This window comes from Prionailurus viverrinus, chromosome B1 (assembly GCF_022837055.1).
Source record: "Prionailurus viverrinus isolate Anna chromosome B1, UM_Priviv_1.0, whole genome shotgun sequence".
In the NCBI taxonomy this organism is placed as follows: domain Eukaryota; kingdom Metazoa; phylum Chordata; class Mammalia; order Carnivora; family Felidae; genus Prionailurus; species Prionailurus viverrinus.
This window is the reverse complement of record NC_062564.1, coordinates 72,693,108-72,837,170: the sequence shown is the minus strand read 5'-3', so window position 1 is coordinate 72,837,170 and position 144,063 is coordinate 72,693,108. Positions and strand designations below refer to the sequence as shown.

General features: G+C 37.4%; 1 long non-coding RNA gene and 1 pseudogene across 1 annotated transcript; one reads left to right on the top strand and one right to left on the bottom strand.

Moving 5' to 3' along the window:
* Positions 1–34,859: 34,859 nt before the first annotated feature.
* On the bottom strand, positions 34,860–115,380 carry LOC125164533 (uncharacterized). Its single transcript, XR_007151800.1, has 5 exons — positions 115,247–115,380; positions 101,646–101,760; positions 70,123–70,199; positions 36,544–36,620; positions 34,860–35,014 (listed from the first exon to the last, which is right to left on the bottom strand). It is a non-coding gene; the product is annotated as an uncharacterized LOC125164533 (long non-coding RNA).
* Positions 115,381–116,821: 1,441 nt separating this feature from the next.
* On the top strand, positions 116,822–117,293 carry LOC125164782 (60S ribosomal protein L21-like; annotated as a pseudogene).
* The last annotated feature ends 26,770 nt before the right edge of the window (positions 117,294–144,063 follow it).

Genomic DNA, 144,063 nt, shown 5'->3' with positions numbered 1-144,063 from the left:
AGATATTTTGTTAGCAGAAATGTATGTTGAAGTCCTACTATGAAAATTAGTCAATATTGAAATAGAAACATTTGTTTATCTTACAGATCTTCTACTCTGAAGCACCCTCCTAAAGCCCCATTACTAGGAAGTTCTAGCTCTTCTCAGTAAGGTCCTGTCACCTTCCTAAGTGGGTGCTTTGAAAGTAGAATACTTACTGTCTCTTCAGAGTGGAGCTGGGATCCAATGGAGGTGAAAAAGAGGGACGCCTAAAAGATCAAATCTTCCTGGGTACTCATTAGAGAACACTCTATGCCTAAAGAGAGGACCACAGTTACAAAAGCTTAAAAAATGTTTTGTACTATCCTCTGGGTCTCTGTGTATTCACAACCATCTAGGGACAAGTTGGTGTTATTTATGTTAGTGTGGCATTCCACAGGTGTTGTACATAAATACAGTTTCAGGATCATGACCTATGTGTATATCTAACCACCTTCTTGTTTTATAGGCATTTCCATTTCATATATTCAAAACTGAACTCAGGATCTTTCCTACGTCCTCAAATACACTGTACTCCTACCTGCCTCCGGGCCTTTGCACATGACATTTTACCTCTTTATTTTGCCCCTAGCCAATTCTGAGAAATTGTTTAGATCTCAGATCAAAGGTCATTTCCTAAGGAAGTCTCTCTCTGACATTGCTGACTAAGCCAGATCATCTTGCTAAAGCTCTCATAGCTCCATGTACATTTCCTACATAGTCTTTATCACAGTTTTTTACATATATTCATAATGTGATTATTTGATTAATGTCTGCTTGTATCAAGAAAAAAAAATATGGTAAATACTTTGGGGGGTAGGATCGTGTCTGCTCTAGTCCAACAAAAAATATTGGCTATACCATTCATTAATTGCTACAGTTCTTTCAGATCATGGCTTCTCTATAGGCTTGATCCTGTGCTATGCCTCCTTCTGCTAGTGCCTAGGTGGATGTTGCTGCATAGGATGATATAAGAAGCTGAATTAAATGAATTTCTATTCAAGTAAATGAATTTTTGTCATTCCTTGCAAATTTATAAAAACAAAAGGGTAAAACTTTGTTTAGATGGATTGAAAACTCTTAGTTTTCCTGTGATTTTCCCAATGACCTCTATAGGCTTATAGTCACTTTGTCTGATCTAGACACATGTATAATGTCTCATCTCATGATGAACCAAATTGTTCTTTATTATATTCTCCATCCTCTGCCTCACTGAGCCATCCTGCAAGCATGTAACACTGTTCAGAAGTGCAGTTGAGTGGAAATGCTTCTGAAGATCGATAAAAATTTACAACCATGACTATGACATGATTTGAAAAGAGTATATTACTGTTTGAAGGTCACTGTATTATTTTGGTCAATGTCATTTCTATGAAATTTAGGTTTTCACAGCATTACAAATTTCATAAAACAATAATCTGCTTAGTTTCTTTTGTAAGCTGGAGGCACAAGAAAGTAGTCATGAGCCCTCAGCTTACTCAAATTATTTATTATTACTTCTGAGTCTAGCAAAAAAGACTGTCAATTCTTATATATTTTGTTTTGATTAATTATATTAATTATATTGCTGGCGATCACTTACCTAAGGCTATGCCATTTTAAAAAAATTACACTTCGGCTACCTGTGTAATGAGGGAGAAGAACACTTAACATTTTTCAGGCTTGTCTGATTGTTGTTTGTTGAATATATAAATATGTGGTTGGTCTTTCTTTGAGTAGAAAGACTTCTGGTAGGATTATTCACCTATTTTATGATATCTACTCCCTGATGTTGATAGTAGCTTGATTATCAAGTCAGAGTATAATGCTTAGATTATTTGTGAAATAGTTTTAGAAGTCATTCAGTGGAACAATTCTTGATAAAGAAGGATCTTGACAGAGGCCTGAGTTGTCAGAGAAGGGCAGACATGAAACAGCTCTAATGATTATTCATGTGCATCTTCTGAGCAACATTTATTAAGTTTGGTTTTATGTAGTTCAAAGTAGTTTGACAGTTTGACCTCTCATTATTGTTTTGTTTTCTATTCCCAGAGTATGTCTGTGTGCAGGGAAATCATAATGCTGGGCTATCTGTCTAAGGGTAATCACATGCACCAGAAGAACAAGAACACTGAATCAATAGAAGTCTTGATAATGGTTTCTCACCATTCCATCCCCTTTGCAGAGCTATGTGATTCTTTTGAAATACTATTCAAGGTACATGATTTTCTCAGGTCCCTTGAAGATGACTTCATAGGGTGAAGCTATAATGCACTAAGAAGTAAGGGAACGGGGCGCCTGGGTGGTGCAGTCGGTTAAGCGTCCGACTTCAGCCAGGTCACGATCTCGCGGTCCGGGAGTTCGATCTCGCGGTCTGGGAGTTCGAGCCCCGCGTCAGGCTCTGGGCTGATGGCTCAGAGCCTGGAGCCTGTTTCTGATTCTGTGTCTCCCTCTCTCTCTGCCCCTCCTCCGTTCATGCTCTGTCTCTCTCTGTCCCAAAAATAAATAAACGTTGAAAAAAAAATTTAAAAAAAAAAAAAAAGAAGAAAGGGAACAATTGATTTCCATGACTTTAAGAGTTCAACATTGGGAGGAAATAAATGAAATAAAAGATAGTTTGCTTAAACTTTCCCTCCCCAGATTCAATTTTAGCCTCAATCTGAAAATAAATTCCAGATCAATAAACTTTAGGTCAGTAACATTTTTTTTTTTTTTCAACGTTTATTTATTTTTGGGACAGAGAGAGACAGAGCATGAACGGGGGAGGGGCAGAGAGAGAGGGAGACACAGAATCGGAAACAGGCTCCAGGCTCTGAGCCATCAGCCCAGAGCCCGACGCGGGGCTCGAACTCATGGACCGCGAGATCGTGACCTGGCTGAAGTCGGACGCTTAACCGACTGCGCCACCCAGGCGCCCCTAGGTCAGTAACATTCTTGATGGCGTCCTGGGACTATGCTCTGAGTCTTAAAAATCCTGATGAGAATCATTTATTCTCATTAGGGTTCATAATACAACTAAAATATCAGGGTTCTTAAAAATGTGCCAGGATTCTGAGCTTTGGGCTAATGTAGCATTGGTGATCTCTTATTCATTTCATGTTCTTTTATGTATTTTTATTTTATTCTTTGGTCAACAAAAATTGCAAAATAATTTTTTCTTGAAATGTATTTGATGGGCACATATTCCACATATGCAGGGTCCACATGAAGAAATAGGGTCCATATGCAGAAATTTATTTAAAGGGGTCCTTCATCCTTCATGAGTAGTTGTTGAATCTTTGAGATACATTTGCTATAGTGTTGAATGATATGAATTGTTTTTGATATCTGGCCAATCGAAAGGGCCACGGAGTTCTGGGCAGATTCAATCTATTGAGGGTGAGCTGCAGAGAGCTGATTGTATTTCAGGCTGGACTTTGAACTTGGCCTGCCAAGAGGAAGCAAACCAGGGTATAGCATCATCATGTCTGCATACCCTGAAAGGATTGAAGAGCAAAACTTAGTGGGAAATGTTGAGAAGCATTTCGGAGCCAGTGTGATGGCTCTAAGGCAGCTTGTCTTCTCTTATCTGGAGCTCCTACAACCACTGCAGGCCTCTCCCAGCTGAGCTCCCAGCTGCACACACACACACACACACACACACACACACACTTCCCCACTTCCATGGGCATTGTTCTGAGAAACCTGCCCAGTGCTTTGTGTGGCCAATTCCTAATCCTCAGAATGCAGCCACAGCCAGAGGTTATCAAAGGTGCCTCTGGCATACAGTCAAGCTTACATTTTATTTTAATTGATTGAAGTAAAGAATACTGTGTCTTAGGTTCCATAAAACTAATCAAAGTATTAGACACTTGGTTGTTAAACTGACAGCAATGCCAGTTGGAAGTTCTGTCCTGGTGAAATTACACTGAGAACCATTATATACCACCAGCAGCTAGCTTCTGAACTTTGGAGTAGTAAAGCCCACCATATGTAAATGATGACTCAGGATAGCTTTCTCACTTAGGCTCCTTTTATTTTAACTTAAATATACAGAGAAGTAACACAGAATTTTAAAAGAAAAATTTTGCAATGTTACTTTTGACTTTTTACATAAAAAAAATACCCAGAGATAAAGCTGAAGTCCTGTTTTCCTTCCCAGACCCATTATAATCATTTTATTCTCAAAGATAATCACTTTCAGGATTATCTTTATATATATGTTCTTCCAGTCCATTTTAAAGTCTTTTAACTATTTTTTATGTAGAAATGTTGCTGGAATTTTTACCTCAATCTCCGAGATTCGTTGTCTCACCACTTTAAAGAATAAAAGGTGGACACAAAATGAGCAGCAGGCAAAATTTTATTAGATTCACAGGTTTAGGGCTGTAGTGGGTGCTCTGGTGCGTGGCCCAGAGTCTATTTCAAGCATTGTCTTCTGAAAGCTTGCAACATAGTGCGTCCCTCAAATTAGACAAAGAGACCTGTTTTGTTCAAGATTCAGCTCCCTCTTCAGAGATAGCCCTGTGTTCAATTACAAGTTCCTGCGGAAGGACAAAAGCTGGGCTCCTGGATTCAGTTTGTGACTTCTGTAAAGGGCCAGTCCAACTTGCAGTCTCTCCATGGGATTGATTAAGGTCTCTGTTGCAATGTGTTACCATTTAGCTTCTCTCTCTGCCCAAGTTTGCTTCCTTTCCTCCTTTACCCAAATTACTTACCAATAAAGCAGCTTCATGCCCATCTCCCTCTCAGAGTCTGTTTTCTAGAGACAACCTGGGACAATTGGCCCAAGAAACAGTGCTACAAAACATTCAAAAATGGGTTTTGGAGCTGAATCATCTACCACCTGGCTGGCTATGGCGAATTAGGCCATAGATGAAATAATGATAGCTCAGTGACTTTTAAAACTTTCACTGAGGCTGGAAGAAAATACACTGGTGAGTACAACATCTCAAGTGATTGAGAGGTTCAGGAGAAGCAGTATGGATTTATAAGGATATCGAACTTGGATGGTGTTGAGTTTAGCTAAACTGCTCCATAATGTTGCTGCTCTGGCATCTGTTTTGTGTTAGCCAAGCAGCCTGCAGGGGCCTTGAACTTGAACTGACACCAGCACCTGCTGTGAGCTCATGCTCTAGATAATAGCCACAGAGTCACACATAATGTAAATTTGTGATTTGGCTAAGTCAGCTGTCCTTTGTGATAAGCATTCTTTCCTCCTGCCTAGGGCTTTTCCCTTTTGTGGCCCTTAGATAAGACCCCTATGAAGCTTACCAAACTCCTGCTCTTTTTGGTTTGAATTAGTGAATCTACCTTTAGCCCAGGAACCCCAAAGCACTCCACTAGCAGGCCCTAAGAAAGCCATGTGCCCAGATTCTGCCACCAGGGTCTTTCTGCCTGCCCCCTGTCTTGATCTCCCATATGCTGAGTACCTCCTCTAGGACCTGTGAATAATAAACTTCTCTATCTCACTTTTCTTTGTAGTCTTTTGTTGAAGGGTTGCTCAACATCACACATACCCTCCAGGCTCTACTTATCAAATGTTAATTAAAAAAAAATCTCGATAGATGGCTGTTGCTGAGGACTATTGATAAATTAGAAAAAGAAAAGAAAAGCTGAAGACTTTTAATCATCAGTTCAGGCTTTGTGATAACCAGAGGATGTCCTTGGCAGCATATAAGACATTCAGCTTTTGCAGCTGGAGGGCAGAAAATGCTGGTCTTATGCTGCTGGTTTCATGATAGTGAAACTCCAAAGAAACCTGAATTCTCAGTGCTGGGAAGTCTACTACACCAAGTTCAGGGTAGCATTTGAAGAGTAAGATTCCAAGATTTGAGTTAATGCACTCAAAAATCTTGAATTCCCATATTCTCCTAAATGTTCTAAGCCTGAATAAGTGACCCACTCCTTGCTGAGAGTCTAGTGCTCCTTGTTTATATTAAGATTATGCAGAGTCCTCTTCACTGTGTGAGAACAGTTGCCCTCCTTAAAATCTCTCTGGTTCCCCACCCTTTGAACATCCTATCAGTTACTAGGGTTAAGTTGTAGGAGAACCTAGCCAAGGGAAGTACTGAGCCTGCTAAGGAGAGAACAGGGCTACACCTCAGAAGAGCTACAGGATCTACCCAATTTATTCATTTTCTTTCTTTCTTTCTTTCTTTCTTTCTTTCTTTCTTTCTTTCTTTCTTTGGAAAGAGACAGAGAGTGTGAGCAGGGGAGGGGAAGAGAAAGAGGAGAGATAATCCTAAGCAGGCTCTGCACAGAGCTGACAGCACAGAGCCCAACATGGGGCTCGATCCCACAAACCGTGAGATCATGGCCTGAGCTGAAACCAAGAGTTGCACACTTAACTGACGGAGCCACCCAGGCAGCCTCAAACCAATATAATCTTACAGGAGATGGGGAGTGTGTTTTGGACTATAATATCCTGAGAGTTCTAGATTAAAGGAGTTGGAATACAAAGTTGGATAAGGGAGTCTTTTGTGATATGGGACCAGTTATCCACGATAAAACTTTAACACTCTGACAAGGGCCTCAGGAGTCAGTACTAACAGGCTGTGAAAAGAACAGCTTTTAATCCAAATGACCGCCCTGCCTTAGTTTAAAGCTAAAGTTCTCTTTTCTGCTTATTATAGATCTTTGATAAGAAATACAATTGCTGAGAAGTCTGTTTTGCTTGCTGTTTGCTACGAGCATTGTGAGGCCTTTCCTGAATGTAACCCGCTGTGTAGTAGAATGGGTTGTAAACCTTCCTAAATGTAGTCTGATATGTGATGGAATGAGTGATTGTACATAAACTAACCGGCATTTCTCGCTTCTGTAAACCTGCTTGCTTAGCACATTCCTCACCTACCCTATCCCCTTCCCCCTTCCCCCTTCCCCCTTTTTCCTCCCGCCACAAGTAACGGACAAAGCCTTCCCGCCAAAGGACAGACAAAGGACGCCCAATCAGAGAACAACAAATGTCCTTACTTTAAAATCAACCAATCAGGCACCTCATAATTTAAAACCTCCCCTGTGCTACTTGTCTCTGTCTATAAAAGCACTGTACCAACCCTGATCGTGGCCTCTTGTGTCACCGGTGACGAGTGCGCGGGGGACCAGGTTCGAACCTGCAATAAACGACCCTTGCCGCTTGGCTTTGACTTACGACTCTGGTGGACTTTTGTGGGAGGTTTCGGAACTTCGGGCATTACAGCTGTTTAGGTTAAAAGCAGAAAGAGTTAGGGATCCCCCCAAAAAGAAGACAGGCATAGCTTTCTTAACATAGGAAAAGTCATTTTGGGCTCCCAGTCATCTTATGAAAGAATATAAGAGCAAACAGCTACTATCAGTCCAGGAAATAACCTAATCATATTTAAAAGTGAAGACTGACTTGATGTATATTCATGAATTATCTTTGCAGAATCTAAATCATTTTGAGAACTCAGATACCCTACCAACTGGAGCCAGAGAATTGAGGATGGTGACCCTTGCCAGCCCTCATGACTCTGACCTGGACTCGGCCACCGTAACATGACTTATGTCCCAATTCCATACTATATTCCCCTATGCACAAACTTCTTCATGAATATGCATGAACCCTTAGCTTAAAACTTGCCCAATTTTGTTGTTTGGGGAGATGCTGCTTTGGGAAAGATACCTGCTGTTCCCCTTTATTTGTTGCAAGTAAAACCCTTCCTTTTCCTGTTCTTTGACTTGGTTGTGTACTTTGGCTCAGAACCCACCAAGAAGAGAACACAGTTTCAGATACTAGGATGACTTAAAAACTTGGAAAACATGAGGTACCACATCATGTGAAGCAGAAATGCCAGAGTCGTTGCAGAGAGTGGAAGACCAGATTAAAAGAAAGAGAAGTGAGTGTGCCAGAGAGAATGTACTATACAAGGTTGGAAAAATAATGCATATAGCTGGAAACCTATCAGCAACTATGTTCTATAGTAGGGTCCAGTGTATACTCCTTTATTAAAGCAATAAAGAATGAACTTATAGGAGGGGCCAAAGTAATATTGAGAAGCCCAATGGAAACTGTCCTTTCTAGACCACGGCTGATGGTAAGATTGGGCTCCTTGATAGCAAAGAAGATGATATGATCCTAAAATAATTACAGGTCAGGTGCTCAAGCCTTGGAAGAAAGATGGAAACAATTGTATAATGAATGAGAGTGTTATAATATTTGTATCGTATCATTATGACCACCAAAGAATATCCCTCATGTAATAGTCACTAGACAACCAAGTGGAAAGATGTAATCAGTTGACATTAACCTTTTTTTTGTTGTTGTTAGGCCATACCTGAGAGCTAGCACAATGGATACAAAACTGGAGTTATCATTATCATAGGGGTAGATAATAACCATAGGCCCAAAAATATGGACTCTCACCTACCCAGGTTGATTTAACTATGGCTGCTTTCAAGTGTCCAACTTGTCAATAGTGGAAATCAACAAAAGATGAGCTCTCAATGTGGTACCATCTTTCTAGGAAACCAAGCAGATTTTGTAATAGGTTGATTATATTAGACCTTTTCCGTCCTGAAGGCGTAGTGGTTCCTTTTAAAGGGAATTGAGTTGTTTTGCCTTTCTTGCTTATAGGACTTCAAGCACCATTATTGAAAGACTTACGGACTGTCTCAACCACTGCCAGGGATTACAATTGCTTCAAACTAAGGGACTAATTTTAGAGCAAAGGGGGTACAGCAGTAGGCATGTAACCATAAGATCCAGTGGTCCTATCACATACTATACTACCCAGAAGCTTACAGCCAGATGAAGGAATAATATAGCTTTTAGAAAGTATAACAGATAAGCCAGCGTAAAGATGTTATCATTTAAGAATGGGCATGATCCTCCAGGACATAGTATATTAACTAAATCAGTGAATAGAATATGGTGCTATATACTTAAAATCTTTTTGATGTTTATTTATTTTTGAGAGAGAGGGACAGTGTGAGTGGGGGAGGGGCAGAGAGAGAGAGGGAGACACAGAAGCTGAAGCAGGCTCCAGGCAGCAGTCAGCACAGAGCCTGACGCGGCGTGCAAACTCACGAATTGTGAGATCATGACCTGGCCTGAAGTCAGATGCTTAACTGATGGAGCCACCCAGGTGCCCTGGTACTATATATTTAATAGGGAAAAATACACAGTCTAGGAATTAAGGAGAGGAAGTACGAATGGTCCCAATGCCTTTCTTCCGCTAGGCCCACTTGGAAAATTTAGATTTTTGGTTCCTGAAGTTTTAGGCTCTTCATGCTAAAGATCTTATTTTCCAAAAGGATAAAACTTCCACCAGAGGATACAGCAAAAGAACATTAAACATTAAGCTATAGCTATGGCTATCACCTAATCATTTTGGGCTCCTTATGCCACAAGATTAGTAGACAAAGAAAAGAGTCATCATTCTGACAGAGTTTGATTGACCCTAACTATCAGAGTAAGCATGCAAAAGCCACAGTCTGAAGAGGGCATGATCGCCCTTGGCGCAGAACCCTGGGAAATGAAGGTCTAGATTACTCCACCAGGTGATGCTAGCTGAGAGTGAAGGGAATAAAGAATGAGTACTAGAATTAGAGTAGGCAATTAGCTAGGTTCAAAAAGGATACCTGGAAGCCAGCAAGGAGGAGGTCATGGCCAACTATTAGGGAAGTCAGAGACCTATCTGGGCAGCATTCCACAAAAAGCCAGATCAAAGCAGACAGACCCAAGATGGCAGGTGCCATGGCAGGAAACCCCTAACCAAATAAGGAAAGCACAAAACCCTGTTTCCCCACCCCAAGTAGTGAATATTCTATCCCCTACTTAAAAATTATGGACAAAAGATAAAAATCCAAACCCCAGGGTTGTAGCTCTTTTTCTCTCTTGAGCTCACCTGCTCTCACATCTCAAGAGTGTACTTTTTGCCTTAATAAACTTTCATGCTTATGTTGCTTGTCCCCTGTGTTGCCTGTCTTTCCTTAAATTCTTTCTCATGACAAGACCAAGATGGTTTGATGACTCCTTTGGTATAGGCTGGGTCAAGGCCCCAGGGTCCAGGGTCTTCTCAATTCACTCAGCAACAGAAGAGGGAGATAACTGTTTGGTAATTACACTAGTTACAGCTAGGAGGGCTGTCTTATCAATGTCCCCCAAAAAAGAGACCAACAAGAATCCTAAAGGAGTTCTTCCCAACTGGGTGAATGTGTACAAAGCAATTAGAACTGAGCAGTGCAAGGACTAGACTATAGTGAATGCTACACTTCACTTCTCAGATCTCGCCTTAAAAAACATGACACTTATTTCTCAAGCTACTGGGAGTTTTGCCTGATGAGGTTTCATAGCTGGATCCTCCATAGGCCAAAGGGTGCTGCGCCTCAGAAGCTTCCTCCTCTTCCTGGGGGCAGACTGCTTTTCAGTTCAGGATGTCTCTGAAGAGCCTTCCTGTGTCCAAAGCTCCCTATGTGGTCAGCTGAAACCTGTTGCAACGGAATTATAAAGTTTAACTTCTCCTTTTGTCTGATTCTGTTTTTCTCACTCCCATGAACACTCCCCAGTGACCCATTGGCGTATAAATTTTGGAATTGTTTCCTGGGGAAACTGACCTACAAGAAGATCTTCATTTAGCATTTATTTTTGTGTGACGTGTTATAAGGATCTAATATTTTATTCCATACAGAACACGTAGTGTTCCCAAGGTATTTATTGAAAAATTAGTCAAAAGATGGAAAGGCCCATTGATATGTAATACTAGCACTTTACATATCAATTCTATATACATTCCTTTCCCTTGTCTTTTTTTATTCTATTGATCTATTTGTTTATTCCTGCATTAATACCACATTGCTTTAATTCCTACATAATTATAATAAATATTATCTGTTAGCACAAATCTTCTGCCTTTGTTCACTTATTTTAGGTTTATTTTGGATATTCTTAAACCATTATTATGCCGTATGAAGTTTTAAATCCTAGTTTCAAGTTAATAAACACACTGTTTGGATTTAAGTTATGAATGAATGGAATTTGCAAACTAATATGGTAAAAATTGACAGCTTTTAATATTGAGCTCTCATCTATTAACATATTATAAATATATAGATAGAGAGCTTCCTTTCATGTTTTCCCTTTGGTTCTTCATAACGTTTTTGATATTCCTACTTACTTTAGTATTGCTATTAATTATTAGTGCTGTTCTTTTTTTTTTCTTTCTGGATTTTTCATCCTCCCTTGAGAATTCTGTACAAGAACTTCACCCTGGCTGTTTACCTTCTTAAAGTACGCATAGTGGACTTACTTGACATTTCTATATTTCCAGATATCCTCTTTCTCGTCCTAGTGAAGAGCAGTCAAATTCTGGAGGACAGTCAGGTTCATCACAGGCTGGCAGAGTGGTGGGATATAAAAGGCACTATGAGTTAGATTCACAGAGCATGAAATGCCACATCACTCAGCATTTTTCAGCAGCTGTACTGAATGTAAAAAGATTACATTACCTTGCATCCATCTTGGTTCTTGAATATTTTGCTGTATTGATTTGATAGTTGCCCATTTTTGATTCTGCAAAAAGAAATTACTGAGCAAAGAAAACTTACATAAAACCAGAGAGGTGTCACCTGCAGTGAAATATAAAAGACTTCTTCAGAGATCCTAGGTTCCATGAAATTTTAAAGAAGCTGACATTGTTTAGAATTGATATGCATGGAGAAAGCCACTCACTACCACTCTTTTTGATTTGGTATTAAAATCCCTCAAAGGAGTGAAGATTAGCATGTAAAACTGCCAGGCCAGGATTTAGTGGTGGATGTTGCAAGAAGTGAAAAGATTTTTTTTTTTCCTATGCCATTATGGAATTAACACATATGGTGTTTAAATTCAGACCTAAAGTATCATATGTTGAAGTAAATCTTGAGTCATTACTGATGTGCTGACTCAGAAAATATTGTTGTCTTCCTTGAGATGAGGAAAAAGCCTGAGGTTTTGAAATGCATACATGGCTGTGTGAATCCTGTCTTAAAAGTTATTTGGAATTTTACTTCTTGTTATTATGGAGTATAAGGGTCTGTACTTTATTATCAAAAATGACTAAAAAACTGGGCACTATAAGTAACAACTTACTTATTTACATCCAAATTAGCATACAGTGCAATAATGATTTTAAGAGTAGATTCCAGTGATTCATCCCCTATGTATAACACCCCGTGCTCATCCCAACCAGTTTCCTCCTTAATGCCCCTTACCCATTTAGCCCATCCCCCACCATGACCCCTCCAGCAGCCCTCAGTTTGTTCTCTGTATTTAAGAGTCTCTTATGTTTTGTTCCCCTCCTTGTTTTTATATTATTTTTGCTTCCCTTCCCTTATGCTCATCTATTTCATATCTTAAATTCCACATGAGTAAGGTCTTAAGATATTTGTCTTTCTCTGACTAATTTTGCTTAGCATAATAATCCTCTAGTCCTATCCACTTAGTTGCAAATGGCAAGATTTCATTCTTTTTGATTGCCAAGTAATACTCCATTGTATACATACACCACATCTTTATCCATTCATCTGTCGATGGACATTGGAGCTCTTTCTGTATTTTGGCTATTTTCCATAGCATTGCTATAAACATCATAGTGCATGTGCCCCTTCAAAACAACACACCTATATCCCTTGGATAAATACCTAGTAGTGCAATTGCCGGGGTTCCATGCAAATTAGGATTGTTTTCTAGCTCTGTGAAGAATACTAGTGTTATTTTGATAGGGATTGCTTTGAAGATGTAGATTGCTTTGGGTAGTATTGACTAAGTAACAACTCTTTTAAGACAGGAGACAAATGCCAGTTCAAGACTGTGCTCTCAGAAAAGGGGAAAAAAAAGGTCAACCTTATCATTTTATTTTCCCAGATTTCTTCTTGGAAGTAGCACAAAGAGGAAACCAATAGTCTTGCTGAGTTAAATAGACAAGTATAGGAATTAAAGGACTTTGAGGCAGCTAGAATTTTCAGGGATGAGTGCTGTAAAGGAACAAACTATGCAGAGAAATAGCTCCAGAAATGTACGAAGACATCTCATTGAATCTTTGGATTGATACCATTTTGCACATGCATAGGGCATGAAACCAGGTAAAGCAAAGCTTCTAAAAAAAGAATAATTACTGAGGAAATGTGAGTTAATCTATTTCCAGAGTTTATACATAATTGGAAATTAAATTTCTATTCTGCAGAATAGAGAAACCTGATTGAATATACAAGGAATTCAGTAAAGACTCCAGATGGTCTTACCTTAGTCATGGGCTAACCTGAATCTAGAGAAAAGACTAGTCTGGCCCCATTCTAAAATGTGATTAATTGCAAGCTTCAAAAGACCAAAATGATATTTAAATAACTTAACTGCCTTCTAGAACAAAGCCCAACACTTTTTAAGGAAATACGATTTTATCAAGCATTCAACAATGTAAAAAAAATACAGTGTCTACAATACTAACAAAAATTTCTAGATATGCAAAGAACTAAGAAAATATGATCAGTAAAAAATGAAAAAAAATCTTTCAATAGGTATGGTATTTAAGTGACAAAGATGATGGAATTAGCAAAGACTTCCAAACAGCAATTATAAATATGTTCTATGTACTTAAGAATTTAAAGGAAAATAACATGATGAAAGGAGATATGAAAGATATATAAAACATTTCAAATATAACTCCAGAGATAAAAAAATGCCCTATCTAAAATGAAAATTTTTAGATGGCTTAATCACAGATTTAGAGGTTGTAACAGAAAAGACTACATACTTGAAAACAATAAAAAGAAATATAATGTACAAAACATTATACATTTTGTATTGTAACAAAAGCAATATGATGTATCAACAATGAAGGATGGAGACAAAAAAGATGTAAAATTTAAAAAAAATACAGCTTCAGTGATCTGTGGGAAAATATCAAGAAGTCTGAAGAGCAGGAAAAATATATTAGAAAACATAATGGCCTCAGTTTTTCCAATTTTGATGAAAACTATAACACAAGAACAAAATTCAAAGAATCCCAATGAACCTCAAGTAGGTTAAGCAAAGAAGAATCACAAAAAAGTGCATTGCAATCACATTGTTTAAAATGAATAATAAAGAGAACATCTTAAAACCAGCCAGAGGAAGAAAGAGAAAATTGAAAAGTTACAGAATACAAATAACTGCAGAATTCTCATAGGAAATTACATATCAGAAGACAATGAAATTAATCCTTTGAAATGTTAAAAAGAAATAAAAAGACCTATCTAAAAATTTTATTAATCAAAACTATCATTCAAAAGTCAAGATGACAGGACAACAGGATTAAGTAAGATCATTATGTTGCTATGCTCTGCAAATTTGTTACCCCCCAAATGCAATGGAGAGCAACAGAACCCAGCAACAGTGATTTATATTTGAATTCTGAGCCCTTCTGCAAAATGTATCCCCTTTGGCTTGCATTTGTATACTAATGGCAATAGAAATGTCTGTCTTCCCCATTCTAGTTGACTGTTGTAAAGAGAACATTAGATTATGTATGGTAAAGCATCTCACAAAGATAAGATAATCTGATGTAGTAATAATAATATTAAAAATAACTATAGTAAACACAGAGCACTTGTTATTTGCCAGGCACTGTCCTAAACATTTATATTTATTTTTTCACTTAGTTTGCATGATAATCTTACAGGTAGAATCTGTTCTCTCGTTTTATAGATAGGAAAACAGAGCCACAGAGGCCTGGAGCAACTTGCTCAAGGCTAACCAATAAGGCTTGGTGCTAGGATTTGAACCTATGTAGTCTGGCTCCAGAAGTTCATGCTTTTAAACACCAGGGCTAAAAACAAAAAAAAAAAAAAAAAAGAAAAAGAAAAAGAAAGAAGAAGAGAAGAGAAGAGAAGAAGAACGAAAAGAAAAGAAAAAAGGCATAGACTCTTAACTAAATGAGAAGACCAGCATTTGAATCCTGGCTTCATAGGCTGTGTTACTGTGGTCAGGCCTCTTAAGCAGTCTCAACTTCAGTTTGCTCATCATAAAATAATACCTACTTTTAAAGTTTATTCATTTATTTATTTTGAGAAAGAAAGAGGGAGTGAGAGCAGGACAGGGACAGGTAAGAGGAGAGAGAGAATCCCAAGCAGGCTCTGGGCTGTCAGTGCAGAACCCGATGCAGGGCTTGAACCCACGAACTGAGATCATGACCTGATCTGAAGTCGGACACTCAACCAACTGAGTCACCCAAGCACCCCAGAAGCAAAGATGTATTTTTAAACATTAAAAAATTAATTTAAAAATTAATAGTTTAAAATATTTTTAAAGAAATAATTACTCAGTGCAAAAATAACATTTTATTGTGGAGTTCATAACAAGCATACATGTATACAAATGGCTATAATAGTGGATGAGGGAAATGAAAGTATATGACTGTAAAGGCATTATACATTATTAGTTTAAAATTATTATTATTATTTTTAAATTTCTTAATCTTTATTTATTTTTGAGAGAGAGAGCATGAGTGGGGGAGGATTAAGAGAGAAAGGGAGACACAGAATCTGAAGCAGGCTCCAGGCTCTGAGCTGTCAGCAAAGAGCTTGACGTGGGGCTCAAACTCACAGACTACGAGATCATGACCTAAGCTGAAGTCAGACACTTAACCGACTGAGCCATCCAGGCACTCCAACTTTAAGATTATTTAATGGTAGTCTATGATAAGTTAAGTCTTTGTATTGTAACCCTACACCAAGAATTTAAATAGAAAAAAAAAAAAAGAGGGAGAGCACATAAGTTGATAATTGTAATAAAATGGTAGGAAAGGGGTGCCTGGGTGGCTCGGTCAGTTAAGCAACTGACCCTTGGTTTTGGCTCAGGTCATGATCTCAGGGTTGATGAGTTCGATGGAGCCCCACGTTGGGATCCACACTGCCTGCTTGGGATTCTCTATCTCCTTCTCTCTGTCCCTTGCCCTGTCTCTCTCTCTCTCTCTCTCTCTCATTCAAAATAAATAAATAAATAAATATTCAAAAAAATGGTATAGGAAAAAATATGCAATTAATTTAAAAAATACAAAAAAAAGAGTAAAGAAGGCACAAAGAAGAGATGAAATAGAGTATGCACATATATGGAGAGAAAGAGGGAGAGAAAAAAGAGGGGGGTGGGAGAGAAAGAGAGAGGTTTGTTCTAAGAAAGTGGCTCACATGAATATAGGGCCTGGGATGTCCAAAGTCTGCACAGCTGGCTGGCAGTCTAGAGACTCAGAGGAGTTGCTATGGCAGCTTGGATCCAAAGGCAGTCTGGGGCACAGTTCCCTCTTCTTCAGGAGACCTCAGTTTTTGTTTTGTTTTGTTTTTTTCTCCTAAGGCCTTCAATTGATTGGATGAGGCCCACTCTCATTATAGAAAGTAATCTGCTTTACTCAAAATTTACTGATTTAAATGCTAATCTCATTACAAAAGTACCTCTACGGAGACACCTAGACTGAGGTCTAGTGCTTGTGTTGTCAGTACATATACTAGACTGATGTCTAGACTAGTTATCTGGATATCGTGGCCAAGCCAAGGCGACACATACATTAGTTATCCCAGACACATTTATACCCAAACAAAGTGATAATTACATAAAATGTAAATTGGCTAAATACCTCCAGTAAAAAGGAAAACTGTCAGATTGGATAAAAAAAAAAAGCACAACCCAACTAAATGGTATTTATAAGACACACTTTAAATATAAAGAAACAGTCTAGAAGTAAAAGGATGAAAAAAGGTATGCCATACAAATACTATTTCTAAGAGAGTGCAAGTGACAATAGTAATATCAGATAAAGTCAACATTAGAATAGTAAATGTAAATATTTCCAGGGATAAAGGACATTTTATAATGACACTTTATCAAGAAGACAGAATAATCTCAAGTGCATTTGTACCTAAAACAAAACATCAACATACGTGAGGCAAAAAATTGAAGGGAGAAATAGACAAATGCACAAATATCATTAGAAATATTAATACTTGTTTATCAGTAACTGACAGAGCAAGTGGACGGAAAATCAGATATAGAAGACTCGAATAACACTATAAATCAGCCTAAACTGAAGTATAGATGAACACTTCTGGTAACATACATAATCTTGACCTATTGAACCACAGTGCTTGTGTCTTAATCCTATATTTTGTGATTATCAGATGTATGGCATTAGCAGTACCATGATTACAGGGCAGAGTTGTCTACTAAGAAGTTAGAATTTAAACCAACGAAGTGGGAAGAAATGGGTAAGAAGATTTAAAAAATGCAAAGAAGTGCATCATAGTAAATGGCTCCCACCATTCAGCAGGGGGCGTCTTATTTCAGTGGTCTTGGGCAGAGGTAGTTTTCCCCTGGTATTAGAAATTTAGAGCTAGCCTTTTACTAGGTCTTAAATTCTGTGGCCTCTGCTTCTGGAGATTCTCTGAGAATTTCAGCTTATGGCTTTGAATAGTGCCATCTTCCTCGTTTTTAGAGTTGGGAAAAAGACAATGTTTTTCCCCAGAAGCATGATTCCAAGGGTCAATCCCTTGCTAGGTCTTGTCCAACAAATATGCAGTCTTTCTCCCATGCTGTTTTCAAGATACCCAATCTTTTGGTCAAAAATCATGTGGAAACTAATTAGATGGTTTCTTGGGATGGCAGTTTGCATGTATGGATAATACCAGATAAGCACTGGCTAATTTATTATAACAATCATAATTATGAGAGCAGAGGAGAGTGAGATCCTTTGCTGAGTTATAGCATATAATTAATTTGTTATCAATTAATGACTTTTGTGAGAATAAGAGGATGTTATGAAAACTAAGAGCATTAATAAAACTTTTGGTTTTTAACTTTTTTATATTAGGTATATTCTGGTTGTCCTTGATTGATTGATTGATTGATTGATAAGAGTATTTTACTGGAAAACTGTTTATAGACAGATCTGTTTATAGACAGATATTTCATCATTCTTGAGTATGAGTATGATTTTTTTTTAATCTGAAAAGTACACAATCATTGGAACATATTTTATTAACACATTTTATTTATGGCTAAGCTAGGAAGGCTGAACACTTTTAATTTTTCAGATTATTATTTTTTAATAAAGTTTATTTATTTATTTTTGAGAGAGAGCACGATCAAAGGAAAGGCAGAGAGACAGGGAGACAGAGAATCCCAAGGAGGCTCCACACAGTCAGTGTGGAGCCTAACACAGAGTCTAACCACGAGATCGTGACCTGAGCCAAAATCAAGAGTCAGACGCTCAACCAAGCTCCCCAGGAGCCCCCAGATTAATTTTAATCCTAAATTTCATAAATAAAAGCAGACTCACAATCGTGTTTGAAATAAGCAAAATTTGGACAGATCAAGCAAACCTAATTATTCCTTTTGTGTTCTTTTTATAAAATGAAGATACAAATGTTTTGGTTACTAAGAGCCATTTAGGAAAATGAAAGATATTTTGTGTATTAAAAAAATTAAAAATTCTGCTTCAGGTTCGGGGAAGGCTCAGATGATTCATTTTCTGTGGGAAGTGTGTGAGCTAAGAGGTGTGCAGTTGTGCCTTCAGAAGACTGCTGTCAAAATGTGAATATGGTATCTGGGAAAGGTAAGATAATAAACACCTGCTATTCCATAGATACTAGTTCAATTATGAACTTAACCATCTTTCCTGTGGGCTCTGACCCATTGAACCCAACGGTGAGAATTTTAGGGGCAAGAAAATAAAATATGGTTAGGGTAAGTGACTAATTATGGGGAGGTGGGTAGGAGGGTCCTAGGAGAGACACTCTGTAGGGAAAGGGATTCTGGGCAGATAGAGGTACCCAGAGCCCACTATTCCTAGTCTAACCTGGCTCCATCTGCCTCTCAATTTAAGAATTGGAGAAAAATGATATCTAACATGTATTAAGCACTTATTTTGTAACAGGAAATATTCTAATTGGTTTTTGTGTGCTCATTTGACCTCTTACAAAACCCATGAGATTGATACAATTTTTATTCCAATACTACAAAAGAGAAAACTGAGGCACAGAACGATTATCATGTCCCAAATCACATAGTTAATGCATGAAAGAGCCAGGATCCAGACTTTACAGTTTTGCTCTAGAGCCTTATACCCACCACATTATGTTACTATTTTAATGCTAGCTAGTAATCACCAGCCAAGCCAATGGTAGAAGGAGAGGCTGTTAGTTACTTTACCTGTGGCTTCTAGAGGCCTTGACAAGGCTGCAGGTACCTTAGAGAGGTTGGGTAACACAATGTGGCAGTGGAAACAAGCATTAAATTTGATTTGGATCATCTTGAGTTTGAGTTCTAACTCTGCTATTATTGTCTGGGAGATTGGGGGCATTTGACATCTGTAGGTCAGAATTGCTTCATATATGAAAGAGGGAAATAGTATCTTCTCTGCCTTCTTCACAGCCTTGTGGTGAGATTCAAACTCAGACAATGTATCTCAAAAAGCTCTGTGAACTTCAGTGTTGCATATTAAGGTAAGGTGGTGGAATGCCAACAATAACAGACTAAAGCCACAGCAGAGACCCAGCTTCTAGATTATTCCTGGAGTCTCTTGGTTTGATTAGCAATCTAGGAAAGAAATTCTGTCTTTTCAGACCAATTATTTTTTTTTAATGTTTTATTCTTGTTTTGTTTTGTTTTGTTTTGAGAGAGAGAGAGACAGCACACACAAGTTGGGGAGAGGCGGGGTGGGGGGGGGACAGAGAATCTGAAGCGGGGTCTGTGTTGACAGGCTGACAGGCTGACAGCAGCGAAACCAATGTGGGGCTCAAACTCATGAACCACCAGATCATGACCTGAGCCAAAGTTGGATGCTCAGTCGACTGAGCCACCCAGGTACCCCTTTTCAGACCCATTCTTAATGTTGAAAGATCTCCACTGCAGTTTGCAGATGGCTGGGTCTCCTACTGGTGCCTGAGGAGAAGTTAAGCTCAATTTCAAATAATTTCAAGTAATTGAGATTAAAAAATTCTATCTAAAATATTAGTATTAGATAATTTGTGAGAAAAGTTGGTTTGAGTCTACTCAGCCAGTGGAGCTCTCCCCTCCATCTCAGGTCAATGGTTCTGCTGAGAATCCTTCAGAAGCCTCCAGATTCTCTTGAACCCTTCAGAAGCCTGGCTCTGGCAGCAGCTGTTGCTTGGGTGAGCAGACTGAAAAACGCACCCAATTTGACAGCTCACTTCAAATTGTAATATCACTCTTTAGTCAGGTGGGGGTCCGTCTATTATGTCTGTTATACATAGTTCAAGAGGGAAGAGGAGAAACGGTTTGATTTTGATTTCAGCTTGCACTGATTAGGGGGTGGAGGAGGACTTTTTCTGAATGCACTATCTGAATGCTGGCAGATGTCTTCTTAACATTGGTACTGGAATTGAGAGTATTTGGGAAAGTATTTTCAATGACTTTCTGGTAGCTGTGGGATTTCATAAGTCCTGAATGTGCTAGTTTAACATTTGTTTAGTTTGACTAGTCTTGTGTTAAAATGGTAGCAAAGAAAGCTCCAAGGGTCATTTTGAAGGAGGGTTGTTTTGAAATGTCGTGACAGGCTCATAAACTAAAGGTCATAACTGTGACCAGTTGATCATTAATTTGTTTTTCTGCCTCTGAGCAGACCAGATCCTGCGTATTCGCAGCAGACCTTAATGCTGATGATTGGAACAATGAAAAATGCCTGTGCTTTTAATGCTGCATTCAGAGGTCATGATGTATAAAGGAAAAAATGCTGAGCTGGAAGCCTGGAACTTGGGGTCTTACCATCTTTCTACTCTAATGGGCCCTGTGACCCCTCTCTGTTTATCTTTTTAACTTTTACAATAGAAACCTCTAGATAGAATTCTGGGGCTAGTTGAGGAAATGTTTTTTCCAAAAGTTTTTTTTTCTTTTTTAATTTACATCCAAGTTAGTTAACATATAGTGTAATAATGATTTCACAAATATAATTTAGTGATTCATCACTTACAAAAAACACCCAGTGCCCATTCCAACAAAATGTCCCCCTTAATGCCCCTTGTCCATTTAGCCCACCCCCCCACCCAAATCCCCTCCAGCAATCCTCAATTTGTTTTCTGTACTTAAGTCTCTTATGGTTCATCTCCCTCCCTGTTTTTATATTATTTTTGCTTCCCTTCCTCTATGTTCATCTGTTTTATATCTTAAATTCCACATATGAGTGAAGTCATATGATATTTGTCTTTCTCTGACTGACTTACTTTGCTTAGCATAATATATGCTAGTTCCATCCATGTTGCTGCAAATGGCAAGATTTCATTCTTTTTTGATGGCTGAGTAATATTCCATTGTGTGTGTGTGTGTGTGTGTGTGTGTATACATATATACCACATCTTCTTTGTCCTTTCATCAGTCAATGGGCATTTGGACTCTTTTCATACTTTGACTATTGTCAATAGCACTGCTATAAACATTGGAGTGCATGGGCCCCAATATAGTACTCCTGTATCCTTTGGATAAATTCCTGGTAGTGCAATTGATGGATTGTAGAGTAGATCTATTTTTAATTTTTTGAGGAACCGCCATATTGTTTCCCAGAGTGGCTGCTCCAGTTTGCATTCCCACCAGCAGTGCAAAAAGGTTCCTCTTTCTCCAGGATTTTTTTTTAATTTAGGTTTTATATTTTCTGCCTTGGCTAGTTTCATTAATCGTTAGGTTGATGTAGTTGAAAATAATGTAAAGAAGTATTGAAAGGAGCTCCTTAACATTAACTCAGATAATGTAATTAAGAGTTTGGTTCAAATCAGTATATCCTTATTTTTGTGAATAATGAGGGTGTTAATCACATTACTGTTTTATGGTAATCCAGTATATTCAGGATTACCTCTTTAAATAAAGATGATGCTTGGCCCCTGTCCTTGGAATCTTGTATCCCACATGTGATTCCAGCCACACTATTCCTCCACCCACCCTCTTCTGATGTCTCCCAAGAGAGGGCTAATTATCTATTAAACTAGGCAGATCTGGGAACATGAATTGGATTCTGTTTTATTGGCTGGGATGGGTGTATTGCTGTGGCTCCGTGATTAGTACTTGTGTGTGACTCTCCTGCTCTTTGAGGGATACCCAACAAGGTTGCTCTCTGTCGTTCTCTTTCTTCTGGTTATATAGCTGAGCATCCAAGAGGATCCATGTTCCATTGGTTCCTAGCTCTTCATGCTGAATTAGCCTAGTCCTAGGCATACTGAAGATTTACTTTTAGAAGAGTGAAGAATGTAAGAGTCCTACTTAGGTTCCTGTCTGAGTCACATACTCCAACTCAGCTTTCACCAAAAGGCCCTACTTTGACAGTCTGTAATACTGGCTCACTTGTAAATAAATACTTGCTTCACCATATGACCAGTCTTACTTTCCCAAGTTCCCTGGGACACATAAGGATGAGTAATAATAGCTCAGCACTCAGATATTCCTGATTCTCTGATAGAACATTCTCAGAATAATATCATTTTTTAAACTCACAACAGCAAGTGTCCCACACCTTGTTTGTCTGACTGACTTTTGCTTTTGTCTATATTACAATGGAAAGCATACTGACTTGGCTGTCCTTCATTCTATTCTCTTCCAAGCTAAATCTCTTACTCCTTCTGTATCTTTGGCCCTTAATTTCCTTAACTGTAAAATGAAGAGGTTGAGCTGGATCCTTTCAAGGTCATCTTTAATCTTTGACATTCTCTGCTACTGAAAATGTCCCTTTTGGATGTTCAGAGCCCATTTAGAACATTTATTTTTATTTTTAATCTTTCCTCGGAGTTTCCTTTTGAGTCTCAGTCTCTCTTATTCCGTCTCACTCTCTCTGTATTTTTCTGACACACACACTCTTAAATATCAGTGAATTAAATACATTTTCTGTGAATGGAGAGCAAATTTTACATGACACGAAATGCTCATGGGGAAATGGAAGAAAACAGCCAGAGTAATGCAGGTCTCACCATATTGAGGAGAGCTTTTAAAGAGCAGCTTCAAGCCAGATCTCCTGGTGCCAGAGGAAGTAGATCAAGCAGCCTCTAATAGGCCTCCTTTATAGCTTTTTCACATAACCCAAGGTATCATATTCTTTAAAAGAGTGAGCCATGCTGCACTCTGAAAAGAGCTTAATGTTTCTGTGAATAACATAATTAAAATGAAGATTCACATCAATGACTTAATCTGGGCCATTGCTTTATGAAGAAGTTCAGCAAGAAGGATTTATTTAGAAGGCCTGTGGAGAGGGGAATAAAAATGAAAATATGACTCGGCTCTGGAGCTGGAGGTTACAGGGTCGTGGAAGATAGTTGCTGCATCCAAGCTGGATGAAACACCTCTGCTTGGAAACATAGGCCAAGTGGACAGGAGAAAAATTGGACAAGCAAAGAAGCGTAAAATCTGAGACAGGAAATTGAATATCTCAGCACCAGTCCATTGGGCTCCACCTCCATACCTGTAGAACCCAAGAGGAGAGCTGGCAGGAGCTCAGCACCTGTGACATAACAGAGAACAGAGCAAAATGAGTGGAAATTCAGCAACTATTCTATGTGGGTCTATGCTATAAAGTCTTCTTCTCCTTTTGTCTTTGCACCTTTCAGCCAAGTAGTATGAATGCCATCTTTCAGACAAGGAAACCAAGACTTGAGGACATCGTGTGGTACCCCAACGTCACAAAGTATTTAAGGAACAGAAACAAGGTTGAACATTTAGGGTCTGACCTCAAAGGCTCCTCACTTGACATCACTTTCTGTGCATTAGAGGGATGGCCCAGCTAGAGGCAGAAACTGTCCTTCCTACTTGGCCAAGAAGAGTATGAGAATTTGATTCTAGAAGGTCTGCTTTTGTAACACAACACCATTACAAGGGCTAAAAGTAGAGCTACCAGACAACAGGGATTCATGTGTGTTTAACCCAAGAGCTTTCAAGGGATTAGAATTGGTGGTAGTGTTTGTGTAGATCTTCAATATTATCTTCATACCCTGGGGGAAATATCATTTGCTCTGTCAAACCCTTATTTGATTTCACACCACGCTCTCTGTTGAGTACCTGGTGCTTTGTGTGTTTTGCTGCATCACCTCATGTGGAGGAGAAAGGTCAATCAGAAGTGGTACAAAACGAACCAAAGTTATCACCAACTTTTATCATCCCAGAAGAAGTTCTATTTCATGCACAAATTGCTTGGCATACATTATTTATGGAGTTACCCAATGAAAATGACAAACTCAAAAACAAAATAATGACTTCTATTCACACACGGAATTTATCTTCCAATTCTAATTATTATGTGGAGAATTTAAGGGAGTTTTGGCCCAAGTCAGTAGAATGTAGGTTTTTTACTAAATTCTTTTGCATGTTTGGGAGATCATTTTCCATGGATCACTCATATTTCTGTGTCTTATGACAGAGATACTAAATGCCTTCTCATTGTTAGCTATCTTTTACTGTTTGTATAGCAAACAGCCTTGAAAAAAATAGTGTCTTTCTCCAAAGGCATACTGAACTATAGAGGGAAAAATAAAGTCTCTGTAGAGCAAAGGACAAGTATACATACTGCCAATTATATAAGGTTAAGGCTCCTTTTCTTTAATACAAACCACTCTGGGCACAGCCGTGTATTTGGGCCCATTCGTGTCCCTTCTGGGGGACTTGGAACAAGGGGGGAAATGTAAATATGCTAATACTCATGCTGTCTGCTATGCCATGAGTAAATAGAGTCCTTTGCCTCTGACCCAGAAATCTTATTTCTTCTGCTAGCATCCATGAACTGCTAATAAGTTGTGGCAGCTTTTTTAAAAATGAGCACTAAAAAAATATAACTTCTCGAAGCAGAAGTTTTAAAGATTTACATTGCCTTCCATTGTGATTATTGAATTTGAAATGAGCTCTGTGCAGATGTGAAAGATCAGCTTATTAAAAGTGGAAACAGGTAGAACTACACAAATGCAGAAAACACTGAAGTCCCAGGGAATATCTGAGTGGCAGTGTAAATTATTTAAAGAAATTCTTCAGGGCCAAACCCTTACCTAAAGCTCAGTTTGATCTAATATGTAGTAGAAATATCACTGATGTTTGTTAAACTGAATGAAATAAAAGCCATTTTGCTTACCTCAGTACACACATGATACCCGTGGCCAGCATCTAGTTAAACATTTACAAAATTTGTCAACTTCATTGATGGAAAAAAACCTAGATTTTAGACATGGAGAGAGAGACGGGGAAAAAACAATATTGCAGAAGGACTTTGAAAGGCTGGGAAAATACAATTCTGAAGAAGGACTTCCAGCACAAATATGATTTAACAATAGAATAATCAATTGTCTCAAAGAACATGAAACTTCTCTGAATTATTCTTATCATTTAACAATAGGAGGAAGAGGGTGATGCTGTAAATAAACCATATATGTGCATGTATATCTACCCGCATATGCTTCACATTTGCAGAACTAGACTCAGACGTGTTATCTAGGCCTGGAGTTGAGGCTGATAAGCTAGTGTGCAGGCAGCTGGGCTTGCCAAACCTTTAGGTTAGGGCTTTTTTGCAGAGCCTGTTTTTATTTGTAAATGTGCACCTTTGCTAGGAGTCTGACTGCTTGTACCCAGAAAAGGTTCCTTCCAGCTCCATTCCCATCACTCAGTTGATGCACCCCAAATTGGTCTCATTCTTCATGCCCCAATAAGGCTATCCATATAGTTTAGGACTTTTATAGAAAGGGCTTCACCTTATTTCAGCTGCTGTTTATTGTTATTTTTATTGTCCTTTATGCTAATGGATTTATTATTTTCTTCATTAACTTTTATGCTTATTAACTGTCCATGTCCCAGGTCTCTACCTTATTTTTTAAACTTTATCTTTTATAAAAATATAATTTCTCACACACTCACATATATGCACATATATATGTAACATGTTGTATACAGATGCGTGCAATAAAAATGTCTGTGTAGTCATCAAACAGATCAAGAGAATTCTGGAAAATTCTGGAAGCCTCCTTTATACTTCCTTCCAATAAGTACCCCTCCCTCCTCTCAAAAGTAGTCAGTATGTCGAGTTCTTACATCAGATAGGAGTTGGTCTTTTTTGAACATGATGTAAATGGAATCAGACAGTATGTATTCTTCTATGTCTGGTCTCTGATTTTGAATTATATTTGTGAGATTTATCTGTATTATTGCATATAGCCATTGTTCTAGTACACACACACACACACACACACACACACACCATGCTTTTTACAGTCTACTGTTGATAGACTGTTGGGTTGTTTCCAACATTTGGCTAGTATGAATAATACTGCAAGAATAACTTTTACACATCTTTTGGGGTACATATGTATATCATTCTGTTGGAAATATAACTAGGAGTGGAACTGGTAGGTAGGGTACATACATGTGATGTTAATTTTATGTGTCAATTTGACTGGCCATGGGGTGCCTATATTAAATATTATTTATGGGTGTGTGTGTCAGAGTGTGGATGAGATTAGCATTTGAATCAGTGAACTCAGTAAAGCAGATTGCTCTTCCCATTGTGGGTGGGTGTCATCCAATCCACTGAAGGCCTGAATAGAACAAAAAGGGACCTAAGGAGGAATTTGCCTGGCCTTGCTTCCTGACTGCTTAAGTTGGTCATCTTATTTCATTTTCTCTGGTTCTCAAACTGGGGTTTAAACTGCCAGCCTCCCTGGTTCTCAGGCCTACCGATAAACCTGGACGGAATTAAACAACGGGCTTTCCTGGGTCTCCAGTTTGTAGAAGGTGGATTTGGGAACTTCTCAGGTTCCATCATCATATGAACCAATTCCTTATAAATTTCTCTCTCTCTCTCTCTCTCTCTCTCTCTGTCTCTCTCTCTCTCTCTCTCTCACACACACACACACACACACACACAGAGTTAACTTTGGTCAAGTTTCTAACCTCTGCTAATCTGGTAATATGTAATTAAATACTGGAAAATTATAGAGATAATTTGAGGTTCTAGAAGATTTTATATTTCTCCAGCAAGAATTTATTTTTCCTTCTAGGAGGCAAGTGTATATTACTTTAATGCATTTAGCATTTGAGATGGTCTGAAGCTCTTTGTGAGGTCTGGCTTGTTTTTGCTTCATTACTACTCCTAGAGTATAGATTTTCTGAATTCTTATCTAAAAACCTTGGCTGCTTAGCATAGTCCTTCCTTTTGGAGCTGCCAGAGTTCATAACAACAAACAAAACGATAAATAAACAAACAAAAAGACTGCCCAATTAATTTTGAACTTTGAATTTTTAAAAAAATTTTATTTTTGAGAGAGAGAGAGAGAGAGAAAGAGAGCACACATGTGAGCAGGAAAGGGGTAGAGAGAGGTGGTGGTGGGGGGCAGAGGATCTGAAGTGGGCTGTGTCCTGACATTAGAGAGCCTGATGTGGGGCTTGAACTCAGGAACTGTGAGATCATGACCTGAGCTGAAATCAAGACTCAGATGCTTAACTGACTGAACCACCCAGGTGCCCCTGAACTTTGAATTTTTAATATTATATGAGACATGCTTATACTATCTTATATTATCTTATGATTTTTTTTAATCTAAAATTCAAAGCTAGCTGGTATCTTGTTTTATACCCAGCAATCTTACCTCCCCTTTTTCAATTTCCCATTAGCCAATGAGACTTTTGAAGGTTCTGTTCAGCTTCTCTCCTACCAGTTTCTATTTAGTTTCTGAAATAGTGTTGGAAATAGCAACTACCTCAAGGGGAAATGTGGTGCTGAATATTGACTCATTCGTGAGCTTCCCTTCTTTCTTGATCTTAATCTCTAAAGTTCTCACACAAATGTACAAATGTAACTGCCTGATATTTTCTAGAAAATGTGTAAATATTTTATTTTAGATACCAGCAATTGGAATGCAACCCCCAGGTTGTCCATGATTCAAATTTTAAATATATTTACTAAGGTAACTATTTCTGGGGTGCCTAGGTAGCTCAGTCAGCTAAGCGTCTGACTCTTGATTTCAGCTCAGGTCATGATCTCACGTTGTGAGATCAACCCCGCACTAAGTGTGGAGCCTGCTTGGGATTCTTTCTCTCCCTCTCTCTGCCTCTCCCCCACTGTCTCTCAAAAATAAATAAGATTAAAAAATAAAGTTGCTATTTCTGATTTATGGCTATCATTAATAATAGCAATAATAATAATAATAATAACAATAATAACAGAAGATAGCATAGTAAGCACAAAATGTGTGTCTGTCAACATTTTAAGTATTTTACATTAATTGACTAATTTTCATAAAACTCTTTGAGGCAGGTACTGTCATTATGTCCATTTTTCAGTTAAAGTTTTTAGCAAATCTGCATCTGATGTCTGTTAGGGACCAATAAGCACAGCCACAGAGAATTTATAAAACATTTACTGCTCTCACTTGGAGCTTGGCACAGTGCCTAGTATTCATGATCACCCCATAAGTAAGAAATTATGGTCACTGGACAGTATGCTACTCAGGTGGTACAAATTATGTTAGCTAATTGAATTTAGTTGGCGTTAGGAATGTCCACCTCATTTAGGATGCTGGTCTTTCAACATTATACTTTTGTTGTGTGTTTTCTCAGACAATTTTGGAACTATGTTTTTCATACCCTGTTTCAGCAACAGTAACCCAATATCCCGAACACATCAATGTTATCTATTCTGGGTGAAGAAAGTTAGAGTGACAGAACCTACTCAGTTATCTTTCTTTCTCTCCTTTGTGAACTTAAAACTGTCTAGAAATCTCCAGAGCTCTGGGGCAGCATGAGTTTTTGAAAAATGTCCACTCTGACTCCAACCTGATTGTTCTAGAAGTTTCATAATAATAAAATATGATTCCAGCCCATGGGCATGGTTGATTGATCCAGTAGTGGAAACCTGGCACAAACTGAGTTGATTTGAACTCTTCTCTAACATTTTGGGAAAATCAGTTGAGGAAGAACCTGAGCTTTAAGATATAAAGGAGCCATTTCTTGGTCCCATTGCAGATGGCCTGGAGTTTTCTCCTAAATTTGGGAGTTTCCTGTTTGGAAACATTGAATCTTTATTTATCCTAAGAGAATTTAAGCAGAACTCTGTTATGAAGTATTTTGATGGGTTTTAAGGTTCGTGAGGGCCTTGACCATGACATTTTGCCACTCGCAACCTTTGCAGTGATGATCCTAATTGCACTCATGTTTGTTGAGGACAGAGCAGGAAGTTGGAAGAGGTGACTTTGTATGGCTTACTTAGGAACAACTGGTTTAAACACATAAATTCTTCTTTACCAGTGCACTGGTTCTTCAGTTAACTTCAGAGGATGTCATGTAATCTCTTTGGACCAAAAAAAAGAAAACAAAAACAAAAACAACCCCCCCCCCCATCCTCTTTTTTCTTTGCATTTATTTACAATGTAGAAGAGAGATGACACAAAATCAAACAGAAAACAATATAGGTTCACAGCTGCAACAAGTCAAAAAAAATCTCACCAAAACAGTGACATAAACAGGGACGACTGAGGGTTTTTACAAGAACCATAAAAAGAGTGTACATAGAAATCTGAATCTTCCATGAGACCCAGAGCCTCCATCCAATGCAATTTTTCTTATCCAAGAAAGTCTGGTCGCTGAAAAGGAAAGAAAGACAGAAGGACAAGAGAAAGTGACAGAGAGGGAATGGAGGCAGTGAGGAAAGATATACAAGTCTTATAAAAGTGTCATGCAGAGAACTTGAGAAATCGTCAAAGCAGAGGTGACTTGAAGTAACAGATGATTCAAGCAGGATGGTTTCAACAAACAGTAATATCATCAAAGTGAGGGACACAAGTAAAAGTCAGAAAGAAGACAGCAATTCTGCTCTCTGTCAGAAAGTCACCTTGGGTACATAGATCCAAAAATGCAGAGGGCAGAGCTGAGGAACACTGCTCGTGGATCAATATGACTGCATCATTTAATCAATGACCTTTATAGGTGACATTCTGATGGCCATCAACACGAATTTGGAGCCAGAGAGACCTGAATTTAAAACCCAACTTTCTGCATGTTTTCTTATCTGCAAAATGTAAATAATAAAGTTTATCTATTTCTCCGTCTCCATCTTCATTTTGTGGTCAGGAACCAGAGTAACCAAAGACATGAACCTGTCTTGAAAACAACATTCTGAGAAGCAAGGGGTGGATCTTTGATGCTGTATGTAGTAGGGTCCCATTCTCTCTGCTGGTATTGGGGATATTGAACACAGTGTCCCTTGGTCCTTAGAGACTTCACTTCTAATAGTAATATTATGAGATTCTGATCATACAAAACTTTTCATATATGAAGTATATATGTTCTGAAGCATTCAAAAACTGGATATAAATAAAGATGACGGGATCTATCAAAATGCAACAGTGCAGACACACCTGTGTCTAATGCTACCTTTTTTCATGCTTTTCTATTTCTAACTCAGTAGAGCATTTTAAAGTCAACTGCATCCAAACAGTACCATTTCATGTCACAGAGGCTAAGTCAACTCTCTAAAATAGAGAGTGCCACCTCAAAAAAAAAAAAAAAAGCTATTTGGGAGAAAGAATAATTCTACTTGAAGAACAATGGACTAAAAAAATCAGAAACAAGACCAAAAGAAGGTAAATGTATTTCCTCAGGCAGACTCTGTAGTGCATTATTTATTTTACTTCCTCTTTCAATAAATAAGGAACTTGCCAAAGAAGAGATCTGCTTTTTACACTTGACCTTAAGGACTGTGTATACATTTAAAATGAACACACTGCCATCTTCTTGAAGGAATTCTAGTATGATCATCATTTACAAATGTTTTGCTTAGAGAATAAGGCATGGAGTGGTGTTCTGTTCACTGAATAAACCTCTGTTTATTTTTGTTTGGTTGGCTGGTTGGTTTTCCCCCATTGCTTCTTCCACAACCACCTACCAATTGTAGTAGAAATGTTCATGTTGCATTTGCGCTTACAGAGACTTCCTGTCATTGGATAGCATGGAAAGTCAAGAATATTAACTCAAAATGTTACACTTCTACAGCCTATTCATTTCTCAAATTTGTTTTTGGCAGGAGACAGCAACATTTTCGCCATTGCTTCAGTACGAGACTGAGGAAATTACTGTTGAGTGCATCTCTGTTGTCCAAGGTCATTTCCTAGGTGATGGTATCCAATTTAGATTATGCTGTAAGCAGCACAAATGTTAACTAAGTAATTCATACAAAGGCATGTATTAAGATAGACAGATGGAAGAGAAGAAACTCATGCCAAAGAAATAGCTACGAAGCTGGTTATTGTGGTTCCTTTTTCTAACTCATCCTGGAAACACTGAAATGTGGTTTGAGGCTAATGTCCCAATTAATAGAGGGGCCTTTTTATTGGCATTATTAGCTATCTTGCAATACAGTATCATAGAGCACAAGGATAAACATAGCTGGGTGAAATTCTACAGTCTATAGCAGGAATAATGGTAAAGGTGTCAATTTGCTGGCAAAAGCAGGATAGTGTGTGCCTGCATCTTTTCTTTATGTGCTTTTTTTTTAAATTAAAAAAAACTTTTAGTTGTTTTTTTTTTTTTGAGAGAGAGAAAAAACGTGCATGCGTGTGCATGCATGAGCAAGGGAGAGGCAGAGTGAGGGGGAGAGAGAGAATCTTAAGCAGGCTCCACACCCAGGATGGAGCCCAACCCAGGGCTCTATCCAAACACAAGATCATGGCCTGAACTGAAATCAAGAGTCGGCTGCTTAACCAACTGAGCCACCCAGGTGCCCCTCTTCATGTCGTTTTATGTCCTTTACTTCTTTTCTCTTACTATCTGTGTATTGAGAAGTGCTCCCCAAAGAGGCCTACGATCAAATCAATTTAGGAAATTGCATATGCCAGGCTCCTCTTGGATATTTGGAATGAGCAGAATGTCAAAGGACTGAGGAGTTCTGTGTAAAGAACATATTTAATCCAGCTTTGTCCTCAGCTGTTTGACCATAAAACAGTTTTGATTGCTTTTTGTCACATGACATTTACATGAATAGTAGAGTGGGGAATCTTTGGGTTTTTTTTTTTTTGTTTTTTTGTTTTTTTTTTTGTAAACTAAAGTAGCAGTCAAAAGCTATGGATTTTTAACTGTTTTTTTTTCCTTCTATTTTGCTGGTTATGTTTTTTTTGTTTTTGTTTTCTGCTGGTGAGACGAGAGCTCCAGTAGTGGTATTAAACATTGAGTGAGCCAGTGTCTCTTTCCTGCCAGGTTTCTCCAGGTCTCAGGGTTTGTCCATGACCAAAGCTCTCCTTTTCTCTTCTCATGGTGCAGCCCCCCTGCTCCCGTGGGCACCCACTAAGGCAGAAGGTGAGATACTCTATTGTTTTGTGTCTCCTTAGTGCTCTAACCCAGGGATCAGAAGTTGGCTTTGGAGGCCTGAATGTAAATATTATATATTATTCATTTATTGATGAATACAAAGAAAAATTTTCCATTTTTTTTCCTGGTATTTATCTTTGCTCCATCTCCCATGTTTTTCAAGTCAAAATTAAAAAAAAAAAATTCTGGGGGCGCCTGGGTGGCTTAGTCGGTTGGGCATCCGACTTCAGCTCAGGTCACGATCTCACGGTCCGTGAGTTCGAGCCCCGTGTCGGGCTCTGGGCTGATGGCTCGGAGCCTGGAGCCTGCTTCCGATTCTGTGTCTCCCTCTCTCTCTGCCCCTCCCCTGTTCATGCTCTGTCTCTCTCTGTCTCAAAAATAAACGTTAAAAAAAATTTTTTTTTTTAATAAAATAAAAAAAATTCTGGATTGCAAGTAACTTGTTCTGTGAGTATTCTTCAAGACAAGCAAGTATTTCTACTAAATTTTAACTTGACAAATGAGCGATGTCTTGCAATACCAGTAGTATGTGATGCTGAATGTCACATGATCACAACCGAGTCAATGGTTCTTGAAACTCGCTTTGCTATACAAGTGCTTTGGATTGCAAGCATGTTTCTGGAACATATGCTCACAAACCAAATTTTTACTGTATTTATAAGTTAAGGTAATGCTCACTGAAGTAACAGGAAAACACCAAATCTCATCCACTAATCCAATACAAGTTTACTTCTCTATTCATGAAGTTCAAAGTAGGTTCTACTATGTTGTGGCTCCATGATCCCCTTTGTTTGGCTTCCAAAATCTTTACAAAGGGAAAAAAGAAAGGAGGGTCACATTTGGAGGTTTTACAGGCCAGTTCTGAAAGAGGCACCAATCACTTTAGCAGTCATTATATTGTCATGGGCTACAGTTCAGTCAGTCACACAGAACACACAACTGTAAGGAAGATCAGGAAAGATAGTCAAGCCATCTGCCTGTGGAAGAGGAGGAATGGGTCCATTTAACAGCAACCTAAACACTGTCATGACATTGAACATCTCTAACCCCTGGGGGAGATTGCATTTCAATTATTTTGGGAGGAATTTCTAGCTGGTAGCAGAATTAAAATGAAAGGCAAAATATTGTATTTCACCAATGCCAATGCCCTTACATGTTTCCATGAGCATAGATCTTCTAACCCAAAAAATTTGCCAAGAAGACAAATGTGATAAGCAGTGCAAAGATTATGTTGTGAGCTTGATCCCGGTTCGATAGGAAGATGAATAATGGAGAAAAGACAAATATTCATGAAGTTTACACAATCCTCTGAAAGAGTCATCTTTATGTAAGCAATGATTGCACTACATTTGTGTTTCATTAAAATTTTAATGGACAGTTTAGGCTTTTAAAGCTTTGTCTTATTATATTACAAAACCTGTACATCTTACTTATAAGCCAGTTTCCTGACAGCAATAAACTTTAAAACCTTGCAAACGTTACATTCCATTTGCTATACATGCCACATTGCATTCTTAGGAGACAATTTTGTAATGAACCTCATAGATTTAATATGCTTATTAAGAGGGAAAAGTTTTCAAAGTCACCACCTTTTCGAGTATCCAAAACTTTCTCTAGATTCAGAGAAATAAAGGAAAGCAATGTTATAAATATCTTCATAAAACAAAATATATACAGGATAATGTGTTCTCTCACTGTAATTGATAGTATTAAGAACAGCAATTAATGAGGAAAATTGGGGTTTTGGTTTTTAAGAAACTTTACTCAAGGTTTAGATTGATTTTTTCTTTTTTTTTTCTTTCCAAGTTTTTATTTAAATTCCAATTAGTTAATATATAGTGTAATATTAGTTTCAGATGTATATTTTTGTGATTCATCACATACATACAACACACGGTGCTCATCACAAGTGCCCTCTTTAATACCCATCACTATTTAACCCATCCCCCTGCCCACCTCCCCTCCCGTAACTATCAGTTTGTTTCATATAGTTAAGACGCTGTTTCTTGGTTTTCCTCTCTTTCCCTCACCCCTAGCTTGTGCAATTGTTTTGTTTCTTAAATTCCACATATGAGTGAAATCATATGATACTTGTCTTTCTCCTACTGACTTATTTTGCTTAGTAAATACTCTCTAGGTCCATCCACATCATTGCAAATGGCAAGATTTCATTCTTTTTATGGCTGAGTAATATTCCATTGTGTATATACACCACATCTTTATCCATTCATCAATCGATAGACATTTGGGCTCTTTCCATAATTTGACTGTTGTAGATAATACTGCTATAAACCTTGGGGTGCATGTATCCCTTTGAATTAGTATTTTAATATTCTTTGGGTAAATACCTAGTAGTGCAATTGCTGGATTATAGGGTGGTTCTATTTTTAACTTTCCAAGGAGCCTCCATACTGTTTTCCAGAGTGGCTGCACCAGTTTGCATTCCCACCAACATTGTAAGAGAGTTCCCCTTTCTCTGCCATCCTCGCCAATGCCTGTTGTTTCAGATTGATTTTAATAACTACTGGTTTAGTTGCTTTCAACAGTTTATGGTTCAATTATGGAAATTACTTTTAAAAAATAATGATGCTTACAGGATTTTTGCTTGACATTTTCCTTCCTTGGTTCTTCCTTCTAGATTCTTCTCTTCCTTCCAAATTTCTACCAATTCCTTTCAAAGTTCTTCCAAATTTCCTTTTCCTGACCTCTTAACTAAAAGGTGCTGAGTCTTTCTCTAGGAAACATCTTCATATTCTAGGCTCAAGCATAGAGTTAAAAAACAAAAAAAGCAGAGTATATGTGATTCCTTATGGTATGTTGACTAAATTAAAATTTGCTCATTCCATTTTTTTCTTAGTTTGTTCATACATTGGCCATACAAAGACCAAAACACTTTATTCCCAGGCATCTTGGTTTTTGCAATCATTATGACTATGTTTTGTCTATTTGGATGGATAGTCTTAGAAATGTTATAGCCATTTAAGGCCAAGTTGTAAAGTTGGCCCTTTTTATGCTCCCCCTAGCCACTCTGTGGTTTATGCAGAATACAGACTGGTATTACCAATATGCCATTAGTTGACCAGTGCTATTCACTAAGAAACTTACCTAGAGGCCTGACATTTTACTATTACTTATTATTATTATTAACCAGGATTAATCTCTCTGTATGGTCCATGTTGGGAAAAAAATCAAATTCCCTTGGGAAGTTAAACTCTTCCAAGAAATGGATAAGGAAGCAGCTTAGATTTATTTTAATCTTCACTTCAACCTCAAAAAGAATGTTTGTTCTATGTGCTTCATTTTAATGTCTCTGCTTCTTCTTGCTAGGTAGAGTGTTCAAGACAAGTCTAAAATTTGGTATTTTTTAATAATCAATTCTGAATGCAGGTATAATGCTAATGATCATTTATACAATGATAATTCTCTAAACAGAATTAATTAGGAATTCAATTTTCAGATGATACTTGACCTATCAGAATGTAAGCATGCTATTCTTAATTACCTTATCTCTTAAAATCCAAAAGGAAATGGAATTTACCTATGCAGGAACACCTCTTCACAGATAATTGGTTCAAAATTGAGAAGGGACTAGTGGTTATAGGTGGGAGATTTTAGGCAATGTGAATGTTCTAAAAAAATGTTCTAAAAAAATGTTCTAAAAAATGTTCTAAAGATACAGTGTCAAAACATAGCAGAAAAATGATTGAAGGCATTTTGACTGTAAATTATTTTAGAAAATGTGGAATTCTCTTTGTTATGAGTAAAATATTAAATATTCATAGCACAATGCTCATTTATCAACTGTAATCAGCACTCTATAAAAGTGTTGTGAAATGATCAGAACATGTTAATTACCTAATTAAATACAGATTTGACTAAAATGAAGTATAGCATGTTTAATTTAGACCAATTTACATGTAATTATGTTAAGTTTAAGGGCGCTTTCACCAAATACAGATTTCACAACTCATTTATTCGCTCATCCATTTATTACACAAGACATTTTGTTTTGCATGAGATCAGTATGTTAAGTTTTCTTTGATCAATCTGTGAGCACCCATCTATGGCACCAGGCACTGTGCCAGGGGCAGTTGTTATAGAGCAGTTCAGACAAAGGAAAGAAGGAACTAGCCCTTTTTGGACTTTCAGATTTCTGTCCAAATGTTCCTTCTGCGGGCTTCGCCTGACTACCCATATAAATTAGGTTTTGCAGTAATTGCTACATCAGTGCTTGTATGATTTTTATGTAGGACTTATCGCTACTTGTTAATTTGTCTACTTACATATTAGATCTCTGTTCTCTGCAATGTAAGCTTTATGAAGGCAGGCTCTTTACATGTCTTGTTCATATCTTCAGTGCCTAAAACATATTAGATGCCCAACAAACAAAATGAATGAAAGAGATGTATTAGTTAAGGTAGCATGAGGTGGTTTAAGGTAGGAGTTTTTTTTCTCAGTGGCATAGAGTACAGTTAAAGTAAAAAATCTGCCAGTCTATAAGAACTAAATAATGTAAACCCATCCAAAATGCAAGAGTACATATTCATAAATGTTATAGACATATACTTTAATGCATGTTATTCATGTCCCCCCCCCCATTCATATGTTGAAAGCTAATCTTTTGGGAAGTGCTTAGTTTGTGAGAGTGGAGCCCTCATTAATGGGATTAATGCCCTTATGAAAGAAAACTCATTGAGCTACCCTACTTTTTTTTGCCATGTGAAGACACAGCAAAAAGATAAGCATCTCTGACCCAGGAAGTGAGCCCTTGCCAGACACCAAATCTGCCAGCACCATCATCGTGGACTACCCAGTACCTTGACCGTGAGAAATAAATTCATGGTGTTTAGAAACCACCTAGCCTATGTTATTTTTGTTATAGTAGCACAATGGACTAAAACACTGAGGTACATATTAACACGTTATGGAGGTACACATTAACTCATGCTGTAGAGATACATACTAACCTACATCATGGACATACATATTCACAATGTCATAGAGGTGCATGTTAACACATGTTATGGAGGCACATGTGAAGAGCTAAGGAAGCATAGGCATGGATCAATTAACTTTACTTAGGAAAAAATAGATGACATTTTGTTTGGGTCTTAAATGACAAATTCGAGTTTTTCAGGTGAAAAGCATTAATATAGAGCACAAAGTTGAAAATAATCTAAAGGGCTAAAAGTGTGATAAGAACTAAAAACAAAGGGCTTGTAGACCTTGCATTTCAAGTTTGAAAGAGACACCATCAAAGCCCTGCTGGTGGGTAAGATCATTTCCAAATTGCTGTTATTGAATCAACCAGCAACTACTCTACATTTTGTTTTCCTTAAGAAAAAATTTTTTAAGCTTCTCTGTATAACCATTGCAATTTCTTCTTTTTGTCTATATGTGGCACAAACCTGCAAATCCTGGCTATGGTGAGATTTATCGGAGACTGGCAGAGGAAGTACTGGTCAGGTTTTGGTCCCTGAAGATTGAATGGGAAGCACACTGATGACCAGGGGGAAGAGCAGGGGAGAGAAAGAACATGATGGTCACACTATAAAGAAGGTAGTAGTAGTAATTATGAAGGCAAGAAACAAGGGTACCCTCCTGGAGCCCTGTTTCTTTAAGGGTAACTGCTGATATCACACAGTGGGTAGACAGCAGCTCCGTGGAGGGTATAACCAAGTCTCTGGGAGGACAACCTGCCCTTGTCCATTTGGGCCATTGGCTATGAGTGAATAAAATGAAGGGGGTAAATGAGTGTTTGGACTTTGAATGATAACTGGGATTTTCTAGAATTTAGATCTCATAGAATCTTCAGATTAAGTATATACAGTTTTTCATAGTGAGTACACTTCAGCCTTTACCAGTATCCTGAGGATGCATTCAAGTGAGGAATATTTGGCTTTCTATGGTAGTTTGTATTGCCTTGATTGAGTTGAGACACATTTAAACAGTGACCTCAGGCCTTGTATTAGAAAAGATTTAGGGGCCCCTGGGTGGCTCAGTCTGTTAAGCGTCTGACTCTTGATTCAGGCTCAAGTTATTATCTTGTTGTTTGTAAGACTGAGCCCTGCATTGGGCTCTGTGCTGACAGTGTGGAGCCTGCTTAAGATTCTCTCTCTCTCTCTCTCTCTCTCTCTCTCTGTTCCCCCCCCCAACAAAAAACCTTAAAAAAAAGAAAAGATTTATTATGAGGTTTACATATATGTTAAACACAATCCCAAAGACTGGAGTACTGTTAGAGTAAAAACAATCAGTCAGTCCATAAGTATTTTTTTGAAGGTATGCTCTTCATTCATTTGTTTATTCATTTAATTAATTTTTCAAATTCTAGACACGCCTCTCTATTTTTTATGTTCAACACTTTACGGGTTTTTTTCTTAAAGGATAGGAAGTGGCCATTAATAATAGAGGATTTAGTCTCATAATTTTGAGGCAGTTATTGACACATAAAGTTGGTAATTATATATATTTTTTAGCCAGAATGTATTTGTGAGCATGTGTGGAACCAGTGTAGAAGGCATTTCAGCATCTCTCTCAGAGCAAATAATGCACAGAGTTCCTCTAAGACAAGAAGCTTCAAAGAGGGAGAATGTACCAGGAGTGGTTTGGAAGTTAATGACCTATTTGATCTAATAAGTTTTAGATTTTGGTAGAGACATTTTTTTGAAAAAAAGAAACATGCTATTGTGTCTCTCTCTATATATAGTAATGCTTCATATTGATGTAATGTAAAACTAAGCTCAGAGCAAATTGTTTTGCCATTACAAAGTGTTTCTTAAATTTATTATTAATACACGATGAGTTTATTGAGGCAGATCCTGGTGATACTCCAAACATCACATAAAAAGAACTGTACTTGGCACTGCAAAATATACCAAAATACTGAAAAACTTGTTTTCTACTCTGAATTAGGTTCTTTATAGAATCCTGAAATGTTAATTGACTTCGGTATTTGATGTTCCTTTGACCACATCAGAACACAATTGCATAGCGTATAGTGACATTTCTTTCATAGCCAGAAAATTGTAATAAAAAGGATTTAAAAAAAGAACTCTTCCGTGACTTAATCTAAATGTTAGAGCAGCTCACTCTTCATTCTTGTCTGATTTTGCAGAGCAGTAACCAGACGCCCTCCTGCCTCATATGACACATCCAGTAACACGTAGACACATTCATCAATAGTTGTTGACCGCACATCATTTCAGTCAAGTATGGTATGCTTCAGGCATTCTTGCTCTCAGCTAATCTCTCTCCTTTTAGTTTTGCCTTTGTTATGGGTCCAAAAACCGTAAACAGTTTACTTGGCCCTGCTCTTTGGTTTCTCTTCAAGGTTGTGACTTTTTTTTTTTTTTTTTGAGAGAGAGCAAGAATGGGTGGTAGCAGGAGAGAGAATCTTAAGCAGGCTCCGTGCCCAGAGCAGAACCCAGTGCAGGGCTCAGTCCCAATACCCTGAGATCATGATCTGCACTGAAATCAAGAAATGGACACTTAAATGAGCCACCCAGGTGCCTCTTCAAGGTTGTGATTTTAGATTTGCCTGTGAATGTTCAACTTTTGGCTACCTCAGATAAATATTCCACCTGAACCTCTCTACACCTGACAGAACTCTTTACCTCTTTCTCAAATTTGTCACCTGGTGAGGCTACCTGGGCAAATGTTTCCTCTTTGCAGTTCAACACATTACCAGTGTGTTGAATATTGGGTGTTTTCAATTTTTTTGGGAATTTTAGGTTTTGTAATCATGGAAATAATAAAAGATGAGTTAACTAAGTGATATCTAAAATGTAATTATTTTTAAAAAGGAGCAATACTAGTGTACTTAAAACCTTGAGCTTCGTTAAAAAAATATTTGATGAAAATGGAAGATCACCATGATTTTTCAGGATACAGTGTCACTGAGGTTTATGCCTCTTGAAGTTCTCAGGTAACTCCAATAGAACTCAACGTATTGCTTCCACATTCTTTCCCAAATAAATTATCACTACAAATAAATGATATTCCACATATGAAGTAAAATAGTAAAACTGGGCCCCCTGCTTGCTCATTCTGGGAGACTTCATGTTGCCACTAAGAAAGTTACTCAAGGTATATATCAGATTTATTGGACTGAGATAAACTGGCATGAAATCTGATCTGAGGACCATGAAGGATTTACTAATGTCTTTGGTTGACCACAGTCTCTGGGAGAAGCTTTTGCAAGTTCCTGCATGTCAAGAGCTGGAGGCAGGAGAAATCATAGCTGCATGGTCACAGATAACCACAAAGCCTTCCTTCCCCTGCATGTCAGCAGTCTCCTTGGCAACACATTTTCTCTCATGCCTTTGAAAATTGTTTTCAAGTAGAAACAATTTGGGTTGTTTCAGCAATGAAGATGACTAAAACTAAGGGCAAGAAATAAGCGTTTTTCTCCCTAGTAGGAAAAGAGCTCTCCAATGAATGTAAGTTAGTCATTAATTAAACATTTCACCCATACTTAATACATTCCATAGCTTTGTAGGGGCTCTCTTGCTGAAGTCTTATAAGCTCAGTTTGAAAATATTGTGGGGGCACCTGGGTGGCTGAATCGGTTAAGCTTCTGACTCTTGAATGCAGCTCAGGTCATGATCTAATGGTTTGTGAGATAAAGCCCTGTGTCAGGCTCTACACTGAAAGGGAGGATCCTGCTTAGGATTCTCTCTCTCCTTCCTTCTCTGTCCCTCTCCTGCATTCTCTCTCTCTCTCTCTCTCTCTCTCTCTCAAAAGAAATAAATAAACATTTTTTAAAAAAGAAAGAAAATACTTTGGAAAACCACGCGACTTCTTCCAGGAAAAGGGCAATTCAAGGTTCATTATAAGAACTGATTCTAGCGGTGCCTGGGTAGCTCAGTCGGTTAAGCATCTGACTTTGGCTCAGGTCATGATCTGGTGGTTCATGAGTTTAAGGCCCACGTCGGGCTCTGAGCTGTTAGCTTGCTCAGGATTCTGTGACTCTTTCTCTTTCTACTCCCTGCCCACTCATGCTCTGTCTTTCCCTCTCTCTCAAAAATAAATAAACATTAAAAATTTTTTTCAAAAAAGAACTGATTCTAGGGAAAATAAATCAAGAAGTAAGTATGGTCCATTTTCTGCTTCGTTTTCTGTTTAGTGGAAGAAACCATAATCTTGTTAGTTACCCCCTAGAAAATGGAACAGTGTAGCATCACAATTGTTTCATATTTTTAAGAGAACACAAATTTGCTGAGTCTACATTAAATTTGAAATTACTGATATAAAAATACCGTGTCAATCAAACACTTCTCTTGGAGTATTGAAAGTAAAAGAAGTAAAGTATTCAAGTAGATGATGATTATTTACAAAATACTTGCCAGCCAAGAGTACAAATCAAGTGTCACCAATATTTCCCTGGCTCTTGGACTCACCTGGTAATGCATCAACTTTAACATTACCTAAAATCTCTCATAGAATTACTGCTGAGCATCTCTGGGCACATACATGAATGTACATTTACCCTGAATGTATTGTATACCATGTTCTGCTTTGACTCTTCTCAGATGCTTATTTGTCTTTATGGTCCATGAGAGTACCTCACAACTACTACAACTGGTAGCATCTTCCCTGGGTGTTGAGAATGTTGTCTGTATCAAGGTTTCTAGTTCTTCATGTTCCTGCTAAACCTCTTCATGTTCCTGATAAACCTGTGTATATTGGGCTCCTCCTTGCACAGAAGCATGATGCTTTGTCTTGGGACAGCAAGGCTCCCACATCAAACAGAATCCATATATAAACAACTATTTCAGATTCTATCTACAGGCTGTCTTGCATAGATTCAGGCACAGTTCCATGAGGACCAATACAACTTTAATTTAATGATGCCATGTTTCAACTCCTGAATCTCATCCTTCTAATCGTGCTTATGCAATAGACTTCCCTCCATTTCCTGTTTCAGCTGTTTAGTTCCATAAGAAATTTCTTTATTCTTTTTTATTAATTTTTTTAACGTTTATTTATTTTTGAGACAGAGACAGACAGAGCATGAGTGGGGGAGGGTCAGAGAGAGAGAGGGAGACACAGAATCTGAAACAGGGTCCAGGCTCTGCACTGTCAGCACAGAGCCCGACGCGGGGCTCGAACTCACGGACCGTGAGATCATGACCTGAGCCGAAGTCGGACGCTTAACCAACTGAGCCACCCAGGCGCCCCGAAATTTCTTTATTCTTAATATAAACCCTTTGGAAAATTAAATAATGTAAATCAGTGGTTCTGAACATGTAGTCTATGTACCTCTTGGGGTCCATGGGGCCCTTTTAAGGGGGTGCATCAAGTCAAATAAGTTTTACATACAAAACGCCTCCTTTCATTTACAGTGTTCTGGATCTTTAGGAATTTTAGATTCCCAGCATGAATTGAGCCCTATTTGTGTCCTCACCCACACTAATCCCTCTAAAAACTGAAAAATATGTCAGAGTTTACATGAGCTAAAAAAGATCCCGGGGACCAGATGAGAAACCCAATGTTAATGCTCAAAAGGTTTTCATTTTGTATAGGATGAGGTGACTGCCTGTTTTACAGGGCATGGAAACAGGCCTGTGATAAGAGATGGAGCAGTTAGGACTCATTTGTGAGCTACAGTACTCCCTCCTTGTGTGAGGTTTTCCTTTTTGTGGTTCCAGTTGCCCGAGGTGAGCTACAGTACTCCCTCCTTGTGTGAGGTTTTCCTTTTTGTGGTTCCAGTTACCCGAGGTCAACTGCAGTCTGGAAGCAGATGATCGTCCTTTTTGACATGCCTCAGAAGGTCAGTTGTAGCTTAACGTGACATCACAATGCCTACCCCATTCACTTCACTTTATCTCATCACAGGGGCATTTAATCATTGCGTAGCATCACAAGAAGAAGGTGAGTATGGGGACAGGAAGATATTTTGAGAGAGAGATCACATTCACTTAACTTTGATTACAGCGTATTGTTGTAATTTTTCTATGTTATTATTAATCTCTTACTGTGCCTAATTTATAAACATTATCATATGTAAGTATGTGTAGGAAAAAACATAGTAAATATAGGGTTTAGTACTATCTGTAGTTTCAGACATCCATTGGGGGTCTTGCAACGTATGCCACACGTATAAAGGAGGAACATTGTATTTGTCTGTGTTGCCCATGGAATGAGGCCTCATGGTCCTGGCTGAGTGAGTCCTCCCCACATTGCCCAGGCAGAGCTGGCTGACTTAAGCTGGGCAAGCCAGAGCCTTGGAACTGGGACAAAGAAGATATAACAAGTGTCCACTCGTGACTAAGTTGGCCATAATTGTGTACATACAAGAACAGTAGAGAATGCTTGTCTGCAAAGAGAAAGAGGGTTGAAAGGTCTTCAGTGGAACAGAGATAATTGACTATGTGACCTTAGAAAGAGAGAGTCCCTGGGCATCTTGATATTTGATTGCCTTTCAGGTCCTAGTTCCAGGCTTTCACGAAGATGGGCTTGATTTCAGTTCTTTCATTCTAAAAAAAAATCCCCTTGTCCTTAAAAAATTTTCCATTTTAACTTCAACTAGTTGAGTAAGTTTTGTTCCTTAAGAAGCAAATAATTCCTGATGAAGACAAAATTTGATGAGTAAAGCTGCTCATCAGCCCACATGACATTTTTGAGTGATTTTTAAAAAAGCACCTGTTCCTCAAATAAAATATATCTTAAGTCAGTATATTACTTACATAATAATTACATAAATTGTGTATGATTGTAGCAATTGTTTAATTATTATACAGCAGTTACAAATGGAAAAGAATTCTGGAAATACAAATACATTTTTTAATGTAAAATTTAATCACAGTAATCAGAAAGTCAAAGTTGTCTAGATATAATAATCATCACCATAAAAGAGTTATACATCTGCTTTTGTAGATAGAAAATTCTTTATGATAGTTTCAATGCTTAACTGCTCCATTATTGGATTTTTGATATAAATGAACCTTAATAGTCTTTCTTGTGATATTGCAGACCTTATGTACCTTTTCACTAATATTTTTGAGAGCTGTGTTCTCTACTGTGGACCAATTTTGCAAAGTTAGGTACAAATGAAACCTACATAAATATTTAATAGTTCTAGTGAACTATTGCAGTAAATATGTAAAATACTTCACTGGGGATCCTTACTAAAATTTAAAACAATATTTTTTAAGTTCATTATACATTGATGCACATCAATAAAATATTCTTTACCATGTTTACTAATTTTAACTATTAATTTTTATATTATTGCACTAGCTTACATTCATTATAATTCTATTATATACTTATATCATGTATAAAATGAAAAGACCATGATACCTTTTCAGATCATAAACATAACATTAAAAATGGTATAATTTTGGGGCGCCTGGGTGGCGCAGTCGGTTAAGCGTCCGACTTCAGCTCAGGTCATGATCTCGCAGTCCGTGAGTTCGAGCCCTGCGTCAGGCTCTGGGCTGATGGCTCAGAGCCTGGAGCCTGTTTCTGATTCTGTGTCTCCCTCTCTCTCTGCCCCTCCCCCGTTCATGCTCTGTCTCTCTCTGTCCCAAAAATAAATAAAAAATGTTGAAAAAAAAATTAAAAAAAAAATGGTATAATTTTAGAAGCATCTGGGTGGCTCAGTTGGTTGCGTGTCTGACTTCAGCTCAAGTCACAGTCTCATGGCTCATGGGTTTGAGCCCAGCATCGGGGTCTGTGCTGACAGCTCAGAGCTGGAGCCTGCTTCAGATTCTGTGTCTTCCTCTCTCTCTGCCCTTCCTCTGTTTGCACTCTGTATCTCTCTCTATCTCAAAAATGAAAATAAACATTAAAAAATTATATAATATTATACAACATAGAAAAAAATGATTTTAAAATTTAGTTTTAGATTAATGATAAACTGATCTTGGGATATGTAGTTGAAGTGAATTTCAACATTTTTTTCCCCAGCATTTTCTGTTTGAAAGCTAACTAAACATTTGGCATCAATTTGTTTTAGCCTCAATAATATACTTTCACAATATCACTTAAAATGGTTTCTTATTCCTCTCAATGTTTTGAAGGATAGTATATATATTGGATTTTTTTCATCATAAATTTGCTTAAAATATTAATTTTACTTAAAATATCATGTCAAATTGGTACTAAGTTAAGAAAGTCACAAGTGGACATTTTCTAAAGTATATCTTATTTGCAGTCTAGAATTGATATCTTACTATCAGCTTCTCTAAAAATAGGACCAAGCATTCAACTAAATTAACTTTTAAGAACTTGATGGTATCATCTTGGTTTTTCTATCGTACATTCTATGGTGGGTTCACATTGCCAAGTAAATGCCTTTCAACAAATACCAACGTTTCACTGGATAGCAATAAAGAATATCAATGATGGGGCGCCTGGCTGGCTCAGTCGGTTGAACGTCCGACTTCAGCTCAGGTTACCATCTCACGGTTCTTGACTTCGAGCCCCGCGTCGGGCTCTGTGCTGACAGCTCAGAGCCTGGAGCCTGCTTCTGAAGCATTTTATAGGAGTCCTCTTATATCTCAGGCTGGCATAGCCTCAATGTTAAAAGGGACCCCTGAATTGGGATTCTCCCACACCCGCTGATGGATAAGGAGAACAGGAGGATCCCAACAACCTTCATCACTGAGGGCCCCTGTAGGGATGACTATACTTAGATAAGACACAAAAGACTTTAAGACAAAAGCTGTCTCTAGAGACAATGAAGGTAACTATATAATGATAAAAGGTCAATTCAATAGAAGGGTACAACAAATATAAATATGTGTACACTCAACATCAAAGCACCTAAATATATAAAGCAGATATTGACATATCTGAAGGGAGAAACTGACAGCAATACAATAACAGTAGGAGAATTCAGTGACCCACTTTCAAAAATGTATAGAACATACAGACACAAAGTCAGTAAAGAAACAACTGACTTGACATCATAGACCAAATGGACCTAACAGACACGTACAGAACTTTCCCCTCACAGCAGAAGAATACACATTCTTCTCAATTGCACATGGAACATCCTCAAAGGTAGATCACATGTTAGGTCACAGAACAAGTATTAAGACATTTAGGATCAAAATTAATCCAATCAGAATGGAATACACCCAAAATCAATAACAATAAGAAATAGAAAAATTCAGGTAAGTGGAAATTAAATAACTATGTTATACTGGAAATTATAAAACACTAATAAGGAAGATTAAAAAAAACACAAGTCAAAATGGAAAGACATCCTGTATTCACAGAATGAAATAATTAATGTTGCTACAATGTCCGTACTACTCAAAGTGATCTGAAGATTCAATGCAATCCCTATCAAAACCCAATGGCATTCTTTATAGAAATAGAAAAAACAATCATGAAATTCATTTGGAGGTACAAAAGACCCTGAAGAGCCAAAACAGTCTTGAGTAAGAAGAAGAAAGCTGAAAGAATCATAGTTCTTGATTTGAAAATACATTACAAAGCTACAGCAATCAGAACAGTAATATGCCAGCATGAAAATAGGCATATATACCAATGGAAAAGAATATAGAACCCAGAAATAAATCCACACATGTACGGTCCACTGATCTTTACCAAGGTGACAAAAACACACAGCAGAGAAAGGATAGTCTCTTCAATAACTGAGTCTGGGGAAAACTGTTTTTCCATATATATAAGAAGGACATTAGACCCTTGTCCTATACCATATATAAAAGTCAATTCAGAATGGATTAAAAACTTAAACATAAAGTCTACAATTGGAAAACTACTCTAAGAAAACCTAGAAAACTTCTTACCATTGGTCTGGGTGATTTTTATAGATATGACACCAAAAAAAAATCAACAAAAGCAAAAATAGACAAATGGGACTATATAAAAATAAAAGGCTTTTGCACTGCAAAGGAAACAACCAACAGAGTGAAAAAGCAACATATAAAATGGGAGAAAACATTTACAAACCACATATCTGGGACAAGAGGTTAATATCCAAAATATGTAAGGAACTCCTACAACTCAATAGCAAAAAACCCCATACAAATAACCCCCTTAAAAATGGATTAGGATCTAAATAGATATTTCTTTGAAGAAGAGATATAAATGGCCAACAGGTACACAAAAATGTGCTCAACATCACTAATCATTAGGAAAATGAAATCAAAACCACAATGAGATATCACTTCACACCTGTTAGAATGGCTATTATCAAAAAGACAACAGATAACATGTACTGATAAAGTTATGGAGAAAAGGGAACCATTGTATACTGTGGATGGGAATGTAAATCAGTCATTATGGAAAACAGTATGGAGTTTTCTCAAAAAATTAAGAATAGAACTACCTAATGATCTGGCAATCTTCCTTCTGGCTATGCATCCAAAAAAATGCAATCAGTACCTTGAAGAGATATCTGCACTCCTATGTTCATTGCATTATTCACAATAGCCAAGATATGGAAACTGCCTACATATCTATTAACAGATGAAATGAATAAAGAAAATGTGCTATGTATATATATACATAATGGAATATTATTCAGCCTTTAAAAAATGAAATTCTACCTTTTGGAAAAACACGGATGGACTTGGAGAACATGATGCTAAGTGAAACAAGCCAGGAACAGAAAGGTAAATACTGTATGATCTTATATGAGGAATCTAAAATAGTCAGACTCATAAAAGTGGAGAGTGGAATGCTGGTTACCAGGATTGGGAGAGGACAAAGCATGAAGATATTGATGAAAGGGCACAAAGTTTTAGTTATGCAAGATGAATAAAGTCTGGAGATCTAATGTACAGCAATCTGACTATAGTTAAGAATACTGCAATGTATACTTGAAATTTACTAAGAGTGTAGATCTTAAGTTCTAAGTTTTTGTGTTCTCACCACAGAAAGAAAGAAGGAAAGAAAGAAAGAAAGAAAGAAAGAAAGAAAAAAGGAAAATGATAACCATGTGAGGTGATGGATATGCTACTTAGCTTGGTGGTGGTGATTATTTAACAGTGTATACTTACATAAAAATACCAAGTTGTGCACCCTACGTACATACAATTTTTGTCAATTTTACCTCAAAGGGGAAAAATAGCCAAAGTTGTTGTTGTTGTTATTTAAGGTGTCTTAAAACAACACAAATTTCTTATCTCACAAATTTCATATTTGGTCATCTAGACACAGGTTAGTTGTGTCCTCCACTCAGGGTCCCTCGAGGAAAAAAAATCAAGATATTAGCTGTGGCTGTGTTCTCATGCAGAGCTCAGGACACTTCCGACCTCACTGGTTGTTGGTTGTTGTCAGTTTCCTACAGTCAAGAGACTGAGGCCCTCAGCTTCTAAAGTCAGCCCCATTCCCTGCCACATGGCTCTTCCTTGTCATGATGGTTTGTTTCTTTAGAATCTATAAGAGTAAGGGCGCCTGGGTGGCTCAGTCAGTTAAGCATTGGACTCTTCATTTCAGCTCAGGTTATGATCTCTCGGTTCATGAGAGCCCTTACTCCCCCCCTCCCCCCCGCCCACTGATGTGCGTGCTCTCTCTCAAAAATAAACAACAGCAAAAATAATCTGTAGGAGTGTATCTGCTGTCTCTTCTCTTTCCCTGACTTCTACCATCTCTGATTTCTAAATCCTTTTTTTAAAGAGCTTACTTCATTAAGTCAGCCCTCCTAGGATAATCTTTTTGGATTTTACTTTTTTTAATCTTAAGACTTTATATATATAATATGTAATATATATTATATATATATTATTAGAGAAGTTTTAGGTTCACAGCAAAATTGATAGGAAGGTACAGAGATTTCCTATATACTCTCTGTCCTCCCACATGCACAGCTTTCACCATTAACATCCCCCACCAGAGTAGCACATTTGTTATAGTTGATGAGCCTGGTTGACAAATACGTATATCAAAACATCAAGTTGTACAATATACAATTTTGTCAACTAGATCTCAATAAAGCTAGAAACAAAAAAGATATTCTTTCTCCTGGATTTATAAAAAACATTTAAAGGGCGCACTCACCAAGAAATACAAAATGCCATAACGGTTTTTATGATAACTTTTCATTCTATCAATTTTTTACAGTATGTTAACAGCATTGGCATATTCCTGGTTCCTCAATTTTTTCTTATATTTTTATCTAGATAAGGTTTTTGTAACTGTTTACATAAATGTGTGCAATCCTGCTTCTGCTGTGTTATTAGGCAAAATTCTTCACATTATTCTCAGATGGAGCCACTTGTATTTTGGAAGTTATAAGTCTAACTCTAATTATGATCTCTTTCACATTACTTTGCTCAGGGATTGTATCTACAAAATTGAGAAATATTTAGAATCTTTCACATTTTCAAAATAAATTTAATATATCATATCTTCTATTTAAATTATTCATTTTTATAATTTATTGCCTGCAAATATGTATATTGTTTGTTTTTGATTTTTGTATTCTGCACAAGTGTTTTTCTATACCATCATCAAATTTTGATATAGTTTTTTCCTGGTATTGGCTAAGCATTTCTTGAAATAAGCAACCACATAATCTCAGTGTTACACAAAGATAAGCATTTATTTTTCTCTAGTGACTCTGGATTCACAGGGGTGACCCGAGCCGAAGTTGGACATTAAACCAACAGAGCCACCAAGGTGCCCCAAGATGTTATTACTTCTAACTTGTGATGGAGAACTTTCAACAAGACTGTCTTTTAATTGAAAATCCCAGTTATATGGTTATGTATCTGGGACAGGAGAAAGTACTTTGGTGTAAATAGGTCATCCATTTTTTTTTTCCTTTCAGTTTTTCTCAAAACTCATTAGATATAGTTGGTATGGAAGTAGAGGGTAAATTTACATTTTACTCTATCAGTGACATAACTGTGCTATAGTTTGCTGAAGGTAATAGCTCTGAATTCTATTTTATTTTCCCCTGGCATTTCATCAAATTTCTCCAGAATGTCTTTTAATGACACAGAATAATATTCTTATAATTCTATTCTAACACCTCTGCTTTTCTTTAATCTTGACATCTGCAGTGAAGTGATATTTAACAATGTAGTGGTTTATCTTAAATTTTATAGCGTTTTGAAATAATATGTATCTAAAGTTATTTAATTTGAAAGTAGTTTTACTTTAAATAGTGAAGTAATCATAATAACAAGCAAATAATGCTATGCTATACTAATCAAACCGTTACAGAGTAATTCCTAATGTATTTACATATAACACTTTAAAAATGAAAAAAATATACCTTAGCAATTAAATAATGCTTTGTATTATTAAAGTACTTATATAGTTAATTTTAAAATTCAGCAATGTAATTATAACACAACTAAAGTAGAAGAGTGTATGAGCTACAATATTAAATATCAAATTTCGACACTGTGCTAAGAACAATGGAGGCTTCTAAAATTTTTTTAAGATATGGTAATTAGTATATTAATTTAAAATGCAATTTTTTTGTTTAGATGCACAGATTGAGATGTTAAATCAACAATGTCTTTTGTTTATCAATGTGTATATTATAATATTGGAATGTGTACATAAATAATATTAGAACAAAGCAGTTTACTTCCTTCTATCTAAAAATTGTCATAATATACTAATTTATTAGAAAAAAATTTTGTTGATATAATTTTTAGAGTTAAAAAACTTAGTAATAAATCTCTTAACTTGAAAACATTAACAATGTGCACACCGAGAACTGCAACCTCTAACATGGCACTTTGATTTGGGGAATAACTAAAGCTTTCTCAGTAGTTTGATGTTTCACTCACTTCATAAAATATTTCCTGTGTGATTAAAATGAATCAATGATTTAAAATGATTAAATTGAATGAGAATTTTTTGTTAGGTGTATATATCTAACAAGGCCAACAATGACAAGTAGTTCAAGTTTACTGATTATAGGTCTGCTATTTTTTGCCTCAGTTTTAGAGTGGAATGGACTGAAATCTCCAGGTACCATTGTTTTATCTATTCTTTTCCTTCAGTTCTGCAGTTGTTGTTTTATATATTTAGGAAGTATATCATTAGGTGCACATATGTTTATGATTGCTATAGCTTCCTTTTCTGTTATTCCTTTACCACAATATAAAAGTTTCTGTATTAAGGTAACATAAGCTGAAGTTATAGATAATCCACAAACAGCACTATTTTAACACACACAAAAAATATTTTCTTCTTCACACAAAGCACATTCAACTCCAGGGGGTATGGTCATTCAGGGACCCAGGGTGACAGTCAACATTGCCTCCAATACGTAGAAGCAAATAACAAAATTATAGATCTAAAACTCCAACATTTTCCTTATTTTCAATTAGTGCTTTTATCTACTTTAGGAATTCAGGTTATAGAAGACTTATAAAATGAGCTGAGAAGTTTTTCTCTTCTACTGTTTACTGGAAACACTTGTATTAGAGAGAAATTAACTGTTTCTTGAAAGTTGGTAAACTTTTCTCTAAAACTGCCTTAACCTAGAGTTTAGGGAGAAGATAGCATTTGGTGAGTATTTTTAATTTCTTTCAATTATATTGACTATTCCAATTTTATACTTATTCCTGAGTTTTAACATTAAAAGTATTTTTCTGGAAAGCTATTTATTTAAACTAGATTTTTAAATGAATTAGCATATAATTGTCCACAATATGTGTGCATTTATGGTTGTATGTTTGCTTTTGTTTTGGAACATAATTGTGTGGGATTGAGTTAATCATACTTCCTCAGTTCCAGGTGCCGTGTCAGTTTATGGCCACACCAGACCACTCTTTTTTACTTCTTTATGTAATCTATTTTACCTTTTTTCCTTAACTATCTACCCTGCTCACTTTGACAACAATTCAAATGTGTTTATTAAGTATATATTTCTTTGTATGTTTTTTGCAAAATATATATTGTGTGCATACATATTTTAGTTAAACAGTATCATGTCATATAGTTAAAACTTCTCCCTGAGCTCAGTGTTTTCAAGATACGTCCATATTGCTATGTGCACACCTACTCTGATCTGTTTAACTAGTGCACAATAATCCATGATGTATTTCCACTGCATTTTACCTATCTACTGTCTTTTTATGGACACTCTAGATTCTCCTACTCCCTGTCATCTCAAATGGCACTGTGATAACTATACTTACATGTGTCCTCTGAAGGGTCTATGTAACATTTCTCAGAGTAAATGCCCAGGAGAGGGTGGGATATGGAGAATGTGTGTGCTTAATTTGACTAAGCATTTCCGCATTGCTCCTACTGTATATGCACGATAGTTGTATCCGCACATCCCACCAACACTTAACATTATCAAGCTTTCTAATTTTTGACAATTCTATAGGTTTAAAGTAATCTCTTATTATAATTTCAGATATCTAATTATTAATGATTTTGGATATGCCAGTCATGTAAGTTTGGCCCTGTTTGGGTCTTCATGTGTCATGTGTCAAGATTCAGGATAGATTGTGAAACATCAAATAGAACAGATTGAAGAACCATCTTTCTTTAAGGAAAAAAGGAAACTCACAAAACCAAGCCCAGCAGAAGATAAGGGACAGTGTGGATTCCCCACCTGTTCTGCTTGCACAGAAAAAGAATATGCCAAGCCTGGGTGTTGCTAGACCCTCTGTAGTTCTGCCTTTCAGGGGAAGACACTTCCCCTTGTTATAATGCCAGTCTGAAAGCAACCTTATCAGTAAGGGACAGTGATCTAGACAGTGGTCTGGATTGAGATGGTACCTTTTTACAGTTGTTTGGGAACAACAGCTGTGTAATACTTAGAGGCCTCGTACAAATCCATTGTATCACTTGTACAGTGATACAACTTGGTCAGAGACTTAAGTTAGAAAATTCATGAACACCATTCTGCTGATTCATTTCCTAAGCAGTGAATTGTGTTCTCTCCATTCTGCCCAATGAGTGATCTTTTCTTGACCAGCGTTATTAACATCAACTCTTGAGAAGCTATGTAGCAATCTACTGGTATCCTTTGTACTTGGCTCTGGAATGCTGAAGGGGCCCCTGTTTGCCAGGTATATTCATCAGGGTCCAGTCAGGAAAAGAGAAACCAATTAGGTATTTTTTAAGGTATTTTAACTGAAGGGAATGTGATACAGAAATGTGGCACTTTAAATTCACATTCTAATGTGCCAATACATAGCTCCCAAATTGCTTTGGCCATCAATATTACCAACATATAGGGGATAGAAGGATCACATATTTTATGAGTTAGGCCTGGAAGTGGCATACTTCTTCCCATTTTCCCTTGGCCAAAATATAACCACATACTTACACCCTACCTCAAAGAAAGCTGGGGAAGGTAGTCTTGCTATGTGTTTGCCTCACATTTAAAAGCCAATCTGGTTGATTTAAAAATTATAGGTTCAGGGGCGCGTGGGTGGCTCAGTCGGTTAAGCGTCTGACTTCAGCTCAGGTCATGATCTCATGCTTGTGAGTTTGAGCCCCACGTCGGGCTTGTGCTGACAGCTCAGAGCCTGGAGCCTGCTTCTGATTCTGTCTCCCTATCTCTCTGGTCCTCCTCTGTTCAGTCTCTCTCTCTCTCTCTCTCTCTCTCTCTCATAATAAACATTAAGAAAAATTATAAAAATTATAGGTTCAAAGTTGATTTATTTAAGCACTTAAAAAATATTACTCCATTATCTTCTTGTCATCAAAGTTAGTGTTAAGAAGTCTCACATAAGTCTGATTCTTATTTCTTTGTGGAAAGCCTTTAGAACTTTCTGATGTCCTTATATATCATTAAAATTCCTATTTTTATTTTATATTTTTATAATATTTCTATTTTCTGTATGTTGGTAGTTTTGTTTCTCTCCTCCATATCTCTTCATTTTTCTTTTACATTTTATTTCCCTTTTGCCTTTCATGCTATCCTCAGGAAGTTTTCTTCAGCAGAATCTACAGACATGCTAATTGATTTCTCAGCTATTTCTACGCTACTATTTATTTATCTTAAACCATTGAAACTGTTTTATTTTCCAGAACTAACATTTCTGCTTTCTGTTTATGACTTCATCCCACTAAATATTACTAAACATTCATTTTAATATTTTTGAGAGCATTTATCATGATTGCTTAAAATTATTTTTCTATTCATTGTTGGCTTTGCTTTATTTGTTGAAAGGATTGCTTTAAGAGTCTAGCCATGTTGGCTTGTATGTTCATGTTCTCTTAAAATGGATTCCTGCTCTGACTTGTAATGTGTAATGGGGAAATACCAAAGCCCTGGAAGAACCTGTTTTCTCTGAGTTTTAGGAAAGGGCAGGAGGGGAAACCAGCACACCCAGGCACTACAGAGCCACTAGGTGGGCCATTATATCTAAAAGATTCACCTTTAAAACCCCCTTAGATGGAGGCAGCTTTAGAAGGGGTCATTTCTTTGGAGTGAGGTGAACCTTACTGTTTGGAGGGAAAGGAGGCAACTAATGAATGCCTGAGGGTAGCCAGTGTGCCTACACCTGTTTCTGCCAGCTCCTGGCCCCAGCGGGATTTTTGTGAATTCTCTTCCACATTCATCCCTTTCCTCAAAACCAGGTTGCCTAGACTTGAGGGAATTCCTGTGACTATGGGGCAGGCAATAATTGTCCAAAGCAATGTAAAGAGAAGAAAAAAACTTAGTGTATTTCCTCCAGTGTATTCCCTCAAAGCTGCATGTTCATAGCCAGATGCTAAAGCTTCCTTCTTTCCTTCCAAGATGCTATCAGTCTTCCCGGAGCTCTCAAAAGGTTTTGAATAATTTTTTCAGCTTGATTCTTGTTTTCTGTGGTTTCTCTAGGGCTGATTCAAGGGAGGGAGTAAGAAATAATCTAAATCTGATTGTTATTTGATTTAAATTATAATTTTGATATTTTTGCTGAATAAATTTTTTGAATGTTAATGTAATCAAATATTTTGTTCTTTTAATTTAAATTCTCTCATATTTTTTCTTCATTTCACCCCATTCAAGAGATACGCTAAGAGCACATTAGTAACCCTTTCAGGTATTGGTTCTCTGTATGTGAATAGGACAAAAGATCTGCTTAGGGGCACACACACATCACTGTGTGTGTGTGTGTGTGTGTGTGTGCGCGTAAAAGGTCTTGCCTAATGTTAGTAAAAGGCGAAAGATTTATATGATCTGAAGAGAAACCAGAGTATTGCCTAATTTTAAAATATTCTGTTCTGATTCAGGATGCTATATACTATCTACCCTACTAGGGAATTTGATAATTACTAGTGTTCAAAGTCCTTTCCCATACCAAGGCTTGAGTTAAATTTAATATGGCCAAGTGAGTTATCCAGAATGTATACACAGTTCCTGAGAAATCACACAGGTGATGAAAAACAAAAAAGCTCATTAAGAGGTAAACATAAAAGAATTAAGTATTCAATAAGAAGACTGAAAAATGATAATAGTCAAGTGATTTTGAGAGATTACTCCTCAAACCAGCCTATTTTAGTCATTCTGAGTGTGTGAAAGGTGGAGAGTGAGGAGAGATGAAGAAAATAGAGGTCCTTTTTTTCAAAAGACATGCCATCTAGTTTGAAGGAGATGTGCATATATAAAATAATGAGAACGAGTCAACAGTATATAATTATCTGCCCCTCACATAGTATCGACCTCAAGGGCAAGAGAAATCAGAGATGAGAGAAAATAAAGTTATTATGAGTAGTTAGGGAAGTCATAAAAGACGTTCTCAGAATAGATTTTGATATGGGTGTGATAGATGTGGAGTGAGGTGGAGAAATGTTTCAGTTAGGGTTTGTGTGTGTGCATGTGTGTGTTTATTTGTGTGTCTACTGTTGGGGTTGTGAAGAGTAAAAGATTTAAATAATGAGTAACTGAATAATGAGTAACTGAGCAGAAGTATTGGCATTTATTTTCTGGACAGCAGAGGGCTATTGATATTTTTTGAGTAAGAGACTGATGTGAGAATTGTAGTATTTTCGTCAGGTGTCAGAGTGCCGGATAAATTGGACAAAAAGATGATAGCGGATAGGAAGGCCATGTAAGAGACTATTTTGACAATCCAGATGTGAGTTAATACAGGTGTAGACAAGGGCAATAGCAATTCAGTAGAAAAGAAAGAACCGAATGAAATTCAAATACCCCTGACATTAGCACTAGGATGATTTGTGATTATATGTGAAGAAAAAATAAGAAGCAGTCATCATTTTACCAAAATAATATAAATATTAGGATGAGAGAACAGTTCTTGATGAGAAATGGTGAACTTGGTATAAAATAGAAGAACAAGTTTTAAACGGTGCTATATGGGTTATCATAGTTCCTTAGAAGCATGTCAGGATTTCTGAAAGCCACAGAACATAATTTAAAAATTAGCTATTGACACATTTTAATATAAAACAACACACTCACTTCAATGTGCAATCGATAAATTTTATCTCATTGGTGGACACCGATGGCATAAATAGGAGCCTCTGTGCTGACTCATTGCACAGAACTTGTTTGTCTGTGTACTCAAATTCAAAATTCTTACAAAAGAATTGCTGAGAATTTGCTGCTTTTCAATGTCTTTTTCTGAATTTAGACCATGGAACAGAAATGCAACCCAACTGTTACCCATAGCTTTTTGTGTATATATGTATGTATGTAACAAAATGACCCAATTGTCACATTTAAGGACAAGTGTTTGCTATTCTGTTAAGTTTAAAGTGATAAAATATTGGGTTTCCATTTAAGACATGTTGTAAAAAGGAGTCTGTTTTTAAAAAGTTTGAAAGCTACTGGTTCAGAACATATTAAGTTTGAAATTTTAGTGGAACACAGATGAAAATAACGTTTAGAAAACCGGGAATGTGGAATTAAAAAATTCTGTTGAGGGGCGCCTGGGTGGCTCAGTCGGTTGAGCGTCCGACTTCAGCTCAGGTCACGATCTCGCGGTCCGTGAGTTCAAGCCCCGCGTCGGGCTCTGGGCTGATGGCTTGGAGCCTGGAGCCTGCTTCCGATTCTGTGTCTCCCTCTCTCTCTGCCCCTTCCCTGTTCATGCTCTGTCTCCCTCTGTCTCAACAATAAATAAACGTAAAAAAAAAAATTAAAAAAAAATTCTGTTGACAACCTTGAGTCTGGTGGGCAGATCTGAAAATAACTCACATGGTTGAAACAGAGTGATTGAATTCTCTCAGTACCAAGAGTGTTTTCAGGAGTTTCCCAGGACGTGGAGAGTGAGAAGGAGCAGTATCCAAGGCTAGAAAAGAAGGGAAATCAGGGGGTTGGAGGTGTACTGGTTCTTAAGCATATTAGATTATTGGATCTTATTCTGAGAAACCAACCAAAAGAGTCTCAATCTCAAGTGAAGATTCTAAAAACTATATATGTAGACAATAAAAATTAAATTCCATAAGGAGCTGGTGAAGAAGAAATCTAAAATGTCTGGTAGAAGTCGAGGCCTGCCCAAAGGAAAGTAAATGCATTGCATTGCTTCTATGAAGAAACCATGGTCCAAAACAGTATGGCCAGCTAATATAACATCTTTTCTAATTGATGAGAGGGAAGGAGAAAGACACGCGCGCGCACACACACACACACACACACACACAGCAAGAGAGAGGGAGAGAGAGAGAGAGAGAGAGGGAGAGAGTAAAGGAGAAGAGGGAGACACAGAAAGAGAGAGGTAGAGAAGGAGAGACAAGGAGTGGGAAAGAGAGAGGGTGAGAAAGAGAGGGGGAGAGAGGGAAAGGGCGAGTGGGAGAGAGAGAGGAGATAGAGAGGAAAAAATAATGAGTGGTATTCTACTTTACAACAACAAGTTAAAAGCAATAGAAATGAGGGAAAGAAAACTGGCAGATCTGACTGGATACAACTAAAAAAAGAATAAATGGAAGATAAGTCAAAGGGTAATTGAGCACATAAGAAATTTATAATAACTATAGTTCTTTTTGTAAAGCATGATGGAAATGGAAAGATGAACCAGGGGAGAAACAAAAGTGGATGTTCGGGTCTCCCACAAGGCATGTAGAAAAGGAAGGGGAATTTCAATGAAATGAGCCTGCTTCCATTTTTCATGCTGTAGAAATGACTTTTATTTCTGCCCCAGATGTTGGGAACACTTACGCTCCATTAAGGATCCCAGGCAGCTCTTGTGAGAGTTTATATTTTTTCGCTCTCAATTTTTCTTCCTGATTGGAGGAAGTGTTTTATCTTCTACTTTAATAAACTGTGTAGAAGACCTGCTATTGAATTCTGGCCTCTTTCCTGTAAAAGGCTAAGAAGGGATTGCTTTGAGCTTTGGACAAAAGTAAACGCTTCTCTTTCTGTTTATTTAATTTTAGGAACTTGTTGCATTTGTCCATATTGCGTGAGAGTTGGCTTTCACGATGTACGTACGCATACAGACTCAATTCAAACAAACATATATTTTTCCTTACAGAGAAAGGAGAGTGCGCTTGCGTAGAGCATGTCTCTGTGTGTTCGTGTGTGTATATAGATAAGGTCTGAGGGGCTCCGGTGAAGACGAGAATAGGTTCTTAAGTTCAGTAAAGTTTAATGTGACACTAAGGATGCCATATTTCACAAGAGCGCATACTCACACACATTGTTTCCAGTTAAGCCTTGTTTAAACCAAGCTTTGACTTTGAGGCTTTCCAATCTAGAAAACAAGTGCAAAACACTCTAGTACCATAATCACATTAAATTCCTTCAACATCCCCCTAAGAAATGTGCACAAAAATAATCTCATCTTGAACTGGAAAAATCAAGTCAGAGGTGATGCATAGTTTTTTTTTTTTTTTTTCAAGGACCTAATATAAATCTGAAAGTACACACTAAAAATCTCCACTAAGTTCCTGCTTTCTTGAATCCACTTACAGTTTTAGCGTACCCCCAACTGCTAGAATCATTTCTGATTTCAGGCCAGAAGGATTTACTTAATGCTATGATCTGGCACTAAACACACTGGGAGCCAATCAGGTGCTCACTCTGTGTGCTAGTTCTGATAACATTTCCGAACTGAACTCAGAACCTTCAGACCCCTGCTGTGCCATTCTCTGTTTCCCTCAAAGACTGAGTGGTGGTCTTGCCTTGAATCCCAGCCCCGTGTGTGGGTACCCAGCTTCCTGCCGCCAGACCTGTACCAGCAGTCTCCAAGTTAGCCCCGGTGTTTTGTTCACTCTCCGGGGGAGGCATGCTGCTGCGTCCATGCATGCTATGTGCCCCCAGTGATTGCCTGTGTGATCCAAAGCCCTCTGTCCATCACCCTAGTCCACCAGAGCAGTGGTTTCAGAGCTTTGGCCGCACTATCCAGGCCCACACTTCCACTCAGTTGTGCTGTGGGTTTCTGCATTCTCCTGGGTGCTTCCCCATCCTGCATGGCCTTTCAGTTCACCCAGTATCTCCTGATGTTGATGGAAATTATAACTGAACCAAAACAGTATTCATTTTCTGACTTTCCATTCAATTCTACAGATTTAGAATTCAGGATAATTGGAAGAGAGGTGAGCCTAAACTTTTATATCATGTTAATTAAGGACAAAAATCTGCTAAAAAAAATACTAAAGCATCAGGTAGAATACTTAAATTTCATGACAGAATGAATTTTCCAAACACATTTAAACTCTTTTCACCTATTTATATAAAATACTAACACATTATTTGGGAATCTCATGTATTCAACAAGGCATTCCCCCTAATGAAGTCTTTGCAAATAAATTTCACTTACTTTATTGATTAATAAGATTGTATGTCACTTAAAATTGTGAGCAAATAACATTTTTACTGATGCTTTTCAAACAACCTATTTCTCTTCACTTAGATAAAATTAGCAAGACTTGTGGAAATTGTTCAAAAATGTTAATCATGCTAACATTTATACATTTGTGAGTTTATGGAAGCACATGTAATAGAAAATCCAGAGGAATTAAAGCCTAAAAATGACGCAACTGCCAAAACAATATTTTTCCAAGGTCCATTGAAAACTTGTAGTATCTATGCAGTGTTAAAAACATATGTAACCGAACTGTGTGAGGGTTAGAATATGGCCAACTTAGGGGTGCTTGGGTGGCTCAGCTGGTTAAACATCTGACTCTTGATTTCAGTTCAGGTCATGATCTCATGGTTCATGAGTTCAAGCCCCACATCAGGCTCTGCACTGTTAGTTAGCTTGGGATTCCTGCTCTCCTTTATCTGCCCCTCTTCTCTCTCTCCCTCTCTCTCTCAAAAAAAAAAAAAATTAATTAATTAAAAAAAAAGAATGTGGCCAACTTAAAATTCAGCCCTCTTTTCTGCATATTCTTCCTGGGCTCTATTTCCTTGCTTTTGAAACTGTGCATTAAGACGGGACATAAGGAAGTAAAGAGCCCAAGGAACTGCATGTGCGTGAATGAAGCAACACATGAATGCCTGGTCTCATGGAGCTCTCCCAGGGACCCCCTGCATTTTATAAATGAGAACCTTTCAATGAAGGGCCCAGAACTAGACAGAGGAAACCAGACATGGAAGGACCTAGCCTACCTTGAACTCAGGCCATGTGCCAGGTACTTTACAGACAGGGCTATTTACTCAGCTCGCTAGACTCCGTGTTGGACAATGAGGAAGAAGCTTTAGTATCGTTTTCACCACTGTCCTGAAAACTAGCTCTGTTGGTTTTTTTCATCTCTGAAAGTTAATCTTGCATAAATACCAGAGATTTGGGTTACTCAGATCTCCTTTTCCATTATTACAAGTCTGATGGATATTGAAGTTTCAATCTGTCTTCAAATTAAAATCTTCTCCTCTCCCTGCTCTTAGAATTTCTAAGTGAGGTGTAGGGTGGGTGGGTGGGGGGAAAGTTCTGATTTTAACCTATTCTCCCAGGTCTTCACCCCCAGTTCTCACCATCCGGAGTCATGGCAAATTCACCACGTGCAGACCGCCCTCTTGGAAAGGATATTTTGTGCCTGAATCTGTCTGTGAAGTGTTCTGGATTACAACGCCTTCTTATCAGTTTTATCAATTAGAAAAACATGCCTCACCTTTAATTGTTTTGGATCATATTCAATTTTTCTTTTTAAATAAGGAAGAGAGCATTTCATTAACCGGCCCAAAGCCATAGCAAATGGCTTTCCTGGGATTTGAAACCACATATTTGGAATCTAGAGTCCCAGCTCTTCTCATTGCCTTATAAAGCTTCTCTGTGAGTATAAACACAAATGAACAAATACGTTTCATACCTTTAATTTAGCTTTTTCTCTCATCAGAGGTTGAATTATTAGATCAACACCTTTTGGACAACTAATACCATTAAGGAACCAACAACAAAAAAGTGATTTATAAATACATAAATAAATACAATGTCTATTTCTGTTTACTAAAAAGCACCCCCACATATTAAATATTATAAATGAAGTAGATTTATATGATATTCTCTATTTAAGGGTAATAAAAATAAAAACTGGTTTTCTACGGATCAGAAAATAGATTGAGAGCTTTTAAAACTTTGGATGTTTGGACACGTTGAGGGCAATCCAATAATTTTCAAACAAAAATAAAAACTTATGATAATTCCAGGAAGAAATATCAATTACTGAGGTGTTCTTGCAGCTGTTCGGGGCCGTTAGAACATTGCACACATGCAGCTTGGATCTGAAAACTGAAGTGTGGCTGGAGGTGGAGAAAAGCAAAATCAGAGGTGGCTGAGAGAGAAGACTATTGCTGATTTACCCCCTTTCCATACAACGCCCTGGGATTTTATTTGAGTGCTCTGCCTGACCTAAAGTAAGATACTACACTGCCAGTGAAGGAGTGGTTACAAGTAAATCAGGGCTTTTCAAAACCATTTCCTTTGGATTCTTTGAAATCAGAGAAAACATTTTTGAAAACCTAGGAAAACAAACAAACAAATTTTGAGGGAAATTAATCGCATGTTCAGAAGACAGCTGAGTGTTAGGTTAAGTCAGATGCTTCCTAGCCTTCCCTTACTTCTCTGCTGAAATCCCCAGCCTCACCCCTTTTAGTCCAATATTGAAAGCTGTTTTAGGGGCAAATAATAAGAGGGTGAGGAGGAAGGTGGTAGTGACCTATCAAATTATCATGACCTGTTTTAGAATTTTGGCTGTGAGTAATGGTCCCAAACTATAAGTGTTCCCTTACCGGTAGTATTTGCATGGGGGTAATCTTCAGATTAGAAATCTTTGCTGGAGCATCAGTTTTCCCTTGGCTAGCTAGGAGGAATTCAACAGCTATGCGATCATTTGTGACCACACTGGGTAATAAATTTAACCTAGTTTGTAGGGCTTCCAGAGCATCAGCTATCCTATAAGAAGTACCCTAAAAAGAAACAGATACTATTAGGAATATACATAGTGTTTATATCAACAGTAGTGGGCCAATCATTGTTCCTTTAATGTGAGCAGATTTTGTTTGTTTGTTTGTTTGCTTTGGCTGGAGGGTCCTGAAGAGAATATTGAAGATTTTAGCTATGATAGTGCCAACATTAGTTCCCATACCCGGTGTACTAGATTTTGTTGATGTGGAGTCAAGGTTCCTGTTTTATAAGGCTGAAGTATGGCATGCACGATGTGATAGAAATTTAACGACCAGAGAAGCCTGTAAGATGAAATCTACCTTCTGAAATGTTGAAAGCAAGAACTATTAATTTTTTTGTAGACAGGATCAGGTGGAGGTACAGATCCAGCAATGAATTAAATTCAGGAGAGTAGTTGTATTAGTCATGTTTCTCCAAAGAAATAGAACCAATAGGATATAAAAGGGGATTTATTATGAGAAATTCAGCATGCAGTTCTGGGGGCTGACAAGTCCCATGATTTGCAAACTAGAGACCTAGGGAAACCAGTGGTGTAATTCAATCTAAGTCTGAAGGTCTGAGAACCAGGGGAGTCAATGATGTACTTCCCAGTCTGAGGGCAAGAAAAGATGAGATGTCCCAATTCAAACAATGAGACAGAAAAGAGGCACAAATGCCTCCTTCCTCCACCTTTTTGTTCTATTCGGGCCCTTAACAGATTGGATAATGCCCACCCACACTACAGAGGGCAATCTACTTTAGTGAGGCCACCAATTGAAATGCTAGTCTCATCCAGAAACACCATTATAGATACTCAAAAATAATGTTTTACCAGAAACCTGGGCATCCCCTGATCCAATCAAGTTGACACAGAAAAATACCTATCACAGTAGCTAAGAGAAAAATAAGCAAGAGTTTGTTTTTCCTTAAGTGGCAGAAGACAGAAGATCTTACGGGGAAAAAAACAACAGAATGAAAATAATGGAGAGTATCTTGAAAAACCTTCATTCAGCTAATAGAAAGTGTCAAAGTATAATAATAAGCAATATTAGAAGTGAGCAAAGAAAAGTTATGCCAAGGACTCAGAAAATCTTACACTGTTGCCTTGGACAGAAGTAGTCTATCTCTGCAGTAATCAGAGAGTTTGGGAAGATACTGTTTACCCTCTGTAGCTGTCTGTTTCTGGGCATTTTTTTATATCAAATATAATTTATTGTCAAATTGGTTTCCATACAACACCCAGTGCTCATCCCAACAGGTGCCCTCCTCAATGCCCATCACCCACTTTTCCCTCTCCCCCACCACCCATCAACCCTCAGTTTGTTCTCAGTATTTAAGAGTCTCTTATGGTTTGCCTCCCTCTCTCTGTGTAACTTTTTTCCCCCCTCCCCTCCCCCCTGGTCTTCTTTTAAGTTTCTCAGGATCCACATATGAGTGAAAACATATGGTATCAGGGCAATTTGTAAGAATCCTCAGTTTAAGGCCTACTGATGGCATGGGCATCCAGTGATCTAGAGATAATGGTGTATGTATTTTTTTTTAATTAAAAAGAATGTTTATTTATTTTGAGAGGGAGAGACAGTGCGAGGAGGGGAGGGGCAGAGAGAGAAGGAGACACAGAATTTGAAGCAGGCTCCAGGCTCTGATCTGTCTGCACAGAACCCAATGCAGGGCTCCAACTCATGAGTTGAGATATCATCACCTGAGCCAGAGTCAGACAGTTAACTGACTAAGCCACCCGGGTGCCCCTGCTGTACCATATTCTTAATAAAGAAACATGAATCGGGGCACCTGGGTGGCTCAGCCATTAACTGTCTGACTTCGGCTCCAGTCATGATCTCCCAGTTTGTGAGTTTGAGCCCCGAGTTGGGCTCTGTGCTGACAGCTGAGCCTGGAGCCTGCTTCGGATTCTCTCTCTCTCTCTCTCTCTCTCTGCCCCTCCCCCACCTTTTCTCACTCTCCCTCTCTCTAAGATAAACATATGTTAAAAAATTAAATAAAAAAAAAAAAAGAAACCTGCATCTAAGGATCCTCTTAGAGTTCTGCTGCCATGTGAATTGTTAACGGTATATGATAATGTTCTTTCCATCATGGTTAAGGGCAGAGTTCTCCAATGTCTGTCCCTGGAGACCAACTTTTCAGGATTCAGATCATGCAGGGGCTGCTGAAGCAGCTGTTCTGATAATGGAGCTTGAACCTGTCGGTGATAAAGCTGGAGGTACTGTATGAGTCCTTTGCAGTATTTAGTCATATTGGTTCGCAACTGGCAGAATGGGAGGCTGGAAGTGAAATTTCCCCACACACGGGATGGCTTGTTACTGACCCTTAGAAATATTTTAGGTCCCTAGAGGGAGTTGGTTTTGCTGCTGTCAAATCTAAATGGCCTAAATTTTAAGGATTTCTGAGAGTTTTTTTTTTTTTTCATAAGAGTTTTAGAATTTCATTGGTTCTCTCTACTTTCCTTGTTGGTTTTAGAAGAAAGGGACAGTGGAGTTTCAGAATAAAAGGCAAAAATTTACAGTTATGTAATGGCAATACCAGTGAAATGTGTGCCCGTCCCTGGAGAGCTAAATGAATCCCTTGACTCCACCACACCCCAGATCAGGAAAATAAAATCAACCAGCAATTATTATTATTATTATTATTACCGTTAGGATCATAGCTTTCTGGCAAGGAAAACCCTCAATTCACTCAGAGTAAGGAAACAATAACTGGGACATAGTCATAGCTCATTGCTTCTGCTATTTGTATAAAATCCATTTGGGGGTGTTTATAGGGGCTTCAAGGCTTTAGTTCTTTTTTGGTTCCCACTTTACTAGTTTTTCAAGGATCATGTCATTACCAGGTAGGGCATCTATTAAAGGTATTCTCAGCAGTACCCTTAACATCAGGCACCAATGTTATTTTCGAATGGTTTACTATTTGTCTCTGCCGCTGTGGGGCATTTTTGCTTAACTCAACTTGAAATCCTTTGGTTCAAGAGGTAGCCATATTTTGAGTGCTGAAGTTATCTCCAGGTACTATGCATCTTAACCTTCGAGCTTTTTTTCTCCGTATCATGGGTTTGTCTCTGACAGTCAAAAATAACCTCTCTGAGTCCCTTTCGTGTGTGTCTTCCTTAAGTGTTAATAGGCGTAATTAGTCAGATAAATGGTGCTTGTGAATCACAGTGGTCAGCTGCAGTGTTTAGTTGTATTTGTCCAGTCAGAAGGTTCCCAATAGATGACAACTGGATTTTGGCCAACCTGCAGAGACATGAGGTTGTACAAGCACCGCTGAAATTTTCATGTCAGCTGCTGAATTTGAAGCTCTGCCTCCTTCAAGCTGAGCACCTGCTCCGTTTGGGATTTCTCAATTCACAAGAAATCTATTAGCCCTTAGGTCACACATCAGGGGGAAAAATTAAATTTCAACTCACATACACATTTTGTTGTTATGGTGGTCAACAAAACACTTAGAATCATAATAATGTGTTATCTTGAGATAAAACTGTCTGGAGTTAAAGGAATGGAAACACAAGGTCAAGGATTAAAAGGAATGATATGAAATTTCTGACTGTTAAAACAACGTTAATGGATTATTTAAAAGTGTAAATATCACACTGCTGTGTTCTTTAGATTCCTCCAGATACATTTAGAATAATACAATAAAATTGTTTTAAAATATCAATATTTACAGGGTACCAGAGATTACATCTTTTATAAATATTTACATTTCCAATAAAAATTTGTAGGTCAACTTTCAAACGGGTCAGGCAACACTTGCAAAATTCTTCTAGAGTGTTTAAAACAAAAAACTTTGGAGGCTTCAAAATCTAGAGCACTGATTCTCAATGCTGGCTATGCACTAGAATCATTCAGGGGGTGGGGAGGACATTTAAGAAACACCGATGACTGGATGCATTAATGGCTTCAGGGTAGGGCCCGAAGCCCTGGATCCGAACGAAGGATCTAGAAGCAGCCCTAGTGCTGCTGATATCACTACTGCAGACTGCAGTTAAGATCATTCTCCTGGGGCACCTGCATAGCTCTCTGTAGGTTAAGTGTCCGTTTTCAGCTCGGGTCATGAGTTCGTGAGTTGGAGCCCCACATCGGGCTCTGTGCTGACAGCTTAGAGCCTGGAGACTGTTTTGGATTCTGTGTCTCCCTCTCTTTCTGCCCCTCACCCCGCTTGCACTCCATTTTTCTCAAAAATAAATCAACATTAAAAAGAAATTAAAAAACAAAACCAAGATCATTCTCCATCAGCCACTAAAGCCTCTGCTTGGCTGGTGCAGACGTATATTGCTGCCTGCTGTCCAAGAAATTCAGGAAATACTATTAATCGAAAAGTAAGCTAAAATGGTTAGATGATAAAATTTTGACTAGCTAAATGTGTGTTTTTGGAAATGCAAGTATTGAAAGGAAATATACTGAAATCTTCACAGCGATAAAATTGCCTCTTGGGATTGCAGATAATTTTTTTCTGTTTCTTAATACTTTCCTATTTTTTGTAATAAACATGATTTTTTTCCTAGCCAAAAAAATAAAAAGAATATACTCCAAATTATGAGTGTTCCCTTAAAAATACATTTCCTGCATTTAGTTCCACCCCAAAAGCCCAGTCACAAATAGAAAATCACATTATCAAAACTGCTGCTTGTCTTGCTTTGTGTCTCATACCATATGATCCTACATTTAGCAAGCATATAAAATGAATAACATTAAGAATTTTTAGACATTTTCCTTGGGTTTCTTTGGGATCATGACTTGATTTACTAATTAAGGATTAAATAATCACATAAGAAAAAATATAATAGGTACCACTTGTGAAATATGAGTCCTTATATTTATCAAGTTGTTACTATTCACGGTGATTATTTCAAAAGAAAATTTCTGCCCTTTTTTATCTCCATGTTTTTCTATCAATAAAATTATTTTCCTTTCATCTAATTCCAAAAGGTTGTTTCTTCAAAGGATGAGTTTTCTCTGCTTGCTGCTCATGAGGGCATTATCTCTATGGAGACCCACACTTGGAACCTGGAGGTTATGAAGATAAGGTTGTTTTCCTTGGAAGCGACCTAGTCTCCACATGGCCCTCTAAAGATATATTGGATTTTGTTTACTGAAACAGAATATAAATCAGGTTCTTTGAAGATCGAGCTCTCTGAAATAAGTCAAAATGCCTATTTGGTGTCCTGATCTTAAATTAATGTGGTTAAATTTCTGATTTTTCATGAAAGTAAGTAACAGTGTAGGATATATGTGCATAACATGGACACACACACACACACACACACACACACACACACGCACACATAGTAAGACACTGTGAATAAAGGCTACCAGCACTGTCACAGGGATTTTGTGGCTAGTCACTTCTTTTGGTCTCAGTTTCTGGGTTCTGAAACTTTCTTTGTGAGGGCTACTACCTTGAAATTATAGTCTATGTCCTTAACGCATTTTGTTTTCTTGTTCCCCCAATTCTAGCTTTTTCATGACCCTACGTACTTCTTGGTGTATACATTACTCTCTTGAGCTAGAGGAAAAGTGTGAATGGGGTGAACACGTGCTTTGGAGTCCTACAGATGGGGTTAAAACTATTTTTTCATAACTTCTTGATTAAACAGCCCTGGGAAAGTTATTTATGGTGCTTGAGGCTCCATTTCTTTATCCTTAATATGAGAACAGCAAAAATGATTATCTCCTAGAATTCTGAGACAATTCTTATGAAGGACTTAGTGAGTATGCAGAAAGCATTCAGTCCTTCTTTCTCTCACCCTGTCTTAATCTGTTTGGGCTGCTACAACAAAAATCCAATAGACTGAATGGCTTATGAAAGACAAAAATGTATTTCTTACAGTTCTAGAGACTGGGATGTTTAAGATCAAGGTGCTGGCAGATTGGCTTACTAGTCTGGGTGTCTAGTAAGAATCTGCTTCCTGCTCCATAGACAGCTATCTTCTCAGTAAGTCCTCACACAGCAGAAGGGATGAGGAAATCTATGAAGTTCCTTTTATAAAGGTGCTAATTCCATTTATGAGGGCTTTACCCTCATGACCTAATCACTTCCCATAGGCCCCAACAGATACCATCAGATTGTGTTAGGATTTAACATATGAATTTGGGGGGCATACAAACATCCAGTCTATAGAACCCTCTGCGAGTTTTAGAAACACACAGACTTTAGGTCTGTTATGTTTAAGGTAATTAAAGGTAAGAGCGTTGGCTCAGGTATTCAGAGAAGGGGTGGCATGGAAGAGCAGGAACAATTCTTACCCTGTGATGATGGAAAGGTCAGGAGACACCCCGACCCTCTGACACAGGTGCTTCCAAGTTTCACCTGCTTAATTTTAACTTCAAAGATGGGAACGGTCACAAATTGGATGGAATTTTTGTCTGGGCGCAGGGTCAGAAATAGAGACACTCCTAGATTGGCCAATTCTTCCACCATAATTCATTAGACATCTTCTCTCATTTTGCAAATCCTTTTCCTTTATGCTTCTCAGCCTTACCTATTAAATTTCTTTTGTCTTCTCTAATGCATGTTTACTGTCAGAGTAACATAATTCAGAAGCATAATTACAAAAAAAAACCAGAGACATTTTAGATAAATAAGAAGCAGGATCCATTTAATGTCCCTTGCATCCTGCTACACACTGACTTTAATATAAATATTAAAAACATCTCAACCGTAGCATGACAAAGGCTCAAACATATGAGGCATGAGATGAACATTATAATTGTCTCGCCTTATTACTTACCTAGAGCTTAAACTTTCTTTAATTTCACTCCAAATAATTTACCCATGGGTGATGCAACCATCAGTGGAAAAACATGAATCATTTAAAGACCTACCGAAGAACCTGAATAGAGATACTGTGAAAAACCCTTGAGGTCCTTTGGAAGAAAGAAGCAATATCAATCATAAAGGCCATCATCATTAAAATGATTATCCAGGGGGAAAAATTATCAATATTAATGTTTCTATGACAGACCCATAAGTATTTTTTTCTGTACTACAACATGCAGTATGTTCCCATGGCTACCTTTTGCTTGCCTGAAAAAAACCAGCTGATAAAGGGTGCTTTTCATCTTGCCCAGATTATTTAAATGCCAAATGCTAAATTATAGATATTTAAGTGATCTAAACTTTAGGAGTTGGAAGCAGCCTCTAAATTCAATTAAATCCTAATCATTTACTTTACTAATTACTGAAATAAAATGTTTTCTTTACAAATGAAGTCACTAATTGGGGAAAATGAATGCTAGCAATTTATTTTGATTTAGTCATATTTTTACATGGAAATAGATTGGTGGTTTTAAAAAGTTTACAGTAAAGGAGAAGCTCATTTCATTTTTTAAAACATTGCGATTTCATTTCTATTTCATCTACAAAACGTTACATAGTGAGCATGAACATGAACATGATACTTAGGTTGCATTTGGGTTCCAATCCCAATCTTAACTGTAGGTTGTTCAAGGGTAAAAATGGATCTCTTGTTTTCTTGCCTTTCTTGCTTATTGCTTCTTCATTCCATTGTTCATGATATTGGAAGGCGAGAAAGGAGAGAGACTCAAATGGTGATTTTTTTTTTTAGCACCTCTGGCTCAAATTGAATGTAAGGGGACATTGAAAACAGTAAAGATACGTATGAAAAGATGGTAAATGAGGGAGGCTGAGGACTGGGACCTGGATCATACTCACCGGTGGGTTTTCTATGGAAGAGAGGAGTTATGTCAGAAGTGAAGTTTTCAGAAGGCAGAAGAGTATAATCCAGGTACCTATGGGGGAGAGAAAAAATGAAATAGGACAGTTATAGACTAAACTTTGTCTCCCCCACTCCCTTCCCCAAAATTCCTCTGTCAAAATCCTAACTCTCACTACCTCAGATGGTGAGTGTCTTTGCAGACAGGGTATCTAAAGAGGTAATTAAGGTTAAATGAGGGCACTGGGGTGTGACTTAATTCAATGACTGGTGTCCTTTTTAGGGGGAGATTAGGGCACGGACAGACACATAAGAATGACCAGGTGAAGACAGGGAGAAGACACATGTCTACAAGCCATGGAGAAAAGTTTCAAAAGAAACCAGCCCTGCTAACACCCTGATCTTGGATGTTTAGTCTCCAAAATGGTGAGGAAATGAGTTTCTCTTGTTCAAGCCAACTGGTCTGCATTACTTTATTATGGCAAACCTAGTGAAGTGATACAGGCGTCATTTACGGTAGCAAATTGTTACATATTCTTTGATCGTCCCTCTATCCATAACTGTCACCCTAAACCTGACTCTACAAATTTTAGCAAAGTGACTAAAGTCATGAAGTGTTTGGATCCAGTGAAGCAGAGGAATGAAGATGAAAACACCATGAAAAATGAAGTTACACGCAATGCTACCCAGAGACAAGACAATTGCAGACAATTCTCAAGGTGGGCATTTCAACCTTTGGAGAAATCCAGAGGCCCTATTTTTCAATCAGAAAATAAAATGGGAAACTTCCGAACTCTTTGTGAAGTTACAGCTTGAGATTTATGTTTAACTTATGTTCCATTAAAGAACAACTTCTTAAGGAATTGGGATCCTACACATATAGACTTTCCTGAAGAATTTTGTTCTTGTGGTAAAGGTTATTGTCCTGAACTGAGGCATGACTTGTGGAGCAATGAGAAGGAAGGAGACAGGCACCTAACCTGCCAGATCAAGGAAGTGGACCTTTGACATCAAAGGAAGCTGAATTGTCATGGCCTGATATTCTCAACCTTATTCTGCAGTAGGGCTTTTGGGCTTGATATTTGAAAGTAAGGGATAAGATTTTTATTGATCTAGTTATTGGCTTGAAACAATATTCTCTTGACTGTCCCAACATTACAAGGTGGGGCATAAGAAGAATCAGCTCTCCACAACTCCCCTTTCAGTAAAGAATGAACAGAATGAATCTCAAACAATGAAATATCCATCCTTGGGTCTTAAGCCAGCTGTGTCTCCATGACACTGAAATGCAATTGTTGTAAACTAGGTTTGTGGTCTGAATGATTGTAGGAAGCATAGCCTCCACATGGAAATTGGTTTGACCTGAAAGAAATTTGGGTGAAGCATACTGTGTCCATTGGAATGTTTAGGGACGACAGATTTATGATACACCAGACAAATCTGTTCTGCCGTACTCTTCTCAATGTGATACTATATACATCATACACTATAAAGCCTTACACAGGGCTCCTTGATGAACCCAACAAATTGGTAGGCAGCAGCTCCATTTAGAGCATCAGGGTGACAGTGTTTGCATATGCGAATTTTTTTCAATTCTGCTATTAAACCAAACTCATGAAAGTCAAAGTCACCAGTTCTCCCGGAGTTGAGGACAACTGAGTAGAAACAGAACAGCCATAGCCATCAGATGTTCAGGGTCTAGCAAACATTGATTTAATTTTTACCTCGAGCTTCTGTTAGCTTTAACTTGGAAGCCTTTGTTTTTAGAGATGAATCTGAAAGTTTGCTATCCCTCCCTTATTCATTTTAGGGTACTCTCTGTGTAGCCAGGTGCCTATAAACATTCCATTTTCCTCTAAATAAATAAATTCTTGTAAACTTTGAAAGGAAGCAAAGAATAATGGGAAAAACAAAGTAGGTTTGGAGTTAGAAACACCACTGTTTCCCAACTTTGCCATTTGTGGGTTAAATTTGAAAATGTACTTAATCTTATTTTCCTCATCTGTAAAATGAGAATAATAGTCATCCAGTTCTTCAGGTTGTGATGAGGAACATTCAGTGATGTAATGTTTGAAAGCACTCAGTGTCATGTTGAGCACATATTAAATATAAAATAATTGATAATTGTTATCATGGACTATTGGCTTGGTCCATTTCGGTGTACCAGCAGGTCTGATTTGGGGGGTTTCTCTTATTCTTTTTGATTTGATACAAGCAAATGTTTTCAAATTTTCTCAAATTATAATGCCCTTATGTTGTGGGTGAAATAAACATTAAAGTTTTCTCTTAGTCTATATCACAGCAGAGGAACATTTGCATCATTATTCGGAACTGTTTATTCAGTGTCAGTGAAGACAGTTATGTCACATCTGGTCTCTGCAAGACGGGAGATGATGGAAAAGTTGTGTGTGATCCCTAAGGTTAGGTAGCATACATTTTGTTTCTGCTTGCCTGCTGTGTGTCCAGACAGGCAGCATTTTGGTAGTCTTTACTTTTGTCTTTAAAGAAGGAATCTGGCTTAAAAGGCAAAGCAGAGACACTTAAAATAGCTTGAAAACAAGAGGAAAGTTAACAACAGCAAAGCACTACGTTACAAGAGAAATGTAAGTATCAAAAGGAGACAACAAAGCTCCGAATCTAAGAGATTCCTGGAAAGGGTCGTTTGAGTTGAATTTGAAACAAGTGATAAACGTGGACTTGTCATGGGAGAACATAAATAACATTTATTGAACACCTTTGAATTGAGAGCATAACGGTAGGTCTGTTTCTTCACTCAGTCATTTCATTCATGGTTTATCTCATGTGCCAGTCACTGCTCGAATATGGCTTGTTTTGTCTTTCTTTCAGAAATTGAAACTCTGAGAAATAATTAACTTGGTCAAAGTTTCACACTATGTGGCAGATCTGGAATCGAAACCCAGCTGTTTGACCATAAACCAAGCTCTGCTTCGTAACATGTGAGCTCTTTGAAAAGAAAAAAAGTGATAGACCAGTGCCATAAAGAAAATTTTCTTCTCCTTAGTAAATCCTTCAATCTTCCAGTGATAAGGAGGTCTCTTTATGTTTTTACTTATTGGATATATTAGAGCTAGATCTGAAGGGTGAGAATCAGTGGCACAAGATTGGTGAGAAAAATAAATTTCCTATGATAAACACGGTTTAAAAAAATGGAACTATAACAGTTTTCTACAAAAAAGAAATGCTAACACATATGCTTTCTAAACAAAATTTATAAATTTCAGCACCACAAGTCATCATTTTATGGAAACCTTTTGATCATAGTATTCAATTTTATGGGAAATTCTTTGCATTTCTCCAGTAAACAGACTTAGAAACTCAGCTTTATGATAAAATAGCAAATAAGTATACAAATAAGTATAGCTTTAATTTAAGTGCCATGGTAATTGGTATGTAAACACTCTCCAATCTTAATTTCTTGACTCTCTACATAAGTATCATGTTTAATCTAACACTTTATCTTCTCTAAGCTCTAGTACAAATAACATTATTATCATAATATCTCAGTAAATTTTTCTCATTGACTGTTAACTGAAACTTATGACCTTTGGTTCACATAGAATTTTGATCATGAATGAATGAAACATGTTTGGGCTTTAAAAACAGGCTTATAATATATACTATATGTGTGTATAAATAAAACTATCATCCATCTATGTATGTATGTATATATGTATATATGTATGTATGTATGTATGTATCCATCCATCCATCCATCCATCTTTCTATTTATCATCATCTATCCTGTCTCCTCTCCTTTCCCACTTCTTCCTACCACCCCTGTTTTCCTACTCTTTAACATCCTCACAAATGTCCCTCTTTCTCCCATTTTCCTTTGGGTTTCCTCCATGGCTTCAACTCTCTTTTTTATTTTTCCTTTCTTATTTTTATTTTTGTTTGTTTTTTATTGATCCTTCTCCCTCCTTGATATAGATTTACTTGAGAGTCTTCTGCTCTTATTTATAATACTATGAGGTAACAATGCAAATATTACCTAACGTGAGTTAACTAGATCCTTTTATAGATTTTTGTTCCATAAAAACTTTTTGGCATTTTTAGTAAAGAAATGTAATTCTTATATCAAAATTTCCAAAGATAAGAAACTCCCCTCAACATAAAGCATTGTCACAAAGGATAAGGAATTACATAATTTGGTAAGCAGCAGGAGAGATAGGCAATTTGGAAAGAACTGTCTAATTCTTAAATGGTTTTATACAGCTTATGTCTGAGACCTGCTGGGTTTACAAATTGGTTCATGCATTCAGAGTCTAACCTTAGAAATCCTTCTAGAACAAAGATAATCAGATACCAGACCTCCTGGACTGTCCAGGGTCAGTGGGTGAGATCTAAATTCTCCATATATTGACTTCAATTAAAGGGCAATATGCATTTTATTCTTAATTTAACTCTTATATGAGATGCTGATATATGGAATTATTATTGTAAATAGTATGAGTACTTGAGAAATTTCCTAACATCCCCAAGCTTTATTGTTTCATCTCCAAAATTCGACACTATGGGGTTGTTGGATGACTAAAGTAGATAATGTATGTGGATGGCTCAATTAGTTCCCAACTTATCAGTAAATATCACCAGTACTGATAATGATGATGATAAAAACAAATTCAAAGCTCTGGTACCCATGTTAGGTCTTCATATAATAAACATTCCATGCTCTTAGTTTCAGATATTCAGCTTTCCAGATATCTCATTGTGGATGCTCCATTGGTATCAAAGATTCAAGTTTATTTCAAACAACTTGTAAACTTCTATCCCTCCTTCCAGAACTTTTCACCAGATGATACTCACCCATCATCTCCCCCTTCCCAAACCTGTGCACCTGATTGCATTCCTATCTTGGTGCTTGACATCCCCACAATGCCATGAATCTGCTCCTTCACTCAGAATCATGGTGTCCTCCTAGGTTTCCCATGGCCTTTCCTGCCACTACCCACCCCTCCCATATAAGATCTGCCTAATCTACCTGCACATGAAAAGAGTGACTACTTCCTGGGTTCTTTTTCCTTAGTAGGCACTATAATAGTTATGTTAGCTCCATATCACACTTAATCTTTTCAATAGCTCTTCGGTTTACAAGTGGAGAAGCAGTTCACAAAGCCTCCAAAGACTGCTCATTCCACAAAGCCACACTGCCCCTTGTAAAAATCTCTTGCTATCTCCTGCTGTTCTCCTTTGATGTCCGTTTTTATTTCCATTGGCCTATTTCCGAACTTTTCTTTTCCATGTGGCCTTCTACCATAGACTCTTGATGGGTGTCCTGCAATTTTGCCTTCCTCCAGTCCATGCTCCACAAAACAATTGTTCAGATGTGCACTTTATTTCTTGTCACTTTCCCATCCAAAATCTACTCTGTAGTAGACCTTAACTGCTTAGGGTTCCTAAATATCCACCCTCCTACCCCCCCCCTTTTTTTTTTTTGCTTTTTAGGCTTCTAGAGTTTTGCATGTGCTGTTCCCACTTACCGAAATGTCTAATGTTGCTCCTGCTCTGCTCAATATCAGGTGATCTCTTTAAGAGGTTCTCAGCTCTGGCTGTATGTACGGATCAACAAATATCCTTTTCAAGGTATTTTAAAAATGCCTATTCCAAAAAACAATGTGATTTAATTGTCTAGGGTGGGTCTGATCTTGGCATTTGTTCCAAACTCCCCAGATGATTCTAATGTGCTCAGATGCTCCTTCCTCTTATGTTCCATTTATGTACTGTGATTGCCTCTATTATAATATTGATCACTTCTTATTATAATTTATTTTCAAGTTTAATTTCCCAACTACAACATGAACTTTTAGAAGGCTTGAGACCACGTCATTCATCTTTATGTTCTCTGCACTTAGAAAACAAATATTTGTTGAATTAATGATTCTGTTGTCGGGCTCTGGGGGTATATTTATTGTGCCAGGTACAGACAACACCTACAAACCTTACATTTGTGCATTGAATGAATTTTTATTTTTCTCTCCTTTGGTACCTTTAAATTTAAAAGCAACTTAACTTATGTCAGATTCTAGAAATATTAATTATTTTTTTTTTAATTTTTTTTTTCAACGTTTATTTATTTTTGGGACAGAAAGAGACAGAGCATGAACGGGGGAGGGGCAGAGAGAGAGGGAGACACAGAATCGGAAACAGGCTCCAGGCTCTGAGCCATCAGCCCAGAGCCTGACGCGGGGCTCGAACTCACGGACCGCGAGATCGTGACCTGGCTGAAGTCGGACGCTTAACCCACTGCGCCACCCAGGCGCCCCAAGAAATATTAATTATTTTGAACAATTTTAGTTTTTAAAGCAATAGAAAAATAAATCTTAAGGAAACTAAAGTAAGTAATCAAATGTGTTTTCTGGGTGAAAAAGTTGATTAAAAATTATACATATTTCTGTGCAAAAACACACCAGCAGTTATTATTGTCCACTCATCTCTGCCATGTTACCTAGAATTTATCACTATCATATTGATCCTTTTTGAAGCCTCTACATCGTTATAAAAGCGACTCCAGAAGCACTTATTATTCATTCATTTATTTTTAAGCTTTAATTCACACTTGTGATTATATATTAAGAATTATATGTCAGGGGCACCTGGGTGGCTCAGTCATTTGAGCATCCGATCTTTGATTTTGGCTCAGGTCATGATCCCAGGGTTGGGGGATTGAGCCCTGCTTCGGGCTCCATAATGAATGTGGAGCCTGCTTAAGATTCTCTCTCTCTGTCCCTCTTTGTCCCTCCTCTGCTTGCACCCATGCATGCATGCTCTCCCTCTTTCTCTCTCAAGTAATAAAAAAAAAGAATCAAACTTCATATTGGAGATTCTGAATTTAAGACCTTACAGTGTACTTCTAATGCTTTCAGTTCTAAACTGAAAAACAAAACAAAACAAAACAAAAAACAGCTCATCATTAGCTATGTTTATTGCAACACCATTCTTAGACTTTAAACTCAGATTTACATTTTAATCCATTTGATAGCAAGCTAAGTAATATGCCATCTTCAATGAGGACTGTGAACTCTGGATGTTTTAATATGCAAAATGCAAATTCCAAAGAGCATAATTTTATATTTATTTTCTGTGCTTGCTTATTTTTTGGAAGTAGTTAATTTTAGTGCAGATACGTATTTTTCCTTAGCTCTGCTGTACCTCAAAAAATGTTCAAATGCATTTCTAGTAGTTAAATTTGAACAAACAGAATCTTCTCAATTAGAAGAAAATACCATGTATGTTATTATAAAAATGTCTTGCAGTTAGAAATAATGATAATTTATCAATAATTAAATTTTTCAGGGAGACAGCAGGACAGAGCCACACAAATTGTCATCCTGGGTTTCCTGATAATGTTAACTTTCGTTTCCCTGTGCACTATTGGTGGGAATGCTAACTGGTACAGCCACTGTGGAAAAGAGTGTAGAGTTTCCTCAAAAAGTTAAAAATAGAGTTACCCTATGATCCAGTAATTATACTCCTGGGAACTTACCCCAAAAATACAAAAACACTAATTTCAAGTTATACACACACTCCTATGTTTATTGCAGCATTATTTATAATAGCCAAATTATGGAAGCAGCCCGTGTCCATCGATAGATAACTGGATAAAGAAGATGTGATGTATACACACACACACACACACACACACACAGTGGAATATTATTCAGCCATAAAAAGAATGAAATCTTGCCATTTGCATTGACATGGATGGAGCTAGAGAGTATAATGTTAAGTGAAAAAGTCAGTCAGAAGCGGACAAATACAATGTGATTTTGTTCACGTGGAATTTAAGAAACAAAACAAGCAAAGGAAAACAAAAGAGAGAAAGAGACAAATAAATAAGCAGATCTTAACTATGGAAAACAAACTGATAGTTACCACAAGGGAGGTCGGGAGGGGAGATGAGTCAAATAATAGGGGATGGGGATAAAGGAGTACACTTAACACGATGAGCACTGAGTAATGTATAGAATTGCTGAATCACTATATTGTACACCCCAAATAATATGACACTGTATGTTAACAATGGAATTGAATAAAAAACTTAATAGAGGAGCACCTGGGTGGCTCAGTCTAAGCGTCCGACTTCGGCTCAGGTCATGATCTCACGGTCTGTGAGTTCGAGCCCCGCGTCGGGCTCTGTGCTGACAGCTCAGAGCCTGGAGCCTGCTTCGGATACTATGTCTCCCTCTCTCTCTGACCCTCCCCCCGTTCATGCTCTGTCTCGCTCTGTCTCTCTCTGTCTCAAAAATAAATAAACATTAAAAAAAAACTTAGAAAAGAGCAAAGTAATAAAGGTAATAAAAAAATTAGGCCAACTGAGCCTTAAGATTTATATTGACTCTAGCCATATTCTCTACAATCTCCTCTTTCACCTCGGGCTTTTAAGTTTATTTTGCCAATATCATTTATTTTTGCATGTAATTGTTTCCTTGCTGACCATAACTAAAGAAAACATTCTAATTTTAAGAACCATCTCAGATCTTATCGCATACATGAAACTTCCCCCAACTCCTCAATGTAGGCAGGGTGGATCATTTCCTCCTCAATGCTCTTACACCACTCAGTTCATTCTTTATTGTAGAAACTATATAGCTTCGATACGGTTATTGGTTTAGGTGTGTGTCTCCCCCTCTTGGAACATAAACTATTTGAAGATGGATTACTCACCTTTACACAGCCAGAATCCGAAACATTGTCAGAGACATGGTAGTTGACCCAAACTAAAAATAATTATTACATTCAAATATTCTGCAACACCCCTCCCCACAAATACGCATAAAAAAGATACCAAATGCTGTTTTTACCCTATTTTTTCTAATGTCCTGAACTCTTTAGTTTATGGAGTTTAGTAAATGGAGAAGCCACTTAATTCCTACCTGAGACATAATGTAGCACTGACAGTGAAATCACTACTAGGCTGAAGTCACTACAAAAGGGCAATTGCTAGAGTGGGTTTTATTTCTCTGGATGGAGCAGAGGGTAATCATGGCATAGTACTGGTTTCCTAATTTATTTTTTGCCATGTGAACTGAGAGCTATACAAGGTGGAGGGCTTCAGAATCTACGTTGGTTGACAACATACACCATGGGAGTGAAATGATCCCTAAATCATAAATGTAATAATTAAGAAGTCATTATTGTCCCCTATTATATGCCAAGGTCTATAAAAGATGCTGGATGATAGTGAATATCTCTCCTTTTTATTTTCTTTATTTTTTCACCCTTGTTTTAGTAGTTTATTCCACATTCCTTCTGGGTCTTGCCTTAATTTTTTCGCTTCAGCTTATATTAATAAAATAATCCCATTTTGATTTATTTTCATGCTTTATTAAATAAAATTAAGACATGATAACACTGGCATACTGAAAAGCTGCTGTTTCCCTTAGAATTTTGAAAACAAATACATTTCTTAGGCATGTTAGGCTCTTGCATTTAAGTATTTAACAATTATTGGGGCGCGTGGGTGGCTCAGTCAGTTGAGTATCCGACTTCGGCTCAGGTCATGATCTCACAGTTCGAGAGTTTGAGTCCCACATCGGGCTCTGTGCCAACAGCTCAGAGCTTGGAGCCTGCTTTGGATTCTGTGTCTCCCTCTCTCCCTGCCCCTCCCCCTCTTACACTCTTTCCCTCTCTCGAAAATAAACATTTAAAAAAATGTTTTTGAATTTTAGCAATTATTTAATTTACAAGTCAATTTCTCCTCTCAGCAAAACTGCTTTCTGGTGCTTTCCTATCCCATTCCTTCCAAATCTTATCACCAAACTTGTTACTGAGTACAATTCTCTACCTCACATACAGTGGGTGATGTGTGAAGACATACTTGTGTGAGCATCTTCAAAATCAATTCTTGTTGGCTGAATATAGGTAAAGGTAGTAGGGTGTAAGTTGATATTTATAAATGTCCCAGTTGAAATTTCCATGGAGGCATGGAGGGACTTTCCTTAAACCGGACTGAGGCACCTTTGACATCAAGGCTAAATCTTGAAAGATAATCAAAGACTCAATAGTACCAGGGTGCCAGTCTCTTCAGAAGAACCTCACTGAAGATAAAGGAGAAATCCTGCATCTACAGACTTCTAAGAGTGGAAGTAAACCAGGAAATCAGAAGTGTTTAGGAATTTAAGAATGGCTGACCAATAAAATACCTCAGAAAGGCACCCATGGGAATGAACACTGCTGTATCCAAGATGCATTAATGATAGGATTTGGAATGTGTGAGACTGAAGATAGGCTGGATAGGGAGCTGCTCTGAATGATGTGTCTCCATCTCACGTTGTGCATATGAGTTGTGGTTTGTGGCTAGTTAAAATGAATGTTTTTAAAACTATGCTGACTCCAGGTTATTGTACTAGCTCTCTATTTTGCTGAGAATTTGTGCTGTAAAACCTTATGTGGCTTGGATTTGGTCTTACTCTAGTAGCTAGTCAATTTCTCCTTTCTTTTCTATTTGCAGTCTTCTTATAGTTTATGGTAGATTTTTACAAAAATAGTTACCGTAAATTCTTATCCTATGTCTATACCTTTTGCTAGTGCCTTTCCACACTGACCCTGAACTTGCCCATGTGACTTAGTGACCCATAGAACATTAGGTAACTTGAAGGAAACATTATGTTGAAAGTGCTTGTACATCGGGGTTCACCCTCTTCCTACTCTTGAACTCTGCTATGTGTGTAAAACTATGCTAAGTGTCAGTGTGAAAGGCCATCCTTGGTAATACACCCACCAGCTGCCTTTCCAACTGAATGCAATGCTTGAGAGGACTCAGGAGAGATCAGTTTATTTTCAGTGTGTCATAGATTGCCACCCCAGATCAAAGAACCACTAGCGTCGTCTACAAAATAGTGAGCTAAAGAAATGGCTTTTGTTTTGAGTGACTATGTTTGGGGTAATTTTTTTTTGCAACAAAAGCTAACTGATAAAGAAGGTGATACCTAGACTCGGGGTGTTTCCATAACCACCACCACCACCAACAACAAACACATGACAGTGGCACTGGAAACCATTCAGGGGGCAGAAGCCATAAGATACTTTGCAAAGTCTGGAAGATTGGCAAGCCAACTGCTAGTGGAAGATGGAAAGATTGTGACATGTGTTACGTAATCTTATGAAATAACTCATAAAACTCTTGCCTAGGGTAATTTAGAAAATAAAACATGGGAACCTTGGCAGGATCATTTTCAGAGAGAGTTTAAAATTCCATTGGCTTCTTTTAGTTGTCTATGAAAGTGACAGGGAAAGAAAGATGAGCTCTAAAGAAAGAACGGATCAGCTTGCAAGAAGAACTTATGTAGAATGTAGAGGAGGTAGGGTGTGCTGGATTAATTGGTTTTCATTTGCAGTCTCTCCAGCCAGTAACAGTCCCAATGCAAATGAAAACCTAAGAGTGTTTTAAAAAGTCAGGACACTCACAGTAAAACATGGTCTCTTCATCAAGATCAAATCAAGAATACATCTGTAAGAACCTTGTTAGGACTCTAAGAAAAATCTAAGGTGATGTCTAGTGGAACTTGTCAGGTAGATAAAGGACTTCAAATAACTCTAAATAGGACTCTAAAGAGACTCTAAATAACATTGCCTCATAAGAAGCCTGGAAGGCCTGTCTTGAAAATAATTGTTGGAATGACTTTTGTTAAAAGATGCACAAAAAGCACACAAATGTTTGAAGGAAGTTGTATCAGCAAAAGGACTGCTAACTTAGACTAAAAGAAACTGAGTCATTTCAAATGAAGAAGAGGTCTCTGGACTCTCAAATTTCTATTGGAGGCAGACTTAGAAAGTTACTCAACTACCAACTTGGGCCATTTACTTTTTACAGAAAAGGAGGATATATCAGAAGGAGAAGCCAAAAGCCAAGAGGGCAGAGCTAAGAGTCATAGAGAAGAGATTGTTTGCAAAATGATGGCTAAAATTCCTATTCCACTCTTAGTTCTTCTTGGTAGTTCTTCCCACACTGCCTTGGGGCTTGTCATGTGACTTCTTTTAGTGGATGTGACATCAGAAAACTTGATCTAAGTAGAGGCTTAAGAGTGCTTATTCATTGGGGCCTGTCCTTTTCCTGATCTTGGATCTCTGCTTCGTCTACATAAGGAAGTGTGGCCAACCTATTTGATGAGTAACATTTGGCCTAGACCCTTGTCACTCTACGTGCCTCCACCAACCACTAGACCTCTGAGTGAGATTCTATTAAAATATCGAGTAATGGTCAGCTACCCTCTTAACTAACACATGGGACACTCCTGGGGAGGTAAGCTAGAACCAACCAGGCAATCTACAGAATCACGAGCTAATAAATGGTTATTATCTGAACCACTAAATTTTGGGGTAGCTTGTTATACAGAATAAGCTAGGTGAAGCACACTTTGTCTAAGGCATTTATATGTTATATTTCTCTTTTTTAATCAAAGTATAGTTGACACACAGTGTTACATTAGTTTTAAGTATATGACATAATGATTCAAAAGTTTATACATTATGGTATGCTCAGCACAAGTATAGCTACCATCTGTCACCATACATTATTAACACAGTACCATGACTATATCCCCTATGCTGTACTTTTTAAAAAATTTTTTTTAATGTTTATTTATTATTTTTTATTATATGTTTATTTTATATATTATTTATTTATATATTATTTATTATATATCATATGTTTATTTATTTATTTATTTTTGAGAGAGACAGAGACAGAATGCTAGTGGGTTAGGGGCAGAGAGAGGGGGAGACACAGAATCTGAAGCAGGCTCCAGGCTGTCAGTACAGAGCCCAGTCACGGGGCTTGAACCCACGAGCTGTGAGATCACGACCTGAGCCGAAGTCAGACGCTCAACCGACTGAGCCACCCAGGCGCCCCCACTATGCTGTGCTTTTTATTCTTGTGACTTATTCATTCCGTATCTTATTATATTTTAATTAATTGCTTAGAGGTCTGTAACTACTCCTGTGCTATCGTCACCATGCTTTAGTAGAGCACATCATGTCTTAGTCACCCCTTTATCCCTAGCAACTGGTATAGTGTCTGGGAGATAATTAAGGAAGGGAAGTGTGATTGCCTTTGAAAAATATAAAACTGATTATGTTGCTTCCCTAATTAAAATTCTAAGCTCTTTGCATATGCATCCAAGGTATTCAATGCACACTTTTAAACACACACGTTAAGCTTTTAACATGCTTTTTTTGTTGACAACTATTAATGATTCTTCTCCACCTCCATCTTCCCCCAGCTCTAAGATGCTTACTTTGAATTCATGAACAATTTATTAACAGCTAATATATACCTGGCATATGATGTGCTAACATTTTAACAAAGAAAACAGGATTTAAAACAAATGCAAATACAAATATAAAAATATGTATTACTAATGCAATAATGAGCATATATATTGAGTACATTGACCAGCAGCACAAAGGAGTGCTCTCGGAGGAAGTGAGAGGAAATACCTCAGCTGTGCTCAGTGTTGCATTATGACTCTGTACCAGTTGGAGAGAATAAGTGAGAGGAGAAGCAGCAGCATGGATAGACTCCAAGTGGCAGGAAACTGCAAGGAACACAGGGATATAAAATATTTTGTATGGTCGCACTGTAGGGGTGAGAAAGTCAAGTGCAATTCTTGCCTAGAGAGGTGAGGCAAGGACAGTTAGGACAAACTGCTTCTGACATCAAGGAGCTTGGGAACACTCCAACAGGCTTACTTGGAGGGGAAGGAACAGAGGTGAGTCATGATAAAAAGTTTGTGTTATAATAAGTAGTCCCAACATCGTAAAATATGGCAGTGGTCCTATTGTCTTCCATCCATCCAGATGTAAATGCTAGAATAAATGGGAGGAGTATTATGGATTCTGTTGCCTTTTCTGAATAAGACACAAGGACTAAAACTTTTTAAGTATGCACATCAGTTCAGCCTTGTTCATAGTGGAATGCATCTAAGTTCCCTGGGAGAAGGGAAGGTAGTTTTGCTGATGGATTATCCTCGTCGAATGCTTAACGCTATGGTATGTACCCAATGACTTCTCAGTTCAAATTTGTTGCTCATGACATACATGTTCAGTAAACTTATATTTCAAATGCAACATATGTTTTTGTACTTACTCTCTAGGCATGGAGAGTGCTTAGACTGAATAGATTTTTAGAAGTTCAGTTGTGATAGAAAATTCTTCCTCAATTTTAAACTGCATTTAAAGGGAACATAACCTGTAACTCTCTTAAAGGTTATTTCCAGAGCTCATACTTGAAGGAATTTATTGTGCTTTGTGTTTGTACTACCATCATTTTGTTTAAACATGGTCTTCACTCTGTTCCATTTTGTATTTCTCTTTCTCCTTAAAAATTCAATCTTAAATGTGTTGAGTGAAATCAGTATTTTTTTTTTATTTTTTTTTCAACGTTTATTTATTTTTGGGACAGAGGGAGACAGAGCATGAACGGGCGAGGGGCAGAGAGAGAGGGAGACACAGAATCGGAAACAGGCTCCAGGCTCTGAGCCATCAGCCCAGAGCCTGACGCGGGGCTCGAACTCACGGACCGCGAGATCGTGACCTGGCTGAAGTCGGACGCTTAACCGACTGCGCCACCCAGGCGCCCCTGAAATCAGTATTTTAATAAAACTGACAGCTCAGATCGGAGAGTGGAAGGTCTCAATTGCCACACCTATATAAAGAGAGCACTTGCCCTCTCAAGTGTGACTAATGACCACACACAACACAAAGAGAACTGATTTCAGAAAGAGCACTGCAAATCTTATCTTTATGAACAGGAATGCCTAGCCATTAACAATGTTTTGCAGTAGATACCCCTGCTAAACACACCCTCAGATGTCACCCTTTCATTATAGGGAAAGCTGCTTTCGTTTCCCTCTTCCATTTAATAAAGGTAAGCTCCCATGTGCTGAATCGCATTCCTGAAAGTGTTGATACATAGGACCAGGTACCACAGTATAAAACTGACGTCTCTTAGCTAAAATGTCACCATTGTGGGTCTGTCTTATGCTTACTAATTGCCCATGAATCTACTTCCAACATTCAGGAATCTAAGAAAGTAAAGGTAGAGAAATTTTCAGTGGACCAGGAAGAAAATATGTATGTGACCAAAGATGGGATCTGTTGATGGAAGGAAGAAGCCTGGTGAGATAAAAATGGAGATGACAGATTGAAAGCAGGAGTCCTGGGGTTGAATCGTAGACGTAGACTGAAGGAAATGTAATTTTCCCTGGTTTAATTGGGCATGGAGGCAAAATAAACAGGAAATGTTTTTATGTCCTGTACCAACTATTATACCTACTGTACCGAGAACAATGTCAGAACACAAAGGTGAAACATATTTTTTTTTAAATTTTTTTTTTCAACATTTATTTATTTTTGGGACAGAGAGAGACAGAGCATGAACAGGGGACGGGCAGAGAGAGAGGGAGACACAGAATCGGAAACAGGCTCCAGGCTCTGAGCCATCAGCCCAGAGCCTGAACGCGGGGCTCGAACTCACGGACCGCGAGATCATGACCTGGCTGAAGTCGGTCGCTTAACCGACTGTGCCACCCAGGCGCCCCAAAGGTGAAACATATTTAAGATAGGTAGCAACATCTGGAAAGTTCAAGTCTCAGACTTCTAAACCCTTTTACTGGATCACTTATATGTCTTTTTGGTTACTGGACCATCATTTAATTTAGTTAAGGTCCCTGTATCAAGTCAGAATTTTTTTAGACCATATTTTATTAATTTTGTCAATTAATCATCCATTAACCATGGATGATTTTTGAATAACTGGAAAGCAAGTTATTCAAAGTCGGGATTTTCCCCTGCAGTTTCCTACTTTGATGAAAACTGACTTCCAGGAACAAACAAGGAAAATGTGCACATTTATGATACAACAAGGCAAAATAGAAAGCAGTGAGAAGCAAAAAAGAGTTTAACATAAATTATGTCGTTCAGCTATGGTTTTTATTTAAAAAAAATTATAGAGCACCATGGGATGGACTGTTACAATCACATCATCATCCTTGGAATACTTTACCAGTAAGTTTCAAGATGGAAAAATTAACTTTGCTGTCCATTATGATTATGATCATCTGTCTTTGTTTACCTTAGCCTGGCTTTAAAATGAAAAAAATATTAATGAAAAGGAAGTATTTTGGAGTTATGTATCACCTTGTTTTTAGCTCCATTTACATATATCATAGAACACAAAAGTTACTGATTCTTCTTGTATGCCAAGGTATTTGCCAGTCAGTAGACAAAGTAGGAGTGAGGATGTGTCTGATCAGTCTATCCAGAAAATACAGTCAGATGGTGCAAAATAGTTTTTTATGAGAAAGGGGTTCAATTTTCAAATCCTTGAGTATAACGAAACTTCGAATTTGCCTCTAAAAAAGCCTGCTGGTGATCCATGCCGCAAGATTATCCTCTTCCTAAAGAAGGAAGCCTATCCTTAAAATGAAGCCCCAGTTACAATCAATGTGCTTGTGGGTTGGGGCAGAAGAAGAAAATGAAAGCTGTCAGATCATAACATACACCTAAAACCTGCTGATCTTGTTTTTTATATACAAACGAGTCGGTTAGGACAAGGAGGAAATGATACTCGTTAGATTTCAAAGCGGTAATTGAGTGAACTCCAGGTGCTCCTGTGTAGAGCAAGCTTCTTTCAGTTCCTGTTTTCAGCAAATATCTGTGGAATAAATAAAACTGCAAAGGTCACAGATATTAACGATAATTTTTATGTTATATAAATACTGGATTTAATTTCCTCATATTCGGTGAAGAATTTCTGTACCTATTTTCATGAGAGTCAATACACCAATAATTATTTTATCAAGTTCTGGAGTGAGATTATGTACGATTCATGATCTGAGCCGAAATCAAGAGCTGGATGCTCACCTGACTGAGCCACCCAGGTGCCCCAGTTCATGATATTTCCTTAAACCTTTTATTTTTATTTATTTATTTATTTATTTAAGTTTATTTCTTTGAGATAGAGAGACAGTGTGAGCAGGGGAGGGGCAAAAAGAGATGGAGAGAGAGAGAGAATCTCAAGCAGGCTCGATACTGTCAGTACAGGCCCTGACGTGAGGTCAAACTCACAAACTGTAAGATCATGCCCTGAGCCAAAAGCGAGTTGGACGCTTAACTGACTGAGCCACCCAGGCATCTTTTAAACCCCTTTTAATGTGTATAGAATTTGTAGTGATAACTCCACTTTCTTTTCTGATACTGGTAACTTGTGTTTCTTTTTTTCTTAATCCATCTAGTTAAAGTTGATTAAATTGATTTTTTTTGGAGAATCAGTTTTGGGCTTTGTTAATTTCCTTTATTGTTTATTTTCCATTTTGTTAGTTTTTACATTTTATTATTTTCTTCTATTTAAATCAGTCACTAATACACCATCGTGTTTTTTATAATAATTTAAAGCTGTAGCTTTCTCTCTGAGAACTACTTTAATAACACCAATTTTTTGATATGTTGTATTTTAATTTTCATTTAGCTTAAAAAATGTTAATATCTGAGTTCTTCTCTATGAATTATATAAAAGGTTAATTTATAAGTATTTGAAGTTTTCTAGAGATTTTATTGTTATTGATTTCTAATTTTATTCCACTGTGGCCAGTGAACATATTCTGGATGATTTTCATCCTTTTTTAGTCTATGGAGACTTCTTTAGCCCAACATTGTGGTCTCTCATAGTGAAAATACCATAAGCACTTGCAAACAATGAGGATTCTGCTGAGTTTAGAGTTCTATGAATATCAATAAGGTCAATCTTGTTGAGAGTGTTCAAATCTTGCATATCTTTACCGACTTTTTTGCATAGTTATTCCACCAGTTTTTGAGGACTACTAAAATCTATAATCATTAATACAGATTCATCTATTTTTCTCTTTAATTTCTATCACTTTTAGCTTCATGAACTTTCTTTTTATTTATTAGTTTCATGAACTTTTTTTCATGAGCTACATGAACTTTTAATTTCTGTTATTACTATAAACCCATTTACAATTGCCTTTCTTGTAAATTAACTCTTGTACTGTTATGAATTATTTCTCTTTATCTCTGATAATAATCTTTGCCTTGATATTTTTTCACTTTATTTTATTTTAATATACACATTCTGACCTCCTTAATCTCAGTTTGCTTGGCATAACATGTATCCCTTTTTCAATAACTCAGTTTTATTACATAGAGCCCTTATGTGCGGGAGCAAAAAAAAAAGTATTCTTTTATCTGAAAAATTTTCTTTCTTCATTTTTGAAGGCTATCTTCACAAGGGTGTATAATTCTAGGTTGAAAACTTCTTTCATCACTTTAAAGATGCTGATCCATTCTCTTTTGGTCTCTATTGTTTTCATGAGAATGCTACAGCCATTTGAATAACTGTCTCTACATTTAACATGTGCTTTTTCTCTGCTGTTTTTCAAGATGTTCTCTTTATCATCGCTTTTCAAAAGTTTATCACTTAATTAGACATGTTATTCTTTGGCATTTACTGAACTTTTCAAATATGTAAATTCATTTCTTTCACCAAATTGGGGGAATTTTTGGCTGTCGTTTCTTCCAAAGTATCTTTTGCCTTGTTCTTTCACCCCTTTCCTTTGGAGACTCCAATTGCACCTATGTTAGACATTTTGATATTGTCCCACCAATTATTGAGAGTCTGTTTATTTTTAAAATATTTTTCTCTATCAGGTTGCATAATTTGCATAATTGATAGATTTTCAGGTTTACAGAATCTTTCCTCTGTCATCTCCATTCTGCTATTAAATTCATTATTTGAACACTTTTACTTTTGGTATTGTATTTTGCAATTCTAGAAATTTGATTCATGTCTTTAGGTTTTCTATTTTTTAGTTTTTAGTTCTTTCAAACATAATTTCTTTTACATCCTTGGACATGGTTTTAATATCTTCCTTTAACTCCCTGTCTCCTCATTCTAACATTTGGATCATCTGGAATTTGTGTCAGTTGATTGTCGTTTTTCCTTGAGAATCAGTTGTGTTCTCCTACTTTTTGGTATGTTGATTAACTTGAACTTGTAAATGTTATGCTGTGAAGGTTTTGGATTCTATTAATATCCCTCCAAAAGAATGCAATTTTTTGTTTGTTTGTTTAAGCAATTAATTTGGTTTGTATCAGATGGAAGACCCGCTCCTGGGAAGGAGCACACCCTCAGTTCCCTTCTAGTCTCAGACACAGTGATTGGAGATGGACACACACATAGTGAAGATGTCAGCAGGGACTTAGGCATAGGTTATATACAGAATTTGAAACTCCTTTCTCTGCCTGTCTTCTTTTGATGATTTTGCCTCTCATTTTTCAGTGGTTCTGGTTGCCCCAAATCTGGTCTTCTGGTTCTTCAACCAAGAAATATAGTGGATTTCCTACTACATTTTTAACCATCCTACCTGGCACAGATTGTGAAGGCCCTGCAAAGTAGGGAAAATTTACTCAGTGCTCTTCCTTTCTCCCCAAGTGATGATTTCCCTCCAAAATTTGCTGCTGCTTTCTCCTTCATTCCCCTCTCCGTCTTTCTCCTCTTCTTCTTCTTTGCCTTCCAAAGAACTTCCATAGTTGTTTTTATAATTATTCCAGCATGTGTACTTGTTGTATGAGGAGGGTGAGTCTACCAAAAGCTTACATGACTATTGTTGGAAGTTGAATGCATAGAATTGATATCACAGAACAAATTCCATTCTCTTTAGAAAGAAAAGAGATGTCTGTTCATAGAACAAATATTTTGGGAAGCATTTCATCATTATCTAAACTTCTTTTTTTAAAAAAAGATTTTACTTTTAAGTAATCTCTACCCTTAACATAGGACTTGAACTCACAACCCTGAGATCAAGAGTCACATACTGTACTGACTGAGTCAATCAGGTGCTCGCTAACTTCTTGGCAAATATTTTCTGTCAGATACTGTGGTAAACGTGTCAATTCCAGGTTCCTATGGTCACCATTATGGATGCTGTTGAAAAATGATGGTACCTTGGCCAAGCTGTTACTTCAGATATAGCGATTGGGGGTGGAGAACCATAAGTATTTGTCTGTACTATATAAAGTGCTACTGTAAGTGGAATGAATGTAAAATAAAAACTACTCCAGACAGAAATCTGAAAACACCTGCATGCACCTGGGAAAATTACCATGTCAAAGATTAGATAACTAGTAGTCACCAAATATCTATGAAATCCCTACATTTCTCCTTTCAATTATGCTAGGTTTATTTAATGAATTCTGGATAATGAAAAGGAAGCACATTGACACAAATCTCTTCTAAGCCAATGCATTTAAGAATTGGTGAGCTACCTCTTCCTCTATTTCTCAATGCTGTGGGACCTTGGAGACCATATACTATATGTGACAGGATTTATATTGAAGAGGGTTGCCTGGCCTGTAATGGACTTTGCAGGAAGAAAAATTAAGCCTTGTTTTATTAAGCCGCTGAGATTTTGGTGTTTTCTGTTGTGTCAGCTATTTTTTATTTCTGAACATACCATTCTACAGTTTAAATTCCTATTCAAATTATAATTAGCAACCTTTTCATTAAAGTTTCCCTTGGAAAATTTACTGAAAATTTACTTTTTATTTTAATTACATGATTTTTTACTCATATGTGGTACTTTTTTTTTTTTTACCTTAAGAGTAGTCAATTTTTGCATTGAAAAAGGAGGACAAGAAGAAGTATTTGTACATTTTGGACTCTTAGACTAAAATGCATTTCCAATGTGAACTATTGGGACCTCATGAAGATAAAAAGCTTCTGCACAGAGAAGGGAACAATCAACAAAATTAAAAAGCAACCAACAGAATAGGAGAAGATATTTGCAAATTACATATTGGATAAAGTGTTAGTATCCAAAATCTATAAAAAACTTATCAAACTCAACACTCAAAAAAAGCAAATAATCCAGTTAAGAAATAGGCAAAAGACATGAATAGACACTTTTACAAAGAAAACATCCAAATGGCTAACAGACTCATGAAAAGATGCTCAACATCACTCATCATCAGGGAAATAGAAATCAAAACCATGATGAGATACCACCTTACATCTGTCAGAATGGCTAATATTAACAACTCAGGAAACAACAGATGTTGGCAAGGATGCGAAGAAAGGGGAACACTTTTGCATTGTTGGTGGGAGTGCAAACTGGTACAGCTACTCTGGAGAACAGTATGGAGTTTCCACAAAAAACTAAAAATAGAACTACCCTATGACCCAGAAATTGTACTACTATGTATTTATCCAAAGGATACAAAAATGCTGATTTGAAGGGGCACATGCATCCCAATGCTTATAGCAGCATTAATCAACAATAGCCAAATTATGGAAAGAGCCAAGTGTCCATCAACTGGTGAATGGGATAAAGAAGGGGTGCCTGGGTGGCTCAGTTAGGCGTCCGACTTCGGCTCAGGTCATGATCTCCCCTCGTGAGTTCGAGCCCTGCGTCAGGCTCTGTGCTGACAGCTCAGAGCCTGGAGCCTTCTTCAGGTTCTGTCTCCATCTCTGTCTGCCCCTCCCTCACTTACGCTCTAATTTTCTCTCTCTCTCAAATATAAATAAACATTAAAGAAAAAAATTTTAAAGATGTATATATGTATCATTAAATACATAATTATATCTATAATTATATACATATATATATAATGGAATATTATTCATCAAAAAGAATGAATTGCAACAATGTGAATGGAACCAGAGTATACTATGCTAAGAAATGTCAGTCAGAGAAAGACAAATACCATATGATTTCACTCATATGTGGAATTTAAGAAAAAATGAGGTGAACATATGAACATAGGGGAAAGGAAGGAAAAATAAAAAATAAGATAAGATAAAAACAGTGAGGGAGGTAGGCCATAAGAGACTTAATAATAGAGAACAAATTGAGGGTTGGTGTAGGGAGTTGGGGGGATGGGCTAAATGGGTGATGAGCATTAAGTAAGGCACTTGCTGGGATGAGCACTGGGTGTTATATGTAAGTGATGAATCATTAAATTCTACTCCTGAAACCAACACTACACTGTCAGTTAACGAACTTGAATTTAAATTTTAAAAAATGAAAAAAAAAATTCATTTCCAATTGAAGAAAAATCGCATTCTCCCATTATATCATTGATTTATTTAACTTGGTCATAGCAATGAGGTTTCTAAAAGTCTTTATGCATTAATTGAAGGTATTAGATAATTAAAGTGCTGATAGCTTCTAAGGCTATGTTACAAAAGTGGATGTGTACCTACTTTGATGCTTTCTTTTTTTTTTTCTTCAATATATGAAGTTTATTGTCAAATTGGTTTCCATACAACACCCAATGCTCAGCCCAAAAGGTGCCTTCCTCAAAACCCATCACCCACCCTCCCTTCCCTCCCACCCCCCATCAACCCTCAGTTTGTTCTCAGTTTTTAAGAGTCTCTTATGCTTTGGCTCTCTTCCACTCTAACCTCTTTTTTTTTCCTTCCCCTCCCCCATGGGTTTCTGTTAAGTTTCTCAGGATCCACATAAGAGTGAAACCATATGGTATCTGTCTTTCTCTGTATGGCTTATTTCACTTAGCATCACACTCTCCAGTTCCATCCATGTTGCTACAAAGGGCCATATTTCATTCTTTCTCATTGCCACGTAGTACTCCATTGTGTATATAAACCACAATTTTTTTTCTCCATTCATCAGTTGATGGACATTTAGGCTCTTTCCACAATTGAGCTATTGTTGAGAGTGCTGCTATAAGCATTGGGGTACAAGTGCCCCTATGCATCAGTACTCCTGTATCCCTTGGGTAAATTCCTAGCAGTGCTATTGCTGGGTCATAGGATAGGTCTATTTTTAATTTTTTGAGAAGCCTCCACACTGCTTTCCAGAGTGGCTGCACCAATTTGCATTGGGTTCCCACCAACAGTGCAAGAGGGTTCCCGTTTCTCCACATCCTCTCCAGCATCTATAGTCTCCTGATTTGTTCATTTTGGCCACTCTGACTGGCGTGAGGTGATATCTGAGTGTGGTTTTGATTTGTATTTCCCTGATGAGGAGCGACGTTGAGCATCTTTTCATGTGCCTGTTGGCCATCCAGATGTCTTCTTTAGAGAAGTGTCTATTCATGTTTTCTGCCCATTTCTTCACTGGGTTATTTGTTTTTCGGGTGTGGAGTTTGGTGAGCTCTTTATAGATTTTGGATACTAGCCCTTTGTCCGATATGTCATTTGCAAATATCTTTTGCCATTCCATTGGTTGCCTTTTAGTTTTGTTGGTTGTTTCCTTTGCTGTGCAGAAGCTTTTTATCTTCATAAGGTCCCAGTAGTTCATTTTTGCTTTTAATTCCCTTGCCTTTGGGGATGTGTCAAGCAAGAAATTGCTATGGCTGAGGTCAGAGAGGTCTTTTCCTGGTTTCTCCTGTAGGGTTTTGATGGTTTCCTGTCTCACATTCAAGTCCTTTATCCATTTTGAGTTTATTTTTGTGAATGGTGTGAGAAAGTGGTCTAGTTTCAATCTTCTGCATGTTGCTGTCCAGTTCTCCCAGCACCATTTGTTAAAGAGACTGTCTTTTTTCCATTGGATGTTCTTTCCTGCATTGTCAAAGATTAGTTGGCCATACGTTTGTGGGTCTAGTTCTGGGGTTTCTATTCTATTCCATTGGTCTATGTGTCTGTTTTTATGCCAATACCATGCTGTCTTGATGATTACAGCTTTGTAGTAGAGGCTAAAGTCTGGGATTGTGATGCCTCCTGCTTTGGTCTTCTTCAAAATTATTTTGGCTATTCGGGGCCTTTTGTGGTTCCATATGAATTTTAGGATTGCTTGAACTAGTTTCGAGAAGAATGTTGGTGCAATTTTGATTGGGATTGCATTGAATGTGTAGATACCTTTGGGTAGTATTGACATTTTGACAATATTTATTCTTCCAATCCATGAGCACGGAATGTTTTTCCATTTCTTTGTATCTTCTTCAATTTCCTTCATAAGCTTTCTATAGTTTTCAGCATACAGATCTTTTACATCTTTGGTTAGATTTATTCCTAGGTATTTTATGCTTCTTGGTGCAATTGTGAATAGGATCAGTTTCTTTTTGTCTTTCTGTTGCTTCATTATTAGTGTATAAGAATGCAACTGATTTCTGTACATTGATTTTGTATCCTGCAACTTTGCTGAATTCATGTATCAGTTCTAGCAGACTTCTGGTGGAGTCTATCGGATTTTCCATGTATAATATCATGTCATCTGCAAAAAGTGAAAGCTTGACTTCATCTTTGCCAATTTTGATGCCTTTGATTTCCTTTTGTTGTCTGATTGCTGATGCTAGAACTGCCAACACTATGTTAAACAACAGCGGTGAGAGTGGACATCCCTGTCGTGTCCCTGCTCTTAGGGAAAAAGCTCTCAGTTTTTCCCCATTGAGGATGATGTTAGCTGTGGGCTTTTCATAAATGGCTTTTATGATCTTTAAGTATGTTCCTTCTATCCCGACTTTCTCGAGGGTTTTTATTAAGAAAGGTTGCTGAATTTTGTCAAAGGCCTTTTCTGCATCGATTGACAGGATCATATGGTTCTTACCTTTTCTTTTATTAATGTGATGTATCACATTGATTGATTTGCGAATGTTGAACCAGCCCTGTGTCCCAGGAATGAATCCCACTTGATCATGGTGAATAATTCTTTTTATATGCTGTTGAATTCGATTTGCTAGTATCTTATTGAGAATGTTTGCATCCATATTCATCAGGGATATTGGCCTGTAGTTCTCTTTTTTTACTGGGTCTGTGTCTAGTTTAGGAATCAAAGTAATACTGGCTTCATAAAATGAGTCTGGAAGTTTTCCTTCCCTTTCTATTTTTTGGAATAGCTTGAGAAAGATAGGTATTATCTCTGCTTTAAACATCTGGTAGAACTCCCCTGGGAAGCCATCTGGTCCTGGACTCTTATTTGTTGGGAGATTTTTGATGACTGATTCAATTTCTTCGCTCGTTATGGGTCTGTTCAAGCTTTCCATTTCCTTCTGATTGAGTTTTGGAAGCGTGTGGATGTTTAGGAATTTGTCCATTTCTTCCAGGTTGTCCAGTTTGTTGGTATATAATTGTTCATAGTATTCCCTGATAATTGCTTGTATCTCTGAGGGATTGGTTGTAATAAGTCCATTTTCATTCATGATTTTATCTATTTGGGTCATCTCCCTTTTCTTTTTGAGAAGCCTGGCTAGAGGTTTATCAATTTTGTTTATTTTTTCAAAAAACCAACTCTTGGTTTCGTTGATCTGCTCTACAGTTTTTTTAGATTCTATATTGTTTGTTTCTGCTCTGATCTTTATTATTTCTCTTCTGCTGCTGGATTTAGGCTGTCTTTGCTGTTCTGCTTCTATTTCCTTCAGGTGTGCTGTTAGATTTTGTATTTGGGCTTTTTCTTGTTTCTTGAGGTAGGCCTGGATTGCAATGTATTTTCCTCTCAGGACTGCCTTTGCTGCATCCCAAAGCGTTTGGATTGTTGTATTTTCATTTTCATTTGTTTCCATATATTTTTTTAAATTCTTCTCTAATTGCCTGGTTGACCCATTTATTCTTTAGTAGGGTGTTCTTTAACCTCCATGCTTTTGAAGGTTACTTTGATGCTTTCATACACCGTGTCACTCAGGGTCATGGGATAACTAACAGAAACACTCTTACTTTCAAAATGTTGCTTGCAATAGTGCAAAATTTGTGGTACCACAGGCATAACTTTAAGGAAAGTTTGGATCAAAACGTACATTTGACCATGGTGTCTCATTTTGATCTAGGCTTTTATAATTTAGGCCAAATAATTCTCTTATTGTGATCCTTCTTCGGTTCTACCTGTCGTTTTTTCTCCCAAACTGCCAGGTATTATCAGTTGAGGAGTCCCACCATCACTGCTGTTGCCATGAATCTATAGATATTTGGCCTCAGAAGTCTTCCCTTCCCATGGGCTTTTGACATTTATGGCATATAGCCTTGCTCAAGAGCACTGAAGAATTACACATTGGATTTAGAACCTTCTGACATCTTCACCTCAAAGGAATTACTAGACTGTCTCTTAAAGAAAGATAAAAACCGGGGCACCTGGGTGGCGCAGTCGGTTAAGCGTCTGACTTCAGCCAGGTCACGATCTCATGGTCCGTGAGTTCTAGCCCCGCGTCGGGCTCTGGGCTGATGGCTCAGAGTCTGGAGCCTGTTTCCGATTCTGTGTCTCCCTCTCTCTCTGCCCCTCCCCCATTCATGCTCTGTCTCTCTCTGTTCCAAAAATAAATAAACGTTGAAAGATAAAAACCAAGTAAATCATACATATCAACAAGAAAAATGCCAAAAGAGCACTTCCAAGGTGACAAGCCCAATATCCAAATTCTCAACCTATTCTTTGCCCATCTATCCAGTTTCATATCCAGGCAGGCATGACATTCTCCCCTACCCCACACATCTAGTAACTTAACAAGTCCTATCAATTTTACCTCAAAATATCTCTCAGGTGTGTACCATTCTTTCCATTTCTGTTTGCAGCCTTCCCTTTCAAACTACTGGTGTAACTGCCCTGAGATACTGTGACAATCTGTTCCCAGCGGCCTCCATTATGTCACTCAAATTCCCACTTCAGAACTCTATACCCAGAGTGATGATTTTAAAGAGCAATCATGTCATCATCTCTCTGCTTAAAACCCTGTTAGAATTTTCCTTTGCTCTTATGAAGAGCAAACCTCACAAAATAGCATACAAGGCTGTTAGTCTGCCCTCCATGACCATTCTGGTTATTCCACACCTATCTGCCCTCCTGTTCTCTGTGGTCAGTCTTGATGATCTTCTGAGTCTTAATGACATTCCTTTGGCTTTGGGATTTCTTCATCAAGTTAAAATTCACTCATCCTTTAGGTTCTGGCTCAAATGACACTTCCTAGCAAGTCACAATGTCATATCTTTTCTTACCCTTTCACACTTTATTTTTCATAGTATTAAATAAAGATTGCATGTATGCATTCACTTCTGTGACTTTTAAAGCATGTCTCTGTTCTAGTAGATGGTAAGTCCCATAATGCAAAGGGCTATGCTTATTCAAGCTTCCCATTTCATCCCTAGAACTTAGGACCCTCCTTGTACTTAGTTGGAGCTGAAGCAATATATATTTCGTGAGCGTATAAATATATAAGCAAATAAATAAATAGCAATGGAAGATTATCTGGCTAGATCTACTTAGTGGAAAATGAAATGCAGGAATAATAGAGTGTTGTAGGGTTGCCTAACCCTAGGAATCAATTAGACCAACTTTAATTCCAGATTACCCCAGTGTAAGTGGCAATTCCAGAATGAACCTTTTTCTTATTGAAGTCCCGCTAAACATTAAACTCATTTTTTTCATATTATGACTGCCTCTGCTTTCCAAATACTGTTTTGTTTCTAGCTCACTTGTGCATAGCATTTCTAGTATAAATAAAAGTTAGAATGATTGATTATTATGTCTCATAATTAATTTTTCAATAAACAGGCTAGTCCTAGAAAGGTATGAACTTTACAGTGCATATCATTTATACAAAATAATCTACCATATTTTCCATATTTATCTTATCCCCAAATACCACCTTTGTTGCAATGTTATGAGAACCATTATTTCCAAAGTCAAATCTAGCTTGCTTCATGCCTCACACGTTTGCAACAGTTTTCTTTTCAAATTTTTATTTAAAAAATGTGTTGTATCTTGAAAAGAAACCAAAGACTCAGCAAACTTTCACAAAACAGAATTTCTACAATTGTTGCTGCAGAGGAATAAATAGTGTGTTTTTACTCGTGAGCCACTGCTGTTCTTAGGACCTTCATTCCCCTTTTGGTTACATTTGCCAGATTTAGAATCCTGTGTTTGGGTCTATAAGCAAAATGCTGCTTTTATGCAAAAGATTGTTGGGTGCTGGGTAGATGAGGTGCCTGAAAGTGGATAGGTCTGGGAAGTGATGTCTCAGAAGCCTTATGATGTCCCTCTGGCTGGGAGTGCCAAGGAGTACTGCCACTTTCCTGTTCTGGAAGCATGTTTCCATTAGGGATATGAAGTACTGAATTGAGAGTAGAGATGCATAGTTTCCAATCCCGCCTTGTGGCCCGCAGGACACTAGCACCACATTTTGGTGACTTAATGAAGGCGAAATCACATTAGGTGACATTTCAATGCTTTGCTCAAACTGAGTAATTTGGTAATACCTACCAAAATTTAACAAGCAAATAATCTTTGTTTCCATATCTAAGAATGTATTGATGATCAAGGATATTCACGATAGCATTGTCAACAGAAGGAAATAAAATGGACTCACCCAACCCCCCTAAAAGCAACTGGTTTAGTCCTTTTACCTCCACTCAGAGGGAGGGCACTTTGTGGGCTGTGTCTGCTCTTCCAAGGCAACATTCTCTCAGGTCAGCTGTTCCAAGGTCTCTGTTGGGGAAGAAGTTATTAGAAAGCCCTTTTGGGTCTCACATTAAGCTAAGTCCTTGTGTTTTTCATCAGCGTTAAACCTGGTTCTTGTGTTCTCCATCTGGTGACTCTTGTCACATCTCAATTGGTTCAGAAGTCTGGTGAGGAAGAGTCATGCTCTTTATTAGATCCTGTCAAAACCCCAAAACATTGATATGCAGTGATCCTTGAGATATAAAATTAAGTGAAAAAAAAAGAGGTGTAGAGCAGTGGGTATAATTTGTGCTAAATAGAAGGATTTACATATATTCTGTTATATTCATTTAATATTTCTGAAAGTTTATATTGTGGGTGCTCCTAAGGAGAATTTTCAGGCAAAGGCAAAGGAAAAGAGAATGGCTTATTTTTCACTGTATACCCTATAATCTTTTTGTCATTCTAAAACTGTGTGTGTATGTAACTTTTTCAGAAAAGGCACCTTAAAATATAAAAACTTAAATAAATGCATTCTAATTTATTTGAGCACAATCTGTTCTTTGGAAGCAACCGGATTAATAACACTACTAGAGATCACTGATTGAGAAATCTGCTATGTCAAGCTCTTTGCTAAGCCTTATGATTGTTGTCTCATTTCACAGTCCTATCAGCCCTATTGGGCAGATATAAATTGGAGATGAGGAACTTGGGCCCAGAAAGGTGATTTATACAAGGTCACACCATATGTATTAGAGCAAAAGTGTAGACTTAACCTGTGTCATTCCAAGGTCCATGCTTACTTCATTCTATCACACTGGAGTTCAGCCTTATAACTCATTTCATTTATTCACCCCGGAAAAAATGTATTTTGACCTGTTCTTTACTAGGATCTAAAAGAGATACAATTTTTGTCAATTATTGACATACAACTTGCATACAATAAAGTGCCAAATTTTTAATATGATGGTGAATGAACTTTCAATGATTACACTGGTGTATGAAATGTATACACCTGTGTAATCATCTCCCAGGTAAAATACAGAAAACATCAAGCATTGCTGAAGGCAGAAGCCTCCCTCCTGCCTCTTCTCAGACTATCTCCTCTTGGAAAGGTACATGTTATTCTGACTACTATACCCACAGATTAGATTTGTCTGTTTGAAAACTTCATGTTAAGTGAATCACGCAGTATATACTGTCTTGTACATAGTTTCTTTTGTTCAACATTACGTCTGTTAGATTCATTTAAGTTGTTGAATGATACCTATTTTTTTCATTGCTGGGTAGTATTCCATATATATATATATATATATATATATTTATATATATACACACACACACACACATGTATATGTACGTATATACACGTATATATGTGTATATATATGTATATATATGTGTGTATATACGTATATATACGTATATATATGTGTATATATGAGTATATAGATATATAATATTCTTCAGAATATTTATTTATATTTCTCCAATTTACTATAGATGGGTTTTTCCAGTTTTTAGTTATAAACAGAACTGTTATGAATATTTTTCTATATTTTTGATGCAAATACTTATTACTATTGCGTGTATATGTAGGAATATTATTACTGAGTCATAGTGTATATTTGTATTCAGCTTTGGTACACACCATAGACTGAATGTTTGTGTCCCCACCAAATTAGTATGTTGAAACCCTACCCCTCAAAGTGATGGTATCGGGAGGTGGGGCCTTTGGGAAGTCATCAGGATTAGATGGGCTGTGAGTCATGAATGGTGGGTGAATATACTAATTTATATCCCCACCAGCTATGTATACAAGTTCCATTTGTTCCATATTCTGAGCAGTATTCAGCAGTATTATTCTGGAGAATGTGTGGGAACATCTCTTTTTCTTATGTAGCTTTACATTATTTTGCATTGTTTTACAACTTTATTCAAGTTATATTTATATAGTATTCAACAACCCATTTGTAAGTGCATAGTTCAATGATTTTCAGTAAATTGTGTTGCAACAATCTCAATAACTCAATTTTAGAACTCTTCTATAACCCCCCAAGTTTCCTTCATACCTGTATGCGATCGATCCTTTCTCTTTCCTCAAATTCAGAAAACCACTGATCAGCTTCCTGTCTTTATAATTTGGTCTTTCTCAAAACTGCATGTAAATGGATTCATGCAATTTGTAGTATTTTGTGTCTGTCTTCTTTCACTTAGCATAATGCTTGGAAGCTTTGTACCATAATATGGAGGTTCATCTATATTATTTTGTGTATCAGTAGTTGTTTCTTTTTATTGCTGAGTAGTATTCTTTTGTATGTATTACACCACATTTTATCTATTCACCAGTTGATGGGAATTTGGATTATTTCCAAATTTTGGCAATTAAAAATAATGCTGCCGTGAACACTCACGTACAAGTCTGTGTAGAAATAGGTTTTTATCTACTCCTAGATCACTAGGAGTAGAATTACCCAGTTGTGTGGCATACTTTTTTTTTATATTGCTGCATAAAAAATCACCAGAAACAGCAGTCATTTATTTCCTCACAGTTCGGTAGGTCAAAAGTCTAGACTGGCTTACTTGGGTTCTCTGCTTAGGGTCCCGTAAGATTAGAGTCAAGCTGAAGGTCAGCTGGGCTCCTACTTGAAGATTGGAGAATTCCATCCAAACTCATTCAGATTGTTGGTAAAATTTAGTTCCTTTCTGTTGTAGCACCGAGGTCTCTGTTCCTTGTTGGCTGTGAGCCAGAAATTGCTGTCAAGTTCTAGAGATAATCAACATTCTTTATCAGGTGGCTCCTTCCATCTTCCACCCAGAAATGGCATATCACTCTTCTTTTGTTTCAGATCTCTGTGAAATTCCCTTATTCCGTCAGTTGGAAAAAATGCTCTGTTTTTAAAGTGCTAATGTGATTAGCTTGAGTGGACCTGTACAACTTCCCTTTAAACTTCAAAGTCAACTGGTTAGTTACCTTAACTATATCTGCAAAATCTCTTTTGACATATAGCCTGCTGTAGACTTAGTGGGTACTCCCAAAATTCATTTGTTGAAACCCTAAAGCCCAAAGTGAAGTTGAGAGTTAATTCTTTAAGAGTTAATTAGTTCAGAAGGGTAGAACCACTGGATGGGATTAGTGCTCTTATGAGAGACACAAGAGAGCTTACTTTCTGTGCTCTCTCTGCCGTGTGAGGATATAATGTTCATCTGCAAACCAGGAAGAATGATCTCAGCAGGCACTGACTCTGCTGATACCTTGCTTGAATTTGGATTCTCCAGCCTCTAGAACCAATACAAATAAATTTCTGTTATTCAAGATATTTCAGTCTATGGTATTTCTTTCTTATAGCAGCCCAAACTGACTAAGACATAACCTAACATAAACAAGTGTGATATTTCCTTATATTCACGGTCCTGGGGATTTGGGGAAGAAAATCTTGGGGGACTCATTTTGAAATCTGCATATCTCATATGGCCATGCATGTTTACATTAAAAAAACAATGGAGCACCTGGGTGGCTCAGTTGGTTAAGCATCAGACTTCAGCTCAGGTCATGATCTCATGGTTCATGGGTTTGAGCCCCGTGTTGGGCTCTGTGCCGACAGCTCAGAGCCTGGAGCCTCTCTTTCTGCCCCATGCTCTGTGTGTGTGTCTCTCTCTCAAAAATAAACAAATGTTAAAACAACAACAACAACAACACTAACAAGTGACATACTGTTTTCTAAAGTAGCTGTAGTATTTTACAGCAGTCATACCACTAATTTATAAGGATTCCAGATTTTCCATATCCTTATGACAATTTCATTTTGTCATTTTTATGCCCATTACGTTATGTACATATGAATGTATAATGTGGTGTATCATTGTATCTTGACTTTTACTATGGATAATGATGCCGAATTTCTTTTCATATGCTTCATATTTTTTGGTAAAGTGCCTATTTAAATATTTTGCCCATTTAAAAATGGTTATTTTTCTTCTTAGTCATAAGAGTACTTTATATTTCTGAATATAAGTCATTAACAGAAAAATTATGTAAATATACCCTATGATTCTAGCTTATATTTTCACTTTATTGATAATTATTTTAAGGAAGAAAATGTTTAAATTTTGATAGAACCCAATTTATGTCTTTTTCTTTTATGGATCATGCTTTTGATATCAAATGTAAGTAATCTTTGCCTAACCAAAGGACACAAAGATGTTCTAGTTTTATACTGTTAAAACTTGCATTTAGGACTTTGATCCATTTTGAATTAGTTTTTGTATATTATATGAAGTATGGGTCTCTACTAATTTTCTATTGCTGCCTAACAGATTAACACAAATTTAGGAGCTTAAAACAACACATACTTACTGTCTCATAGTTTTGTTGGAGCCAGTTTGGGCACAGGGTAGCTGCATTCTCTGCCCAGAATCTCACAAGGCCACAATCAAGATGCCAACCGGGCCACATTCTTATCTGGAGGCTTAATTAGGGAAAGATGCATTTCCAACCTCATTCAGGTTGTTGGCAGAATTCATTTCCTATGGCTATGTGACCAAAGGCACTGGTTTTCTTCTGGATGTCTGCTGGAACCTGACCCCAGGTCTTAGAGACCACTCACAGTTCCTTGCCATGTAAGCCTCCTCATTATGGCTGAATACTTCATCAAGTTAGCAAGGAGATTCTCACTCAAGCCTGCTAGGAGAGTCTTACACAATACAATGTAATTACAGGCATCATTTCCCATAACTTCTGCTACATATAACATTACCTAATTAAGGAGTGACATCCCATCACTTTTGACACTTCTTATTAGTCACAAATCATAGGTTCCAGCAGCACTCGAGGAGAGAGGATTACACAAAAGCATGGACACAATACAGTGGAAATATTGGCGGTCATCCTAAGGTTTATCCAACACAGAGTCTAAGTTGATATTTGTTTCTTGGTTGCACCCTTTGTTGCAAAGACTATCCTTTCCTTATTGGTTTATAGTGGCAAATTGTTGAAAATCAGTGGATCATAAATATTATAAGGGTTAATTCTTGGACTCTCAATACTGTTCCTTTGATCTATATGTCTATGTTTATTCCAGTACCAAAGTTTTAGCCCTCCAATTTTGTTTTTCTTTTTCAAGATTGTTTGAGTTATTCTGAGTTATTTTCATTACCTTGTATGTGTTAGGACAGATTGTAAATTTTTCCAAAAAAAATATTATGGGGATTTCAACAGGGATTTTATTGAAATACAGATGAAATTTAGGGTGAATTGCTATATTAATATTTCAAATTTTCTAATCCATGAACATGGGTGTCTCTCTTATATTTATATCTTCTTTAATTTTCTCCACATTTTTTTTGTAATTTTCAGAGTACAGGCTCTGAATTTATTTTATTAAATGTACTCCTATATTATTCTTTTTGATGCTATTGCAAAAGTCATCATTTTCTTAATATTGTTTTCATACTATTAATTGCTTAAATAAAGAAATACAAGGCATTTTTGTGCATTGGTTTTATATTCTGTGACCTTGCTAATCTTGCTTATTAATTCTATTATTATTTCTGTGTTTACATATAAGATCCCATTGTCAGTGAATGAAGACAATTTTACCTTTCCTTTTTAAATTCTAATGATTTTTTATTTCATTTTATTGGCCTGTTATACCATGTAAAATACCCAGCTAACTATAAGTGGTGAAACTGGGCATATTGATTTATTTCTGACTTTAGGGGAAAAGCATCAATTCTTTCACTATTATGTATGATCTTAGGTGCAAATTTTTCATAGATCCCTTATCAAGTTGTGGAAATTTTTTTCTATTCATAGTTTGCTCAGAATTTTTATCTTGAAATTATGTTGGATATTTTCAAATATTTTTTTTGGATTTATATATAAAAACAATAGTTTTGTTTTATTTTTCATTCTATAATATGGTATATTATATTAACTGATTTTGAATTTTAAGCTAATTTTGCTTTTCTGGAATAAATCCCTCTTGGACTTCTTTATATATGTTGCAGCAAACACTCTTTGCTAATATTTTGTTAAGGTGTTTTGCATTAAATTAATGATGCACATTTGTAATTTTTTTTTACTTGTGATATCTTTCTTTGGATTTGGTGTCAGGGTGGATGGCCTAATAATATTACTTGAAAAATAGTTCTTTTTTTATATTCTGAAAAAAAAATGTGTATGGCTAACATTTTTTTTCCTTAAATGTTTGATAAAATTCACCAGTGAATCCGTCTGGACCTGGGTTTTTCTTTGTGAAAATATTTTAAATTACTTAATTCAGTTTGCTTATTTCATATATGTTTATTCAAAACTTCTATTTCTACTTGAAAGATCTTTTTTGTGTCTTTGTAGTTATTTATCCATTTTACCTAAATGGTCTAGTATGTTGTCATAAATTTGTTTGTAATACTCTATTATAATCCTTTAGTTGCTTTAGACTCTGTAGTGGTGCTTCCTATTTCATTTCTGCTTTTGGTAATTTGTAGCTCCTTTAATTTCTCTTTTGGTCAATTTACATAAAAGTTTATCAGTTTTTTAGATGTAAATTTTTTTGATGTTTATTTATTTTGAGAAAGAGACAGTGTGTGCACATGGGAGTGGGGGAGGGGCAGAGAGAGAGGGAGAGAGAGAATCTTGAGGTGTTCCATGCTCAGCACAGAGCCCAATGCAGGGCTCAATCTCACAACCATGAGATCATGACCTGAGCCGAAATCAAGAGTCAGACACTTAACCTACTGAGCCAACCATATGCCCTAGATTTTTAAAACCTAGCTTTGTTTTTATTTTTTTCCTAGTTTTTAAATTTTCTGTTTCATTGATTTCTGGTCTGATATTTATTTCCTTTCTGCCACTTTGGGTTAGATTTACTCTTTTTTTCCTGGGTTCTTAGAATGAATCAGGATTATGGGTTTTAGATCTTTCTTCCCTTCCTATATAAACATTCACAGCCATAATTTTCTTTCTTTCTTTTTTTTTTCTTTAATTTTTTTTTCAACTTTTTAAAATTTATTTTTGGGACAGAGAAAGACAGAGCATGAACGGGGAAGGGGCAGAGAGAGAGGGAGACACAGAATCGGAAACAGGCTCCAGGCTGCGAGCCATCAGCCCAGAGCCTCACGCGGGGCTCGAACTCACGGACCGCGAGATCATGACCTGCCTGAAGTCGGATGCTTAACCAACTGCGCCACCCAGGCGCCCCCATAATTTTCTTTCTAATCACTGCTCTAGTTCCATCCAATAAATTTTTATGTCATATTTTATTTTCAGTCAGTTGATTATGTTTTCCTTTTCTTTTTGACTTCTTATTTAGCCTATAAAGTATTTAGAAGAGTACTGTTTAATTACCAATACTTGATGTATTTCCAATTTTCTTTCTGTTGCCAATTTCTAATTTGATTCAGTTGTAGTCAGAGAACTTACATTGCATGATTTCAGTCTTTTCAAATGTATTTAAGCTTGTTTTATGCCCTCACATATTGTCTATAATGGAGAATGTTCTATGTGCACAAAACAAATGTATTCTGTTTTCTGTGGGGTAGAATGTTCCATATATGTTCCATATATGTCAGTTTGATCAAGCTGGTTGATAATGCTGTTCAAGGATTGTGTATCCTTACTGATTTTCTGTCTAGTTGTTATGCCATTTCCTGAAAAGAGAGTATTAAATTTCCAGGTGTAAACTCGAATTATATATTCCTCTTTTTAATTTGTCATTTTTTTGCTTCATGCATTTTAGGACTCTGTATATATATATACATATATATTTATTATATAATTATATATATAATATATATAATTTATATATATAATATAAATATATATAATTTATTTATATATATTTATATATTTATATAATATATATATTTATATATATTTATATTATATATATATATTTATAATGGCTATACCTTCCTGACATACTGCCCTATTGCCATTTTTATTATTATGAAATAGGTCTCTTTCATCTTTTCATATTTCTTGTTTTACAGTTTTGCTTTATATTAATGTAGCCACTCCATTTCTCTTAAGGCTAATGTTTCCATGGTAAATATTTTTCCATCTTTTCTTTTCAACTTATTAGTCTTTGATTCTAAATTCTTAGAATGATGACTAAATTCTTAGCATTCTGTTCTCAGAAAATGGAATAACATCCATTTATGGTTATTCTTCACTCTTGAGATTTCAACAAATAAATGGCCATTTCTTTGGAATTTTTTAGATATGGAACTACTGAAAGGGATAGAAGGACACTAGGTAGAAAACATAAATAAGTTCCCCAAATTTGGGGCAGGCAAATTTCATAAAGCTTGGAGAAAACTAAGTATATCAAAAGTAAAAAATGCTAAAATACTTAGTATAAATGTAGTTAAATAGTAGTAGTTTGCATGACTAATTAAAGGAGACCAGACCTATAAAGCCATTATATTCATTCATAATGTAGGAATTTTTGTATTTGTTATTTACAGCTATATCCCCTTCACCCAGAACTGTGTTTGGTCCAGGAAAGATTCTCAATATATGTGTTTTGGATGAATGAAGGCTGCCCCTAAAGAAACATTTTATAAGAAGAAACTATAGGAGTATAACCAAGAATAAACATTAGTGAATTGTTAGAGGGATGCTCAAACACTAGTGATTCTAGAAACACTAGAAACACTAGTGATTCTTATAAAAAGTTGGAAAGCTACACAAAGATTTCTGATCTCCAGTGAAAGGAAAGAAAAATCACACTATTTGGGACCAGTGGGTATTGACAACAAAGATTAAACAGAATACTAGAATTATAGTTAACACACGTGTTCTAATCCTTGTTTTTTTCTTTTTTCTTTTCCTTTCTTTTCACTTGGACAATTCAACCTAATTGTTGAAATGTAGAGACTGAACAACCATGTTTATGGTTTCCTCTGCTTTTCACATTGAAATATTTCTTAAATGGAATATTACTTTTGCCTTTTCTGCAGAAGGGAATTATTTTCAATAGAAAAAAAAGATAGAATGACCATTTCCATGGAAATACAGTACGTATGAGAATCACTTAAGACGCAGCCTACAAATGCAAATATCTGGAATCCATTGCCCATTCCATATATTGATTCACTAGGTTTCAGATGGTACCCAGAAATCTACATTTTTACTGATCAGTCTAGATTATTCTGATGTAGGTGCCCTGAGGGTTAGACGTTTATAAAGTATAACCTTGGTTAAGAACTAAGTTCAGCCAAGGGTTGGGGAAGAGGCTACCCAAGAGCATCTAGATGCTCCAAACTAAGACTGCCTTCCAGCTGAGGAATATAGAAGGAGAAATTAGTGGAACATATATCATTATGGAAATATTTATTGTAAATTATAAATTTAAATATTTAAAATTACTATGAATACTTCATATTATTATTATTGGAGATCATAGAAAATATAAGAGGAGTATTAAAAGTTGGTGAACTTATATTAGGGCAAAATGATGCACACATAATAAAAGCTATTACATGAAAGAATATATTTTGGTAGCTCCCTGGGTAGAATTAAAATTTTTTTAATGTTTGTTTATTTTTGAGAGACATAGACAGAAAATGAGCAGGGGAGGGTCAGAGAGAGAGGGAGACACAGAATCCAAAGCAGGCTCCAGGCTGAGCGGTCAGCACAGAGCCTGACACGGGGCTCACCCACAAGCTGTGAGATCATGACCTGGGCAGAAGTCCGATACTTAACCAACTTAGCCACCCAGGCTCCCCTCCCTGGGTAGAATTAGAGCTATTTGATCAAATATACAAAGAGAGAGATTTTATCTTTGAAAAATAACTTCTTGAATATCAAAAATGTTTATATAGGTAAAAATTCAGGAATCGTTTTGACTTCACGGATGGTTTCCGGTTATACACCACAGATCTCTATTCTCAATTCTGTTCTCCGTAACATTATTTATTAGTCATAAATGATAGGCGTTACTATAATATTTGGAAATATTAGCCTGAGTATTTTCATCTGATACCTCCAGTTTTTCTCCTACCCAGTCAGCTGAGTGAGTAATCCTGTATTCGTTGCTGTAGGGAAGGAATGTAGAACAGGGAAAAAGTATTCTTTATTGGCTCCTGAGTTTAAAGTTTAGGTCTTACAGTATTCTAACAAGATAATGCATTTGTTTAAGTACACAGAAAACATGAATTCTGGCATCTAAGATAAAGGTTCTGGTTGGAGAAGGAGAATTGGGTGAGAAATAGCGATGTGAGTTTTGGTGATGGTAGATTCCTCATAAATGGTGCCTGGGCCCTGACTTCATGCCCCACCAGGATGAGTGGAGGGAGATATGGCAGTGGGGAACTGTGTGCCGTCTCCTGGATACAGTGGATATCAATAGAGTAGCTATAACTGCCTCTTGTGTCTAGACAGATAGAAATTCCATGGAATCTTACCCCAGACTCCACGAGCTCCGTATTTGCAACAGAGCCACAGTTTGAACTGTGTGCAGGGTCCAGTGTGTCACAGAAAAAGAAGTGGATCTGAAGGGAACTTTTAGAAGGGAACAAATTATAATATGGCAGGACCTGCATGTAACAAGACCTAAGTTGTCATGAGCATGAGAAGGGCTCAACAGATTCCAACATGGTCAGATGACAACCTGAGATACATTCTTTCCTGCCAATCCCCCACCATCTGCCTCATATCTCACTGGCATCATTCGAACCTTCCTGGAATTTAAAGGCAATTCTAGATAATGTCAACTGGGTAATGTCAACTAGATAATGTCAATGTCAATTACAAAGATGCAATTTTTCCATTTGGAGGGGAGGGTCAACATAAGTTGGGTGATAAAACCAACAAAGAGGCTCACATTGGCTCCACTCTATATGTATACAGTGTATGTATATGAAAGTTAGGTATATGATGTGTATGAAAGTTAGGAAAATAACAAAACCATGTGAGATTGTAAATGTGTGGGTGTTTGGCACACGATCCAAAAAGTAATAAATAGTTGGAACTATGGGTCAAAGCCATCAAGATGATATGTTATGGGGATAATGTGAGCATAATATAAATATTCGAGTAGAGCCTGAGAGCTTAGCTGCAGAGAGTATAGTTAAGAGCTCCAATGAACATTATAATGCATTAATAAAATTATAATGACTAAAGAAAAGGATGGCCCTAATCAACTGCATTGGAAGGATAGTAGTGAAGTGTGTGTGTGTGTGTGTGTGTGTGTGTGTGTGTGGTGGTGGTCATTCTTTGTAATGTAATTTACTTTAAACTGGTTTGAGTTCAGAGAAATGTAATAAATGGAAAATTTTTAACTGGGTCCTGTATTCTATGAATAATATGACCATATACTATATTTCTGATTAGCTCAGACAACACCTGTTGTCTTAGTCATTTGCAGGTTTTACATAAAGCAATTGGAAGAACGGAGACTTGTTTTTATCTGTAGATAAGAATTGGTCCAGTGGGGAAAAGATACTGACTCATTAGGTGGCTGTCTTCAAACAATAAGGGCTATCACATGCAAGAGGGATTAAACTTTTCTCTGGTGCCAGTGGGTAGAGTTAAGACCACTTAGAAAATATCCAAGAAGAGGTATTTTCACTTTGAAAAGAGAACTTTTTATATATCGAAACTCTCTGAAGATAGGGAGGCTTCCCCAAATTGAAGTGAGTTTCCTGTCACTGGTAGGGAAATAAAAAGACCAAATGGTTTCAGTAATGATATTGCAGAGAGAATCATATATCGAATGGTGGGGTCAAATGAAGTTTTGATCTTTCCCCAAACTGATATTTTTATAGTATTTAGGTTTAGAATCATGTGGGCAATCAGAAAAGGATTTGAAGAATAGAGAGAGAATGATTGTCAGAAACCATTATAGGTTACAAAGGGAGTTTCTAGAATAGAAACTGTTGAAAAACCTTAAGTATTTTCATGTTCTCATTTGTTATAAGCCAAATATATTATTTCCTGTGCTGCTCCTTCTACCAAATAATATAAAAATCTTGCCAGTACACTTTGCATAAAATAAATAATCTGAACTGGGGAAATTTTGATTTCTATAAGCCAACTGGCATCCTCTAGCAGAAAACACAGCCACTCTCTGGAATTGCAGAGCACCAGTGAAAGATGGCCCCTAGGCACTGCCTGCCTGTGAACAGTAGAATGAGAACATGGAAAATCTAGCACTTTCTGTTGCCTTTACATATGTATCTACTGGCATGCTTTCAGGAACAAGTAACAGAAGATCCAACTAAACAACAGAGATACTGGGGCGCCTGGGTGGCTCAGTCGGTTGAGCTTCTGACTTCGGCTCAGGTCATGATCCCATGGTCTGTGAGTTTGAGCCGTGCATCGAGCTCTGTGTGGAGCCTACTTCAGATTCTGTGTCTCCGTCTCTCTCTGATCCTCCCCCATTCATGCTCTGTCTCTCGGTCTCAAAAATAAATAAACATTAAAAAATGTTTTTTTAAATAAAAAAATAAACAACAGAGATACTATGTGGCACAGCAGGAAGCCCAGAATAAGGCAGTTACAGGTGTGGTGGATTCAGGGGTTAAGGCTGTCCAGAAACCAGGTTGAATTCTCTCTGTGATTCTTTTTGGTTTTCCCTTCATAGCTGAACAACATGAACAACCGTATAAGCTGGATGAAGCTGCACAGATATTAGATATTGTTCTCACATTATAATGTCCAAAGGCAAAGAAGAGTAATATCTGTCTTATGTTGCTTACTAAGACAAAGTAAACCTTCCCAGAAGCCCCACAGCAGATTAATGCAACAGCAGACAAGTCATTGGATAGTACTGCAAATGCGCTCGTGGCAGGAAAAAAAAAATTACTTGTAAAGGAAATGGAATCACTAGGAGTGGCCAGGTACACAACGGATATTCAGTGTCTGATCTGATTCAGTGTTCTCTCAGCAAGGAAGAAAAGGGATGGGAACCAGATGGACTGTGGCTAGGTAACTAACAATGTCTGCTACAACCCTCTTGTGCCAGGTTTCAATGCCCGCTTTAATATGAAAATGGCTGTTGTATTAGGTTCCTAGGGCTGCCATAACAAAGTGCCATGGGGATGCTTGGAAGGGAGGCTTAAAGCAACAGAAATTGATTGTCTCACGTTTCTGGAAGCTAGAAGTTTGAAATCACGGTGTGGACGGGTTCATGCTGTCTCTAAAACCTACGGGAGAATCCTCCATGGTGTTTTCCTAACTTCTGGTGTAGATACATCATTCCAATCACTGCCTGCGTTATCACATGACTGTCTTTTCCCTGTATTAACACCTCCTTAATAAAAACACCAGTCATATTAGATTAGGGCCCCCCTTAATGATTTCATCTTAATTGCATCTACAAAGACTCTATTTCCAAAAAAAGTCATATTCATAAGTGCCTGGAGTGAAGACTGTAACATACCTTTTTTTAAATGTTTATTTACTTATTTTTGAAGCAGAGAGAAAAAAAGAGAGAGAGAAAGAACGGGCAAGGGGCAGAGAAAGAGGGGAGACAGAGAATCCTAAGCAGGCTCTGTACTGCCAGCACAGAGCCCAATGCAGGGTTTGCATTCACAAACCATGAGACCATGACCTGAGCCAAAATCAACAGTCAGATGCTCAACCAACTGAGTCATCCAGTCGCCCCTCAACACATCTTTTTGGTAAGACAGAATTCAAGCCTAACATCTATGTCGTGATGCTCTTTTAGGGATCCAAAAGCTGTAAGGTTGCTTCTTCTGAGTCTTCCTATATGAAACAAGGTCTAAAGTTCCATTCAATGAGACAGCATGCTACAATATATTAGAAAGAGCACCCAAACAAGATTTGAAGACTTTCATACTATTTGGGTCATCTGAAGAAAGTCACTTATTTTCTCTGAACCTGTCAGTTTCCTCGCCATGTCAGAACTTCCCAATGTGATACTCTGACCCAAAGACATTACTTATCTGGTCTCTGAGGAGCTCTCCATGCAGATGATCATCTGATCATAAGTTGTAGGACTTCATGATCTTCCCTCTATTAAAGCAGGTTCTATGAGGCAATGTGGCATTCTCATTTTCTATAATACAAAACATCTTCCTTTGATGAGAAATTTGCAATTTGAGGTGTTGGTGGTTTAATAAGAGAAACATAGGGGTGCCTGGGTGGCTCAGTCGGTTAAACATCTGACTTTGGCTCAGGTGATAATCTCACAGTTCGCTAATTCAAGCCCTGAGTCGGGCTCTGTGCTGCCAGCTCAGAGTCTGGAACCTGCTTCAGATTCTGTGTCTCCCTCTCTCTCTGCCCCAGTCCTGCTTGTGCTCTGCCTCTCTGTCTCTCAAAAATGAATAAACATTTAAAAAGTTTAAAAAAATAAGAGAAGCATAATTATTGGCTGAGATATTAAATTATGAGAATAGGAAAGTATAGAGGCAAATAAAGTCAAGTTATTGAAGATGGAATTTGTGAAGAAAAATACCCTGACCTCCAGTTACAGGAGCAGGATGGTTTAGAAGAAAATGGGGTTTCTTGAATTCCATTGGCCTCTTTAACAAAGTTTGAAGAGTCCAATTGTATGAGTAGACAAGCCTAACACAGAACCAGCTGAGATGAGATGGCATAAATTTAGGGGAATGGGCACTACATGTATGAGATCACTTATCCTTATACATTCTAGGAGAGTCACAAGGATTTAAAGAGGCTCAGGAAAAAATAGTGAGAGTTGGCTCTGATGCTGGGTCGGACACACACTCATGCTTTAGTGACTATAGTAATTAATATTTATGTCTGCCTGCTACCTTTTTCTCACCTTTCTCGAATTGAACATGCTTCCCTGTCCTCAGGAGTGTATCTATAATATAGCTGAAACTATCATATTCCCTTACTCTGGTACACTGGATTGTTTTTTGGTTTTTTTCAATGGAACATCATCCCCTTGGGCAGGAAACAGGCTAATAAACCTGGTTGGTCTTCTAGGAGGGCATAGACCACAAGTATCTACTTTAGATTTGGCTGAGGAGGATAACGGACAAAGAATAAACTCCTAGAGGGTTGGGCCAGCCAACGCACAAAACAATGGAGAAAGACTTACAGAGAGCAGGATCAGTGTCTATTCAAGGTCTGGTTATTTCTGCTATAATATGACATATATGTTCTTAAAATTCACTGCGCTATGCAAAATCATGCTACCAAAACTATAGAGCTTATGGGGAAAATGAGGCTAGGGGCATAACACTCAAAAACTGTCAGTTACATATAAACATAAAAAGGAGCATAAGAAAAATGGCAGCACGGTTTTATATATACTAAATGGTTAAGGAATCCATAGATATTATAGTAAGTTCATCACTTTACCCTGAAAAAGACCCAAAGTATGCTCGTCTTAAGGGGGCATTGGAAGGCGTATAGCTTGTGAGTTACTGTGAAGTGGTAGAAGAGGGTTATCTGAAATTGGCCAGAACATTCTAATGCCAGATGGGGATGGGTGTGGTTTATAACACGCAGTGAATGGTGCTAGCTGGTAGATGTTTAGAGATGTGTGTATGTGCTTGTGTTTGTGTATTTCTACTCATTTTACTTCAGCTAGCTCGTTTTCTGTGTTCGTCCAGTGTTTTTTCTGGACTCAGATTGCACATAAGCAAACACGAATTTAATGTTATGTTCTACTTGTTTCCTAACATATCAGTCTTTTTGGAACACTCATATTTTTAAAACCAGGATTATAGTGGATTGGGTTATATTTCTAGAATAAAGCCCATTGTCTGTCCATCTAAAGGTGTTTCACGGCAATATATTTTAGTAAAACCTTTTGTGTTGGATAATCTAACAGTGTTTAAAAAACTGATTTTCACCCCAAGTTTGTGTGAAAGCCACAAAACCAATAAATTGGACACATATTCTGAGATCCCATTTTATATTGTGTGACCCTGCTATTGATACACCTCTTGCTTCAGTAAAAGTAGGACTTGGAGTGCTGGCTGAGTATTCTATAGAGCCAGCTTAAATCAAGATTTATAATGCTGTTGCTGTGTGTTTAAAATGCATCTTTGTGCTAAATCACTTTCTCTCCGAGGGAAAATAAATTAATCACAGAACAGAAAAAGGAGAAAAGAAATCAATTGTTAGTTGGCATAGTCAAAGATCAGTTAAGCATTTCCCTTGCAATGCTGATTTCCACACATTTCTAAATCAACTAGAAAAATCCTCCTTAGGGTGAATATTGCAAATATTGAATTTTGGTGTTTTTGTTTCATTTTTTTTCATTTAATTTTCTTTGTAAATATTATTCTTTAAATAATTTACCAACATAATATTTTTGTTTTCTTCATTCTGTCTCAGAAAAGTGGTAATCCCAAATAAAATGTGTATTCATCTCCTAGGGCTGGCACAATAAAATACCACAAACTAGGTAAATGAAGAGAAATGTTTTCCTCACAGATCTGGAGACTAGAAATCCAAGATCAAAGTGTCGGGAGAGTTAGTTTCTTCTGAGGTCTCTTCTCTTGGCTTAAAGATGGTCATTTTCTCCCAGTGTCTTTACATGGTCCTTCCCCTGTGCGTGTCGGTGCCCTAATTACTTCTTATAAGGACGCCAGTCATATCGGATTAGGCCTCCCCATATGACATTATTTTACCTCAGTTACTTCTTTAAAGGACCTATTTACACACATAGTTACGTTCTCAGGTACTGGGGGTTAGAATTTCAACATCTGAATTTTGAGAGGACACAATTCAGCCATAAAAACACGTTGAAGTGAAAAACATGGATAGGTTAAGTATGAAGTGGACTTAGAAGGGCTTGGGTCCCAGTTCTTTACTCACCAACTCTGTGATTTGGGGTAGTAATCTAATATTTTAAAATTGTAGTGATTCTGATGGAGCAGGGTATCTCTCCCAATTCCCAGGAAACAGTCATCCACGTGTGAGGTTCTCATCTTCCTTCCCACACTATTCCTTTCAGTCTGAAAACCAACACAGTCAATACAGAGAAAGGCAAATGTCTTACTGGAAAGTTTAGAGTAAATTTATTTTTACATTTTTTTAAATTAATTTTTTTTAATGTTTATGTTTTGAGAGAGAAACAGGGCACAAGTGGGAGAAGAGCAGAGAGAGAGGGAAACGCAGAATCCAAAGCAGGCTGCAGGCTCTGAGCTGTCAGCACAGAGCCCGATGCAGGGCTCGAATTCACAAACCCTGAGATCATGGCCTGAGCCGAAGTTGGATGCTCAACTGACCAAGCCACCCAGGCGCCCCTAGTTTAGAGTAAATTTAAAAGAGTTACAACTTAAGGAGAAAGAAATTAAAATCCTATTTTGCACTTTCCCTTGAGTCTCAAGAAGGAAAGCACTTAAATATTTGTGTCCTTTCAAAGAAGGGTATGCCCCCATAACAGTTTTCTTTATTTCTGTCTTTTTTTTTTTAATTCTTATGTTGATTTATTTTTGAGAGCCGAAGAGACAGAGCACGAGCAGGGGAGGGGCAGAGAGTGCAGGAGACGCAGAATATGAAGCAGGCTCCAGGCTCCAACACGGGGCTCAAACTCATGGACTGCAAGGTCATGACCTGAGCTGAAGTTGGCATCTTAACCGAGCGCCACCCGGCGCCCCTCTAAACTTCTGTCTACACTCAGCCTTAAGTTCATGTACTTTGTCCACCAATTCCTCCTTCTTCATTGCTCTCTGCTCTTGTCTGAAGCTGCTTTGCACTGCAAAATTCCACTTTATCCACAAGGGTGAACCCACGCCACCCACTCTGCCATCATGCCCCAGGAATCAAGTAGATTCAGGAGCAAAACAGAACTTTAGCCGTCAGTCTCTAAGCTTTGCAGAGAACTGAGGTGGAATGGAGATAGTCAGTTGGGGGATGGTTGTGGGAAGGGAAATGTTCAGCCTCATGCGCAGAGATAGACACCGATTCTTTCAGATAGTCTACTAGTGTGCTACCCTCAATGTGTCTACTCTCCCAAGGAGAGATACCCATTCATTTTTCCCCTGGAACCAGGACAAAACAAAACAAAACCCTACTATGAGAAGATAAGCAATGCCTCTCCAACTGCTATGCAGAAAAAATGTTTTCCTTCTTTGGATTTTTTTCTGAGGGAAGGCAGGGGGTAGCAGGAAGAAGGTGACAAGGGGAGGAGGAAGGGTCCTGCAGGAGTTGGAGTCTAATGGCTGCTATCTCTGTGGCCCTGGGAAGTGTTTCAGTTTCAATTACATTGCTAGGATTCAGAGTCAAGCAGTTTGAATAGGTGACTTCTCGCTACTTACATGTAAGTTTCGTGTAGTTTTTAGTGCAGACTAAAACTATACACTACTTCAAGGTCTGTAAACCCTGTTTTAGGATACATTTAAGTTTTTCAAATGATTACCTTTTGGCTAGAACCACTATTTCCAGTAATTCACCAAAATGACCAACGCAAAGGGAAAAGGGAGAGGTACCTGCTATATGTTCTCTAGGCCTTTTAGAAACATGGAGTTAATCCTTTGGCCACATCCATGTGAATCTACATGGGCACTTTTCAGAAAGGAGTGTCCCACAAATGTTACCATAGCAAAACTGGAAGAGTCTACAATGTTACCCAGCATTCTTGTTGGCATTCTTGTTGGCATTCTTGTAAACAAATAAGGGCAAGATTCTTGCCAAGAGAATGAAGGTACGTATTGAGCATATTGAGCACTCAAAGAGCCAAGAGAGCTTCCTGAAATGTGTGAAGGAAAATGATCAGAAAAAGAAGGAAGCCAAAGAGAAAGGGACTTGGGTTCAACTGAAGTGCCAGCCTGCCCCACCCCGAAAAGCACACTTTGGGAGAATCAATGGAAAGGAGCCTGAGCTGTTGGAACCCATTCCCTATAAATTTATGGCACGATAAATGTAAAAAATAAATAAACACTCAAGAGTATAAAAAAATAAAAAAACAAAATTTCAAGTGATTGAAAGTGATTTCAAGTGATATCTTTTTCATGCCATTCTGATCCTATTCCCCCCCCCAACAATTTATTGGAGAGTTACTGCTTTTTAGGAAAGAATGTATTTAAATATTAAATGTCGAGTAAAAATTACTGACAACCTAAATTTTCCCTATAATTATAATCTCTGAATATTCACTTCTGATGAGAACATGTAAAGTCTAATGACAGGAAGCATTATCAAAGATACAGAAATATTTCATAATAAATAGTTCAACCTATTCGATATCCATAACAATTCTAATTGTACATACCTAATAGTTTGGCCAGAGGTCAAACTATTCAGTTCTTTGAGATGTGCACCTTCCCTATGTGGCTGTTTGCTTCTTCAAATCCAGAAAGGAAGAGTCTCCTCTCAAGATGGATGCTATAATCTGATATAATATAATCATATACATGTAATCACATCCCTCATTACTTTTGCTACACTCCATGGGCGAGAAACAAGTTACAGTTCCCACCCACACTAAAGGGGAGCATACCATAAAAGGCCATGAACATCTTGGTGGGGATTATAGGGGTGGGGGCCACCTTTCCTCCCCAGGTACATACATATTTACATGGGCTATTTCACTTACTCTCAATAACTCTGTGACATAAGTACCATAAATGCCTTTATTTTACAGATGAGAAAATTGTGGCCCTAGAAAGATTAAATAATTTGTCCATGTATATGCATTTGAGTTTTGATTCAAGTTGCGGGACCTAAAAGTTGAGGTTGCTTGCCTTTTTTGGGTTAAGGTTTATTATTTAATAATCAATAAAAATTTCATAATAAAGTATATTGCAAAAGGGGAATGTCTTTTCAACTACTTTAGAAAGAATATATTTTAAAAGATTATTAATGTACTTACTCCATATTATTATTATCTATTCAAATAAGTAGTAAATTCCCTCTCAAGGTTAAAAAATTCTGAGCCTGAAATGATCTTCTGTTGGATTATTTGGACTATATTGATGAAAAATACAGATTTCTAGTATTTTATTCACATATTCATATTGGTTACAAGATTGTGTATTTTAGTGATAAAGTTCTGCATGTCAAAGATATATTTAAACCCAGATATTGAACTTAATTTAAATTTTCATTAACCTTGTTTCAGTACACTTTGAACTATTTTGTTTTAATCACATTTCTAAAAGGAAGGTGAGAGAGAGACAGAGAAAACTACTTGATCCTAAGCATTTAGTTTCTAATTAGCTGTAGGTTAGCTTTAAAGTGATGCAATGGTACACATAGGTCATTGTAATCATGAGCAGTGAATTCTTACCACGTTATCATTTAAGTTCTCTGAAATATAAAATAAATGGCAAAACCTCAGGACCCCTGGGTGGCTCAGTTGGTTGAGCATCCAAATCTTGATTTTGGCTCAGCTCATGATCTCATGGTCATGGGATCCACTCCCCGTTGGGCTCTGTGCACTGAGCGCGGAGCCTGCTTGAGATTCTCTTTCTCCCTCACCCTTTGTCCCTCCTCCACACACTTGCGCACATGCATATGTACTCTTTCTCTAAAATAATAAAAAAAATGCAGAAAGTGAGGACTTAGCAGACTAAATAACATTTGTTGCAAAACACCCAATTTACCAAGATACCATGCTTATTAGTGGACAGATTATAGGTGTTTTGCCCAAACAACTAAAAATGGAAAGCGATGACCACAGTCTCTAATGTTAGCTTTCACTGAGTGAGAATGCCCACCAGTACTCAGAGCCTGGGAAACATATACATTGACAGGTCAAAGTGAAGGACTGTCTATTAAATATCTTTAGGAAAATATTTCCTAAATCAACAGCCTTGGAAAAAATCAGCATTTTGTCAAGCAGTGAGTAATAACTTATGTATCCTTGAAAGTAAATCTTGGATTGGTCAAGCAATTTTCTCGGGATTACACAGCAAGTACAAAACAGAGCCAAGATTGAAACCCTGGCAATTGGACCCAGTAAAGCCTTCATCTAGTGCTTCTCAATCCTGGTGCCCATAAGAATCACCTGCACGGCTGGGGTGCCTGGGTGGCTCAATGGCTTAAGCACTTGACTCTTGATCTTGACTCAGGTCATGATCTCACAGTTGGTGAGATCGAGCCCCATGTTGGGCTCTGTGTTGACAGTGAAGAACCTGCTTGGGCTTCTCTCTCTCCTTCTCTTTCTGCCCCATCCCCATTTGCTCTCTCATGCTCTCTCGCGCTCTCTCTCAAAAAAAAAAAAAAAGAAAGAAAGAAAGAAAAAACAAAAGAATCACCTGCACAGCTTTCAAAAATTATAAATACTTTGGCCATATATGAGACTAATTTAAATCACAATCTCAGGGTTTGGAGCTCAGGCATTTATATAGCTTTAAAAAGTATTTCTGGGGATTTTCAGTAAGTAACCAGGGTTGCAAAGCATGATTTTATGCTCTATTATCATCATTATATGCTTATTCATATCAGTAAATTTTAGTACCACATCAAATTCTCTCAGCTATGTCTCCTGGTTTTATTGTTTGTTCTTATCTTTTTAACTTTTATAGTTAAGAGGACATAAGTATTATGTATTTTGGGAACCATATTCATTCAGATTAAGCCACAGACACAAATTCTCATAGAAACCTATCAAACATAAATGGGTAACAAAATGTGATTTTTTTAAAAGCAGTGTTATCTTAGTTTTGATTAATTTGCTTTTACCTCTTTATGTTACTTAAAAGAAGATTTCGTTTTTCCTGGGGTCTGAATTCATGCCAGTAAATGGATGTTTTTCTAACCCCTGTGCTCATGTGCTTTAATAAATGTTTTAAAGCTTCACAAAACATGGATTTATACTGTTCAAATCATTTTGGGATTAGGTCCAAGTTAATCATTTGTTCAAATGTCAGTACAAGCTGCAATTTTAGGGCAACTTTAGGTAGTTCATTTATTTCCTTTCTGAGCATTAGATAACAGGGTTGTCCTCGCCTTCTTTTTTTTTTTTTTCAATATATGAAGTTTATTGTCAAATTGGTTTCCATACAACACCCAGTGCTCATCCCAAAAGGTGCCCTCCTCAATACCCATCACCCACCCTCCCCTCCCTCCCACCACCCATCAACCCTCAGTTTGTTCTCAGTTTTTAAGAGTCTCTTATGCCTTGGCTCTCTTCCACTCTAACCTCTTTTTTTTTTTCCTTCCTCTCCCCCATGGGTTTCTGTTAAGTTTCTCAGAATCCACATAAGAATGAAACCATATGGTATCTGTCTTTCTCTGTATGGCTTATTTCACTTAGCATCACACTCTCCAGTTCCATCCATGTTGCTACAAAGGGCCATATTTCATTCTTTCTCATTGCCACGTAGTACTCCATTGTGTATATAAACCACAATTTTTTTATCCATTCATCAATTGATGGACATTTAGGCTCTTTCCATAATTTGGCTATTGTTGAGAGTGCTGCTATAAACATTGGGGTACAAGTGCCCTTATGCATCAGTACTCCTGTATCCCTTGGGTAAATTCCTAGCAGTGCTATTGCTGGGTCATAGGGTAGGTCTATTTTTAATTTTCTGAGGAACCTCCACACTGTTTTCCAGAGTGGCTGCACCAATTTGCATTCCCACCAACAGTGCAAGAGGGTTCCCGTTTCTCCACATCCTCTCCAGCATCTATAGTCTCCTGATTTGTTCATTTTGGCCACTCTGACTGGCGTGAGGTGATATCTGAGTGTGGTTTTGATTTGTATTTCCCTGATGAGGAGCGACGTTGAGCATCTTTTCATGTGCCTGTTGGCCATCCGGATGTCTTCTTTAGAGAAGTGTCTATTCATGTTTTCTGCCCATTTCTTCACTGGGTTATTTGTTTTTCGGGTGTGGAGTTTGGTGAGCTCTTTATAGATTTTGGATACTAGCCCTTTGTCTGATATGTCATTTGCAAATATCTTTTGCCATTCCGTTGGTTGCCTTTTAGTTTTGTTGGTTGTTTCCTTTGCTGTGCAGAAGCCTTTTATCTTCATAAGGTCCCAGTAGTTCATTTTTGCTTTTAATTCCCTTGCCTTTGGATAACAGGGTTGTCCTAGCCTTCTGATAAGAGTTTCACATTGATCTTATTCAAGAAAGTCGGGTTTACGATCATGGTAATAGTAAATTTCTAGCTGTCATTGGTTTTGAAGAAACTAAGTTTGCCTTAATTAACCCCAGATACAAATTAACTAAAATATATATTACCAGGTACTCTGCTAAATAATTTTAACTTATTATTATTCCTCACAAATATTTTATTCTTATTTTTCAAAGGCTGCTATTTCTTTTTTTTTTAATTTTTTTTAATGTTTATTTATTTTTGAGACAGAGAGAGACAGAGCATGAACAAGGGAGGGTCAGAGAGAGAGGGAGACACAGAATCTGAAACAGGCTCCAGGCTCTGAGCTGTCAGCACAGAGCCCGACGTGGGGCTCGAACTCACGGACCGTGAGATCATGACCCGAGCCGAAGTCGGACGCTTACCCGACTGAGCCACCCAGGCACCCCTGCTATTTCTTTTTTATGCGTGAGAAAACCTGGCTCCCCAAGCTGATGAGCAACAGAGCTCATCTCTATCTAGACAGGGATATTTGAGATATCATATGCCACACTTAAAAATATATATAGTTTTTCAAATACCTACATTTAAATCTGTTTTAAATCTTTGGATCAAGATATGTGTAATTAAATATACAGCCTAAAAAGAATACTTTTGTCATGTAAAGCATAAAAAGAAGACTGTGGATTAAGAAAAATGCATTTTGGAAATTGAAACTATACTAACCCATTCTAAGAAAAAAGTTCTCCTTCAGCCTTAAATACCCTGAGACATAATCATAATGGAAAAGAATTTTGAGAACAACAGCAAGAGTCTGGAAGAGTCTGTTTGAGAGTGTACAATTTGGGAAGTTCAAGAGACATGAGGATATTAATGAGAACTTTCTGATATTAAGCCACTGCCATGATTTAAATGATTAATTATGATAACATGAAAATCATCCCACGATACTAAATCTAGCCATGACCGATTTTTGTTCATTATGACTATTTTATTACAAAGATATGAAATTGCACAGAACAGAACTGAGTTATTCTGAAACTATTCTCTAATAGGCAGAAAATTTAAAAATCTTTAAAAATGGAATTGGATCTTAATCTTCTACTTCTACTTAATCTTTCTAATGAGAGGGAAGAGATACCTCATTCTATACCAATTTCCCATAGTTAACTTGACAGTCTTCTTCAGAAGTAATTTTAGCGTATCATTAAGGTAAATATGGTTAACCAAGTACCATTTGCAGATAAACAAAGTGTGGCTTTACATAATAATTGCAAGGAATATGAAGAAAGAAAAAGAAGGGATGTGAACTTTTGTGACATCTGCACAAGTATTTGTTAATGCACAAGGGAAATGCAATCAGTGAAAATGGCATTATTTTAAAAGTTTTTCAAAGTTGAAAAGAAAATGAGATTGCTCTAGATGAATAACAGTTAAGCCCCAATAAAGAAAATAATTCTATCTCTATTAAAGCCAACCTCAGCCCTGCTGTGTAATCATGTCTTTAAATACCCAGCCCTTATAGCCTTGTCTTCAGTCTGTTTTTCTCAGTATTGCTGAGGAAATGGAGAGATCATTTTGCTTCATATACAACTTGTGGATTTTAATGTTGGTAAAGACAGTTAATTGCAATATCTAGATGATAGTGACTTGTCACTTTTTATGCATAATTTTTTATTAAAGGGCTGGTCTAAAGTGTAGTTGCTACTAAAAGTGACAAGATGGTAAACTACTAGTTACTGCTGGGTTGCATTTCCAAGAAATGATGTATATTAGTTTTCTATTTGTTGCAAGTAATGTAATTTAAACTCAAACCAGCTTAAGCCAAAAAAAGAGAATTTAACTGGTCACATACATGAGAAGTACCAAGGGTGATGCCTCTCTCCCTCCATCTCTCACTGCTACCTTCAGCTGGGTTGGCTTCATTCTCAGGCAGTCTTTCTCTGTGGTGAATGCCCACCAGTAGTTCAAGGAGTACAGTGTTCCCATAGTGATCATACATCCTGGTTCACTTGGGACCGTCTGAATTTGTGCCTATTGTATTGCAATATCGATAGTCTCCCCTTTCACTCTCAGAAGTGTCTTTCTTGGACCATAAAGCATACGGTCACCTTCCCTTATAGCCAGGGTAACCACAAAGCTTGTGACATATGCACAGTACAACAGAGTTTTGTCATGCGGCATCTCTTTAACATTTACTCAGTGCCAGTACTCTCTCCTACCTTGGTTGGAGACTTAGCTTCTATGAGTTTTTTGCTCACTGTAAATGATAGGCAGCTCTGTGGTCATATGTAGTCACAGAATGGCTTCAATTCAGTTATAAGAATGTGTCTACCAAGAATTTAGTTTCTTGTTTTCTTTTTTTTTTTTTAATAAAGTTTCGCATTTTAATCTTTCTGCAAATGTTCCACCTCTCTTCCCCTTCCACCAAGAGGTTAGCAACTGACTACCTTTGAAGAAAACTGGGGTCATCTGATTTTCCCCTCATTCACATCTTTCCTATTATGGTACCTACTGTTTCAAACACACCAAGATGAATGTAAGGAGATAGAAGAGAGGTGTCAGGTGAGGATAGCTCTTAAGAGGCTGGATGTCTTCACAGGCTTTGTATATGGCAGCTGGTTAAACTTAATCTTTTGTCCTTGAGGCAATTCCAGTTTATTCGACTGGGGCCCACTGAAGTTTCTTTTATTTTTTTAAAAAAAATTTTTTAACGCTTATTTATTTTTGAGACAGAGAGAGACAGAGAATGAACAGGGGAGGGTCAGAGAGAGGGAGACACAGAATCTGAAACAGGCTCCAGGCTCTGAGCTGTCAGCACAGAGCCCGACGCGGGGCTCGAACTCACGGACTGCGAAATCATGACCTGAGCCGAAGTCGGCCACTTAACCGACTGAGCCACCCAGGCGCCCTTGAAGTTTCTTTTAACCTGGTAGATGGGTGTCAGTTTTAGGTAGTTACTAGCAAATTCTTTGACAGCCCCTAAAGGTTCAGCATTCACATCTCACTTCTTGCTGCTAAGGTCTCTGCACCGTTCGAGGCAACCATGTTGAGCTAGACCCTTAAATAACTCTGAACTTCCTTCATTCTTCTTTGTGATCCATTTTGGTTCACAAGAGACATTTATGAGTCTTCTGCCCCATTATACTCTTAGAGTTCCAGATGACCCCAATGCAGCTCCCTCTCTCTTGTTAGCACAGGCTGCTATAGCTATTTTAGAAATGAAGCTACTATAGTCCTGTGTCTCCCAATTGCAGGAATATATTCCAAACTCTCTGAGAAGTCCCATGGAAGCCTTCTCTAGAGGCCTAGAGGTGAAGATCTCATGCCTTCTCCCTCTTAGGTGGATTTAAGGACTCAGGATGGCAATGAGGATCCCCAAGGAAATCTTACAACATCCTACTTTTTTTTTTAACACTTTGAAACTTTTGCAGAATTTATCTGGTGAAGGGATCAAAGTATTGTTTGGCCATTTCTTTTATATAACATTCTAGCTTTGGTTTTTCACATTTCTTGCCTCTTGGTGTCTCTGTGGAAATTCCACTTAAACCTTCTATTACCTTAGTGATCCCAGAAAGAACACAATTCTCTTTCCTTTAATGTCCAAATAATCACCACGAAAGGATTATGTTTGATCTTGCTTGGGACACATGCCCATGGAGAGAGGCTAATTTGATGGTCAGTCTAGGTCATATACTTATTTTTGTGATGGGGGAGATGGGTCTGTGTGAGTAGCAGCTCTACCAGAAGAGACAGTGTGGTAAAGTATCAGCTTCGAGACAGCAAAAAAGTGGCAGTAGCTATATATTTCTTTTGTTTTCAAATATAATTTCATTTTTTTCAGAGAGTATTTTAATTCTTTTAAGCTAATTGAGACTTGCTTTATTGACCAGTGTATGGACTATCTTGATGTATGTTACATGTACACTTTATTTTTTTTTTAATTTTTTAATGTTTATTTACTTTTGAGAGACAGAGAGATAGAACATGTGTGGGAGAGACAGAGAGGGAGACACAGAATCTGAAGCTGGCTCCAGGCTCTGAGCTGTCAATAAATGTCAATAAAAACAAGTTGGTTGATGTTGTTTTGAGTCTTCTATAAATTTATTGGTTGTCTCTCTACTTGTTCTGTAAGTACTGAGAATGAGGTTGAAATAGGCAATTATAACTGTATTTTCCATTTAGTTCTTTCTGTCAGTTCAACTGTCTCATCTTAGTTCTTTAAGTTTTTGTTTCACATCTTTTAAAGAATGTTTGAAGCATATTATGCATTTAGGATTATCATAACTTCTTGGTAAATAGAACACTTGACATACTTATTTTAGAAGTCCCTCTTGCCTATGCTAATAGTTTGTGTTCTAAAGTCTGCTTGGTCTTAGTTTTCATTAACTTTGGAAAATTTTCAGACATCATTTCTTCAAATATGTGTGTGTGTGTATGTGTATGTATATGCATATACTACATATACATACATAAATACATATACATATAAGTATTTTTCTTCCTTTTGGCTAGTTTTGCTTGCTTTAACTTCAAACTCACTGTTCTTTCCCTACCCCACCCCTTATAGGCTCTAACTTGCTGGTAAGTTCATCTAGTAAGATTTTTATTTCCAATACTGTATTTTTCCTATCTAGAAGTTTCTTTTTTCATATATTCCATCTCCCTCTTAATTATGAGCATTAAGATGTACCCATTTACGTATCTGAGCATATTCAAACACTTAGGGTAACTGTGTTAATGTTCTTAATCTGCTAATTTTATTATAGTTGCCATTTTGGTGTCTGTTTCTATTATCTGATTTTTCTCTTTGTTATGAGCCACGTTTTCCAACCTCTTTGCTTATTTATTTATTTTTGACTGGATGCCAGATATTATAATTTTTACATGGTTGAGTACTTGATTTTATTGTATTCCTTTGAATAGTGTTGGAATTTGTTCTGGTAGGTAGATGACTAACTTGTGGGACAGTCTGATTTATTTAAGGTTTGCTTTTAAGCTTTTTTCAGGGTAGTTTTTCTAGTATCCTCTAACCTTGGGTTTATTTAGCTCTATTTCTTAGCCATGACCATTTTTTAAATCTCTACTGATTGCTCTGTATATCAGGTGAGCCCTCTCAACTCTAAATAGTGAGAATTCAAAAGATTTTCAGCCCCTGTATGAGCTCTTAGAGAGTTTCTGTCTCACATTTCTCTAGTAATTGTTCTTTCCAAGGAAGTGTTATTTTTCTAGTCTCATGAGGACCTCCCCTATGCATTCACAGATTAGTGTTCAATCAAAAATTCAAAGGACAGGTTTTATAGTTCTTTTTTTTTTATATTCTGTCCTGTAAATCCTTGACCTTATGACCTCTCCAAACTCTGATCACTGTCTTCTCAACTCAATGAGATAAATGAGCCATATTTAGAATTTCATACTCTTCTCTTGAAATGTTCTCTGGGAAGAAAGCTGGTTGAATTATAGACGTCATCTCATTTGTTTAGTTTGTACCAGGGACCATGGTCCTGCACTATTCTCTTATCTGTAAGGATAGCTGTTTTCTATATCTTGTTCAGTTTTCTAGTTGTTTACAGCAGGAAGGTAATTCCAAACTCTGTTACTTCCACATGGAAGGAAATGCTGCCATCAGTGATTTTAAAAATAACATTTCCTCTGTGTTTTTTTTTTAATTGCTTATAAGCCCTACGTGTGCAATTGGGGAAGTGGTTTTCTTTAACACAAAAGGTGCTCATATCTACTTGTCCTAAAAATTTGCTTGAATGAAATTCATTACACAGATGATTTTCTACATTTTTCCTCATCTTGAAACAATATAACTGCTCAGTGGAATACACAGAATGATTTTAATTTGGATTTTCTTTCATCGTTGTATTATTCATACAGCTGGCTAGATTGATTTTTCAGCAATTTGTATGGCTTATAAAGTTTGTGATTCTTTCTGTTATTTTGTAAGAAACAATGAAATCCTTACCTTTATGCCTAGATTATTTTTAATATTCTAGGGAAAAACAATCTTCCTTTAAACCTGGGAACTCTAATTTATATATTTGATTTTTCATATTTTTTTTGCAAAATGTTAAGCTGTTTTCGTAGTTCCTGTATTAGAGTAGGAATGTTAGTAACTGTCCATTTTTATGAAAAATTCAAAAATTTAATATTAAATATTTACTTGAATATTGACACGTTTAAAACTATGTGATATAGATAGACAAATAGAAGCATGTACAGATGAATAGATAGATTCTCTGTGATAGTAACACCTATAAATTTGGACTCATGAAATTATTTTGTGATAATTCAAATAATATAAGTAGCCTACTAGTGATGAGATTTACCAAAATGGTGAAAGGCTCTTAGTAAAGTTAAGCATTTAAACAAATTACAGTACCCTCTCAATTTATATGTCTCTGTATTACTAGAAAAGTCAGAATGTTTTAAAACTGTGAAAAAACACTTTGCACTTTTTATAAGACAAGGAAATTAATTCCTAGGCTCATCTAAGTTTTCACTTGCACAATTACTTCATGGTACATTCAGAAATTATATGGTACACAGGATATTTGTAGTGAGGATTTGTCCTGATACTTGAAGATGCCTAGAATCCCTTGATCTCACCCAATAAATGGCAGTAGTACCTTCTCAATCCCCATCCTTGTGGCTTCTAAATACCCCTCACAACATTTTTAAGTGTATTCTTTAGGATGGTATCACCTGTAGACTGAAATATTATTCAAAGAGTTAGGAAGAAATAAATCTTGGTATTTATAATGCACCAACCATTTATCTGTCCCTTTAAGTATCTTCTCTAAAAGAGAATGGAGAACAGTCTCCTAACCAGAACACTGAGAAAAACACTGGTGAGAACAGCACAAACTCCCTTGAGAAACATGGTGGAGGCTATTCTTTGTAGAGTTTATCATCTCCAGAGAGACATGGAGAGGCTGCCACTAAAATAGGCTTACTGGTTTCAGTAGGAGATGATGGGATTCCCAATGGAAGAAACCAAACAATAGAATTTAACCATTTAAGGTGGGTGTGATTTCCATTATTGTGGAAACTATGGCATTAGTCCTAGAAGAGTAAGTAGAATGTTTTTATCCACCTGATAACTAATGGCTAATCAGTATGGGATCCCTAGGGCCAAAAGAGTTGTCCCTCTCAGTTATTGCCTAAGTTAAATTATATAACTTTTTAATCTCTGCCACATTGCTCTGCTTCCCACCCCCGACCACAAAAAGAAAAGAAACAGGAAAAGAAAAGCGGAACTTATTTGAGTTGTCATGAGGGAAAACCATGGAACGTAACTCAACTCTTGGGTCTGAATCAGTTCAAAGACCCATAATTCTTCAGTGAAGAGCAAATTAGTAATTCCTGGGGCTCAGGAGCCAGAAACCACTGTGCTTCATTAATCACAGTAAAGGGTAATTAGAGTGATTTGGTTTAAGGAGTTTGGGCCATAGTCTGTGACTCCAGAATGTAGCAATCATCCCAATTTCTGAATGTATGGTTCGTGTTGATCTACTTGGCAACTCTCATGGCAGCCACATTGCTTGTCTCTTCTGTGAAATGAGAGATATCGTGAAGTACCAAGTAATAGTTTGTGGGACCCTCTTTCCTTGCCAAAAATGAAGAAAAGGAAGTCTTAGGAAATCACAGATGTTAGTGTCACCATCAAACACAGATTCAGAAGGAGTGATTCTTATATTTCCCCACTTAACTCCCCTATTTAGTCTATACAGAAGGTCAATAAGGCAGTAACTCCTTAAAGGTGATCAAGGAACATTTCATTTACTATTTGGTTTAGTAAACCAAAACAGTTCCTGGCACCTGGAATTCAGCTTTCAATATCACATATTTCATAATTTAATCACAGTGAGTAGAAAACATCAGAAGAGGTTTGCTTTTGCCTGGCAGATACAGCCATGCCCCATCACCCTCTGGCCTTTCAAGACTGTGTCAGGTCCCTGACTCTGGGCCATAAGTAAATCAATAGAAACTTTGATTATTTCATCATACTACAGGATTATACATGTGTTGACTTCATACCGACAGGACCTACTGAGAAACAACATGATGTACCCTAAATGTTCTAGTAAGAATGAGAAATAAATCCCATGAAAATTCAGGGTCTGTTACTTTAGTAATGTTTGGGGGGGGGCACTAGTGGTCTTGGTTATGTAGAAATACCCCATCGGAATGTAAGATTAGTTGCATTAACTACCGCTAAAAGTGATGTACATCAGTCACTTGGTGGATATCTTTGGAGTTTAGGGATAACAAAAAACTACATTTGGTCAGAGTCACCCAACTAATTTACCAACAACCTAGAAACCATTAAATTTGAATAGATCCTAGAGAAAGAGAAGCATTTGTGACTGGATGACAGAGAAATGTAAGCTAATGTCACTTGGCAATTTGATCCAACAGATAATGATGCTTTATGTATGTGTGTTATGCAAAGCCTCTCCGAGGCCCCAACAGGAGAATCACAATGACAGCCCCTTGGGCTTTAAAGTAAAGTCTTCTTGGTTAGAAATATTATTTTGAGATACTGCTGTTGGTTTTCAATAGGAGCTTTGAAGAGAGTGACACAGGACACCAGGAGAACATGCAATCCGTTTCCCATCATGACTATTTGGGTTTAACTAATCTGCTAAACCATAAACTTGAGTACCCCTAGTGGCATTCCATCCCCAAATAAATGTATTAAGAGCAATTCCATGGCCTGAAAAATTCATGAATCTACAAGTTGCATAGCAATTGGCTCACATTCTTTATGTGTTGTGCCTACTTTGCCAATGGATGCCTCTTTTCTTTTTTTTTTTTAAATGTTTTTTAATGTTTTTTTAAAATTTATTTTTGAGACAGAGAGAGACAGAACATGAGCAGGGGAGGGGCAGAGACAAAGGGAGACAGGCAGGCTCCAGGCTCTGAGCTGTCAGTACAGAACCTGATATGGGGCTCGAACCCACAGACTATGAGATCATGACCTGAGCCGAAGTTGGATGCTCAACCAACTGAGCCATCCAAGCGCCCCTGGATGCCTCTCTTTCAGTACATATTTATAATCTCTGGGAGAGTTCTCTCTGACACAGTGATGAAAAATGTGAGTTTAATTTCCAAATTCTTTTGCATAATAAACTGGCTCCATCCAGGAGTGAAAAACTGTAGCATTCACCAGCTAAGGGGTGGCCCTGAGAGACAGTCTAGGAGGAATTACTTCAAGTTGGGCATAATTTCAAATGGAACCTCTGGTTTTCCCAAGATTTTCTGGAAGAGGAGATGGCCAGAAGCATGGGTTTACATACATTTACAGGAAATTTCCAATGATTATTTGAAAGGATTAGAGGAATAGAAAGAAGCAGGCTTACAGAAGGAAGGGATCGTGGATATCTGAGAGATGTCCTAAAGTGAGGACACTTGTGAACCATGTCAATGCTTGCTCCAAGACTAAAAGTACTCAGTAATCAGGTGGATAAGAGGACCTACTCTGTAGAGCGATTCCTTACTGGGTGCATGAGCAAAGCACCAACAGTGATGGGATAGAAGTTACACAGGGACTCAACAACATAGACTACCTCTGCAAAGCCCAAACCTCTCCCAAAGCCCCTAACCGAATCCCAAACCCACATTAAACAAGCCAACAGGACGTCTACTTCATAATTAACGTAACAACTATTGGGAACCTGGGGGGCTTAGTGGGTTGAGCACCTGATTCTTGATTTCGGCTCAGGTCAGGATCTCAGGGTTTGTGAGATGGAGCTCCGCATCAGGCTCTGCACTGACAGCACAGAGCCTGCTTAGGATTCTCTCTCTCTCTTTCTATCCCTCCCCCACTCTCTCAAAATAAATAGATAAATAAACTTATTAAAAATCTATAAACTTAAAAAAATCTATAAAATAACAGCAGTTAACGTACATCTTTAGTAAATTCCACCCTCTGCCTACAAATGTATTTGTATTTGGTAATACAAATACTTGCCTTGTAAATGTATTTGGTATTTCATACCTAGCTAAGTCTTATGACAGAGTGCCTAACTCATCTATCATCACTGTCTCAAGTCTCCCTTACCCTGCAGATCCAAAGGTCATCCTTTGAACCAAATCTTACTGGATAAGAGCCATGTAGAATAATTACTGGTGCCAGAGAAATAATTTCTACTTGGAAATGTTTTAGGGTATTTCATGTTGGACTTTGAAAAGCCCATGCTATTTGCTTTCATGTCAAGGCTAAGAAACAAAGCCCAGTAAACCTTCTCAACCTATAAATAAATTTGAGTACATTTCTCCCTCTTATAGATCCTACAACACATACTTTCAGAAATGACTTTCATTAAACTGTGAAGTAGGGACCCCCCCTAAGCCATAAAAGAGTTACCAGATCTGTACTACTCAGTTGGCTTTGTAGGTACTGGCTCCACATATAAAGTACAATCCTTACTTCTTACTGTTGAGCCTGCCGTACTCGAACAAATGAGATTCATTCTCAAATATTGTACTGTGTGATGGCCTTCACTGCATAACCAATTTGTCCAGTTGTGCCCTGGTAAAATGTGGGACAGAGATGATGACGATGATGATGATTGTTAAAGTCTACTTACTTATAGGGCAAGGTGCCTGGGTAGCTCACCCTGGGTGAGCCTGGGGTGCCTGGGTAGCTCAGTTCGTTAGGTGTCTAACTGAGAGACAGAGACAGAGAGAGAGAGAGCGCGCGTGCGCATGATTGGGGGAGGGGCAGAGAGAGGGAGAGAGAGAATCCCAAGCAGGCCTCGTGCTGTCAGTATGCACCCTGACACAAGGTTCCAACACAAGTCTAATGTGTAACCAATTGAACCAGCCGGGCACCCCTAGATCCTATTTTTAAAAATGCAAATTGGGGCGCCTGGGTGGCACAGTCGGTTGAGCGTCCGACTTCAGCCAGGTCACGATCTCGCGGTCCGTGAGTTCGAGCCCCGCGTCGGGCTCTGGGCTGATGGCTCGGAGCCTGGAGCCTGTTTCCGATTCTGTGTCTCCCTCTCTCTCTCTGCCCCTCCCCCGTTCATGCTCTGTCTCTCTCTGTCCCAAAAATAAATAAAAAACGTTGAAAAAAAAAATTAAAAAAAAAATGCAAATTAATATTCTCATCTTCTGTTTTTTTTTTTTAACTAATCAAAGGCATGATACAATATGGAACACAAAATATTATTTACCATCTGGGTGGATTGCATAGAAGGTAAAACAAACATACTTTTACTATACATTGTTATGGGCAGACTAAATACTTTAAACAAAGTTATCCTACCAGAAAGAAAACTGTTCTAGATGTGTTCATACAATATCTGGGAATAAAAAGGTTATAAGACCCTCAAAATAAATAAATAAATAAATAAATAAATAAATAAATAAATAAATAAATAACACCTGAATAAGCCCATCAATCTGGGTGAATTTTGCCAAGAGTTGAACATAATTCTTTTATATCTCAGGTAATATAATCAAAGTAAATAAATTTCACTTCTCTCAAACCTTCTTCAACTTACTGTACAAAATCAAGTTTTGCCTTTCAGTATGTTCTTTCAAGTTTTAGGACAATCTTATACTTTATTTTAGGACAAAACTTTCCCATTGAAAACAAGAGAAGAACCTCATATTTCATACACTATTCTATTTCATATACATATATGCTCCTGCCCTAGGCTCAAATTACCCATAAGAACTACAAAATTTAACCAAATTAACTAACTTCTATTTAACTGGGAAGTACATAATGGATGATCATTTATCACATACAGGCCATTCAGCAAACAAGCAAAACTCACCAACTAGAGCCCCACACATCACTTTAATATCTCTGAAATGTGACAAAAATAACAGTATATATTTATGAACAAGACCCACGAAGATAGCCACTCTGTAATATACTGAACTAAGGACAAAAGTTTTGTATACTAAAGACTATGCTTTATGACCAAGATACCAATATTCCTTCTTACTTAAAAAGTTATCTAGGAATTCAAAGATTATTTATTAACTAGGTTTAATATTAGTCTGAGGTTGTAAAGTTAACTAACAATCTTGGATTATCATGTTTTAAGCTTACACATTAGAAAACATTATGACTGCTGATACAAAACAATTTTTCAGCCCTGTGATCCAATTTAGAGGGACACAATTTTTACATTATCCATAATTATAAATATTTTGTTTTTGATCACTGAAGCAGTATAAGAAATCTAGGCAGTTTAGATGAGCTAGTATAAACTAGTATCAAAACAAACACAAATCTGGTAATCACATCAGGGAAAAGTCATATAACTGTGCTTTTAAATCACACTTATTTAAATAATCTGATCTATCTCAGGATTTACCTTGATTACATGAACTTGGATTCTTATTTTTTTAAATACTGGCTTTACTCTTATTTTTTCATTTTTCTTTTTTTTTTTGTTTCTGAGAGAGAGATGTGAGTGGGGGAGAGGAGAGGAGCAGGGGGAGAGGAGAGGAGCAGGGGGAGAGAGAGAGAATCTTAAGCAGGTTCCGCACTCAGCATGGAGCCCCACCCAGGGTCTCAATCGCACAACCCTGTGATTATGACCTGAGCTGAAATCAAGAGTCAATGTTCAACCCACTGAGCTACCCAGGTACTCCTGAAGTTGAATTCTTACATAAAAATATTTCTTAGGTTTCAGTGAAAAGGGAATTTTTTCCTAAAAGTCTAACATATGGAAATATGAATAGTTCAGCATCTTTATTTAGTACAAACATGGGGAAATATGAGATTTACATTATTATTCTTATTAGTCTTATTATTCTCTGAAAACCAGTTACAACAAAGCTCCTTTAATTAGAGGAACTTCAAAATCTAATTAATTACTACCTAATGGAAATAGGAAATATTTTACACTCTTACAAAAGATAAAGACTTTGCCTTATTATTGACATGTAAGTACACAACTTTCAACTTCACTCCCATAACCTCAGCTATGGGTAAAGTGAACACAGAAACACAAAAATACACTACTCCAGACCTCAAAAAGATGTTCTCTTTTCTAGTGGGCACAGAATGATTCCTTAGTTGATTTGTGTATACAAGTAGATAAATGATCACAAAATAATAAGAAAGTGAATTCCCTGTCACTTATCACGCAACAGAGAATAGATCCCCATCATCTTGGTAGGGATCATCCAATGGCCAGATCATTGTTTTCTGTTCATTGTTGCCATTATTGAGGAATAACATTTGCTATGTGCAAACTGAAACCAGAATCTATAAAAGACAAGAACCGGAAACAAACAAACAAAAAATCAGTAGGAATAATAAAACCTAGGGTATCAAAGAGTCAGCAAAGGTAAAGTTTGATTGCAAGTTAAAATAATTTCAGAAGGAGAGGAAGTGACAGAAAGAGAGAGAGAGAGAGAGATCTCTTGGTTGGCCAGTACAGTGTAATTGGCTCCATTAAGAGAGATTGGTTGGGGGGCGTCTGGGTGGCTCAGTCGGTTGAGCACCTGGCTTTGGCACAGGTCATGATCTCATGGCTCGTGGGTTCAGGCCCCGTGTTGGCTCTGTGCTGACGGTTCAGAGCCTGGAGCCTGCTTCAGATTCTGCGTCTCCCTCTCTCTGTGCCCCTCCCCTGCTCATGCTCTCTGTCTCTCAAAAATAAATAAATGTTAAAAAAAAAATTAAAAAAAAAAAGAGTGTACTTGGGCATCTTGGTGGTACCTCCACAATCACTAAAGTATAAATTTCAAAAAGTCAAACTAAAATAAGAAACATGAATCACACAAATATAAACGTGTCAAATGTTTTATTCAACTTATTAAAAATGGCCAAAACAGTGAGATGATAGGGTTGATTCAGAAAGCATTTGAGGATCTAGTTATTAATAGACAAGTTGATGAAGAAATATTAACATAAGATTTCTAATTTGGTAAAGAAAGCACTTAACGTCCTACAGCAAAATAAGCTACAACCTTTGGGTTATCTCTTGTACCAGAAAGAAATCATTTGCAACTCTACCGGTCAAAAATATATAAGTTAACGTGTAACCTAACTGAGTCTGGGAACTTTAATCAGTTGTAAATAGAGTGTTGAACAAAGAACACTTTCCTAGGTAATAAATTAAACCTTTAGAGGGCCTGGTAAACAATGCCACTGTATATCATTGAAAACACATGCTACTCACTTTTTTTTTTTCTGGCCATATTTCACAGTTGTAAATACTTTTTCATAACATCAACTGATGGGCACATCAACTCCAACAGATCTAAAACTAACTCAACTGTCATTCTTTCAAGACAGATTTCTTTCTTTCTTTTTTTTTTTTTTTGACTTCTTATTTTGATTAAAGCCATCACTATATCCTCAATCATCAAGTTCAAAGTTTGATAATCAAGCTATTCCCTACATCCCTACAAATAATCACCTACTCTAATTCTTTCTTTCTTTCTTTCTTTCTTTCTTTCTTTCTTTCTTTCTTTCTTGTCTTTCTTTCTTTCTTTTTGAAAGAGTGGGGTAGGGGCAGAGAGAGAGGGAGAGAGAGAGAATCCCAAGGGGGCTCCACACTGTCAATGCAGAGCCCAGTGTGGGGCTTGAACCCATGAACTGATGAGATCAGAACCTGAGCCAAAATCAAGAGTTTGACACCTAACTGCCTGAGTCACCCAGGTAACCCTAGATATTTCTTTTCCAACCTTTTGAGATCTCCCCTCGAGGTTTCATCCTTGCCATGTTTTTGTGCATATTCCCTAAGTCTCTAGGTCAGTGTTTTCAAACCTGAATGAGTATCAGAATCACGTGGAGAGTGTCAAAGACAGACTCTAAGGTGTCTCTCATTTTCCCTGAATCCTGGTATTCAAGCTCTGTGAAATGTCCTACTCTTGAGTATGGGCACCATGTGGATTATTTCTTACCAGTAGAAGAAGGCAAAGGTGTTGGAAGGTCCCCTCAATGATTATGTTACATAAAATTGTAACTTCCCTCTTGCTAGTAGACTCTCTCCCTCCCTTGGTGGCTTTGATGAAGTAAGCCTCCATGTAAAGAGGCCCATAAAAAGGAGAGAAAGAGAGAAGCTTCCAGGCAGCAACTAGCAAGGAGCTGGGCAATCAGTCCAACAACCCACAAGGAACTGAGACTTGCTAACAGCCATCTGAGTTTAGAAGCAGATCCTCCCCCAGGAGAGCCTCGCATGAAACCCCAGCCTTGGCCAACATCTTGATGGTAGCTTTGTGAGTGACTTGAAAGCGGAAAACCTGGCTAAACCACTCTCCAGTTCTTGATCCACAGAAACTCTGAGATAGTAACTGTTGTTTTAGCTGAGAAGCTTGTACTAATTTGTTATGCAACAAGGTATAACAATAAGGGCACTTTAAAAAAAAATTTTTTTTTTCAACGTTTATTTATTTTTGGGACAGAGAGAGACAGAGCATGAACGGGGAAGGGGCAGAGAGAGAGGGAGACACAGAATCGGAAACAGGCTCCAGGCTCTGAGCCATCAGCCCAGAGCCTGACGCGGGGCTCAAACTCACAGACCGCGAGATCGTGACCTGGCTGAAGTCGGATGCTTAACCGACTGCGCCACCCAGGCGCCCCGAGGGGACTTTTAAAAACTACAGGACCTAGTCCCATGTGATTCTTTAAGTTTGGATGAAAACCCGAAATCTGTAGAGTACTTTGAAATTCTCCATGTAATTCTTTTCTTAGAATCTGTCTCTATTGTAAATCACTGCTCTAAGACATACGCAACCCTTCCAAAAAACTTTCACATCGCTACCAGAATGTTCTTATCAAAACTCAGAAAATAACAACACTTTTTGTGTGCTTTAAATCTCTCAGTGACCACAGATTACCAACACGATAAAATGCAACTATCTAGCATAGAGTACAAAGCCTTCAATTACGTGGCTACTACATGTTTCCCCCTATAATTTCCTAGTCACTCCTATAAAAACATACCAAACTTCCTGTCAGATCCTTTCATATCTCCATAGGTTTGTGACTGCTGTTTCAACTGCTTAGAATTTCCATCCTCTATCCCAGCTTCCGTCAAATAGCAAACTATTCATTTGTATCTGCAGGATACAAATAAAATTTCATCTCCTCTATGAATCACACATCTATTATAGGACTTATCACCTTGCAATACAATTAACTTTAATAATTTGTCTCTTGTGCACCAGATTGTCAGCTTTTGTATGGCCAAGGCCTGATTTCATTAATCTCTGTTTATACCAGCATTGTTAAAGATTAGATCTCAATCGTAGGCACACAGTAAAATTCATGCCACAAAGTCGTTGCTCAGTGAAATCCAGAAAGAATAAAAAATATGTGTTCAGCCCCAGTTGCTTATAAACTACCAGACCCACCGTCTTGCTGTTGCCCTTATCCTTAACATATGCATTTTTCCTGGTAATTCAAGTTTTTATAAATCAAATAATATGGTTGACTTTCACTACCAAAAGGAATTCTTTAGCAAATATTTTGTTAAGCAAAGAATCTTTTTGAAAGCACAAAGTTATTATCTATATACTTTAGTCTTTCTTGCTCTTAAGTTATACTGAGTTGTCTCTAAAGCAGAGCTCATCTGAATTTTGCCTTTCAAATTGTATATCTGAACAAAGGCTTTTTTCCTCTGTGTTAGTCTCTGAATACACATCAGGACTAATACCTTGGTTTTTAGATCCCCAGAGGAGAAGATGCAGCTCAAGCTCGTACAGAATCTGATTTTAGATGAGTTTTGAAAATGAGGCAATGACAATACAAGAATTGCATGGGTCACATTTGAATGCAATAAAAATTTTAAAAATTCCAATTTCAAGCGATAGAAAAAGCCATCTTTCTGCTGCCCCTAACCAGGAAAATACTTAGAAGATTATAGAATGATTCTAGTACTTGAAAGTGGCTTAGATGCCCATTTTCAAGTATTAGGTCCTTTAAGTGAAAGGGTCAAGAATATGGCTATTCAGGTTTAAGCTTTTAAGAAAAGCAAGGTATTGAAACACATTCTGTAATCATGAAGTGGATTAAATAAAGGAGAGGCTACCCAAGAACCAACAGGCAACAATTTCTCTGCCACTTTCCTATTATTTGTGGCCTTACCCTGCCTCTGTCTCCTATTGGTGAGGAGGGGACAGATAGTTAATCAAATAGAAGACGCTTGTTATATATTCCCGTTGTCTTCGCAGATATTCCTATGTAATGTTTAAATTAAACACTTGTAATTTGTGCTATCTGTACAAAAGGGTACATACGGTATAGGAATTGGGAAAATGTAAATGAACATTCCATGCATAATTAACCCAGAAATTCATTGAATGACCTAAGTCAGGATTGCCAAATATCAATGGCAATTTACCTGGAATTTATCTGAGTGTTCATTCAGAACTTTAAGATACAAGGTTACATCTACATTGATCAAATGAACAAAACAGGTGGGTCAATATCCAAGCCACTTACTTAGAGGAAATAAAGCAAATTGGTATTTTCCCCCCATTTTAGTTCTTTAGTTTTTTACACAAAAAGCATTAAAAATGAGTATTGTTTGATTTTTGTTTCCTTCAGGGTTTCAAGGTGGGAAGACAGGTGTTCATCAGGGAGTGAAATAATCACATAAAATGTAAAACTGAAGGTATTCCAAGTGTCGGGAGAGAGTCACAAGTGGGTAATTGCTCTCTGACAGAAATATTTGACCTGCGAGGCTTGGTGAGGTACTATTACCCTAAGGAAGTAACTTCTAGTTCGTGACTTCTAGCTAGAGAATTAATTAAGCAAAGAGATGTATTCCCATGAATTTACACCGGATAATTTATATCTACAAATAATTTTCTCTATGGAAACAAGATGCATTGACACATTAAATCTATATGAGCCATGGGAAGTGAAGCATTTCCCAGCAATCTCTGAAGAACAGAAAAGTCTAAATAATTCAGGTACTACAATTCTATCTCTCTCTCTGCCATTATTACTTATTCATTTCTTTGTTCCCTTACTTATTTGCATATTAACAAGATGCTCCTCTAGATTAGCGCTGGTCAAAGCTAGATGTACGTTCCCATGATCTGGGAAGCCTGCTGATTGCTGATCGTATCCCTCACTCCAAGAGATTCACTGGCTGCAGAGTCTGGGGTGAGGTCTGGGAATCTGCATTGCTGTGAGGGACCTCAGATGACTTTGATGAAGGGAAGCCTAGCACCATGGTTTGACAAACAGAGCCCTGGTTTATGTAATTGTATTCCACATCTGTATTGTCTCCACTATGCTCATCCAATCGTAATCTTAGTATTATACCTATATAATCCACTCAACAGAAGGCATATTTGCATTTTCTGTATGCGTTCACTGTGACAGGTAAACTTAAGTAAGTAATTGGCATCTCCAAACAAAACAATTTCTTTATCAGATTTGATGTGCTCACAAACCAAGAGCAAGATGAATGAATCAGTCAAAACCCTTATTAGAGCTATTTTTTATACTGCCACATAAGAGAAAACATTTTAAAAAATGCCAGAGGACAGATCGGCTAGAAGAGTATAATACTCTGTAATATTTGTTCTTGCTTATTAGTGTTGAGGGAATAACTCACTGGTGATAAAGAAAACATAGATTAAATCCCAGGAAATGGAATTTTCACTCAAGTGTGGTCTAAATGTTAAAGGATTAAATTGAACATTGAACATCTTAGTAACTATTTCTAAGAGTTAACGCAAAATCTTGAATGATCACCCACACATGACCATGTGATTTTCAGAAGGTCAGGAGGTTCTGCTGCTAAAATCTCCAAATAGAAACAAAAGCAGAAGCACATCCCTTCTACAGACTGGCTGGTGCTCACCATTCCACCATTAGAGCACCTTTCTCTCTGCTGCACCTTTCTGGTGAGATGGCAGGCAACCCAACACGAATTACCTCTAAGGCTTTCCTGAGAGTAGGTTATGATGGAAGGAAAGAGAAGGAAAAAAACACCAAAGAGAAAATTCACATCTTTTATCTTTTAAACTTTTAAGGGGTTGTGGAAGAGGGAAAGAAAGACAGTGCAGAGAAAGGACATACACTAACATAATTATCTTGAACAGAAGTTGCACAATCGCAGCCTCAAAGAAAATGAAATCGAGGGAGATTATAGATTGAATTCAGGGAGTTTGGAATGGCTGGAGTGACTGGAAATAAATAGGAGTCTGAGAGAAAGGTGTCTATGGCCTTTTAGTGTGTGATTGTAATTGGTTCTAGATTCGAGTTTGGAGTAGTAGTTTGAATTAGGGAAGAGACAAAGGTAACCACGCCACTAGATCAGACCCTCTCATCTTTGCATTTATAAAGTTCCATGTGCGATTCTAATGTGGGCTCCCTGTTGAGAAGAGCTACCATGGGCAGTGGTGTTTGAAGAACACTCTGTGGACAGAACAATAAATCTATTAATCTTGAGAGATTTCATGAATGTCTGAAGAACAGATTCTATATGTTTCACTTTGCCAGAACCACCTCTGTTAAAATAAACTTTATATGATACATATTTTCATTATTCAAAATAGTAAGGTTAACTTAAGAAAATGCGAGAAGAGGGGTGCCTGGGTGGCTCAGTCGGTTGAGTGTCCGACTTCGGCTCAGGTCACGATCTCACAGCTCGTGAGTTCGAGCCCCACGTCGGGTTCTGTGCTGACAGCTCAGAGCCTGGAGCCTGCTTTGGATTCTGTGCCTCCCTCTCTCTCTGCCCCTAACCCACTTACATTCTGTCTCTGTCTCTCTCAAAAATAAATAAACATTAGAAAAAAAATTCTTAAAAAAAAAAGAAAGAAAATGCGAGAAGAAAGATGAAAGAAAAAAACCACATATAGTTTGTATGGCATAAATATAGCTAGCTTTGGAGTATATTTTCCTCCAGTCATTTTTCATAGTCATGATTAAAAATATGTGGTTATACTTTAAAGACAGATTTTTTGCATTTATTTTATTTTTATATTTTAAATTTTATTTATTTCATGAGAGAGAGGAGAGAGACAGCATGCATGCGCACGGGAGAGGCAGAGAGAGATCCCAAGCAGGCTGCACACTGTCAGCGCAGAGCCTGATGTGGGGCTCAAACCCACCAAGTGTCAGGTCATAACGTGAGCCCAAACTAAGAGTCGGGCGCTTAACCCACTGAGTCACCCAAGTGCATTTTTTGCATTTAAAAATAAATATTTGTTTGCACTAAAATTTTCCACGTTATCGTATGGTTTTCCTGGTAATGATTTTAGTAGAACTATAATACTTGTGTTATTATTATATTGTATAGATATCATATTACTGGATAAACCTAGTCACAACTTGGAGTTTAAGTACTATGCATGATTTAGTACTCACCAGACAAAGTTTTAGTCAACCAGGATGAATAAGCTATATAACTCTACTGTACAACATTGTACCTATAGTCAACAATCATGTATCATATACCTAAGAGAATAGACCTAAATTAAATGTTCTTACTACAATATCATACATAAGTACATGCTACTTATGATTTCTGTTATGAAGTGTACCCTCTCTACTTTCTTTTATGTGCCTATGTCTCTTCCTGCCCTCCTTCCTACCTTCCTGTCTAGGAGGAGCTCTCTGTTGTCCATGCTAGGGTGGAACGAAGCAGAACAATTCCAAGAGCTCTGTAAAACATAGGCGCTGCATTCCTACACCTGCACACAAGCTTTTATTAAATCCTTTTTCTGTAAGTGACCGAATAGTTTCCCAATAGTATCTTTCACTGCAAAATAGCTTTCAAATCAAATGTTTCCAGTATTATGAAACTAACATGATTAACTAAATTAAATGAACTCCTCCTACATGAACAAAATGTTACTCCCAGATAGACAAGGCCCGAGGGCAGAGGTTTCATGATGACTTCTAGGCCAAAACACAGCTAACAGTGCCATTTATCAGGTAGTTAGGTACAAATAACTTTATAAGCTTGTATGTTCTAAAAGTTTAATAGCCTTTTGCAAGAAGAAATTGCGCATAAATTGAAAGAATGTAATATGTGTTCACTCTTGAATATAGTTCTCCAAGACCAACTTGTGTGCATCACTGAGCAATAAGGCCATGTAGAGAATAGAGGTCTCCAGTCTCTCCTGGGCTATATTGGTCAATGAAAGCAGTGTTGAGAATGTGGTAGTTAAATGTTGGGATTGGCTATCAGGCAATGTTATGCTGTCATATTACCTGGGGTTTCTGAGAACAAGTTTGAGTACTATTTGCATTAAGTAAATCATTATGGGGGAAGCCTACCTAAAGTTATTTATTTGTACCTATCACAATCACTGTGTTCACTTAAGTGCAGATGTTGGAAGCACCTCTTCTATTTCCATCATATATTCTTGCTTTAGGGCTTCCATTGGCAGAGATAATCTCAGATTTTGCAGTCTAAGATCTCGGATAATTTATGAATTGCAAGCCAAAACAGAAAAATTCATTGTGGAATTTTCTGAGGCTGCTGTTCTTTTCCCAGAAAAGCCCCTCTTTAATGGACATATTGCACACTCATGCATGCACACACGTGCACATGTGTGCACGCACATACACACAAATACATCCAAAATAGTATAAGGCAAAGGGATGTGTGATGACATTTCTCTCAGGTCATTATCAATTCCTTTCCTCCTGGTACACACATGCCTTTCTCTCATGCAGAGGTGGAGTATATGCCTCTTCTCCCATTTTATAAGCTGACCCAAGAGACTTGCTTCAGCAAAAGAATGTAACCAAAGAGATGTTCTAAGACTTGGGAGATTTGATCATAAGAAGCCTTGCAGTTTCTGCCTGGGTCTCGTAGAATAGTCTCTTTTAGAAAGTCCTCTCTAGGGGAAGCCAAAAGCTCCGCATTAAGTGTGGCAACTCTGAGATTGCCATGTGTGAAGAGAGATACATATGAGGCATCCTCCAGCTACTATGGCAAAGCCAGCCCAGATCCAGGCATGTGAGTGAAGGTACCATCTTAGAAGAGAATCCTACGTCTCCAGCTGAGGCCATGACGGTCGGAGATGAATTACCTAACTAAGCATTTCCCAAATTTCTGACCCACAATGGAGCAGCATAAAATAACTGTTTTATGTCACTAGGTTTTGGGGTGGTCAGGCAATGAAAAAGCAGAGTGAAACGATTGTATGCTTTTTCAATGTCAGATTGGAGCATTGCCTTATGAGCCTGAAGATCAGTTGACTTGTCAGGTGATGGTAACTTACTTAATTTGACTTATTATTTACTATTGATTAGAGCCCAGGCTCTATAAGTTTGCTGCAAACTTAGAGAAAATTAAGTTTGATACAAATTTTTAGAAAATTAAGTTTGATTATTGTCCAGTAGAGATGCAAATGATTTCTGTCTGGTGGAAAATATGTTTGTAACTTATTGCTTTATTGTACAGCAGGATATCAACTTGTTTTTTTTTTTAATATTTACTTTTGAAAGAGAAAGCGTGAGCAGGGGAGGGGCAGAGAGAGAGGGGACGGGTTCAATGCAGGGTCCCATGTGGGACTGAACTCACAAACCGTGAGATCATGACCTGAGCTGAAATCAAGAGTCGGGCACTTAAACCAACTGGGCCACCCAGGCACCCCGATCAACCTGTTTTATATCTAAGATCTTAATTCTATGCAAGACTTTGTCTTACACTGGCTAGATACAGGCATCTACCTTTGCAATC